Source organism: Uloborus diversus, unplaced genomic scaffold (genome assembly GCF_026930045.1).
Source record: "Uloborus diversus isolate 005 unplaced genomic scaffold, Udiv.v.3.1 scaffold_334, whole genome shotgun sequence".
Lineage (NCBI taxonomy): Eukaryota > Metazoa > Arthropoda > Arachnida > Araneae > Uloboridae > Uloborus > Uloborus diversus.
This window is the reverse complement of record NW_026558499.1, coordinates 32,851-177,029: the sequence shown is the minus strand read 5'-3', so window position 1 is coordinate 177,029 and position 144,179 is coordinate 32,851. Positions and strand designations below refer to the sequence as shown.

General features: G+C 33.3%; 2 protein-coding genes and 5 non-coding genes across 7 annotated transcripts in view; 1 reads left to right on the top strand and 6 right to left on the bottom strand.

The window, feature by feature from the left end:
* Positions 1-53, bottom strand: part of Trnaw-cca (transfer RNA tryptophan (anticodon CCA)) — a 72-nt gene extending 19 nt beyond the window's left edge. Inside the window, exon 1 of the tRNA in view lies at positions 1-53. This exon is cut by the window's left edge and continues 19 nt beyond it. This is a non-coding gene — a tRNA (tRNA-Trp).
* Positions 54-268: 215 nt separating this feature from the next.
* Trnaw-cca (transfer RNA tryptophan (anticodon CCA)) lies at positions 269-340 on the bottom strand. The gene has a single exon. It is a non-coding gene; the product is annotated as a tRNA-Trp (tRNA).
* A 214-nt stretch (positions 341-554) lies between these two features.
* Trnaw-cca (transfer RNA tryptophan (anticodon CCA)) lies at positions 555-626 on the bottom strand. Its single transcript has one exon. It is a non-coding gene; the product is annotated as a tRNA-Trp (tRNA).
* A 500-nt stretch (positions 627-1,126) lies between these two features.
* Positions 1,127-1,198, bottom strand: Trnaw-cca (transfer RNA tryptophan (anticodon CCA)). Its single transcript has one exon. It is a non-coding gene; the product is annotated as a tRNA-Trp (tRNA).
* Positions 1,199-1,691: 493 nt separating this feature from the next.
* Positions 1,692-1,763, bottom strand: Trnaw-cca (transfer RNA tryptophan (anticodon CCA)). Its single transcript has one exon. It is a non-coding gene; the product is annotated as a tRNA-Trp (tRNA).
* A 21,943-nt stretch (positions 1,764-23,706) lies between these two features.
* Positions 23,707-53,107, bottom strand: LOC129233324 (FHF complex subunit HOOK interacting protein 1B-like). Its single transcript, XM_054867373.1, has 13 exons — positions 52,968-53,107; positions 51,297-51,561; positions 50,413-50,642; positions 48,592-48,742; positions 43,974-44,132; positions 42,295-42,381; positions 41,479-41,529; positions 36,849-37,016; positions 36,681-36,760; positions 31,583-32,987; positions 31,086-31,275; positions 29,765-29,888; positions 23,707-23,893 (listed from the first exon to the last, which is right to left on the bottom strand). The coding sequence occupies exons 1-13, from the start codon at positions 53,105-53,107 to the stop codon at positions 23,707-23,709; spliced, it is 3,237 nt and encodes a 1,078-aa protein (XP_054723348.1).
* Positions 53,108-59,632: 6,525 nt separating this feature from the next.
* On the top strand, positions 59,633-98,905 carry LOC129233323 (E3 ubiquitin-protein ligase SH3RF3-like). Its single transcript, XM_054867372.1, is given in 14 exon segments — positions 59,633-60,109; positions 62,792-62,850; positions 65,892-66,105; positions 67,098-67,193; positions 67,941-67,981; positions 68,631-68,713; positions 69,888-70,246; positions 71,147-71,316; positions 72,665-72,832; positions 73,770-74,127; positions 77,066-77,467; positions 82,844-83,003; positions 84,992-85,148; positions 98,737-98,905. Coding segments are annotated over 14 exon segments (2,913 nt in total).
* The last annotated feature ends 45,274 nt before the right edge of the window (positions 98,906-144,179 follow it).

The following is a 144,179-nucleotide window of genomic DNA, read 5'->3' as shown; positions in this document are numbered from 1 at the left end:
ACACGCAACCTTCGGATCTGGAGTCCGACGCGCTACCGTTGCGCCACCTGGTCACGCGCTTAAGTCCAGGCAACCTTGCTGAGCAGTGTAATTGAACTAATTTTAAAACTTTGCAGTAGGTTACTTTTATCTGGCATTTTTTTAACGAGGGAGAGAAAAAGAGTTAAGTAACGTTCCATTTCTCCGATAAATTAGGAGAGACAATCTAATAAGGAAAAAAATGCTTCACATACCATATCAATTAATATTTAAAAAATTGACAGTCACGTGACCCGGACGTGATTAGAACACGCAACCTTCGGATCTGGAGTCCGACGCGCTACCGTTGCGCCACCGGGTCACGCACTTAAGCCCAGACAACCTTGCTAAGCAGTGTAATTGATCTAATTTTAAAACTTTGCAGTAGGTTACTTTTATCTGGCATTTTTTTAACGACGCAGAGAAAAAGGGTTAAGTAACGTTCCTTTTCTCCGATAAATTGGGAGAGACAATCTAATAAGGAAAAAATGCTTCTCTTACCATATCAATTAATATTTAAGAAATTAACAGTCACTTGACCCGGACGTGATTTGAACCCGCAACCTTCGGATCTGGAGCCCGACGCGCTACCGTTGCCCCACCGGGCCACGCGCTTAAGTCCAAGCAACCTTGCTGAGCAGTGTAATGGAACTAATGTTGAAAATTTGCAGTAGGTTACTTTTATCTCGCATTTTTTTAACGAGGCAGAGAAAAAGAGATAAGTAACGTTCCATTTCTCCGATAAATTAGGAGAGACAATCTAATAAGGAAAAAAATGCTTCTCTTACCATATCAATTAATATTAAAAAAATTAAGTCACTTGACCCGGACGTGATTTGAACACGCAACCTGCGGATCTGAAGTCCGACGCGCTACCGTTGCGCCACCGGGCCACGCGCATAGGTCCAGGCAACCTTGCAGAGCAGTGTAATTGAACTAATTTTAAAACTTTGCAGTAGGTTACTTTTATCTGGCATTTTTTTAACGAGGCAGAGAAAAAGAGTTAAGTAACGTTCCATTTCTCCGATATATTAGGAGAGACAATCTAATAAGGAAAAAAATGCTTCTCTTACCATATCAATTAATATTTAAAAAATTAACAGTCACTTGACCCGGACGTGATTTGAATACGCAACCTTCGGATCTGGAGTCCGATGCGCTACCGTTGCGCCACCGAGTCACGCGCTTCAGTCCAGGCAACCTTGCTGAGCAGTGTAATGGAACTAATGTTGAAACTTTGCAGTAGGTTACTTTTATCTGGCATTTTTTTAACGAGGCGGAGAAAAGGGGTTAAGTAACGTTTCTTTTCTCCGATAAATTGGGAGAGACAATCTAATAAGGAAAAAAATTCTTCTCCTACCATATCAATTAATATTTAAAAAGTTAACAGTCACTTGACCCTGACGTGATTTGAACACGCAACCTTCGGATCTGGAGTCCGACGCGCCACCGCTGCACGCGCTTAAGTTCAGGCAACCTTGCTCACCAGTCTAATTAAACTAATTTTAAAACTGTGCAGTAGGTTACTTTTATCTGCCATTTTTTTTAACGAGGCAGAGAAAAAAGGTTAAGTAACGTTCCTTTTCTCCGATAAATTTGGAGAGACAATCTAATAAGGAAAAAAAATGTTTTTCTTACCATATCGATTAATATTTAAAAAATTAACAGTCTCTTGACCCGGACGTGATTTGAACACGCAACCTTCGGAACTGGAGTCCGACGCGCTACCGTTGCGCCACCGGGTCACGCGCTGAAGTTCAGGCAACCTTGCTGAGCAGTGTAATTGAACTAATTTTAAAACTTTGCAGTAGGTTACTTTTATCTGGCATTTTTTTAACGAGGCAGAGAAATAGGGTTAAGTAACGTTCCTTTTCTCCGATAAATTGGGAGGGACATTCTAATAAGGAAAAAAATGCTTCTAAAATGCTTCTGTAATTTACTTTCATCTGTGTTGATCTGTACCGGTAATGCTATTTATTCGTTTAATTATATATTTTACATGTTTTTTTAGTTATTTATTTATTTTAATTATTTTTTTAAGCAGAGCCTTATTGTATTATGAGTAATGAAATTAGTATGTGACAAGAAGGATATGTTCGCCAGACTCGCTCAATATTCAATTGGAAGTCTTATTCTCAGATGCTAACTCATATTCAATAGACATTAGCTAGAAATCAACTGGCACAAGAGAAAACTATATTATAAATTATTATGTACTAAATTATTCACTAGAAGTATTTATTGTTAACTCAAATGGTAATCATTTTTTAAGAAGAGCTGTTTAAATTGCATTAAATATCATTACGAATATGAAAATTTGTAGATTAGCTTTTCCATCAACAAATGAGAATTATTTAAAAAATAACTTCAATTTAAATTAAAATGATGTCGTAAAACATGCATTTTTTGCTTAAAGATTGCGCCACCTATTTTTAATTCGAAGCATAGTTTCTCAAAGGCTACTTTCATTTGTTTTGCAAACGATGAAATTCATTGGAAATAATAATGCTGCTTTTGTCAGTAACATTCAATGAAAGTTCTCATTTGCAAATGCTTATTCGTATTTAGCAGATTACAAACAAGAAAGACACTGCGAAGGACGACCATCTACATTGCAGTGGCGTCGCAGCTTTGAAGCTTTGATTGACACTCGAATAAGCCAATGAGAGGGCCTGAAAATTTCCTATGCTTGAACAGGAGTAAAGGTAACTTATATGCGACTCGGTGGTGCAACGGTAGCGCGTCAGACGCCAGTTCTGAAGGGTACTTGTTGAAATCACGTCCGGGTCAAATGACTGTTAATTTTTAATATAGCAATTGATATGGTAAGAGAAACATTTTTTTTCCTTATTACATTGTGGCTCCCAATTTATCGGAGAAAAGGAACGTTATTTAACTCGTTTTCTTCTCCTCGTTAAAAGAAATGCCATATAAAAGTAAACTAGTGCAAAATTTTAAAATTAGTTTAATTAGTATGGTCAGCAATGTTGTTTGAACAAGATCACGTGATCCGGTGGCGTAACGGTAGCGCGTCGACTTCCAAATCCGAAGGTTGCGTGTTCAAATCACGTCCGGGTCAAGTGACAGTTCGTTTTTTATTTCGCAATTGATATGGTAAGAGATTTTTTTTTTTTTTTTTTTTTTTTGCCTTATTAGATTGTGGCTCCCAATTTATCGGAGAATAGGTACGTTATTTAACCCTTTTTCCTTGCCTCGTTAAAAAAAAGTGCCAGGTAAAATAACCTAGTGAAAAATTTTACATTTGCCGGCATTCGAAGGATCAGCGATATCGTGTGTGAACGATTTCGTGTCCTTAGTGCGGTACCGCGTCAGATTCCAGATCCGAGGGTTGCGGGTTCAAATCCCGTACGGGTCAACTAATTGTTCATATTTTATAGCTCAATTGAGCTATTTATAGATAGAAGGAAAAAATTTTTGTTTAATTACATTGTGACTCACATTTTGTCAGAGGAAAGAAACGCCCTTTACAACTTTTTCTTTGTCTACTTAAAAAAATATCAGGTAAAAGTATTAATTGCAAAATTTTAAAATTAGTTTAATTAGAATGGTCAGCAATGTCGTCTGAACTAAAACACCTGACCCGGTGGCGCAACGGGAGCGCGTCGGGCTCCAGATCCGAAGGTTGCGTTTTCAAATCACGTCTGGATCAACTGAGTGTTCATTTTTTGTATCTCAATTGATATATGATCAAAGATAAAAAAAAAATTGAATTTTTCTTTACTTACATTTTAGTTCCCATTTTTTTGGAGGAAAGGAATACTCTTTACAACTTTTTCTTTCCCTAGTACACAGTACAGTTCAGTTGGCTTTGAGTGTGGTGCAAATAAAAGTTCTGAATTGGTCCGAAACTTTTACAAAAAAAAACTTCAATTTTGTGAGATCTATTCAATTTTCTTTTTTGTTTTGATACTTGAATAAAGCAATAAGTATTAATCGTATTCATATTTAAATTTGATCCGGTACATCGCTTAAAGTCCTTAAAGGCCTACGCCTTTAAGGACCATCAAAAATGACCGAACTATCGATTTTTTATTGCTTATTTTAAAACTTCAGATTGTTTCAAACTTCATGAAGAGAGCTTCAAGCTCCAGTTTACTTATTTAAAAAGTTATTGGCTTTAGCTTCCTCACATTAGGTGCGCTTTTTCTAGATTTCGAATGGTTTTTGAGCAACCGCGAATGCTTATTATTTTGACTTGACCGTTGAATTTACGTCTGCCTTTGAACCTTTGATTTTATTTTACTATTCTTATAATGCAGGCATCCATGCGCCTAGGAATCGAATTATTTATTAACGACCTTCATGACATAACACAATCTTTTTTACGCGAAAATAGTATCAATTATCTAGTCCCTGGCATTCATTTGAATTTAGACGTCATGAATTCAAACTATGGTTGCGGTAAGCCATTAGTAGAAAAAAGAAACTCCCCTTATCGCAATCCGCGATAGTGAAAACTATAATTTGAATTAAAAATTTCATAAACTTTTAAAAAATTGAAATATTCCTCAGTGTTTTGATTTTTTTAAAGGGCATGAAAATTGATTATTAGTTAATAAGTAAGCGAATATAAAGATTCTAAAGAATTACACATTTTATTTAAATGTTTTAAAAAGTGCTATGAATGTGATATGTGGCCCTAGGTATTGTGATGTAGTTTCACACAATAAAAATTGACGGTAATTCGAATTTCGATATATGAAGAATATACTGGCGATTGAGGAAACTGTTTGTGTTTCTAGAAAAAAATAGTTACCAATTTCGTAATTTGATATAAGGAAGCATGCTAAAACGAAAGTTAATGCTGCTGCGTGATCATGTGATCGTGTTGGCATCAAGAGTGTAATATGCAGTAGTTTGAATAATGCTGAGTGTTGTTTATTACTAGTTGCATGGGGTCTTGAAATTTAGGTTGTTTACCTTGAAATTATAAAAAAAAAAAAGGTCAAGTGGATATTTTTCTAAAACAATTTCAACTTTTACGCTAGAAGAGAAGCTCGAAATAAAGGAACTGCAATAAGGACTATCTTATGTTGTTCAGCATTACTAACTACGGTTCTCTCCATTTTATCTGCATAAATATTACTGTGAAAACTTTATACAGCGAGCCCACCCGCTAAATTAAGGCACGAGCCGCCACTGCTGTTAACAATATCTAATAGCAAAATAAGGATATTTAATAGGTTGCAACTTCCCTATTCTATTTTCATTTGCTCCATTTCGGAAAGGGGCCTGACCCCCAGTAACAGACACCGATAAATCTGCTGATATCCGGCAAGACAGGATGAGGAATGAACGACCATTTTTCTCTTTAAAATGTGCAAAAGTTCCTTAGTTTTAGAACTAACTAGAAAGCCTTATTAAATTTAAATAAACATGAAACACCAACTGATCTCGTGGTGGTTGCTCAAACCTTCTACCACCGGCTTGTAAATTCAAACTGGCTCATAAAATTCACTCTGATAGCACAAGATAATATTGCACCGTATTAATGGACCTCAGCAACATTAGTTTTATCCGTCTTAAATTCTTATTATTAAAATCCAAACTTTTACGATTGTCTGATCCTGGACCCTTTGTCTGTTAACATGAGTTTCTGAATGGAGAGTACAAAAGAAAGAAAGAAAAGTCAAAACTGCAACTAGATTGAAAGTTTATTTCTAGGAAAGAAGAGGATTGAGTAAGCTTGCCATATTTCTGAAATGTTCAACCGGGACACCGAAATCAAGCGTCGCTGGTATATTCAAGAGTGTACACACCCTTAATCGATTAATAGAATACTAGTCGACCCGTGCGGGACTCCGCACTGTGCTTCGAATCGTTTCATGTGGCATTTCACTCTTTAAAAATGTCAAAGAAAGAACATGATGAAGAAGAACCGAAAATAGTAAACGGATTAAAGTAAATGCACAAAAGAAGGCATGTAATGTGAAGAAATCAGCAACAAAACTTCGTTAAATACAATGTTGTGATAATGTGATCATCACTCACTTTTTGGTTGAACGTATTTTCAATTTAAACATAAATATGATTAAAATTTCGACTGAGTGACTCGTGAAAAAGCAGATGTGAAGTAAACGGGTTATGGCAAATACAATCCTGCTTATGCGAGCTTCTGACGGAAAAAAAGAAACATTGAAGAGGTATTTATTGGCACGAATTCGAACCAGCGCCATTCTGATTATTAGCACGAGACTCCAACCAACCGAACATTTGCACTTGAATGCTATTCATTGAAGGAATGTGTAATAAAAACAGCAAAAAGGCTTTTTGCCAAAAAAAAAAAAAAAAGACCATGCGTCTATGTTTTGTCATTAGCCAGCGAGATTCGCTTTAAAATTATTCGTAAAACATGAAATTTGACGAAGGAATGAGAGAGATCTCGCTTAGCGATTGAAACAAACATTCTAGAGAAATAATAAATTAGGTAGAATATAAGTGCTTTTATTTTCGAAAATTGATACAATTTCCATAGCAGGCTGCTCTAACCTTACGGCTTGAATGCCAGCACATGTTTTTCTTTTAATCGAACACTTAAAATTCAAAACCAAAACCAGTTGAACCGAGTCCGTTGTTTAAGTGTAATGTTTCAAACGTAGACAAAATGCATTTTTTTTTTTTTTTTTGCCGAAAGCAGAGGAGTGGAAAATGATTTCTTATGAAGTTGATAATAATTTTAATGTTTTACATCGTATTCGCGAATAAAAAGATAAAGGTTTACAGGGTGAAACTCGTACTTTCAATTTGGCATAGTATTTTTTTATTTATACAAAAGGTCGAACACTGCTAATAGAAAAATCTACATTTCAGCATAAAATGAAAAAGATTGAATGTAATCAGTAGAAATAAAACAAAACTTCATCCCGTTTTCATATTGCACAATGTTTAGTCGTAGGATGAAATTAGAACAGCAGTTATAAACTTTTCTGGAGCAACCCCCCCCCCCCTAAAGTTAAAGGGAAGGGAATTTAAGAAAAATTATTTTCTGGTTACGGCCCTGTTAAAGGACTGTTTTTATTTCTCTACGCGAAAAATCTAGTCCTTCTATTATCTTGCCATATATTAACATTGCGTTTATTTCTTCATTTGCGTTTAGTGCAGAAAGAGCATAAGTCCGGAACTTATGCCCTTTCTACACTAAACAAAAAATGTGACAACTAAATAAAATGCATTGTTGTATAACAAAGATTGACTTCCCTGCTACACTAGTCGATTTCTCTGCACACAAATATGGGAAAAACACAGCGAACTCTATTTTGAAAACAATGACATAATGGATCCTTTCTGAGATAATCGATTCTCTTAAGCAAGCAAATTCAAATCACGGGACGCGGGAGCGTCCCGCCCCGCCAAGGAAACCAAACGTCAGCAGCCAACAGAAGCAAATCCACCGCCAAAGACGAAAGAAAATAAAAGCGACCAAGAACAAGATTACACGACAGAACAAGTTGGGGTTTTTTGGATTTTTCACCCCTCTGTATCTCAGCCCCATGAAGCCCCCCGGAATTGATTTTTGGAACACACAATCTCTAGTGGCCCTTGACTCCGTAAACCAAAATACAATCCCCTGGACCATCAGGGGGAGGAGTTATTAAAGTTATAAAATCGCTGTTCAAAAAAGTTTTCGCTTTCTTTGACAGGGCTATACAGTCCAGACGAAAAAAGGAATCAAGCTGAAATTTCGCACACACATTCCTTGAGCCCTACTCCCTACTAGCAAAATTTCTTGCATCAACCTTGACAGATCTTGATCTGACGGCGTCAATATTGACGTGTTTCATACTGCATAAAGCTTGCATAAAGATTAAAAAGCAATATTACAATAACAACACGTATGCAACATTGCATTCATCTTAAAAAATCAATATTGATATTACCTTACAATAACAACATTGCATACATGTTGTCGCCGTCAAGATGATATTGATTTCATGCTGTCGCCGTCAAGGTAATTAGTACACAATAGAACAGGTGGACCTTCGTTGATACTTGCGCATGCGCACAGTTCTTTCTACCCACCGTCCCTCGCATTGCTGGCACATTCTTCCTGCTTTGACCTCAATCGGTTCAGAGGTGCTGCACGTGGCGTTGCATTCTTTTAGGCTTCGTTAAGTTGGTTGCTTAGTTATTAGTGTGGAATCCTTAGACTTTGAAACAAAGGGCATGAAGCCAAGAATTTCGTATTATCACTTCAATCTCACGTAAGATTAATTTTATTCAATGGTATTTATGTTATTCTTTAAGATAAATTCATATGTTTTGTCCATGGGATATTTTCAATGCTGACATCCATTTGAAAATGTACTTTATTGTATTTATTTATTAATTTATTATTTTGCTACCTTTACTCTTAAATGTGCCATAAAAACTTCCGCAATTATTCCTAACTAGGCATTTTATGTTTTTATAATACAATTAGAAGCATGAATTTAAAAAATAAGTCAAGTATTACGCAAAACGAAGAAACTTTCATTTTTAAAATTAAATTGCGAGTACTATTAATATCTTTATATGAATTTCCGATCAGATGTCAGCTTTAAGAAAATATTCTCAGGCTAGAAAACTATCTTGAAGAATAACAGAAATAATTAAAGAATGAAATTTAATTTTCGAGTTTGAAGTGAAAATAATACAAATAAATAAATGGATAAAACACCTTGCAAACGTGCTGATTTCATACTGTCATGTCAATGTATCCTGACATTTTCCTGTCATATCAATACGTATGCAATATTACAAAAGCAAGATCATCTTGCCTAGACCTTGATTTCATGCTGTCATGACAACATCTTGATATTATCCTGTCATATCAATAAGTATGCAATATTACAAAAGCAAGATCATCTTGCCTAGACCTTGATTTCATGCTGTCATGACAACATCTTGATATTATCCTGTCATATCAATACGTATGCAATGTTACAAAAGCAGCCTACCTTGATATTTTCCTGATATTATGCTGCATACACCTTGTCAGTCAATATTGTGGCAGCCTGCTGACAGCATAAAGGGAGTAACATAACAACATTGAGGCAGTATTAATGCAAGATGATTTTTCTTGCATGTCAACCTTTATGCAATACTGAGGCAAGATATTTTGCTTACTGATGTGCCTTTTGTGCCATTTGACCCCCTCTCCTTCCCCCCTCGTTTTTACCCCCCAAATTGTACCTTCCCGGGGTTCTATCACAGCCCCCCGAGGGGCTACGGTAATGATTTTTTGTATACATATTCTTAGGGGGCCATTGAGTACATATACAAAAATTCAACCCCCAGGGACATCATGGGCCGGAGTAATTGAAGTTTGAAAATCACTAATTTTTCCTTCATTCTTATGTACTTACTCTCAGCTCATAGGGTTTGTTTATCTCGGACTGCAATTGCAAGGTTAGAACAGATTTAACAGTTATTCCAAAGTTATCTTAGGAAATGAAATTCAATCAAGACTAAAACATATCCAACAGTTGCAACTAGACGTTAAATCGCGGATATCACAAATTTGCCACAGCGAATGCGCATGCGCGCAGACTTAGCTCATTGGGCTTTCTGTTTTCAGATTCTATGTTGTTTAATGTAAGACAAACAACGTTAGAAGAAGCATAAATTTGCAAATTACAGCAGACACGTGTTTCGGCGTTACAGGGAACGCCTTTTTCAATGCAATCTTTCTGGGTTTCGTACCTAAGAGAAACCTCTTGGCCTTTGCCTGCATTCCTATTGGTTCCTGATTGTGTTTATAACTTTGTCATTGGTGTTTGGCTAATCCGCTGTTTTTATCTTTTAAGCTGCATACTTGTCTGCTCTTGGCTTTTGTCGGATGTCTTTTCATCCATAAGCTCATTATTTTTTTGCATTGAAAAAGGCGTTCCCTATAACGCCGAAACACGTGTCTGCTGTTATTTGCAAATTTGTGCTTCTTCTAACGTTGTTTGTCTTACTGACAAACATTAATGACTGACTGTCATTACTGTTCAGCACAAAGGTATTTTTTTATCTATGTTGTTTGTTTATCTTAAGCAGAGAAACAAATTAATGAATGAGATTAGAATGCTGTCCTCCCCCCCCTAAGTTTTGCCGATACGAAATTTCCTTCCCCCTGTTTTTCAGTTTTGATATATTTATGGAGAGAAGAAATTTTAAATGTCGGCGGGAAACTGGGGTTAAACCATTACAATATTTTACGTAACAAATTATATGAAACTGTACGCATATGAATACGGCACATGTAACTTTTTAATTGAAAGCGAAAAATAGCACTTTTTATTGGTTTGCTTATTTTCTAAATTAATGGATTTTTCACAAACAACACATAATGAATTGAAAATATATGAAATACGTGTATGGATATCCGTGCTTTGCAGTAATTTGTTAGCTGAAAAAATTTTTGTAATTAATTTAAGCAAGACTTTTAATGAGCTTAGTCCGCGCGCAACATGCGCACCGCGATTTGACATCGAGTAAAGTTGTATAGATCTTCTGACACATTCAAATTTAAAATATTTAATGGCTTAGTTTTTTTTGCTTGGTGATAACATGCGTTATTTCGTTTTTTAAATGAACTTTTAAACAAAACTAGGTATTAAACAACACAAAGACTTCTATCAAGAAAAAGATAAATCACCAAACAATTAAAATTATCCCATAAAACGTAAAATAATCCACGATTTAAGAAAAAATGTAATTAAACAAAAAGTGAAAAGCTAGATTAAAACAGCCCTCAAGCTGTAAAACATTAATGAAACCTTCATGAAAATGTTGAATAATCTGTCAAATAAAGAAACTGTAATAGAATTTATTGCGAAGTTGTAACATACTCGAAAACAACATAATTTAAAATATAGTATTTTATTATCCAAGAAGTTTTCTTTACAACAGAGAGGATACAAGGATTGCAATGAAATTTAAACCGCCCAATTCTCGCAAAATGAACATAGAATCTTAATAGTCAGAAAATAACTTTACGTAAAATTAAGCTAGCCATTATTGTTCCTTAAAAACACAAAACAGCGTTGTTTCAATTGAAAATTTTCTGACTTGAAGCTCTCAACTCTAAAAATACAGACAAAGTAATAATATCAATGCAAAAAGATGTGATATCTCATCAAAAACAACCCTGTTGTAAAAATTTCTCCGCCAAGAAAACCTTTACCTTTTCCGCACAAAAAAGAAAACCTGCATCCTAAAACCAAAAACCCTCAGCCATAAAAAGTTATGATGTCTAGTTTGCTCGCCAAGTATCTGCCAAACTATCATCCTCCCTCTTCTCCTTTTTCATCACAGCTACTTCCATTAGAACCTCCTCCCACCGTCAACTCCTCAGAAATATGGATAAATCTTTTAAATTGTTTATCTTGTTTGGCGGGAAGCTTTTCAAAGTGAAGTGGTTGCTTGGTGAGCAAAAAGCTTCCCGCCAAACAAGATAAACAATTTAAAAGATCTATCCATATTTCTGAGGAGTTGAAGGTGGGAGGAGGTTATAATGGAAGTAGCTGTGATGAAAAAGGAGAAGAGGGAGGATGATAGTTTGGCAGATACTTGGCGGGCAAACTAGATATCATAACTTTTTATGGCTGAGGGTTTTTGGTTTTAGGATGCAGGTTTTCTTTTTTGTGCGGAAAAGGTAAAGGTTTTCTTGGCGGGGAAATTTTTACAACAGGGTTGTTTTTGATGCGATTATAATTATTTCCTTGCGCATCCAAAAACTTGCTTTATTACGGCACTCAAATACTATCACGTCTGGAGATTAAAATGTCGAAAGGAAAAGCCAAGAATCAGGGAAGCTCCAAGCTAGAAAAATAGCGTTTCTAATTAACATCTCCGGAATTAGAGTCGCACAATTATCCCACTTAGCAAAACATGTAACCTGTAAAAATAGGAATCAATCGATACCTGGTTCGATGCTCAATTTTTTGTTGTTCACCCACGAGTAGCAATGACGATGACATTAATAGATAATGTTACGTAGATACAACTTTTAATAATATTAGGTTCTGGAGTAAAAAAATCACATTGATCAGACGGAAATCAATTGGTAACGAAAAAAATAATTAAAATTCAAAATTGTACATTGAAAGGGAAGAAAGGCGAGGCTGTTTTCGCCAGCACAATTTCAATACATTGCGTTGAATTTTCGATTGCCAGGGTGTAATACCAGGATTAGAATTTAGACACGTTCGGTATTCAGTTTTGCACAGCAAATTTTCGGATACTTCTTGAAAACAGGCAGTTGTCTTTCTTTTTGAAACACTTTGAAGCACATCTCGGAACAGCTTTCAAAACACTTAACTAAGAATACTTTTGAAAACACTTATTTGGTTCAGCACACTTTAACCCTTTTGGGAACGCATTTAGAACAGTTTTTGAACATTGACACATCTCCATTTTTAGAACACTTATTAACTCACTTTTTACAGCACTTATGGAACATTCCTTTGATTTCATCAGTAGCTTTTACAGCACATTCCTTTGATTTCATCAGTAGCTTTTACAGCAAGCTCTTGAGGCAGCTGTCAACTTAGGTTGGGCAGTAGACAGTTTTCTATCAGGGAAGACCAAACTTTTTTTTCATCATTCTTGACACTAGCCGACAGTAATTCTTTGCAAGAAAATTTCTAGAAGAGTCATTCTATTGATTCATTGATTGGAAGTTAAAAAAACCATTGAAATTAGAATTGTACGAAAGACAGCTATGATTTCGCAAGTGTGCCTCAAGGTACTACAATTCTGTCTACATCTGTTCCCAAAAAAAAAATTTTAAACTTGTCGCTCAAGATATTTTAAATTTGATAAATTTAAAATATCTTGAGCGGAACACGTTCAGAGCAAATTTCTGCACACTTTCTTTTTAAAGGAACACATTTAGTACACATTTAGACAACTAGAAAAATTTTCTGAATTGAACTGCCCCAAGGGTTTCCAATTTGTATGGGAATTTGCAGTGTGGTGGCTGAATGATCTTACAGCATTGTATTTCAAGATCAGGGATAATTTGGCCTGATATGCCATTTTGGTACAGCTTTTCCTGTCTCCTTTTACATAAAACTTTACAACTAAAGATTCAAGTACTTCTGATTGGCATTCTGGAGCTGAAAAATTTAAGAAATCAAACCTGCTCGATATGTTGGCAAATCGTGTTCAAAAGGCAACTCCATACTTAGGTGAAAATTCTATCTTTCAAATTCAAAAGTAATATTTAAATATCATTTAATGTTTGAAAAACATTTTTTTACCTAAATTGGCGGCAGACGCACTACTAAAGATCAACAGACCCCCAAGGGTTTCTCGGACCATAGTTTGTGAAGCACTTTCCTAGGGGGAATTTTTAACATTGAATAGATAAGGGGAGAAATTGGTCGTTAATGGAGGTGACCGCTCATAGTAGTTTCACTGTATTTTATTTTTGTTTTCTGACACGCCAAAGACGATAAGAAAGCCTTTTTTCAGGCAAATTGTGGCCCCATTGTAACATAACGACAAATTCATTTGGAGATTCTGCGTTACATGTTAACAATTTTGCATAGGGTCTCTTTGGAGATGGAAACAATACTCAGCAAAACATGAGATATAAATGGCTGGAACAAAATGTGTGCATGTTCATCCAAAAAAAAAAAAAAAAAAAAACCTCAGAATTATTATTAGATGCATGTCATTTTTATTTATATACATAAAAATAAAATTCTAAAGCTTTACATACAAGAACTAAAGCTTTCATTAATATTTATTTTTACAATTAAATACAATGTACATTCTATAAAATTAAGATCACAGCAGGTTTTTATAAATTAACTCAAAATCACATATCAAAACAATTTTCAAAAACACCCAGAAAATAACGAAAAAATATTCGGTAACAAATCTTGATGCAAATATCACATTGTGCACAAGTCAAATTAACAATTCATTTAAAAAAAAGTACTTTACAGTACTCTTAAATTTTTCACGCACATTCACAACCTAAATACCTGTAAAACACGACAAATAAAGTCAATGCAAATTAATAACGTCAATTTAAAATAAATTAGAATCTTTCTTTAGAATTTTAAGCAGTTCAAGATTGGTTGCTATGACAATGATCTAGTAATACACTTTTTAAGAGAACCCATATTGATTTGTGTCTCTAACAAACTTCAGAAAACAATTAGATCATACTTTTTTTAACAGTTCATTAAATTTTGAAGATGAATTTTTTCATTTTCATATAAAAATATAATATAACATTTATTTGACTGTAAACACTAGACTTATGACGTAGCTCATATAAATAACGAAATATGAAATCGGTACCATTATTTTCAAGTTATTGCAATTTTTAACAGTAATACCATATCCAAGACGGCTGAAATCTGGTAAAAATGAGTTTTCAAAAGTTCATGTCTTGACTAATAATGGACAATATTGTTTTCAATCGATTTTGACAGGTTCAATATTTGTAATTTTAGTTGCAATTTTTTGCAAATAATTGTTACTTTGGAGCAAGAAATTTATCTAACATCGGGTATCTTTGTATGGCATAACCCTAATTTTATAAACAGCAAGTCACTCTAATTTCGTCAATGAGGTTTCGTTGTGTCTAAAACTTGACAGATTATTAGAAGATCAGTGAGAAGAAGGGACTAAAAATGAGTACATTGTCATGTTTCAATGCAATTTGAACAACATCATGAAAATGGTAAAGTGTGTACACATACAAAAGAAAAACAATAAGTTTGATTGCTATTGCAGGGGATCTTAAACTTTTTCAATTCTCAGCATCCTTTGAAGGATAAGAAATTTCTAGCAACACCCTACTCAAGGGCGCCCATATAGGAAGGCAAAAGGGCCCCCCCCCCTTGAAAATTAGAACTTCCTTGCTTTTAGTACTTTTTCTATGCAAAAATGTATAAAAATTTCTTTTCCAGCCATTAATGAATAAATTACTAAAAATGTCAAATTTTAATGACTCTAACCTGTCCTGAAATCTGCTCCATAGGGAAAATATCCTGTTAAACCATGGTTAAAATTTCTGAGCCCCCCCCCCCCCCTTACAATTTGTCATATGGGTGCCCATGATCCTACTCTATCTGTTTGAATACATAAGTTGATATCATGGACACCCACTGGACAACCCTCACCTCCTCTTACGGCACACCAGAATGCCGCGGCACCCAGTTTGAGAGCCCCTGTGATATTGGGTAACACAAATATTCTCATTTTAAACACATAAAATAGATTTAAAAAAACAGATAAAAGAAGTCAATCCTCAAAATTTTATATTCTTATTTTGTTGTTAAAAAAGGGGTTTCTTTCTATAATAAATAAATAAAAGGAAAAAAAAGTAGAAGCAATATAAAGATTTTACAGAACATATAGCTTTATACCTACTCAAACATTCTTACATACGTTGAATGTTTATGATCAACCCCCCCCCCCCCCAAAAAAAAAAACATTCTGTCTGTGTGGAAACTAGCCAAACAAATCAGAACCATTGCAAATCTTTTGGAGACATGTGAGTACAACTGCTTTGTAAGGAGTACAATTAAAAGATTTTTTTTTTTCAGACAGATAGGATGATGTGTACATAAATTGATTGGAAAAATTTACTCTCCGAAAAAATCACTAGTTAGCTGACTAGTTATTAAATGAAGAATAACAATTTATCATATAGATTTACCTTACATTCTGTGCCAATATTTCCTTCCACATTAATTATTCTTTGGCTTGGGAAAACGACGCTTGCTTTCCTATTTACACTAATATAGATATTTGGTTACGATCAAAGTGCCCATCAAATGAGGAAATTTTATCTAAATTTAATAATTTTCACATTGGATTTCTGACCATAAATGACTGTGCTTGTACAGAACTCAACTGCTATTTCTCAGAAAAAAGTAGAATAAAAAAACTACTATTCAAAATTTACAGGCAAGTATAAAATAAAGGTAAATCTTAATTAGTTAGATAAATAAAAATTAAACAAATAGCAAAAGAAAACTGAATGATAAAATTATTAAAGAATGGAAACAGACTGTGGAAGCATAACCATATCTTTTACTAAAATCATATTTTAAATTCTTACTATAAATAAAGTATATTCAAGAAAATACTATAAAACAAATATTGCAAACTTGGACATATTTTGTACGCTGCAGTCCATAAAAAATAATCAGATTTAATTTTTAAAAATAAAAAACGCGATTGACTATTATAGCTATTGCATTAAAAAATATAAAAAAGTAACTTTCAGTAGGAAGCAAAAATAAATAAACAAACCAATGACCTAAAGAAAAATAATAGTAAAAAAAATCATAGAATTCTTAAAAAGTAGGGAAAAGAATCCTGAATTTCAACCACCATCCTCATGTTTTCCATTTTTTCAATATAAAGTATATTTAAGAAAACATTACGACACCCAACATTTTCGAAGGAAACACATATAGTAGGTTTTATTCTGAGAAGCAGAAAGAAAACCGGCAGATTTCTCAGTTGCGAGAAATTTTCAAAGCAAGCTTTTCTAATATTTTTTTACAATTAGCTTTTAATTTTTTATTAAAGGCCACTTACATTTAAAAAAAATAACTAAAATCAAACAACTTTATCAAAAAAAAAAAAAGAGTTAGGCATCATATGAGGCAATGAGAAGCAAAGGGATGTAAGTGGACATTTTCAAGTTTTGAGTGAAACGACATTCAAGATAACATCCTAGGTAGGCTTTCATGGATTTTTTTTCTCAATCATGCTGTATAGCAGCACCTACTGGGGCTACTAGTACTATCTCTTGCCCCAAGACAGAAGAGAGGTTCCCCTACTATTTGTACTGGTCATCTCCAAATTTTTAATGTTGCCACTTATATCTCTTTGCTTCTCACTGCCTCATAATGCAAAAGCAGGCACCGAAATACTTTAATATTTGTTTATGTGTTTTTTAAAACTTATAGTGCATTTTAAAGAAAACAAAAACTAGATGTGGGTACACTACACACTGATGGACAAAATTATAGCTCAAAACTAAACTAAACAAATTTGTTTTAATTTAAAGATGTAGAAATTGAATAATATATCATTTCGTGTGACATTGAAACAAAATTATAAACTCAAAGGTAAAAAATCTTAGATTAAAGTAAAATTTTGCTCGAATAACTTCATTTAAAGTCATGACATGAATCTATGTTGCCATTAGTGATTGTTAGCTGCTTTATTTAAAATAAAAAAAAAAAAAAATGATAAATTAAAATAGGAAACAAAAATTTAAATTATTTTGCATGAAACCCTAAATTTTGGGGTTCTTTCCCAATAAATGTGCTTTTAGGCTGGAAAATAAAAATAATAAACTTGTCATTAAACATTCTTATTATTATATAACTAAGACAAACTTTTAAAAATAGTCACTAATTTTGTCCAACAGTATATTTAAAAAAAATTAAAAATGCCAATTAAATATGCTAAACTTCAAAAAAAAAAAAAAAAAAAAAAAACAATACAACACAACACCAATGGTTAAACTCATTTGATGAAAAAATTAATATACACACAACTAGGCTATGAGTATATTGAAACGTTCAATAACAAAACGGTATAGTAAATTATTAATAATACATAGAAAAGTACGTGTCCATTAAAATTTTTTGATAAGTCATCAAAACTGCAAAATAAACAATAAACTTTACATGAACAACCAATTCATTGTGATGAAGAATAAATATTTTTCTCCCCTTTGGTAAAGCAGCAAGTTGTGGGTTTTCACTATTTTTTTTTCAGGATTTTTCTTTCAAATTTAACCATTTTTATCAGCTCAATTACTTATTGTACATATTTTTGAACGATCGGAAATATTATATTGCTTAATACAACTGAAACTAAAGTAAAATCAAACAAGCCATTTGGTACTAAACTTCCTGACCTTCACAGGCTCAGATTCTTACTGATCACGAAATTTCATTCTGATTATTTCAAACTACAGTTTCAATGAAAATTATCAGATATTTTATTCCCCAACGTTTTCAAAAAGCCTAAGGAAACATCAAAAATTTAATAAAATACAATCCCCAAAGACAAAAAGATTGCATTTTACAAAGTATAATTTCAAAGTATAGCATCAGAAGGATGAAAACTTTTTACATTTGAAAAAAAAATATATTGGAAAAAAAAAATCATTAAAAAAAATTCTACATGAAGAAAATTAATTATCGACATGGTTGTTAATTAGAACATTGGAGTAAATAAAGTTAGCATTAAAAAAAAAATAGATAAGTATTCATAATTTAGATAAATATCTTGAAAAAAAGAGGAAAAAGATCCTTCTTATGCAAGAAATAGAAACACAGCAGAAAAAAATGTGCCACTCTTCAAAAAAGGTGAACTTGTAGGTATGCCTAAGACAGGCCAGTGAAAAAATAATTTTATTTAACAAAAAAATTGAAAAAACTTTTCTTGGTATCCCTTACCAAAAATAAAGTTATAAATGTGCATTTTTTTCTCAAAACAAAAGCATGATATGTACACATTTCTCGCAAACTTAAAAATTGATGTTTCTTCAAAATTATGCACAAGTATTACATTTTCGTGCAATATTTGCTGCATTTGAAACTCCGTCAATAAGTTGTGGAAACAAAAGCTTGATGGAAGTAGTGAAAAAAGTCATTTAAAAAAGAAAATTAATTCAAAATGAGGATAACTATTCAGTTTTTTCTTCTGCCTGAATTTACGATTTTCCATTTTACTTTATCATTCATTTCTGGCAATCAGAACAGGCTATTATTGCTTCGTTCTAAAACTTTCGTATCATTTGTAAGATCCATAACATGTTTTTTCTAATGATGACATGACTCATAATCACTTGCAAAATGTGCTTAGTTATAAATATAACTGATTATTCAACAATAGTTAAATAACTTATTTTATGTTTTTTAGTATTTTATTTTTTAGTAAAATTGTCCTCTCACAGCTTTAAAGCAACATTGTGTTATTTCCTTTAACTAATTTACAGCACATAATGCATCTGACATACATTTATACAATATTTTATCACAGCCTGATTTTTTTTTTTTATTTACACAACTGAAATTTAAGAATAATACAACACATTTTGTCTGAATAAAGCAAATGCCAGTTATGGACAGGATACAAGAAAAAAATTTTTTGATATTCCCCTTAGACAGTTCCAAAAGGTTACAATATTACATTTCTTTAGAAACATTGTCAAAAAGAGAAAAAGAAATGAAGATTATAGATCTCATATTACTTTTTGAAATAGAAAAAAGATATTTTTCATGAGTGGTTCAGGATGAAAAGTTTCTTATAATCTAATTGTCACCACTTTTGTACCTCAAGACAACATATTTTTATACTATTAAAAATATGTATACAATTTTTTTATTCAAGAATTTTATTATTTAAAAAGTAGGCAATGGTAACTTGGAACATTAAAATTTAAACTGGTAAGTTTTTTTGAAATAAATTCATTTTAAAGAAAAGAAAAGAAAATGAAATATTTGCCAACTTTGGGGAATGAGCATCAGTAAAATTTTTAAGTGCATATCAATATCTTGTCCAATTAAAAATTTGCTAAAATTTAATTGAGAGCACACAATAATAAGAATGGTGTAAAAATATGAATGCAAGGGTTAAAAAAGCCAAAATACTTCACATTTAAATTAGCTGACACAGTCACCAAAATTTTAAGAAAGTTCAAAGATAATGAAAAAAAAAATTCTTGAATTTCGCCAACTGGTATCATTTTCTGATTTTTGCATAATTTTACCATCACTATCAAAGCTACTTAACTTTGATATTCTACTGCCATCCTAAACATTTTTAATCTATTTTCTCTCAATTTTAATTTTCTGAAACCTTTATAAATCTAAGGTGCTTACATTAGCTTAAGGAAGATTTTAGAAAAAATGTTTTGACTGGTTCAAATTAACTCGAATGCAAATGGATTGAAATTCACAAGTGGCAGTGGAAAAACGCAAACATATTCTGCTATAGAATATAAAATGCAAGAAAAGTTTAAAAAAAAGGGTAAACCCAAAATTAGCGATGTTCAAGCAGTAGAATCAAATGAAGGGCCACGGGGAAGAATGATCATAGTAAACCATGCTCAAATTTCCCTCATTACGTTTTTGAACTTGAAATCTCGAATCGTTTCCAAGTTAGCCTCATTCTTCCCTGTTAAAACTGTGATGATTCTGGCCTGAATAATATTTCTCTTGAATACATTTCAGGGTTTCCACTACGGTCGCATTTTTCGCATAATGTGAAAACACTATCTGAATTGCGAAAATAAAGCAATGCATTTTCACTTTTTTGCTCAAATAAAAAATAAATTAATTTAGAAAAAAAGGAGAAATGTATGATCCTAGAGAGGTAGCATGCATGGCGATAACCAACTTAATCCTTTTTAAATCTCAGCTAAGATGTTTAAACTACTATTAAGTTCAATAACTATTCGTCCAGCATTATGTCCCCCCTCCCCCCAATAACTGCATTGGGACTGCAACGTTTTAAACACCAATCATGTGTTTTCTTTTTTTATTTTATGTTTAAAAAAATAGCTGTTGTACTTATTTCTTTCAAGATGTCACAGATGAAATATGAATTTTATTTTCAACTGGAGATGAAACACACTAAGGCATATATAAATATATGAGAATGTGTAACATTCTAGCATTTTGCTAACATTTTTCCCTCAATTTTAGCTTTTATGCTAAAGAACTTTTGAACCCAGCTTAAATCCTGATACTGTCCGTAATAATCTACGTGTTCCGATAGGTTAACCAGAGTTTTTTTTAGAAAACTGGACTTTGAACGTTCTTTCCCGTAGCGCTTCAAATAGAAACTAAACAAGGAAAATTTTACAGAGGTAGATGTAATTGGATTTTGAAATGCATTACAAATCGGGCTAGTTACAAAAAAAACAACTACGCCTAATCCATAAAAGTTGGCAAGTATGATACGCATAAATAATTTTTCTTTGCTTCTCTAAGTTATTTGAAATAATATATTTATTGTTTAAAACTTCAAACATAGGCAAGCAATACTTGGATATGAATTTTAATTTTACTGTAAACAGTCTGAATAAATAACTAAAACACACAATATTACATATTGCATGAAAATGTTACTGATAGCCATTTTTTTAACAAAGAAAATGGAAAACAATTGCACTTGCTCTATCACATAACCAAAACTTTTTCCCACCATTTGCATGTATAAAATTGTAACATGCACTAATAAAACATTTACTTCTTATTGTGTGCATTATTTTCTTTTTGTGGGCATTAATAAAAAAACAAATTGCACAAATAAAATCTTAAGAAATTTCACTCTCACAAACACAAACTACTGGCTCAAGAATATATTAAAATTTAAACAGAAATTCTCTAATAAAATCATTCATTAATCACAAATAAAATAGATAAGTCTATCAAGACATGAAAGATCACAGACATAATAAATTACAACAATCCAAAATAATTATTTTTAAATGCATAATTGAAAATTATAAGTAAATTTATTACATTAGTCAACGATAAAAAAAAAAACTTCAAAAAATCTTTTTTTGTATCAAAACCATTACATGATGATAACACTACATTTCAAACTTGACAAAAATGTTAGAAATATGGAGGTGTTTCTAACACATAACAATTCCTTCAGGAAACCTTTGTCTAAAGTACCAATCGCTCTGCTTTATTTTTCCACTGTATTTTACAATGATGTAGCAACTAGTTATTCTTACTATATAAAAAATGAAACTTAGTAATAGATGCCACTTAAAATCTAAAGACTTTTAGAAGTACACTAGCTGTGTTGCCCGGCTCGGTCCGGTCTACCTTAAAAATAAAAATTGTGTCAAGTGACGCATATTTAACAATCAAGCTTAAATAAAAGAGAAAAAAAAAACATCATGCGAAATTTCCCTTCCAAACAATGACGACAGACATTAAAATACTTTTAAGAAATTGATATGAGAAAGATGGATTTAAAAAACATAACCATGGAAACACAAAATAAAATAAGTTTAAGAAATTGAAAAGAGAAAGATGAAAAGAAACAATGGATTCAAAAAGTGTAACCTTGGAAATGGGAAAATAAAATGGTTAATAACATGAAGGGAGATGAGATTTTTTTTGAACTTGATTTAAAAAGGCTTGTAACTTTTTTTCCTTTGGAGATAGAATCTTAGTTTTTTGACCATAGGTTTAGATAGATCTGGAGTAAAAAATGTCGCTTTTTCCAAAAGTGTCAAAAAGAAAACTGTGGGAAAATTCCTTCATTTTATTGATATATTTGATGAAGAAAATAGTGCCAAAATTTCAGCAAAGCTAAAAAAATTCAAGCTAAAAACACAAATAACTCCCGCCGTAATTAAGTTAGAGCATTGAATCGTTTAAAGGTAGTTAAAAACGAAATTTATGTTGAAGTTTCGGTGATAATTTTTCACGAATACAATACTGCTTTTCTTTGTACAAGGAAGTAAAAGGGGCTACTCTTTATGTATCGAAAAAGTGTAAAAAATTAATCTGAAAGAATTTTCCAGATAATCCGAGTTTTCAGTAATCCGAGGTGGCATGAGCCCCAATTACCTCGGATTTTCGAGACTCTACTGTATTAATATGTGCAAGAATTTTCACATAAATTAATGAATATTGTGGTAAGCCAATATTCATTAATTTATGTGAAAATTGGGCCGACTGCTTCCATGGAATGGCCTTAATACATTTTTTACAAGCCAGGGGTAAATATTTTCAGAACACCAAGAAATGTACTTTCATGAAGGACAAAACAAATTCATGGATTAAAAACAACTTATCTCTCTTCACAAAAAAAGCTTAGTTAAAAACGTTTCCAATTTAAATTCGATTTTATTGCAGCCCTATGCTGGTGCTAAATTATTTAGAAATAATTATAGTATTATTTAGTGGCATGGCATCAAATTTTTGTCTGAAATTTTAGTTTTATTAATTAGAAGAGAACCGACATTTTCAATATGCCACAGTAGTAGATTGGCCCTTACGTCAGTATGAATGTGGATTTTTAGGAAAAATTAAGACTCCTCATAAATGTTTGAAACAACATTGATAAAGCACAAAATTTGCAAAGTACGGCAATTACATATTTTGGAGTTAAAAGGAACTCTTTATTCAATGCGGACCATGTGAACTTATGAAAGACCGACCAACAAGAACAAAAGTTTTAAACAAAAAAAAAAGGATTAACCAGCAACTAATAAGAACATTGGAAGTATAAATAAAATTTTCTAAACCAACTGTTCTTGCCAAATGCTCTCTCATTCACTTTGGAAAAAGGGTTTTTGTAACTGAAAGTTGTATGTGCAATAACTCAATATTTCTATTTGGTTAACATTGTTTTCAACTATTTATTTTCAGAAATAAGGTGTTGTTTTAATTCCTATAAAACTTTTATTGTCTCTATAGAAATTAAAAATGCATTTGAAAGAAAAACTAAAAAAATGAATCGGAATAAGACAAAGGTTTCGAGAATGAATCGAAAACAGGTTGAGAAAGTGGATGAATTTACATGGATGATATTGATTATGGATCAAAATTCCATAATTTAACTAATTAGTTAGAATCTAGAATACAATTTACAAACAGGACAGTCAACAGCTTAGACTGCAAATTCAGTGACTACACGGTGGTTCGGATTTTAAAAATATTAACTATTCAACTATTCCCATGGACTACCGATTCTTTCCCAAAAATCAGGATTTAGCTGTATGATTGAATGTTCTTGAGCAATGGCTGCCAACTCCTTGAGAAATTCTTCTAATACCACAGCACATAAAATAGCATTCCTAGCTTTTACAGCTTCCATTTCACCTTCTAAAGAAAATGGATTGGGCTTGCTAATGTACCTGAAATATGGATAAAACAATTTATTTCTCACAATTTCCCCCATTAGATTTCAACTTATATTTCAAATAGCACAAAAAATATTTTATAATTGAATGCAACATGAATGAAAATAAAAAAACTAAGCACATCAGATATATATGTATATTAGGGTGTCCCAAGATATAATGGCGAAAAAAAATTTGTGAAATCGAATACGCATACCCTCCAAATTTTTTCCATTTCACCTCAGAAACATGAGAAAAAAGTTTTATTGCAATAAAATAGCGGGAACCTGTGCCGACTTGAGGTCAAAGTTGGACCTGAAATCCTCTACGGTGACTACAGTCGAAAGATTGCTACCTGTATAATTCCTTACTACACGCAACATCAGTTTATTTAAAGCAGATATTTAGAACAATATTAGACAACAAGAAACATTACTGTACAAATTTTTATTTCAATGTTTGCTTTTTGCAGTCAGGATAGAGCTTCCGGTGCTCTTGAATGCAACGTAACACAAATTGTTGTTGTTCCTCATCAGCAGTTAGCAAACCGTGAAAGTCCTGCATCATTTTTACCGTTCTTTCAGCTGCATCGCTTACTGCTCTAAGCATTGAGACAGTCTTTTTCACATCAAGGAATGAAATATTATTGACCATACCCTAAAAGCTGGACAAATATTTTTTAGAGCAGTTTAGAGATGATTGGGTCCACATTTTCGTACTTTTTTCAAAAAGCACATATCTTTTTTGGGTGCTTTGACTGTCAAAATGTATTGAAGCCATGGTTTTACATATATTGTCACTAAAAAAAAGCAGAAATCAAACAATGCTTCATCTTTCTTGGTATCAAGTTTTAGTTATGAACTAAACAGAAACAGTTTTAGGAAGTAATTCGTTCGAGCCATCCATCGAGCTTGGTGCATGGCTCCTGGTGGTCTTATTTTAAATTCATTTTCTGTATCTCCACCTAAAAATAGGATAGGCAGTTCTATCAACTCTTGATAGTCATTCCTGATTGTAATATTAGTAAGTTCAGCACGCTAAAAGTCAAATAAATTTTCTAAGACAGAGTACATTTCGGAACAACTCCGCAGCTCCTCCATAGCACGGTATTTTAGTGGGATGGATAGTTCATATATATGATGGTGGCAAGCAAAGGAAAGCATTTCTCAATCAATTTTTTGCTCAAGAATAGCGCAAGGACCACTTAAAGGACCTGTTTTGGAAGCTGTAGTATCACAACAGAGAGTTTTAACTCTGTCTTCGAGATTCCAATCTAAAACTGCCTTTCAAATAGCCAGTGTTTGTTCTTTTCCTGTAGAACTATCCAGTTTAGACTCAAAAATGAGTTGTTCATCATATCCATATGAAATAACTATAGATAAGCGATCTTCTTTTGATTTTTGAGCACCCAAAGTAGGCAACAGTTTCATATTCCAAGGTAAATTCACTACATATGGTACCTCGTACTAAAAACCAATTTTTATTCTTTTCTCGTGCTCCTTCCGCTTTTCGGTTCGAATTCTTTGAATTGAAGATTTACCTATGAGAAATTCATCAATGTTACACCCAAGTACGTCAATAGTAGCTTCAAGAATAAACACATAATCTTGTATACTTGGACACCTGTCCAATGAAGCAACTGACTTTGGAGTAATAAAATCGCTCCTCATGACATATTTACTTGTTCCAGGTTCTGATAATACTTGTTCCAGGTTCTGGAATACTTGTTCCAGGTTCTTATATACTTGCTCCAGGTTCTAATATACTTGTTCCAGGTACTGATTTATATGTTTTAGGGAAATCTTCTGAATTAATATTTTCTCTAGAGCTCGAAGAGGAATCTTCTTGTACAAGTTCATACAATTCCGGGGATGTTGTAGTGGAATCGCATTTAATGCGCCTGTTTTCTTCTTTGACAGCTCAGAAAATCCCATCTTCCTCTAGTTTGATTAACCGAAATGCATCAGCATGTGCAATATTGAATAAATTGTTTTAATTGCTCAACAATTCTTGTTGCCGCTGCCTGAATACTTCCTGCAGTTTCTTTGCCTTTTTTTTTGTAAGTCTCTCCAAATTTGATACAGGTTTTTAAGTTTATTCACACAATTTAGCAACGATTTGGTGGGAATGCGTGCCTTTTCCCAAAAGATGATGCATTCCCGAATAGCGAGATTTGCACTTTCACTGTTGGTTAAATTTACTTCTCGAATGTCATAAAACAAAACAGACAGAACTTGTCCGTTAGAGGGAAGTTTCAAGCCAGTAATTTGGTGTTTTACGCAACTCCTATTAAAAATCTCTTTCTTCGAACTTTACAATTCTACTGCCATGTTTCGTTCCCTATGGAAGGACTATACTGCGCTCGTTGACCGGAATGTATTCGTACTGACACGTTTGACGGTTTGCAAATTGCCACGGATACGCACCCCCCCTCCCCCAACATATGTTTTTCTGTTTTCATTTGTTTTCTGTGCACTATTTACAGCTGCTTTGAGCTTCACAAAGTATCGCGTCGCCAGCGTTCGCTTGCTTATGAATACACGTGCTATTTACACGTTTAGGCCTTTAGGCGCAAGTCGGCACGGCTTACCGTGCTTCAAATTGTATGAAATTTTTTGTACAAGGGTTTTGATACAAAAGGAAAAAAATGAGAGGGTATGCGTTTAATAAAAACGACTTTCATTTTTTTGGGACACCCTAATGTATATGTATATTGGCCTTCGGATTTCTGAAATGTTCAACCAGGACACTGGAATGCGCCCCTCCTCCCCAGAGTCGCAAGTATTCAAAAGGGTACACATCCTTTGCTTGTTTTTAGAGTGTTTTAGAAGGTAGTACCTTCGAAAGGTTATGAATAATTGGTTACTAATAAATATGAACTTAAACCACAGGTGTAATAATAGATGACACAAGCAGATAAATTTAGCCCTTTAAAAAAAAAAAAAAAAACATGTTAATATTTATACATTACTTTAGTAAAAGGATACACTTTGAATGAGGAATAAAAATTTTAACAATATTTACACGTCTTTTTCACTGGCTGGGACTTTTTTTCAGAAAGTCTTTTTGGTTTTAAATCTTGTAAAAATCTTTACAAGCTAATCTGATATTAGTTTTACATGTTAATGTTACAAATGATGAAGTAATTATCCTAAATAGTCCTTTGCAGTTAAATTACTTTTGGACATTTTTGGATATACATCAAATTTATCTTTTACCTGGATGGGAAGTAAACTGGCCAGAACAGCAGGATTTTGTCTGAAAACCGTGATGTCTGGCAAGCCTATTAATATACAGCAAACTTCCCGATTATTTGCAGAATTGGGAGCCACAAGTGCCTAGCGGACAAACCGCGAAAAGGCTAAAATAAGGGACAAAAAAGGAAAAAACTCTTCCTCAAAAACATGGCTGCATTGGCGCATAGTTCAGTGAAAATATATGCAGTAATAGGAAAAATGGGTTGTATTTTTGCACAACAGAACTTAAAATGGATAAATATCAAGTGCATGTACGATAAAGAAAGAGCAAAAACTAAATAAATATAACAAAACTTCCAAGTTTAACTTAAAATTTTTTTGGGAAAAAAAAACAGTCATCGGTTTTTGCTTTTTGCTGTGAAAATACATATTTCTGTTTGACTAGTGGATAATCTGCTCGTGGATAATCAGAAGTTGACTGCATAAATAAAATATTGTGCTTATATTAGCACTTGGGAATTTTTTAGAGCTGCAGTTCAACATAAAGCCTTCCTTTATGAAATGAAAGGTATATATATTGAATACATATAACAATACATTTCTATGTCTCCAAAAAAAGAAAAAAGGAAACACACACACAATTCGATTTCCAGCTTTTGCCCCAATAAAAGTTCACTAAAGCGAAATTCCGAGCTAGAGTCAGTTACCTTTGCTTCACCCAATCGAAAAATTTGTCAGGCCTCATGAATCACAGGTTGAATGGTTCATTTCACTAAAGTTACTTGAAATTTATAAAATACAGTATAAGCTAGTTAACGAGATGAGGAGGTCAAAATCTTTTGCATTAACCAAATTTCAAGTTAACCAATTTCTATGTTTACTGAATTTTGAGTAAGCAGACAAAAGTTTTTGCTTCAGAGACACAGAAAATATAGGAATCTAAGTACATTTTCTAGAAATATGCACACAAGCATTTGTATTTATATTCAAAGCACAAAAGTTACATTAAGTTTAATAACTAGTATCAAACAAAATTTATCATAATGGAGGAAAAAAAATTTTGCATAGAGCTGCGAATTTTTTTTTTTGCAGAACTGCAAATAAATTCACTATGAATGGCTACACAATGGTTTGTGTTGAAGTGCAAATCTTTCAATCGTCCAAAGTCAGTAAGGATATTTCATGCAAAAGGACATGTTTTTTTCTTACGTCTTTATGTATTTCAATTAGTGTTATTTTTTTGGGGGTAGGGGGGCTTAATTTTTTTTTCCATCTTAAATGAGAATTCGTCAGAATCATCTTCTTCTAGATCATCGATTAAGCATTAATTTCAAGCTTTATCTATTGGGGAAGGCATTCATTTCACCTCAAGAGAGTTTGTGTCAACAGAGTTTGACTGTATATATTGCAGCTGGCACAGTTGCTTCATTGTTTGCCTTTCATGGAAAGAACATTAGTCCTTTACACACACTAAGTTCTTCTTCATATTAACTACAGTCAAACCATGATATCTCAAAACCATTGAACTCTCAAAACAAATATTCTCCCTGCAATTTATACACACACACACACATATATATATATATATATATATATATATATATATATATATATATATATATATATATATATATATATATATATATATATATATATATTCTTTTTTGTTAAGTAAGCTTGAAGTTTTTTTAAAGACCCTTAATATGTGGAAATTTAAATACAGAAGCAAGTTCAGGATTCCCGCAGAAATTTTAACATGAATTTCGCTGAACAATAGCTGAAAATTTTCCTGACCTACTATGATATAATTTCACCATTTTCTTTTCAGACATGTAATAATGGTCTCCACTATCCCCAACCATTTTGGAAAGAAAAAATCTTTTACATTTGCAAATGAAAAGTACTCTCCTGATATTCCTGAGAAATATTGAACCTTTCTCCACTTGATTTATCAAAAAGTCACTTTTTCTAAAATAAGGATAAGAATGGAAAAATTGATCACTTGAACTAGGCACTCAATCAATTGCTGCCATCAATAAATTCTATTGAGAGATTTTTTTCACCATATGGATTGGTGCAATCTGAAGTTCGAAACTGACATGGAAATGAGCCATCAATTAGATAGTTAGCCATTAGTCAACTTCATCTTTCTAGCAATTTTGTGGTTGATAAAATGTCTCATTTAACATGAATCATCTATTATTTAAATTATGATAATTCAAACAAGCAGAAAACCCTCTATTAAAAGTAATATTTTCTACTGATTTATGAATTATTCTTATATATATATATATATATATATATATATATATATATATATATATATGTTTTAATTATATGTATTTTTAATTACAAATAAAAAAAAAGAATTAATTTATACACCTAACTTGAACAATTTAATTGGTTATCAAATATCACACTTAAATATATTTAAATTTCAAAAACTCTATTTGAATGTTAAAAAATCTGTTTAAATTTAAAAAATGAGTTTTTTTTTTTTTTAATTTGTAATTTTTATAAACCTTGACAAAAAGTACTTAAGTAAAGCATTTAACATCAGCATTTTACATTTTTGTAATTTAACAATAGTCAAGTAAAGATTTATCTTGCAGTAAAAATAAAGGTATATGGTACAAAATTAAACTAGGACTTTAATTTCAAATAAAATCGTCATAGAATATTACATTACCTATATCCATGGCCATCAGAAATGGATTCTAAAGAAGGTTCCTTGACAAAGCTGTGCTCCTTGTTTCTCAAAAAACTGCTTTTTCGAAACAGGAAATTGGTTAAACTTTTGCGGCGCGGCTCACCTAAAGAGTAATAATGGTTTTATTTTGTGGCAAACAGAAAAATATAAAAATCAAATTATACACTATTATTTCTTGTTTGAAAAATAAAATAATTCATAGAAAGAAAAGTTCACAAGAGGATTCCATATGAAAAAAAAGGATAGTATTTTGAAAGACATTCTAAATTTTGGGTGAGAGTTGTGCAAAAGACTACAATTTGCTGCACCAATTTTTTAAGTATGTTCTTCGTACTTAACTTAGTTCACAAAAATGTTAAACTATCCTCTAAGCTCTATAAATAACATAAAGAAATATTACAAATTAGAATATAACAAGAACTAAAATTAAATAAGAATTTTAAAAAAAAAATGGACCAAGAATCACCTCATATCAAAATGTATTTCAAACGCTAGATCACAAAGTTTATATATGCATTTCAGTTTATTTTTTATAGATAAAACATGAAAAGGAAGATAATTACAACTACTAAGTTTTTGTTAACTGCAGAAGCAGAATCAAGGGGGGAGGGGGGATCAACTACTAATGCAGTTAATCACTAGTAAAGCATTCCTCACTAAAACCAATCATAAGTATTTGATTATTTAACATATAGAAAACGGATACAAATAAATATTTTAAATAATTGAGCTTTCTCTACTCGTAGATCAAATGACAATATTGGTCATCTCATTAAATATATGAGTATGTTTTCACTATCCCAGTTGCAAAATATGCTATATTTTATGGCTTTTAATTAATATCGTCAGTAATTAAGGTCCTATAAGATGAGAGGTAACTAAGAATACTTCCAACCAGCCCATTATTTCATTTTTTTCCGGGTGGGGGGGGGGGTGAAGGGAACTTAAGGTAAATTTTATTAGAAAACAGCAAAAAATCATGCTCACTTAAAGAATTACATTTTCAAATAAATAGGATGGGCAATTGACCACCCTAAACCACAAAACACTAGGTCATGAAATCACAATAAAAGCAAAGTTTTACATTAAGAAAATTCAAAGTGTTAATTTTTTTCCCTTCCAGAATGGATATCGAGACACAATGAGGAAAAGGTTGATATTCACTTTAATTTCAGAATGCAAGTTCAGGTAAACTACATACAGCTGGTATGAGTAAATGATACTCTCGTAGATGAATCACACAAATTTCTTTTACAAAATAAAACACACAAAACTAACATGTTTAATTAATTTCCATTACCTCTTCGAAGTTCGGGAATGGTGCTGCTCCGTATCCGAGACAAAGAATCAGAATAAACCCGTGTTGCTGGAGGTAGTGGCAAATGTTCCTCTCTCGCTAAAAGAAACTGTTTACTTTGGCTAACAAGCTCTTCATAATTGTCCACAGTGTAAGAATAGCTGTCAACTTTGTGCTTCAGGGAGCCAAGGACCTATAGGATAGTTAAAATCATGAAAGACATCCACATTTATTATGGAATTACCCCCAGAAACTGACAGATGATTGGTATCATTTATTTAAATTTACAGTGTAACTCCTCAAGAGAGATCACCTACGGTTTCGCGAAAAATTAGTTAAGGAGGTGGTCACTATGGGAAGTGACAATATTGGATTGATTAAACTTACACAAAATTTTACTATTATTAGTTATCAACGGTTTTAAAAAATGGTAATGTTTTGTGAATTTTGTTAAAAAGAATGAATACCTTTTTTGAATGAAAACAATTTTAACTCCTTACCTGAAATAGACTTCGTACAGTTGGTTGAAATACTAAAGAAGGATTCAGAAGAAAAGATCGAAGAAGAGGTTGGGGGAAATAGGCCAGCCTTGAGATCAATCCAGTTAAATGTAAATTAGTATATACATCATTCTGCATCATCATTTCAAGCCTTGTTAGAATAATACTTAAAAAGGGTCCAATATCAGGACTGCCAAATGATTCCCAGGTACCTGGTGATGCTGGACTATTGCTGCTCTTTGTACTTGTTTCGGACACGGAGTTTGAATTAATTTTCAAGTCATTTTTTACAGAACATGAAGACGGAATAGATATAAAAAGTGAATCCTTAGGATCACTAGTTTTGGCACTATTGAGAATTGGAGAAACTTCAGAGTCCTTCTCTGAAACACAGCTGTCCCTGGATTCAAAAACACCGGAATCTGCATTCGAGCATTCATCTTTCAAATCAACCGTTTCTGCAAAACACACTTGTATCTTTCCCACTTGTCCGGCGTCAACCTCTTCAACATCATTTAAATAGCCATCAATAGTTTCCAAGCTATCATCTAAATTGTCGACTGATGATGGTGTGCGAGTAGAGCAAACTAAATTCCAAAACGTTCTCTCATCATCAGCATTCACAATTTCGTTCAACACTTCACTACTCATGGCTTCACTTTTTTGCTTGTTAATACTTTTAAGCAAAAAGCTGTCTTTAGCAGCAGCATTGTCCAACATAGATTTATCCAGAGGTATGTTTTTAAAACTGTCTTGATGCACAGCTAAATTTGCATAAGATAATTCTAACACTCCACTGGAATCTGTATCACAATTTTTTTGTAAGAATTGTGCATTGGATGATTTAATCTGCTCATTAATAATGTCAATATCAGTCAACTTTAACCTATCAATTTGAACTATATTATTTTGACTAAAATCTTCATTTTCTTTGCTTTGGTTTAGAGAATTTGGGAGAGGTTCTAATCCATCATAAGCAGCTGACCAAGTGCGACAAGCAATAGTACATGTTTTAACATTCTGGTGAGCCTCTCTCAAATAATCAATATAGCTGGATGGTTGAATTTCAGGTATATTTGTGTACCATTCAGTCTGAGAATGAACTTTTTCAAATTCCCCAAAAGCAAAACTTGATGTAGAAGGAGATCTGTGATGACGCTTTAACCTGAGGCTTCCACCTCGAGACTTCGGCGTGAAATTCTGCAAGTTGCTGAATCCAGAAGTTATGGGCATCGATGATAAAGGAGTACTTTGGCTTGTGGGAAGGCTACTTTCAGAATTGTTATGCAACACAGATGATGAAGGAATCAAAGACAAAAATTTTTCAGCAGCTTGGTTATAAAAATCTAAATCCCTCACTCGACTACGCTGGCTTACCATCACATGTGTGCAAGGGATTAAGTACCTGTAAAAGCGAAAATGTGTTTCAAAATATTACCAAATTTAAAATAGATAGAAATTTTAAGCACAAGATCCAAATTTTCTTTCAATAATTACTAAAGGTTTCAGAAGCACAAGTTTATTTATTACTTTTTTATTTACATACAGATTAAGGGGGGGGGGGCAATTACAATACAAGAATACAAAACCTATGAAATAGTTTCTTCATGTTCTCATTACATTAACGTAAAAAGAAAAAAAAATTCGTAGTACTTTCCTATCCAGGGTAATTGCTACATTTTGAGTTTTGAAATCTATATCTTTCCCTGACTTTCCATGACTTTTGCTCGTAACTTTTCATGACTCACAGCATGCAATTTTTCCAGAAAAAAAAAAATAAAGAAAAACATTATTTTTTTACAAGAATATCTGAATTCATGTTTTGTGAAAATTAAATTTCAACCATCTGATCTATGCTTTGGACATATGTTTCTAAAAATTCAAATTAAAGTGAAATGTCACTAGCTCAGCTGCTATTATGATTAAAAAACAATTTATGCATCAATGACTAGTGATAAACATAAAACAATTATATTGTTACCAAAGACAAACATTTATAAATCTAAAATTTTAGGAAAATAATTTTTGAATTCCCAATAAATGATACAAAATTTTAATATATGTAAGAATTTATATGCAAACAATTTTTTTTTTTCCAAAAAATCTGATATGAAATACAACTATTTTCAAATCACTCAAAATACCAAAAAAAAAGTTTTATTTGCAAAATAATTTTTCAAAATAAAGGAAGCTCCCTACAAACAGCAATAATGATGTAAGACTCCTGGTGAACAACGAAAAATTTAATCTTGATTTTTATTATTTTTTCTCCTTTATTTTTTTCTTTTGAATTTTTTAAAATAAATATTTTTAAATTTATAAACAAAAAAAGAATCTATAATAATTTATATTACCAGACATTACACTCGCAAAATTTTAGAATAAGTAAGAAATACTGAAAAAAATTCCCGAATTTGAGTAACTTGCATCCTTTTCATACTTTTTAAAAATTTTACCCTTGAAAATTCCTTGATTCCTGTATTTTATCATTGTCCTAAACGTTCTTAATTCTTAAGACCAATTTTATTTACTAAAATGTTCATTAACTAAAGACACTGCTGAAAAAGAATGATAATTTTTATGAGCCTCTTGAAGTAACTCAGATGCAAATGACTTAAAATTTTTGAGCCGAATGTGAGCGGCAAAATTAGAAATCTACAAGTCCCCAACTATACAATCTTTATCTTTTTCTTTACTAATAACTAATAATAAAGCTGAATGTCCTCTGTCCGGATCTCTGTCTGTCAGGATCTCTGTGACGCGCATAGCGCCTAGACCGTTCGGCCGATTTTCATGAAATTTGGCACAAAGTTAGTTTGTACCATGGGAGTGTGCACCTCAAAGCGATTTTTCGAAAATTCGATGAGGTTCTTTTTCCAATCCAATTTTAAGAACAAAAATATCATAAAATGGACAAGTAAATTACGAAAATATCATAACGTGGAACCGTAACATGGGTACAAGCCAATTGGCGAGAAAATTCACCATACGTTATTTGTAAATATATAGGCGAACCAAAAGAGCTTTTAATTTTCTATTACGGGCAAAGCCGTGCGGGTACCACTAGTTAGACATATAAGGAGGGTTAAAAATAATGCTAAACACAAAATTATAAACGTCCAAATGGTAGAATCACACAGTAAAGAAAATTGAGCGAGTTTTATAGACGCGGATGCAATCGGATCTCAAAACATGTGAAAAATCGGGACTGATGTGCATAAAAGCATAAGAAATGGCTAAGATGCATAAATTTTGCACCTAATATGTAGAATTCAATAAATATGCACGTTCTTGAACCCAAAATCCATGACCAGTTGCCATTTTCCATGCCTTTTGAGACTTTTATGCTAAAAATCATGATTTTCCATGACCATTTTCCATCAGAGTCGAAATCCATGCCTTTCCCCGACTTTCCATATGCTCGGATACCCTGCCTATCGAAATGTAAATTTTTCTCTTTAAATTCTATTGGAATGAAGAGTAAACCTGAAGGAAACGTAACTTTACATAAGTTATAGTATGAAAACAATAGTAAAAAGCTAATATGCAAAGAAAATAAATTAAATACTAATAAATAATTTTCGACACACTGTGTTAATCTAAGTGAAATGTGCAAAGGGGTTATGAGTGCGGTACATAATGAGTCTGTCTCGGTATTTTGTTGATTGCCAATATCATATCTATATGAATCAACCTGCTCATGAAGAATTTTTTAGTTAGCAACGCATCATGGTTCCTGCATACCAGGTTGATTACTTTATTTTCAATGCTTTAATAGCATCTATTAGCTATTTGAATCTTACAGAATGCTTTTAAGTAAGTAATATAGATTTTTAATTTTTCCTTTTTTCCCTCTATGTACATTCTGTCATTAATTTGTATCAAGATGTAGACAAAAGATAAATGTTTTGTGAACAATGACTATTGAGCAAGTCTCAAAAAAATGTCCTGTGCTTAACCCTAAGTTTTTAATTTTTAAAGTTAATCACAGTCTTCAAAAAATATTGCTGTTGGTTGACAATACATGCTTTAATATACTATCAAACCACAACAGTTATTCCTATATTTAATTAATAGTTACTTGAATGAAATAAAAAACTTAGTGTTACGCATGAGACATTTTTTCAAGAATAAAACATTCATGCTTTAGGTTTTTTTCTTTTTCTAAAATAAATACCTTATTTAAAAAATTTGTTGCACAATTGTTCAAATCTAATTTGCAATTAAATTATTTCAAACATCTCTAAAAAATGCTTCTTGACAAAATTTCAGTTTTCCATGCATGTTTACAAAGTTCAACAAAAACAAGTACTAATACAAAGTATAAAAACATCCAGCATTCAGCTCCTGGCATTCATTTGAATGTAGAGCATCTTGTATTCAAATTATGTTTTTCGCAATCACAAATTGGGATAGGACCCTACTTGTTGGGTTTCTTGTTTCTACAAATGAAATTGAATAGAAATGGAGAAGAAATTTGCACCCGTCAATTGGTGATGTTCTAGATTAGGTAGTATGAGGCATATCCATTTTAAAAAAAGGTAATTAGGACGCAGTTATAAAGATATAAATATATGGTCAATTTGCATTCGTACACTTGTCATAAAAATTATATTTACAGCGTATACTGTTATGGTATTTTTTTTATTCTTTATCAATCTAAATGATGGGAATTAGAATTCCGAAAATTTTGTAGTTAGTTAAAGTTTTGCTATTAAGTTTGTCAAAAAAGGTGTTCTTCTATAGGTCAACAAAAATTTTACATACAGGAAAAAAAATATTTTAATGTAAAATCTGCTTGAGTTACGCCTTGAATGAGCACAGACGATTTGCTACCATGACAAAAAATAGTCTCTCCAAATAAATATTAAAAACAATGGGCTAGACTTATTCTCATCCTCATGATAATCTGAAAAATCATAGGAACATCAAAAAGTCGGATAAGATAGTCATCAGAGGGCAGTTTGTCATTGCTCAAAAGAAAGAAAGGGAGAAATAAAGAAAATAAAACAATCTTTAAATTAAAGCATTTGTATTTATTTATAAATGGGTTTTAACACATTTAAGTTTTATACATACAAATAATAATAAAGCTCACCTGAACACTAACTCAAACAATACATCTTCACAATTCAAATCCAACAAAGTTTTGAACAATGCCATGGTAACAAGACACAACTAAAATATGAAAAGAAAAACAGTATGTAGTATTACTTTTCAATTCAAAACTTTAAAAGATTATTGAATATTCTAAAACAATATTTACCCGACTTTGAGCTCCCAGACGATCAACTAAAGAATTTAAAACCCTATGTCCATCATACGATGCTGTCAGAATGAATTTTAAAAACATCTGCAGTAATATTGGTTCTGTTATGGTGCGCATGAAAAGTTCAAGATAAGCAGTCGTTGCAATTATTTCTTCAACTGTATTCTAAAAACACAAAAGCTAATTTAATAAATAATACTCTCAAGAAATAGTTGACTAATATAAAAATTAAATCAGCTCTGGATTTGAAGTTCAGTTTGTTGCTTTCTTTTCAAACACAATAAAAGAAAAATGCATTACATATAACACAACAAGAAAAGTGTTTTTCAATAAAATAGTACTGTCTGAATCATCTTACTAAAGCACCCATGAAACGAGATTTCCATAATGGTATAATTTCATGAAAAATGAACACAATATGGAGGGAGATTGATTTGATTGAAATAGAAATCTCCACAAGAACCGAAGTCTGTGAAGAAAGTAAACAGTCAAACATGGATGCAATGCTTTATCTTGGTTTACTCAAAGGTTCAAAATGAGATAATATCATTCAGGTTCACTAACATGAAAATCCAACTGGTTATTTTTGATAAGGGGAAAAAACAAAAGTTTTAGAAATATTTTTAATTTCCATGGGAAAACATAATTTCCAAAAAAAAAAAAAACTATGATTCCAAAGTATTCAAAAGTTTTCAGTTGAAAAAAATTAAATTAAATTCCAGAAGTCTTCAAGAATTTTCAGGCGTACAAAGCTGATTCATATACACAACAAAAAGGTTTCAAATACAGTCAAACTTCGCTACAATGATCTTTCAACGGACTGGCTTAAGAGATCGTAATAATCCAGGGTTTGCTACATCTGATTTTTCAATTTAAGAAAAAAGAAGTCCAAATGTGCCAAGATACTTCAATAATGAATATATTTATTATATGACATTTCTATTAGTGATTAGGATGAAATTAGTAATATTAGTATAAACTAATGTACTCTGTATTAAACAAACTATAAAAAATGACCTTTTTCTTATTTATGGGAGAAAAATATTATATTTCGTTACAAGCTTTCGAATTTTATGTAAATTATGTTGATTTTCATGTAAAAGAAAAAAAAATCTACTTGTTTGACTAGTTTCTGTCATAAAATGTTTTTCTCAAAACTCTGACAGATGCCCTAGAGTTAAAATTCTGCCAAATAGCAGCTGCAGTAAATTCAGAGAGGGAAAATTCCATGAAAATTGAGAAGTGGCTTTTGTTGCTTTTCAATTTCAGAATAAATGTAACATAACCCCCTTCAGAAAAAAGCTTTCAGAGTTTGCTTCATTTTGTTAGAGTCAGTGTAAAGTTCACAATATTATCAGAGGTACAATAGGTGAGGTATGTGGTTTGGACTAGGCAATTCTGGTGAAAAATGGGGGTAACTATTGCAAAAGATGGTGCTTGTTTTTGTAAAAATTGGTAAGGGACATAGCTGGGGCAAATGCCATGAAAGGTTCAAAATTTTTGGATCACTATAACCAATTCTCTAGAGTTTTGTGATCATTACAAGCATTTAAAAATATATTAACATAGGGCTTCAGTCTATTTAAAAGGTTCACCACAACCAGGAGATTGTTACATCCTGGGTTTGTTAAAACGAGGTTTGACTCTACTAAGAAACACATCTGAATTATAGTTAATTGCATGCTTTTAATGGCAATGAGTGCATATTCAAGCTAATCACACAGTCAGCTAAGCATTGATAATTTTTAATGCTATGTTAAACACAGCCAGCATTTCATGAAAAAGAGAAAAACAAATACATAAAATCTCAGTTATGGAAGCAAAAGCAATACAACATAAAAGTTACAGTCACAGCAGTTGTCTTTCTCACTGTGGTGGCTTGCAAGAAGAAATGTGCAATGTGATTTGAAAACTGGTTGATTCACCAAAAATATTGAAGTATGTATTACACAACTAATAAAAGTTAATTTTATAATTAATATGCTTTAGTACTTTTTTTCAAGATTAAAGCAATTAAGATTTCATTTTCAATACACTTTCTCTCTCTAAAGCTCTTACTACCTCAAATAAATAAAAAGGCATAAAAAGAATAAAAGGGAGCCAAAAAACAAAAACAATAACTTCAATGTCAAGCTCTGAAATTTACTTTCTAAAATGAATTAGTTTATGAAGTTTTTTATGCATTTTTTAAATCTCAAAGCCTTATCAAAATTAATAAATCTATATGTAATCAAAAGGTTTTAAAATATTTTAAATAAAAACTATAAATATATTCATGAAAAACATTCCGTACAGAAACACCATCCATAAAAAAGAATGAAGTGATGTCCTTCCAAACATATTCAATATATTTTATATGGAAATTAGTAAAGTGTTAAAATCATTTTCTAGACCACATCAAACACAAAAATAATTTATAACCTAAAAATGAGAAAACATTTAGAATTCAAATATTTTTATTACAGAATACATTAAAAATTTTACTTTTTACAGTCTAAGAAATGCAACTAAGCACTACATTTACAAGCGAATAGAAATAACTGCAAATAATATTAGTCTCGAAAACTTAAGGTTAATTACATGCAAAATATCATGACATGCATCACAAGCATGCACTAAAAAGCTGCCAACCTTTTTATATTCAGTATTACCAACTATTTTGTTTATTTGAACGGTTTAAAGAAACCAGTAATATTCTGAAAAAACTTTTAAGGAGACTTCATTTTGTGAAGAATTTAGATTACATTTCTATTGATACAAAATCTATTTTTTAATTCGTATTTAAACTTAAAAGAAGATAAAGCAACATATAAAGGCACAAATTAGCAGGGAAACAGCATAATTGTGTTTCCAGAAACCCCTTTTAAAAGCTTGACATTGCTTTGCTCTAAGAAATCAGGGACGGATGCAAGGGAGGAGCAATGGGGGCGATCGCCCCTCCCTTGAGGGACACTCCACGGGTAATATTTCGAAAATGAAGCTCAAAAAATGCAAATTTAGAGGAGTTTCATTGATGTTGGGAGGAGGGAGGTTTGGGTATATGACCCTATCTCCTAACTGTTTCGGAATTAAAGTCAAAAACTTTTGTAATCAATATTTTGAAATCAGTATACATAGTAAAAAGTAGGTAATAAAAATCAATCGCCCCTTCCTTGAAAAATTTCTGGATCTGTCCTTGCAAGAAATGCAACAGATTGCTTTTGTCAAATGTCTTTTCATCCATAAACTCACTTCTTTTGCATTGAAAAGGGGTTCATTGTAACCAAAACATGTGTAAGTAGTGTTCCTGCTAATTTGTCCCTTTGAAAGTTGTTTTATTTTTTTACTTTTCAAGCACAAAGGTATTTATTCGTTTCACACTTCATCTTGCTTATACATATCTAATAGCAAAAATACTTGCAAAACTTTTGAATTCTAAAAACAGAATTTAATAAATAACTTTTAACTTCATTCCTCTTACTGCTTTTCATTACTACGTCTAGCTTACAAATTATTAATGAACATTTTTCCTTATTTAATTTTATTCCGGAAAACCGACAGCATTGTTAAGAAATTAACTTCACTTAAACTAAGGTGAATCGTATAGTGCTTTGAATTAAGGATCAAATAGTTTTTCAAATGTAATATCATGTAGAAGTTTTTTTGCATGAAACATAATAATATTGCTTTGATTCGACCCTGCATTATATTCTTTTGATCTCATCTTAAAGCATGTCATAAATCTGCATGAGGTACCGCGTTGGCTTCCTGACTGTTCTTTTGGTACATTCATTGCCTTGCTTAGCTTCCAAGCTAACTTACGTTCATCACCTTAATTTTTGCACACCAATGTAGCTTCAAATTGGATTTAAAGCTCTTAAAGGTTAAATTTCAAAAACTTTTTTTCTTTAATATTTTGCTTGATTTGAATTTTATTAAATTTGGTTTGAAACATAGATTTCAACAATTAGAGAGAGAATAATAAATGCACCTGCGGCAAATAGAATTTATTCAATTTTGCTAACGCTCAAAAAAATTAATTTCTGCTTCCAAAGATTAATTTTTAATCTATAACTTGAACATTCCATTTATTTAAGTAAAAAATTGTTCAAACCTTTCCCCACTGAATTTCTAACAAGTTCTATTTTTATCAGAAAAACTTCAAACTCCTTTTATTATTTGTTTTCCTTTTTTTTTAAACACTTTCGCATGTTTTTTTTTTCTCTCAGATTCATTTATATTGGCTAAATTTTTCCATGACGTGAACTTTTCGAGAGACATGAAATCAAAACAAAAAGCAATAAGCTCAAAAGGTACGATTAAGATTTCAATTCTTTATTTCTCTGCTGGTTACTTTTTCTCTTTTTTTTTTTGGAAAATTACCCTACGGAATATATTTTACTGAACAGATAAATAACACTCTCTTAAGTCATTTCATATTTATTAATGACAAGTTTAAGCCTTGACTAAAGGGTGCCATAAGGAACCCCCAAAACCATACTTATGATAAACAAAGGTTGGCAGCTGAGGCAAGGGGTGAAACAAGAGTGCTAAGAGTTGTTCCTTGTTATTTGACAGGATTAATGTCAGATCAGACAAACACCGCAAGTCCAAAGCCACAATGAGGAAAATCAACTGCAGTACTGACCAAATATTTTGAAGTGTTTTCAAGCCTGGCTACAGGCACTGCTACAGCTTCCTGATGTCACCATACAAATGCCACAGCAACAAGTGGAAAATAGAGGAGAAATAGGGTGCATATTACTTTACAATAACACAATTCATTAGAATATAATGAGGTAATTGTTGTCAAAAAAAGGAGTTTTGCCCAACTAATTGTGAAAACAGATGACGTTACAAATTTAATATTAATCTGGGATCCTTGAAAAATACTCTACTTTGAAAATCTAAATTACAATTTTATCTACAGAAAGAAATTAGTATTCTTTAAAAATTACTTTTAATTTGAAATTATAAAGTTATTTTTTCATTCATACATCATAAAAGCTCAATCTTAAAAACACCTTTCCTGAATATCAATTTTAGAAGCCTTAATAATAGCTTCATGATTATATCTAAAGTATTTTTTTCGCAAAAACAAATAAATCCTCCTGGCATTAATGCAACACACATTTACAAATTAATAGTTGAAAAGCCCAAAGGAATTAAATATAAAACCAATAACTTAACTAATCTTAAACCAATAACTTGGGTTGTTTTTGCTCTTCATAAATGTTAACAAAACATGGCTCACTCTGGGAAAACTAGAAGATTTCACTTGACACAAATTTTTGTACCCCCCCCCCCCCCTCCATCAAAATATTAGAAATACAACTCAAACAATTTTGCCTTCTAATATAAATATTTTAATTTTTTTTTCTTTTTATTGAGACAAAACCTTTATAACACAGCAATTTCAAAAAATCTTTATGCTTGGTGTCTTATAAAGTGGGAGAAAAAATACCTGATGTAAAGCAGGCCCCAAGACTGGAAACAGGAAACCTTGATAAAGGTATTCCATAAGTTGTTCTTGGACTAGAGGATGAGCAACCTAAAAGAAAATACCACATTATATTTTAACACAATAAACTAAATTTCAGGAAACCTGTTCAAATTACATATATACTCTTGTGTCTAAATATTCATTTTTACAGCCGACTAGGGTCAAGTCAGAAAAATCCAAGCTAGATTTTTCTTATTTAAAGTAATACCTTTGCTAAATATTTTATCAAAGTTTTTGGCTAAAGTAATTTAAAGACACCATTAGCACTCATTGTCAACACATCAATAACATTGGACATCCTCATATAAATAATATCGAGTATCCAGCGAGTTTCACGGCATGATAATTTGATGCAGGGAAAGGCTTTATTGTGACAAGGCTGAACTTAATTGGGTAACTTAACTGTTTTACTGGTAAGACTGTCATTTCAGGGGAATGAAGAAACGAAAAAAACGGTCAACAGTGAACGCTACCTATTCGAGTTTAAGTTACAATTTCAACAATCAAAATATCACCAAACAGGCAATGGCTTCATTCAAATGTAGAAGCAATTTTCACCCGTCATACCTTGACGGGCGATTTTCTAGTGTTTCAATGATTACGATTATCTTGACCATTCAAGCAACATTTATTACTTCACCATATTTGAAATGGTCGTTGCTGTTGAAATGTTATTCCGATGTTAAGTTTTTCCAAATATATACTAATAAAAAATGCATCTGTCTCACTAATTTTTATCAAGCAACCTAAGAAAATAAAGGAGTTTACTTAACAGAGACATTCAGAGCTAAAGTGGATCAATCTCATGAACCACTTGATCCCCTTTAGCTTTGAATGCCTCACAGGGTTTGTTCAAAGTTTCAAGACTGGTTTTTGCTGAGTAGGTTGAACATTCCTGTTCAACCTACAGGGTGAGCTAATGGGAGATGCGAGCTAACGAAGCGCAAGCATGTCACTGTAGCAAGCCCCCTACAGCCCCAACCTTGCTACTAGCGCCTTTTCTTATTCTTTCCTTTGCCTTAAGAAAGATCTGAAAAAGAAGCAATTTGACAGGATTTGATGCAGTGTACTGATGCCCAAGGGTTTTAGTAACTTTTAGTTTGCTGCACAAAAATGTTAGATGAATTTTGTATTCTCAGACCAAGTTTTGAAGCATCATGTTTTGAAACCCTGTATGTAGGTGCCAAGTTTAAAATTTAGTCTTGTTTTGGAAATGAAACAATCTCATCTGTAAAAAACTGATGAACTGAATTTTGCTTAAAATTGAAACTTTGCTCAAGATACCAAGAAAATTGTTACAAGAAAAAAATTTAAAAATTGTTACAAGAAAAAAATTTAAAAATTGTTTAGTTTCTTTTTCCAATACCTGAATAAGAAATTAGAAGCACAGTAAGGTTTGGGACTTGAACTTTTATAACAGAAATCATACAACTTTCTTTTTACAACAAAAAATTCATTTTATAAAATTTAAACTGGATACTTTGGGCGACATCAATGATGCCCACTTCAAAAGGCTTTAGTTTCTAGTTACATAATATCAATCCAAAAAAATATTTAACTAAGCAGTTGCACTCATGACTCATAGAACAATTTGCATCGCATACTTAAAACAAATATATTAAAATATATTTTCACATTACCTGAATTACTGCATTGCAGAATTCTAGAGAATTAAGAAACATTGCAAGATCAGAAATTTCAGCTATATCTTCAGCTGTAAATCGATACCAGTCTTCAGCAACACTGGGCAGTTTTCTAGGGAGCAGTGAGTATAAGCCACTGAGTCCTGTTGCTAACACCTAAGGTGAACATCATGAAATTGAACAACATAGTATTTTTTAAGTTGTTGTGTTTTTTGAGAGAACACATTTCATGAGAATACATTTTAAGCAAATATTTAGAAAAGTTCACAGCTTCTTAGCACAAATAAATTTAAAACAAAAAATTAAAAACCACCACTGATTAGTCTATACAATAAGATTCTCAACTGATAAATGAACTGATTTTCAAATAGCTTTATCTTTGTAGGATTTTAATTAATACAAACATTAAGCACCAAATTAACATTTTTTAGTAATTTTTTTACTGAAAACTTATTTGCACATTTAAAATACTGGTACCAATTGAAAGAACGAATTTTTATGCATATGATTGAATTTGTTTTAAACTTCCAAACTATACAGAACTGAAATGATAACTTTTTTTTAGTAAAGCCTTTCACACTTCATATGCAGCAAGTTCATTGTTGGTTGCCAATCAGAGAAAGCTAATAACTTAAAATTTGTCTCTGTTGCCATTTTCTACCTCTTAAAAAATGAAATACTTTTCATTGATTTTATTAAAAAAGCTAAGTTTTTGAAAGAATTTTCAATTTCCCTTCTGGATTCAGCTTTTACGATCAGCTAAAAACTTGGATAGGTGTGATTATCTGTTTTTCCCCTTCTTTATCTTTCAGTTATCTAGAATTTTTTTTTAAACATTCAAAATTTAAAATTTCTCTCCGAAAAGATTTTTGTTAATATAAGAGGTGGCCCTTGGGGATTGTGTTTTAAAAATAAATTAAAAATTACTTCTAGAACCAATTCATTAGAAAAGTCATGATACATAAAAAGTAGCAACTACACTTGAAGTATTAATAAGTTACATGGATACTCTAACTGAAGATTTTATTAATCAGGTCCATTGCAGGAAATCTGTTTTTCAGTTAGTACAAGTCTGACAGAAAAGCTTTTCTTTTTTAAACTCAATTTGCAACAATTAAATTTCTGTAAAAATGAAATAAAAGTCTGAAATTTTCTCTCAAGTTACAGCTTTAAAAAATTGAAAGCACACGATTTGATTAAAATCGATTAAACATTAAAGGGAAAGAAATTAATCCCTTTTTTTAAAGTGGGACTTTCAAGTAATCTCATGAGGGGGGGGGGATTGAAATAAATAAATAAATAAAGCCGGAGTTGGACGTTTCAAAATCCAGGAGTCAGAGTCAGCCAGTTTCCTTTGGACTCCGCAGCCCTGGTTGTAAAGGACAAAAGAGTTCAGATCTAAACGGGTACCAAGTTCCATAGTAGTTCCTCATAGATGTTGGATTTTCCAATAATCTTCAATTCATTTAGAAAACTTCCTTTTTTTTATATCTTTCTTTGATATTAAAATTTTAATTGTTTTCAAAACATTTATCTACTCCAATTATAAAGTAACTTGCCAAGTTTTAAATCCAATATCAAAGAAAGTAAAAAAAAATGGTTTTCTAAATGAATTGAAGAATATAGAAAAAATCCAGCATCTATGAAGAACTGCTATGGAACTTGGTACCCGTTTAGATAGATCTGAACTCTTTGTCGGTGACAACACCTACCCTGATCCTCATTTCAACCAAACTTGCCTCCTTTTCCACATTTGTCCTTTGCTGGGATATCATTAATTTTTGAAAAGCTAAATCAAAGGTTATGTTGGAATTTAGACAATTAAATGTAAAAGCATGTTCAAATATATGACTCCCTTTTTTTCCTGCTTTTACGGTGCACTGATTTCTTGTTATTAGTAGTTTCGAAGATATTTCTTTGACTGGGGACTTGGGGCAATCGCCAATTTAGGGCAATAATCGTCTGTTTCGGCCACTATCGGTATGGCCGAAGTACTTTAGCTCTTAGGTCTTTAGCATCCACAAATTTGATGACGAAAATTGGGAAAATTGCTAAGACTCACAGTTTGCAAAATTTTTCTGCAATTTCTATATTGCCCGGGGGATTCATCATAATGTAGATCGTAAAATATACATTTATTTTTTCTTTCTTTATTCCTTTGAAATTATATTTACATCACCAATGTCTAGTGATGTAAAATACCCGGGTATTTATTTTTAGGGGTAAATACCCAGGGTATATACCCGGGTAAATACCCAAAATGGGTATTTACCCAGGTACTTATTTCAAAAATTTATATTCAACTAAAATACTTTTCTGTATGTATTCCACTATGTATATATATAACCAACCATATACAAAACAATAAATTTTTGCCCAAAAATTGTATTTTGATCACATATTTAAAGAATTATTGTGTGTATTGTATGTCTCTGCATGACATGAGCACTTCAAATTCACAAAGCCACTTCTATTATATAATACTGGTTCCACGTAATCTTCTCCACCATAACAAAGGATTCATACTTTCTAATCCTTCCCACACTATTTTCCTTCCCCATATCCCAGTCTTTTCCCTATAATGAACAAGTTCAGTCTTCAGTTGAACACTATCTAATTTCATATGCTTCCCAACTTGATAGATAAACGTTAAACCATCGAGCAGATCAGGTGGTTTCAAATCCTCGCCTTGCATCATTGGATCCAAAATATCTGTAGCAAGATGAATTGGACCAATGCCAAATTCTTTCCTTTCTTTAAACTTATTCAAAATTTCTCTTTCTTCATTTTTTTGCAAAGGTGACATGGGTTCCAGTAACATAATCTCTAATTCGTTGAACTGCCATTGACTAAATGTATTTGCGGATCATTTGACTCCAGAGATAAAGTCAACTTCACCATTGATTCTAAAATATGAACCATTTTATCAATACGAAGCCAAAAAACTTAATCATCTAGGAGCCTTTTCTTAAATTCACTGGACAACTGGTATTCACTGACTGCTAGAGTTTGAAGTACAAATTTGTTAGCTTTTAAACTTTGGAAACAGTACAAATAACTGCCTCATCTGGTTTTTCACTGGAAGTTTTAAAGAAGAAGCAGATATCGCCACCTCTTGGTTTTGAATTTTGACGAACATTGCTTGTAATACACGGCTTCATTTTATCGTTTTCACAATTTCAATTGTATGCCACAGAAAATTTTGAAGTGATTTCATTGCGAATTTTTTTGTGCTTATAAATGTGAAAACGGTTTCTATATTTGCCACATTATCACTTAAACAGCAATAAAATAAATAACATCATAGTCTTAATAACTTCTCAGATTATCCTTCCAAACATCCCTCATGCTTCTTCTTTTTTTTTTTTTTTTTCATTTTGGATATGACTAATCTAGATTGTGACTTTGAAATCCTGAAGTTCATCATTGACTAGCTTATACTTCTCCAATTATGACATTGTAGAGAAAGATTCTTCGGTTCACAATATGTTTCTTTCATAATTTCATCAAGTCTTTCAACAAAAAATATTATAAACTGTGTAATACATATGTATGTATCAGTTTTACCAATTATTTCATATTTAGATTTAACAAAAAAAAATCCCATTCACTTTTTGCATCTTTTTGTAAAATACCCTGTTTTTGGGTGTTTACCCAGGCCTTGGGTAAATGCCCGGATAAATACCCAAAAAATATTTATCTACCCGCTGGGTATTTACCCGATCCACATCACTACCAATGTCTGAAGCCTACCTTTTACCTCAAAGAAGGAGTTGAATGTTTTAACTCTTTTGTTGAATTCTTAAACCACCACAAGATAGTGAATTCAAGCTGTAGAAGGTGCATTAAATTATTTGATGGATCATTTTTCATTTCAGTAAAACTTTCAGTATTGTTTAAAGCCCGATTCTGTATAAAAGTTAAACACTTTATTTTAACTTCAACAATCTTGTATTGGCAACGTTTGAAAAGTGGTGCTTTGTTGTTTTGATTTATTTGGCGAAACATTTTGAAAATGTGCCGTGAAGTGATTGCACTGTAATGCTCATAAAAAACAGCGTAGTTTTTTGCAATATTAATGTAGTTTTCTGACTTTTCAGATTTTTTCCTTTACATATGCATGAAAATCTATCTTTGTGCCAAATTTCAAGCATGTGAGGTACTTAGAAATGTGTAAACATTTTGATGAAAGCCAGTCAGTGTAAAAAAAAAAACAACTTTTAAACATTAATAATTCTATTACTATTAGGAGTTCATGAAATTTAGGATTATAGGTCTTCTATGCAGCTCTATTAGAGATAGAAAATTTCAAGAATGTAGATCTAATAGTTTTTGTGAAATGAGGGGATTGAAAGTAGTATGAAATGGTTCGTGTAAGTTACACATAGGCAGATGCGTCGCCAGTTTTTAGACATTCCTGATTTATGAACATCCGACACACTGTCAGGTGTCTAAATCAGCTGGTGTTATTTATCATACTTCTATGGAAAAAAATACTTGCATGCATTTCTAACAAGTATGAAAGTACTTTTTAGCTAAAAAATGTCTGCTGCTCTAACACCTTAAATGAAAGGTAAAAATTTTCACAAACAAAAAAAATATATATATATCTTACTGGACAAAAGTTGGAATGTTCCGCAATATAGACACCAATGCTCTCATTTCTCCGAGATAATGCCATGCATAACAATAAAGCATCTCTAGCTTGTTGACCAATTGCACCTTCTCGATGAACAAAAGGAATCAAAAGTGAAAATATGAGAAACCTAAAAGAGTTTCATTTTTCAAAAGTTAGATTAATAAACAGAATTTCAGTCATTCATGAACAGTTAATGAGATATGAAAATTACAACATAGTAAAATATACAGACAAGTAAAATATAAAAACCTTAAAAATATCTGTAACACTTTTTACAACAATATGATTCATAATTATTTCTGAACAAAATTATTGATACCTTGTGATACAAAAACCATTTAACTTAACCATTTAACTTAACCAACCAACTTTGCTGAAATTACCCTCTTAAAAATAAATATTAGATACAAAAATATTGACAACCTGGTTATGACATCCTACATCACGACTAAATATTTTCGCACATAGTTCTGCTTTAGCCCAGGTTTACAAAAGGTGATAACTTACTTCTAATTAACAAATAATATTGTTGAGGAAAAAATGAAAGTATGGTATGTACATACTGTAATAATGCACAGAATCTGTAAGTATGCTTAACATGTGTTACCTTTCGTTTAATTAATATATTGTTCTTTCACTTTAATCGATTTTCAAGATACAGGGGTCATAGTGGATTCAAGTAAAATTTTCTGAAGACAGTGAAATTTTCTGAAACTATGATGAAGCTTGACCCCCCCCCCCCCCCCCCTCCTCCAATCCACTTCCAGTAAAAACTCTTCAAATATGCATGCAAAAATCATTGGGGAAAAAAAAAAAACTTTCAAAAGTCTTTTTATTTTACTTTTTTAATGATTTAGAATGTGTTATCAGCCCAAAATTTTCAGGAACAGCAACCCAATATTTCCAGAACTTCCGGATCAAAACACCCGAGTAATTAAATTAGACATATATTTGGAAAAAATCCAGTTATTCAAATTTTTGACTATCGAAATGGGACTGGTCCCAATTGATTTGATAATTGGAGTTTTACTGTAGCTTATTTTTATATTTTTATCAATCCCTAATTTAAAAAATTTAACTTAAATTCAAAAATCATAACTGCATAGAAGAACAAATTTTAAGCAATGCAATATTGATTCTCTTAAAGAATCATTTCTATCAATAAAGTTAGGGAAGGGGGGGGGGAGAAATCAGGGTGAGATGCGTAAGAAACTGTATCAAGATAACAAGAATAACTTTATAAAAATCAAAGTTTCACTACACTGAACTGAGAGGCATCACAAATGAACATGCCACAAGAAAAAAAATGCATCCTACTGATTCTGATAATTTTAATAAATTAATTTTACAAAGGGCATTTTTAGTCTTCACAAATATTTAAAAACAATAATAATAATAAAAATAATGCAGAGTTTTACTTTGACACATGCTTTTCAATTCACTTTCAGAAGTACTTAAGTTGAAAGCAAGATATGCAAGGACTACTCAAGATTAATGCAAGGCTCTATCAGTTAAGAGCAGAGCAAAAAGGTAACAAAGTACAGCAAATACGAATGTAAGTCAATTGTCAATACCAAAATACTAGTTACCATTTCATTTAAAAAACATGCAAGTAAAATGCAACATGAACAGTAAGTAACTATACATGCTAAATATTAAACAGCAGTTTTTGAAAGAAAAACATTCAATGTTCCAGAAACTAATTTCATGGTCACTATAGGAAAACTTTTTCAAACCAAAATAATGAACTAATAAAGGGGAATAACGAAATAAAACAAACCCATGCAGCCAACATACATGTCTCGTTTTTCTGACCTTGTAGATCCATGGTCAGAGCTTGCTCCAAAAAATACTTGCAACAGGTCAGGAAACTGCGTAAGACAGACACACAAAGTGTTTAACAATATGATGAGCCTTTTCTCAACGTCAATATGAGCACATTCACCACATGAGGCCAGCAGTCGCAGAAGGGGACGAACAATTGGTTTGTGGAACAAGAGGTCTTGATGACAGTTGGTGACTAAGATCTGCAAAACCAAATCAAGAAATAATGATCTTAAATTAAAAGGATGTTCATATCATACTAAATACTAATACTCAGACTGCTAATTATTTCAAACACACCAATGAAGTATCTTATGTCACAAAAAATATTTAATTTTAAAAATAAATCTTCCAAGTATATTTGGCATAATTATACTTTATGAATAAGCAACATTATAAAAAAAAAACTGGCAAGGCTTTTAAAACGATTGTTAATCATTCTCTTAAGCATGGGCGCCCATACACAAAATTTTAAGAGGGGGGGGGTTCAGATATTTTCCGCATGGAAACCGATTTCAATACAGATTAGAGACATTAAAATTTGACATTTTTAATAAAGTATTCATCAATGGCTGGAAAAGAAATGGTTTTTACATTTTTGCAAAGAAAAAAATACTAAAAGCAAGGAAGTTCTCAATTCTAGGTGGGGTAGCTTGAGCCCCCCCCCCCCCCCATATAGGCACCCTTGCTCTTAAGGATTAGGGGATAAATTAACTCTTTTGCAACTAGCATGTCCATCTTAATATGGGGCCGGCAATCAAAGTATTTTTTTTTTAATTTTAAATTTAGTATTAGTTCCTATCATTATGGTTAAATTCTGATTATAAACAAAGTCATTCAGAAATTCTATGATTTACCTCATAAAATTTGAGTTGCTCTTGCTTTAAAATATCTACATATTCTCCACTTCGCATAGACCATGACAACAATTTATCCAAACATCCTTCTTTTAATAAATAGTTGAGTAAAGGACCAGTGGGTTCAGGTTCAGTTTGAGGATTTCCGTTCTTAATACAAACATTAGAGTGTTGTGCTTCTTCTAAAAGAAGGGTTATCATTTTTTCCAGATGGTGAATGACGCTGCTCACATCATCATTCGTTATGGAACACTGTTGCCAAGATCTTAAAAAGAAGAAAATTATAAAAAATAGATTTCAAGAAAAAATCGATTAAAAAAGGTAATTAAAAACATATACCATTTTTGATACATAAAAAAATCTGTTATAGTGCATAAAATGGACCTGAAAACTCAAATTTTCAGTTAATTGCCAGAGGCGGTTATAGTTTAGCAGCAACTTTTTTATTAGTAGTAATTAGAGATGGAACAAAGCTTCAGCCAGGCCGAATCATGAGCTCTGATTTTGACTGAAACAATTTATGTTGCGAATTTTACAATTGTTATTATATAAGATATTGTCCTTTAAATTCAAAATTCTACCTTATGATAAATCATAAGAGAAATGTATATTTAATTTTAAAATTTGCGTATTGAACCTTTGTAGCCGAAATTCAATCAACAATCAATAAATCGTTTACTAGCAATGTATTCTATTCAAATTAAATTTGCTGGACTTAAGCCTAAACCTTGCATACTAGCAGATCAGAGTGGAACTCGTAGCTTGCAATGCATCAGGCACAAAAATATGAAGATACCTGGTGATTGAGAATTTGATTAATTAATACAAGTAGCTTAACAACATAGAGTAATTCTACTTTCAAACTTCACCCTAATTTATCAAAACAATATGACAAATGAAAAAAACACTTAATTTCAGAAAACTATTATTAAATGAAATACCACCCTTCCCCCACAATCACACAGAGCTCCAAACAAGGAAACACTCTTGTAATCAATTACTTGACACTATCCAACTCAAATAGAATTAATTTCATGTCTTGAATAAATGTCTTTCTCTACTTAAAACATGCTGTATTATGTTATGATAGTGCTTTAGATATAACAATTTTCCAAAAACATTTTGAAGAATATTAAGGTGCCACATTTTGAGGATTTAAAATTATAATTTAAATTTAGTGAAAATATATTATTTTCAGACCTAATCATGTTGCATATCATTGAAAACTTCAGTAAAAAGGCTGGCAAATGGCACCTGCTTCAGCCTTCTATCTTAATTAGAAAATATTCTACGTCATTATGAAAATTGAGTCATGTGGTTTGACCCATGTTTGGTACTTTTCTTCAAAACGGCTTCGTATTTTTCAAAAATAATTTACATTTTTCTATACCCTTATAAACACTACTGCTGTACCAAATTTTATCAAAATCTGAGAGGGTGAGGTAAAATCAGTGCGTTGATTTGACACGGAGGAATATCAGGGACTTATTCCAAGATAAAAGTTTTTCAACCATTTATTTTCTTAGTATCAATGTTTTTGGACAATAAAACCTAATTTTGCCTTTTTGTATTAAGATATATCAGACATTGGAAACTGGTGCTGATTTTCCACCTTTGTTTAATTTAATAAATTGAATCACATGTTCTGTAACATAAAAATAAAATACAAACCCATTTTTTTCTATCACACTATACGCTTGCTGCCAATGAGTTTGAAATACTTCTAAGCCAGCCCCCTCAGGCAACTTAAAAGAATACTTCCTCCTCAGACTGGAGCGAAGAGGGCTGTCTCTTTTGAACATCCAACTCATCCTGTTTCAAGGTCCAATTTACATCAGCGTATCGCCTTGTTCTGTGTTTTCATTGTCAAAAGAAGCATAGATAACTGATGCATGACCACCTTAAATAAATTTAAAAAAGTTTATCTTTTTTTAAAGAAGATAGGCACATTAAATTTAAAATCTTTACCCAAAAAGCGCTGATATGAGAAAAATATTCTTTTACTGATCTTTAAACTACCTATGTTACAAATATTAGCACTTTTCCAATTGGATATTAGAGATGAGTTCGGGCTCATTTTTGAGAGCCCGAACCCACCCGAGCCCGAAAATTTGTAACCGAGCCCGAGTGATATTGTCTCGGACCAAAATCCGAGCCCGCCCGAGCCCGAAGGAAACTTTCTTGTATCAAAAACCAAGCCTTCTACAGTCTGACATGATCTCTCTGTTAATGAAAAATGTTACGTCAAATGTTCTTCATTAATAGAGAGAAGTTTCTAAATTTTCTTAAAATGCTCCACTTCAAATGCATTACTGTAGGACATATTGCAATAGTAATCGTAAAAAAAATACTAAATAAGCATTAATTAATTTATTTATTTGGTTTTTTTTTGGGGGGGGGAGGGGTAAATTTGACATCAATTGAACTGATTTAAATGTTACTTTCATTTTCTCAAAGTAGGAAAATGTTTATTTGCTTTGAATTTGTATGGAGATTGGCGATTGAATATCTGCACTTGAGCCCGCTTCGGGTCCGGGCTGAGCCCGTCTCATCTCTATTGGATATACCACTTGGTTTGGGGATAAGCTTACTTTCTTGGCAAAAATTGGAAAGTTACTGTTACATTGTTCCCATGTTTGCTTCTTTTTTTTAATTTTGCATTTAAGTGGAACTTTAAACATTTATCTTTGACTTGATGCATCTATTTAGCTGATTATTTTACGTGCTAATGGAGCATTTAAAAATGATTTTGCAAATTATTTTAATAAGATTTTGCAAGTTATTTCAAAGCTTGTTTTTTTTATTTGACAGATTATTTAATTTGGAATGGCTTCAATTATTTAGAGGAATATTTCTCATTTTAATGGAACTTTTATTCTTCCTTTGTTAAAAATCCCTTAAAGAGACAAAAAAAAAAAAAAAAATGTTCAAATTAAGTATTTTCTATAAAAGTTTAACCAACCCTAGCAACAACAAATAAGAAAATCTTCAAGATTAAAAATGCACCACGATCTAAGTGGAGATGGAGCATGTTGGTTCGCTTTGCTACTTCTTATAAATTTTATTTCATCAAAAAATATAATGAGCAGATCTATTTCTAACAGCTTTATATTGAGTATATGTTAAGGTTCAACCCCCTCCCCACCCCTGCTCTTCTCCAGAAAAAGGCAGCAGTACTATTGAAAAATTTTTAGGGTCTAGCAAGTTCATTTTATCCTAAAATATAGGCATATTACCATGAAAAGTTTTATTTTTAGGTTGAATTTTTTTTCTGAGCAAGTATGGAATAGAATGAACACTTTAGGAATTTTAGGAGAAAGCTTCAAATTTTAGGAATTTTAGGACAACTTTTAAATTTTAGGTATTTTATGACAATTCCTACCCCTAGATGTATAAATTATTTTTCCTTGCTATTCAACTTCAATTACAAGGTTTTAAAGTGGGAATTTTTTTTAAGAAAAGTTGCAAAACGCAGGGAGTTTTGGTGAGAAACAGAGAACATCTTTCAGTCTTTCACGGTCCCTCTGTAGAAGGAGGATGTGCCGTATGCAGAAGGTGAAGTCATGTAGTGCCTGCCATTTCTAGCTAAATCTTTAAATTTGGAGACTTTTCTTTAAAATTTGGCTGATTTTAAAACTTCATACTTTGATAACTGGAGAGGTGGGCAAACATTCCATGCAAGCTATTGCAGAGTATTTTGTCCAAATATCGAGTCTGCAACATGTTTTTTTTTTTTTGCCATAACTACTTAACTTTCCGTTTAATTAGCACATTTCAGTTTGTATGTCAGTATGACGAACTCAAAATCAAGTTTTGTGCTGATCAAACTGTTAATTAAATAGTTATGGCAAAAAAAAGTGTCATGTTGCAGCAAGGACAGATCTAGAAATATTTCAAGGAGGGGCGGTTGGTTTTTTAACTTATCTTTTACAAAGTATACAATTATGCATGCTTCGGATGGGGGGAGGGGGGGAGGCTGAGATAGCATTTTTATATAAAACTACTAAAATATAGAGATTTTACCAAAGAGGTCTTTAAACCTCTTCCTTTTCTTTTCTGTTGAAAGAGGCATTCTAAAATTACATTTTAGAACTTCAATTTCGTGATAATTCAGGGGGAATGTTTCGAAACTCCCTGCTCCTAACATTCTCAAAGGCCGTCTAAAATTGCGTTTTTTGAGACTTCAGTTTCGCGAAACTATCCGAGAAAAGTTACAGGGCCCATTCCTCCCCCTGAACTCTACCTAAAGATATCTGCAGTCACATTTTTAAGACTTAAATTTTAAGAAACGTCCGGGTGAGGACCTTTAAACGCCTCCTCCTAACACCAACGAAAATCATCTAAAATTCCCGTTTTAAACTTCAATTCTAAAAAGTTTCCAGCAAGGAGATTTGAATCCCATTCCTTTCCTTAATGTCATCAAAAAGGGCCTTGGTTTTAAAGCTTCTAATTTGGAAAAATTGCCTTTGCAGAGTCTCTCAAGGGGGGCAACCACCCTTCCTTGCATCCATTCTTGTGTTGCAGTATTTAAATTTGGACAAAATACTATAAAATTGGCCATGCAACAAAAAAGGTTTTACTCTGCTTTTTTGATTGTGACCTATTTTATTTATTTCAACTTGCAGATGCTGGCATTTGCTTAAAAATAAATCAATTTTTATTAAATCAGTTGACACAAGGACGGATTGTATGACATGATGTATATGAACAGAAACACATTTCATAAAAAGAACACTATAAAAGTACAAAACTTATTTTTAAAAAAACTTGCAAACGTTACAGCATTTTCAAAGTTCCAAAAATCATCAACATGAATATTGTAGTTTAACATGCAAAAAAAAAAGATGATTTTTTAAAAATTATGTTTATAATTGATGAACACGGCGGAATGCAAGTATTGAAGGGGGTAGGTTATATAATTCCTGCAAGGAGCATCAAAAGATTTACGAACTGCTAGAAAATTGGCACCAAAAACTAGTTATTTCAAAGTAAATTTCAGTAATTTTGGATCAAGAGTGAAAAACACTAATATGGTATTATGTTTCATTAAATAAATTTATGTTTTAAAGAAAATTTTAACTGCAATTGGATTGAAACATTAATAGGCCAAAATTTATCAATCTTCTGAATAAGAATATCGAATTTTGGGAAATATTAAAGAAAAATACCGTACACATCAAATAGTAAACAATTAACACCTGAACATTTTAGACCTTTAACAAATACAACTAAAGGTGGGAGGACGTATGAAATAAATGCAGCTATTAAAATATAATATTTAAATACATTTTATGTAAAAAAAACATCGGTTACAACTTCGTATTGCAGCTGTTAAAGCAATATTTCAAGAGTTAATTGAAACGTCCAAAAAGTAAATAAAAACACCTACTAACCTGAACCCTAAATTGGTCGCCATGAGTAATCTACTCTCGACGAAGAGGGAATTCAATATACTAGATTATTGTTTTATTTGTTGATACTATATTGTCGTTAGCACTAACTTGGCACTTTTTATTGCTTTCACTAATAATGCAGTATACATAAGTATAATTGATATTAAAAACTTGAGTTATTTTTTCAATAATGTGCAATATTTATTCCGCCACAGGTGGTCGAGAGTAAACATGGTGTCGGTTTGTATCCGATTGTGTTAGGAGAGGTTTGTGTATGCTTAAAATCAAGCAATTTTAATAGATGAAAATCTCATAGTGTCTTTCAATGTCAACTTCTGCAGTTTAATGTTGACACCTGATACCTGGATTATGTTTTATTAGCTTTTTCAGTAGTTCCTACTGTATTCGTAACATTGTCAAACAGTTGCAAAATTAAATCCAGCTTTAAATTGAATTTGATATTTATGAATTTTGAGCTATGTTTTTCAGCAATCAAGTTATGGATAGTATAAATTTAAACACTGCCTCAAGCACTGCTTACATTTGGGTATGATTTTAAGACTATTATATTCTTATTATCTTATTTTTCATGACCTCTTTTGCATACACGAAAACAAATATGCGGTGTATTTTTTGTTAAAATAATAACTTTTTATGATCAACTTTTTTCCTCTCTTGGTGTACAATAATTTTTCACTCATCTTGCATAATTGCCTGCTAATATTCCCATTTTAGACGTCAGTGTTATCCAACCAACAGTATTAGTAAACAACTTGGATTTCTATGTTCTAGCGGTAGCGGTGTCTGCTATTATTACTTTATTTTTTGTCATTAATGTTTTTCTTATGTATGCTTTCAGAAATGCGTATTATTCTTTAAATAATATATTTTTTAATCAAAGCATCAAATCCGTGAAAGCCTCGGTAATTCTCATTAAAAAACCTTGATGTTTATATTGTTGTGTTTATATTTTAAGTTGTGACTTTAGTTGTTTTTACTTATCTTCATGATAATAATGCATAAAAAGGCATCGTTATTATTCCAACCATACAATTGAGCATTTTGTCTAATTTCGTGGGATATTATCATTGCTGTATTCTTCGATTTCCTGACTACATTCAGTTGTAAAATTCCAAACTCCTGACTGTTTCCTTTGTTACCTACTCTGATAATGAGCAAACCATGTATTCTCCAACAATCAGTCACTGTATGTTTAAAAGTTGCATGTTTGATTATTATTGATTTGTTTACTAGTTCAATGAACCTGTCTTACAATCTTAGCTTTCCTCAAAATAACATTGACTCATCTACTTTTAAAGCTAGATTATCCACTTGTTTTGTTTTTTCCAGTTGTTGGTTATACAAATTTTAAAATAATCATAAGAATAATCTGTAAGAAAAGCTGGAGAAAGGGCATTGTCTTGTCTTTTTTCCACCTTGAAAAATAAATTAAATTTAAAAAAGAAAAATGACCCGAAAATATTGTCCTGGAAAAATTATGTTGTTCACTTACATTTAATAGGTAAATTGAAAGTTCAATATTATACTGGCAGAAATGATCAATACATTTTATTGATTTAAGGAACATCTTTATCCAAAATATCACTACACATGTGTTTAAACATAACAGTAATGAAATACTTTAAACAAAAAAAGAAGAATATGATAAGTTTATATTTTGAAGCTTAATTTAATGAAATTAGAAACACATTTTGTCCTTTACAAAGGAAAGCAAATTGGACAACCCATGGAAAACCATGTAAAAAAGAGAACTTGTTCTTTCTTGTAGTCAATGAGTTAATTTAGAAAAGGATGGAAAACACACTTAACCTGGGAGATTTTGAGTTGAAAACTTTTTGTTTCTAGTTATTCTAGTTTTCTTGTATATAAGCAAAAGTGTGTTTTAAAAAACAGTAATTTAAAACTGAAAGATATTATTTATTTTTTACTGTTACATAAATTATATGTTTCATTAATATTTTTTTCTCTATGTTATTAATGTTTTAGTATATTTCGGAAATAGAAATGTGTTCTTTTTTTAGCAAAAGGTCAGAAAACTGCAGGTTCTAATGGCGCTGATAACAACATCCAAAAAGCTGCTAAGAGTCTCCCCCCCCCCCCCAAGAGTGTGAGTCCTACTTCCAGAAAAAAAAGGGAGAGCAAGCCCCTCTCCAAAACAAAACACCCTAAAACTTTTTATGCCACCAGTTTGAACCTTAGCCTTTACTCCTGCATAGGCTTTCTGTGCCATTAGACCCTGATCTTTGACCGTTCCTTTTAGTTTGTTAGGCTTCAGCAATTGTTTGCAGAAAGATCTGACTGGCCCTTAGAGATTTTGCTTGTCCACGTTTAAAATATTTCCGTACTAAAAAGGAAAAAAAAAGTACCATCACAATAATACCTAATAATATCCTATATGACATCTTTTATAGAAGATTCTGTAATCATTTTTTCTAGTTTTCTATGGATTTTCAGCAATGTTTATTATTGGTCCAAGAGTCGAAAGTTTTTCCTTAATTTTTTGTAAAATATAAAAAAGAGGCTGAGGAATCTTCACTTAATTGTAAAAAAAATCTTGTTTTGAATGATCGAGAGATGCAAGGTTTTTTTTTTATTTTTTTAATATTGCAAGACAGAAAGAAAAAAAGACAAAAAAAAAAAAAAAACTTCACAAGTCTGGGAAATTTTTCAAAAGCTTTTGCTGGTCCGCAAATCAAGGTTGAGAAAACTGATAGATGGTTCAAATATTGACTAAAACGTGGCCCTAAAGTTTCCGGGATCCCAATTTTAAATGTAACAAATTTGTATAATATTTGATCTGCGATTACTGATTAGATGCTAACTCTAGAGTGATAAAAATGTGTTCTATTAAATTATATAAAACTGAACTTTTCACAGCATTTTCAGTTCAATAAACTTTTTTATTTTATTTTCATGTGTAGAATGAATAATTCTTCCTCTACCATGGTAGAGTTGGGTAAAGACACTGAAAAATGTGACAAAAGTGTAAAATGTTTCACTATGGATGAAGCATTTTTGAATGATCTTCTTGAATGCTCAGTATGTTTGGAACAGTTAGATAGCAGCAGCAAAGTTCTACCCTGTCAACATACGTTTTGCAAGCGATGCCTACAGGAAATTCTCAACTCTCACAAAGAACTGAGATGCCCAGAGTGTAGAATTCTGGTAGATGTGAAAATTGAAGAACTGCCTTGTAATATTTTACTTGTGCGACTTCTTGAAGGCATAAAAAATAATGTGCGGCCAAAAAGAGTTGGAAGCAGTACTGATGTTATTTCTCGTAATGCAGAGTCCTCATCTGGTCAGCAACAGATACCACCTCACCCACAGTTGCCTCAACCTTTGGGGAACTTGCCTCGCACTCCTAGTGCAACTGATTTAAGAATGGTGCCAAAACAGGTAAAATGTTTGTTCCTACATGATTATTAATACATTATTTAAAGGAAAAATAATATTTGTGCTATTCTGAACTAGTGATGTGGATCTGGTAAATACCCAGCGGGTAGGTAAATATTTTTTGGATATTTACCCAAGGCCTGGGTAAATACCTGGCCTAGTAATAATAGGCCTGGGTAAATACCCAAAAACTGGGTATTTTACAAAAAAAAATGCAAAAAGTGAATGGGAATTTTTTTTAAGAATCTGAATATGAAATAATTGGTAAAACTGATACATATGAATTACACAGTTCATAATATTTTTTATTGAAAGACTTGATGAAATTATGAAAGAAACATGTCGTGTGAACCAAAGAATCTTTCTTTTCAATGTCATAATTGGAGAAGATGTTTGCCCTTTTTTGTAACCAGTTAAGCTTTTTACTTTTTGTAGAATGGCTTTTTATATCTGAAATTTGGCTATCAACATAGATTAGGCATAGCCAACACATTTAATGTGAATATCATATTAGATTGCTAAGTTGTTTCACGCAATAATTCTTTAAATATGTGATCAAAATACAATTTTTTGGGCAAAAATTTATTGTTTTGTACATTATACAAGGTGTATTCTGAAAGTAATGCAATGGTTTTTTTTTTGGCTGCTTTTATTGTTCGAAGTATAATTGAACTACTTGGTTTAGATGAGGGGGGCCCTAAGTTTTTCCGGAAAACCAGTCTCAGGGTTCTTCGAGCTGTGGAAATGGCTGGATGTAAGACCTCTGCGCATCGACCGTGTCACGGGAACAATGGTACGCCATTAAGTTTTGTAGCTTAACCAACAAAATCTCTTAAGGAGACTAGCAAAATAATTCTTGAGGCTTATGGGTTCTCTTCTATGTCCTGTTCACAAGTTTTGACATGTTTAAAGACCCTTGAAGAGGGCCGAGAAGAGATTCAAGATGAACAACGCTCTGGGCAGCCATCAACCAGCAAAACCGACAACAATGTGACTCGTGTTCCTCACATGTTGGACTTTGACCCTTAATTGACTATCAAGATGGTTGCAAATGAACTGAACATGTCGTCTACTACTGTGTTTCGCTTTACTCAAGATTTAGCCATAAGAAAAGTGTGAAGCAAGTTCGTGCTGAAGCACCTTGCCATAACGCGCTATGAATCCGCGAGTTCCTGGCTAAACACCAGGTGAAAACTCTGTCCCAGCCCCCTATATTCCTGACGTCGCCTCGACAGACTTTTTGTTCTCTCGGATTAAGGCAGGCCTGAAATGAACCCATTTTTCATCCCTAGAAGAGATCCAATCATCCCTGACGAAGACCTTAAAGGAGGTCCCCAAAAACGCCTTTCAGGACACTTACCAGTCATGCCAGAGATGATGGAAGAAATGTGCAGAAGCCCAAGGACATTACTTTGAAGAGTTTTTAGTGTTTGTGCAAATCTGTTCAATAAATTACTTTTAAAAAAAATTGCATTACTTTTGGAATAGACCCTGTATATATACATAGTGGAATACATACAGAAAAGTATTTTAGTTGAATATAAATTTTTGAAATAAATACCAGTATAAATACCCATTTTGGGTATTTACCTTTAAAAATTAATACCTGGGGATTTTACATCACTATTCTGAACCAAAATTTCATTCTCAAGCGAAATTCCATTTTTCCAATGCTACAAATCACTATTACGTTTGTTCTTTTATTTATTTATTTTTTTTCAGCTTACAAAATTCTTTTTACTTTTATTTTCTAATGGGGCTGCGGTGGAGGCATTGCCTTTTACGTAGCCAGTGCGAACCCCAAGCTTAACATTTACTCTTTCACGTAGCACCATTATCGGCGGGATGCCATTGCCAAGAGAATTTCGACGCCCAGTTTCCCCACTAGATGGAGGCACCTGACTCTATTCAATGCAAAACTGCACTAGGAATTTAATTTTGCCAAGTGATACTCCATGCCCAATGAGTACTCGAGGAATCTTTTACATGCCCCATAATCATACGACATGGACACTGTCAATTTTCTGTATCTTGAAAATCCCCGACTAGAGCCAGGTTTGATCCTGCTCCTTTAAATGTGAGAGGCCAGCGTCTTAACCACTATTTATCGAGGCTTCCTTGTTTTGTACCCAAAAAAATTTACTTACCCAATTGATTAACCTGTTCAACAGCACTAATTGTAACTTAAAAAATTAATATTGATATTAAAAAACTAAATTCATTTTTGGTAAACTTTTTTTTTCTGCTAAAATGCCATAAATTTTTTCATTTTTCAAAAAATTTAATTTTTTGTACCCTGAAATGAGCATTGAAAGAGATCCAATGGCTTGTTAGGAATTTAATTTCATAAGTAGTAAGCATTTAGATATGGAAGCAAAAAGATATTCAGCTTTAAATTTTTATCAGGGGCACCCATCTGGGGGGGGGGGTCAAGGCACAGACTACGCCATTGAAATTTTTAGGGAGTAGGAGTGTTTTGATGGGTATTTTTCTCATTGTGGAGCTTTTGCTTCTGGAGGGGGGGGGGGTGCGAACTTGCCTTTAAGGGGAGTGAGCACCTCTGTTTTTATCGTGCTGTCCCAACTCATGGTAACGTGCTTTGTCCATGCATTATGATCGTTACAGTAAAATAGGAAACCGCATGCTTTAATTTTTTATAATAAATTTCATATTTCTTGATTACAGGTCCTTCAAGCATGTCCTTGTGCAAAAGCTCTCTACCCATATGAAGCCAAAGTACCTGGGTAATTTGTTTTATTTAAAGATTTTTTTTTTTTTTTTTTTTACCTTTTCAGCGGCCGCGCCACAGTGTGATATTGCGCTCTTAGATGTGTTATTTAGTGAAGTAATTTTGCATTGCAGCCACTTAAAGGGTTCAAACTGAAAATTTGTATGCAAACAGTTGTTTAGAAAATTCATATATTTTAAATCTCTGTGTGTATCTATGAGATGTATGATCTGATTTCAGTTTACTGTAGCTTGTTAGGGTGCAATAAAAGTCTTTTTATAGCACTTTTAGTTAGTTATAAACTTATAAATCAGTTGTCAGTCAAATTTAAAATACATTAATAAATCATTTGTTTTAAACAGCTAAAATTATTTTGATCTGAAGTATGATATCACAAATTAATTTTAATTGTGGCTTCATCGAGTTAGTACTGTTACTGTTTATAACTCAGCAAATATAACAGATTACGTTTGATTCTCAATTTTGAAACTAATTGTATCAGAACCAAGTTGTTAGAAGTAATATTAAATAGCTAGAATAGAAATATTGACACAGACAAGAAAACATATTGTAGAAGTAATTATTCATGTCTTCAGGGTTCGTACGCTCCTTCAAAACTCCTCCAATACTCCTTCATTTAGGAAATTTTTTTGAAGGGCCCTTCAGACTCCTTCATTTTGATTTGAACTCCTTCAAAACTCCTTCCTTATTGCAAGACTACATAGTCTTCTTCCATAACTAACTTAAAATACTTCAGTCGACATAACTTACATTCATCACAAGGGCGAAGGTATAAGGGCGATTTTAATGTAGTAATTTCGTATATTTATTTTTTCATAAAGATGTGATTTAAAATTGATCATAGAAGTTATAAAAGTTGAAAGTGAAAATATTATTAGACTAAGACATATAATAAATAAAGTAAACCATACTTAAATGGTGCTTGGCTGTGCTTTTCTCTCCACCACACTCTCATCTGCAAAAGTCAGTTTTTGTAATTATTATTTAAATATTTAGAAATACATAAGCAGATGTACTACGTTAAGAAGTGATTGTGTTAAAAAAAAAAAAAAAACAATTCTTTAGCAAATCGCAGTTATGATATTGTAACGTCCACAAGTGTTGTCATTCCTTGAGAGGGGTGGAGGGGTTCATGAAATTGTGACAAGAGGAAGAGAGAGGGTGACAAAAAGTAACATCACGCAGTTATTATAACAGTATGTTTATAAAAAAATATGACATTTGACAAGAGGAGAAGTAAGATAAAGTTGACACTTTGTGACAAAGAAGGAAGGGGTCAAACATTTGGAAAAAAAAAAAGTGACATCATTTATGGGCAGCCCATTAGTACTCCTTCAAAATCTCATTTTTCTCCTTCAAAACTCCTCCAAAACTCCTTCATTTTATTTCTGAAATTGAGTACGAACCCTGGTCTTGTATAAGATGCAAAATGTGGTAGGTTGTTCAAAAAATATATATATATAATTTTTTTGACTAAAATTATGTAAGCTTCAAATTTAGGAAAAGAGCAATGTATTTCCATGCTGTTGAAAGAAAAGATACATAGTAAGAATAGATAATTTGTAAAACTACATATATATCGCTGCCTCAGAGCAACAAAGAAGACATCTAAACCCAGAAATAACAGTAAAAGTTCCTACTGTTGTTCTGACGGGCCGATATGCCACTTTTTTGCTTAATTAAATTACAGAATCAAAAGTTTTTTCTCAAGAAGCTGTGCGAAAATGGTAAATTTTATGAAGTAAATGAAAGTGACGCTTAGAACTAATTTCAGTGTCTTAGTTGGAGATTATTTGACAAGAACCAGTTTAATTGTATCCAGAGCTTGTGTTGTTCATCAGTTTTGTTTAAAGGAGAAAGGGGGCATCTATAAACACGGTATGTTTTACTAAGATAATTTCAAGCAAAAAAATTTTGAAAAATTATCAAGTAATGACTACCAGTCCTTACCCTTGGCCGAACTTTTAGAGCAATGAACCAGTTTATGTTTCTGTGTTGACAACTTCTTTGTTTTAGTAGATCTTCTTCACATGAAAAAATAAAATAAAATAAAAACATTATCAACTAACTAATAAGCTTTACTTAATTATTGGCAGACCGTTAAATGAACATTCAAGGAAATTTATGAATTTTAAATTATTTTTATTAAATAAGAATTCTTTATTTTTGCAAGTTACTTCTATGCATGGGGGGACACTTGTGAACACAACAACTAGGAGCACATGTGAACAGTTCCCATATCTTCTTCTTAATATTAGTGTAGAATATTAAAAGTGTTAAAAAATGTGTAAATTATTATTTTTTCACAATCAGTTTGAAAATTTATTCATAATTATTATTAATTAATATTCATATATGTGCAGTATGTAACACATGTGCACTCCTATAAGGGCACATGTGAACAATTGAAGACATTTTTTAAAAAATACCATAAAATAAAGAAATATATGTTTTTTTAATCTCAAAATATTCCATGACACAAAGAAAAAACTATTCAAAAGTAGCCAAGATTTGACAATGTTGAAACATTAATTCAATATTCCCTTTATTACTTATGTATAATCATTGTTCTTAATGCAACGTGTTTTAACTGCAGTTATAAAAAAAATTTTGTACTCTGTGTGTTCTTGGACACAGTTATAAATAAATATAGATTTTTAGAAAAATACTTCATGTTAAAAATAAAATATGTTTGTGATTTAAATAAATCTATCTGAACAATGATAATGGGTCTCAAATATTGCAAATTATTGCATACATGTGTTTTGGTATTTCAAGGTTGTTTCTTTTTTCTTTTTTTTTTTTTTTTTTTTCACTTTTTTCTCAGTACTGAAAACATTTTAGGATAGTTTCTTATACATAAGCTAATGTATACATCATTAAAAAAGGAATTCTTTGTAACACTTGCATACCATAGTTTGCAAATGAAATTCTTCAATAATACTGGTTAAGATCTATATTTTATGCTACCCTTAAGTTTTTAGTTTTGGGTTATTATTTTGTTTTTTGACTTCTATTATTTATTTATTTTTTCAGTGATTTGACATTTAAGAAGGGAGATTTTATTATTCTTCGGAAAAGAGTGGATCAGAACTGGTTTTATGGAGAATTGGGTGGCAAATCTGGCTTTGTACCAGCCAGCTTTGTGCAAGTTGTTGTACCCATTCCTTCACATGTGCCACAGTGTAAAGCATTATATGACTTTCAGATTAGCAGTAGTGAGGAGAAAGACTGCTTAACATTTGGAAAAGTATGTGTATGATTTTCTTCATTGTATTAATATTCATAATGGTTTTCAGAATTCTTCTCTTTTGCATACAATATTTAATATTTAAAAAAATCTTATTTTTATTATCTATATGAACGTATGTTTGTATGTTTGTTACTCTTTCTCACAAAAACTACTGAATAGATTTTAATGAAACTTTTCAATAATATAGCTTATGCATCAGAATAACACATGACGTAATTTTCGTCCCATTATAGGGGCAAGACCCCCCATAAGGTGTGATTTTCATATAAATTCTGTAATTTGGGGTGAAAAAATACTTGCACATGTTAACATTTTACACCATATGACCAAAAGTATTGGGACACTTTCAAAAATTCACATTTTAAAGAATTTTTTGAGAAATAAGACACCAATTGCTCTGTAACTTTTGTCATATAAAAGACATGCTCTAGCTGTTATTTTTCAATAAAAGTTATATCACTCTTGCGTTTCGTTAATCAGTAACAAATTGAGAATAAGCTATAAATTTCAGAAATTAGTTTGCTTACTACTTACAATTATTTTACATACTTTCGAGAAAGTATCCCGGATATTCACGAAGATCTGAGCATTTCTTTCAAAACTACAAATTTTATTTGAAGGCTTTTGGCTCATACACATAAAGTTTTCCATCAAAAATCACTAAATTTCAGAAAACTTGACAGCATTCAAGAGAAGTATAATACTAAAATTTGAAATTAAAAATATTGAAAATTTGATAAAATATGGACATTTAAAACAATTCATTTTTCACTGCTCATGCATGAAAGATAGCATTTTATAACTTCCATAATATATAACCCAAACAGATTCTTCAACTCGTGATAAAATTCCAGTTGAATATCTTTAAAATTCAAAAAGTTATCACCGATCTAATGAGCTGAATTTGAATAACTCTTGAATAAGCCACGAGTTCATCTATTTCTATTTGTGTAATCAATATTGATAATAATGCAAAATAACTTTTTTAGGGTGATGTATTAACCGTGATAAGAAGAATAGATGACCATTGGGCTGAAGGAAAGTTGAGAGATCGGATTGGAATTTTTCCAATATCATTTGTTGAGGTACTATTTTTTTTAATATATATCTTCTGTTATTGTTTTAAGTTGTTTTTTGCATAAATTTTAATCCATGTTAATTATTGTTCATATCTTTTTTATTTAGCCTGTGTGTTAGATTTATTCTAGTGTAATTTAGGCGACAAGCAGGTTTGATAAAGGAGTTTCTTATTAATATTAATGAAAAATTTAACAAAATGTAAAATTATACCTAAGTAGTAAATGTATCTGAAGTTTATTAATTTTCCAACTAATTTTGGCAGACACTTTGCGTACACACATTAGACGATTCTACTTTAAAGTTGTCTACTAGAGTAGTTTCATAGGATAGGGAAAAGTTAAAAATTTCCTATATTACCTTTTACTTCAATATATTTTCGCTGAAATTCCGTCATACGACTTATCTAACTTTTTCATGAAAGTTCTTTGACAAGATTGCTAAATAAAAATCTTGATAAGTTCTAACCTGCTTTATCATTGGAATGAAAATATAACTTAAAGTTAACTCATTTCGGCATGTATCAACATCTGCAAAAGCTAAGCATTAATTTTAAATCTTGGGCAAAAACTTGAGCCGCTTGCAGTTTGCTGTGTCTCCCAAGGTGAGCCACTCTCTCCTATGTTCAACAAGATTTTATATTTGTTTCTTATCAAGCTATTTTTGTAACATGTAATGTTTTGAGCAACATCATCATTGTATTTTTATTTCGTTTGTTTATTATATTATTAATCTGAAGTATTGGTTTTTTGCAGATGAATGCTGCTGCAAGGTCTGTCATGAAATTATCTGCAAAGTAAGTTTTTAGTTTTTTTCCATCTTATTTTTATAAGTTGTGCAATTTTTTAAATTGCTCATCATCACAAATATATATATATTTTTTTTTACAATTACTAATGATTATAAACTTTTTTCTTGTATGATATTAGAGCTGTCTATGTATATGTATTGTATCAATGTGTTACCTTGTAAGATCTCCAGTAGAGGACTAGAGAATAATACTTGTATAATTTCTGTAATTTACTTCTTAAATAGTCAGGCTTTTTCTGTAAAATGAAAGGGAATTATGTATCAATCAATTTTTGTAAAATCCTGCTGGAATTTCAAATTTTCATTGAATAGTGATGTGTGTTAATGAGAACTGAGTTTGGTTTTGAATAAAGAATGACTATGAAAAGAGCAGAATTAAATTTATGTTTCTAGATAAAGAACTGATAAATTTTGTTGTCCTATTGTAATAAGTCTGACTTCAAAAACCAAGCCGTATGCCAAAATGCCAAAAGTGACATTTAGGGTTTTTAGAACTAGCAATTCAAATATAAGACTTATAATCTAATTATCAATGTACTTCCATGTGCTTATTTGTACCATTACTCATTACTACATTTTTATTTGAGTGTTTTTTAATGTCATCACTCGGATGTTAATTTAAAATTGTGTTTCAGTGCTCAGTCTTCATCAAGAATTGTACCACCTGTTGCCCCATCCACTGATTCTCATTTTGTCTCAGCTCAAACTCCTACAACAAGTAAGTATTTTTTATTTACATTTTTTTCTATATTTGTCCTGGAATTTATGGTTTATTGTAAAAGAAAAGATTATTTAAGACCTCTAAGGCAGCCAGAATTACCTTCTGGAAAGGTTTTTTTTTTTAACAAAACAGTCCTTACATGTGCATAAACTACTGTTCTAGGATTGGCAATAATGTTAAAAACATTGCCTCTGGGAGTTGTTTTTGACCCCTACTGCGCCACAATGTTTTCAAATTAGCTTTCTGTACATCTGCACAAATATTCTTGATTTTTACTTCTAGCAAAGTTCTGCTCTTGTAAAAAAATTTCAATTAATTTTCCCCTACAGCAGGAGTCTTTTCAAGTTTAGGAAATGTGATGTGAGGTTTGAAAAAGACTTAAAATTAAATAATTTTCGGATTTCTGTGTTGAATAATATTTATTGCTTTTGTTGCTTGTTTGCACTTTTGTATTTTTATGCCCTCCCCCCCCCCCCTCCTCAAATATTTTTCCTGAAGGATACGTGTCTTATAAAACAAAAATAGTCCAGTTTTCTTTTTTTTTAATCTCAACATTTAATGCTTTTATTTGTAGTAAACTTGTGAAAAGAAAAAATTCCTGTTTAGATTTAAAACTAGAGTAAAATCTCATTACAGCAAACACCAATGCAATGAAAGTCCATTTCAATGAAATAAATGTTCAGTCCCGGTTGAACTGCCCTTACAGTGAACAATATGTAATTCTTTGAAGTTCGTCGTAAGGGGATTTAAACTAAAACTAGTGCTGCAACAGTCCAATTAGGGTCTAGGCTGACAGTCGCCATTTCAGTTCTCTTAAGCAAGGGTTCTGGGATGCAAAGGCAAATGTTTTAGTTAGGTGGTCATTTGATTGTGAAATCCCATTGTTTAGTTCTCAAGCACAATTGGTACTCATTTTAGCTACCTATTGAAGAGAAGAGAGGATGAGTCCAGTAATGGGATTTTACTGTACTTTAAAAAAAAAAAAAGAATCTTTTAAAGATCAAGTATGAAAAGTAAATCTTCCATTTTTTTTTTAATTGTATTCCTTCTCGTGTCAATAAGTGATATGAATATTGTTGAAAAAATAATTTATCCTTTGTAAGTAAAAGTTTATTAGTTATTTGCAGAGTTAGTAATCTTTAACACTCACTTTTCTTCATTTTATTACCAGATGTTAATGCATCTCAGAGTCCACAGTATCAAGAGTTGAATTCCGGAGGTAATATTCCCCAGCCAGTGTCATCGGCCATCAATCCTCCTTTTTCATCATCAGCATTTACATCTCCTATCCACAATGCATCACTTACAATGCAACAGAGCGTCAGCATGGCTGCATATCCCGGCACTTCGTATGACTCCCAACATCATAGTAGTTCTCACCACAGACAGCAGCAACAAGCCAAAAATGGTGCTGAAGACCATCAGTCTGCTGCAGATAGCTCACACGAAACTTCATCTGCTGTTGCCAAATCTAGGTCTACGCCCAGTCCTGGTCCAGTTTTTTCTGTTGCTTCTGTCACTCCTCCTTTAGTCACACAGGTATGACTTGCAATAAGTTTGTTTTTTGCAAGATATTTCAGCACATTTTAGGGTTTCTTTTTCTTGTCAGTTTCTGTAAAAATGAATGTATTTCAAACTACTTAAATACAGTAGTCTTCACTTGATGAGATCAGTTTGGGGCAAAATAATTTTGATAACAATAACCAATTGATAAGGTTAAACAAATCATGAAATCAGATAAATTTTCCAGCTTTGATTTTTGAATGTATAATTTTTCATCTGATAAAAAATTTTAATATTTTTTTAAATTTTTGTCAGGTAATTTTCTTGCATTGCAGTTGAAATTCGATTGAGGCTTTTTATCATAATGCTAACATCCATGGTTTGAATTTAAACAAGTAACCAAACCTGATCTGTCCAAAACTGTTTTCTATTAAAATTTTGCATGGTTAGAATAATACCATCTGTGTAAGAATGCTCAAACACTTGTTGCCTTGCAACTTAATATCAACCATTTGGAATTGTGAAAAGTGAATATTATGTGCAAAATGCATAAAAAAAAGTTTCTACCAATCTCAAATCAGCTGATATAGCAAATAGCAACCTTCGCATTCATTTTCAAATATCATGAACTTACTAATAGTAGTTTATACAAATTTATTGCCAAAGATCAGCAATGCTCATGTTGGTGACAACTCAAAAAATAACCAACGCATGGTCCACATCACCAATAAGTACCTCCAGATATATTCCGTGCAAATTTACAGTTCTGATAGTTATAGTTCTCAAGGGTTAATATTGGGTCACTTTTCCACTGTTTTGTAGACTATTTATCTCTCTTTGCCCAAACTGTGTCATGAATTGTAAGTTATTTTAATGTATGACTTGACTAAATCAACCTTTCATCAATTATATTGTGTTACTTTAAAGCGTGCTGAATCCATTACTGGTGCTCATACTCCCACCCAAGGAAGCCAGGAAGAGAGTTCTGGTGTCACTTCTCCCCTTGTGTGTTCATCCGATGCTTCAAAAAGTAGTCACTCTTCTGCTAGAAGTAGCAGTTCCAGTCAGCCCTCAACACACGTTGCTGTTCCAACTTTGTATGTTGATTTCTGTTTTATCAATTTTCTTGTTCAACTCTGAAATAATAATTGAATTAATAAATTTGAATAGAAAAAATTTATTCAATTTTTTTTTTTTGGAAATTTTCTCGATGTATTTTAATGTTATTATTTGTACAAGGCATAATTTTAAAATTATGAACAGATTTATGGTTTGGTAGAAACATAGCTTGTGCTCTTGAATAGAAAATTCTGAATCTTCTGGCATTTTTTCTTTTTCAATTAAAAACCTCCTTAATAAATGCTTAGTTGCATGAAAGAAAAAGAAGAATTCCAGAAAATAAGCAAAATAAAAACTGAAATTTACAGATAATAACGTTGCAGCTTACAAAATAAAAAAAAGGGGGAAATAGTGGAGTTGGAGGATTTTCAAAGTGTTTTTTGCCATTCACCAGGATGTCCCCCCCCCCCCTCTCCCCAATTTACTGCTTTGCCTACTTTTGAAAATATTAAAATTTATATATGTTAGGGACAATCTCCAATGAGAAGGATGGAAGAATGTTTTCTCTCTAAAAATTCTGTCTCTAGTGGATGGGTTTCCATATCTTTTAACATTTCAACCCCCTTTATAAAAGACCTTAAAATGTTTTTTTTTTTATTTTACTATGTTTGATTTATTTAACTAATGGCACTACTTGTATTGCTTGCTTCACTTTATTTTACTGTCACATACTAGACACCAATCCAAAGACCAGACCATATTCTTTGTGCAGGATGTTTTACTGTTCAAAATGTTGGGGGGGGGGAGGGGGGATGTCTTATCGAGAATTTACTACTTAAATGTCAGATATTATATGATCCCCCCCCCCTCTCTTAAAAAATTGTCCTCATTCTATTTGCAAAACAAAGATTTCTGAAAACTAAATTTTGAATCAATCCAAATTATTCCTACAAGTCTGGTGCAAAGTAACCCTCTAATTTTAAAAAATAAAGATTATTAGATAGATCACAACTCACTGAAGAAGACTCACAACTCATCAATGAGTCACAGTCTAAAATTTATGAAAGGCTGCTCTAGTTAGTAGTTCTGCAACATTCAATAGTATACATTTCGAGCAGGTCAATTTCAGAAACTAAGAACGAGAGAATTAATTTGAGAAATTAAAAATGGAGATAAATGGTTTCTTGAATGACAGATGATTTTTTGAGTTGTCAATTGGTTTATATTTGTTGCCATTCCTGATTTTATTCAATTCTTCTCATTATTGTATATTTTTTCTCATTGATCCGGGGCAAAAAGCAATTTTAGCTTAAAGTTGCTTAAAATTTTCAAACAAAATAAAAGAAATCTTCTCTAAATGATGTTTATAATTTTTATTTTATACAGCTATTTAGCACTTTATACATACAGACCGCTGAAAGAAGATGAACTGGAACTTCGAAAAGGTGAATTATATACTGTTAGTGAAAAGTGCCAAGATGGCTGGTTTAAAGGGACATCTTTAAGAACTGGGCTTAGTGGAGTATTTCCCGGAAATTATGTTCAAATTGCAAAGTAATGTTATTCTTTATGTTTTTCTTAAATTCATTTTCGTATGATCTCGTACATTTCTATTTTTTTTCATATTTTCCATAAAATATGGTCAAGTGCATATTGGTTCTAGTCTTTACTTTTTCTTAAATAAAATTTCCTAAGATCACTAACACTTGCATTTGTAGTTTCTTATACCTGCATTGTGTAAATGTTATTTTCAGGATATTTTCTGTTTTACTTTAAAGTTAATTAATCATTAAAGTAAAATTTAATTTTTGCTAAAACAAAACAGTGGGAAACAATATAAGTAAAGAAGTAGGTAGACCTGAAAAAAGCTGGAAACAGTTGTAAACTTGAAAATATTAAGAAATTTATTTTGCCCTTCAGTGACCATTCTGTTATAAGTGTTTATGCAATTTTTTCCTTTGTTAAAAGAGAAAAAAATGCATTTGAGATGTAATAAGTGTTGTTTAGCGTTTAATAGCAGAACATCGAATTGCAAGTCGTAAAAATAATAACCATTCCTCCTCTCCCCTTCCCCTATGTGTGTGTTAAATTAGGGTACTAAAAATAAAATGTTCTGCAATGTCAGTATGTTTTATATGAGAACTTCAATGTCAATGGTAAACTACTTCTTGAAGACATGTGAACTGTTTGGACTTCTGTTCTAAATTTAACTTGTTTTATCGGTTTTGGCTTAATGATGTTTATTGTACTTTGTTTGTATAATATTACTAAATTATTCTGCCAATATTTAAGTGTTGATGCAGCATTTGAAACTATATTTTATAGCCTAATGTATTGGAAAACATTTCTCTCATTATATAACTTAACTACTGTGCTTTGATTTTAAAAATCTATCTTAAAACCTTTGTGTAAAATGTTATTCAGAAATGTTTTTCTTCTTCCTTCTATACCGCAATCCTAATTTTAAAAATCTTACTTTTGTGAATTTCAGGTCAGCAGTGCTGCAGCCACACATAAATGTTTCTGTGGCAGGTAGAACTTCACCTGCTTCTTCAACTACTTCCCCACCTCCTTCGAGTTCTGCAATCCAACAGCGAACAAGTCTTTCTGGTGCAACGACAGACAACCCACACCTCTTTTACCCTATCTCCACTCAGGGACCCATTTACACCAACAGCCCCATCACCATGTGCGGGAGAGTCCCAGCCACCTCGACAAGTCCAGTCTCTCCCGCTCATCCTGCTGTTTTGGAGTGGGCACATAGTATTGCAGTGGCTGCTCCTTTGCAGAGGTTACCAAGGCCCCTGAGCTCTGTTGGAGCATTTTCTCCTGCACTGTATAAATCTGAGGTAAGTTGGAACTATTAATTTGGAAGTAATGTTTCTTGTGCAGTGAACTCCCGATTATCCGCGAGTCAACCAACGATCAGAAATGTGTATTTTTGCAGCAAAAAGCAAATACCAATGACTGTTTTTTGTCAAAAAATTGTAAATTTAAACTCAGTTGTTTCGCTTTATTTATTTGTTTATTTTTGGGCCTGTTTATTGTACATACATCCGTTCTATATTGATGTTAAATTCTGTATGCAATAATACAAAACATTTTTACTGTACTGTATATAATTTCACTCTTGATAGAAAGTATTATGCATCAATACAACTAAGTTTTTGAGGCAGGACAATGTTTTTTTTTTATTGTCCCTCATTTTAACCTTTTTGCGATCTATCCCCGATTTTTACTGTCCGCAACACCTGTGCCACTCAATTCTGCAGGTAATCGGGAGTTTACTGTACTGTCATATTAACCCTCTCAGGCACAATAGACACCAATCAAAAAATTTCTTTAAAAAAAAAAAAATTTCTTATGTAAAACCACAAAAACTGCCGCAGAAGTAATATTTTTTTCTCTTTAACAACTATGGATGGCAGCAGTACAAAAGTGACTTTCTACTGTCTCAATTTCTTGTTAAAATCTCCCCAATTTTTTTTATCGCAAAAGTGGAAAAATGTTCATAAAATTTTAATTTGGTTCTAAGACAGTCAACTAATTTTCTTCATTTTCTGTGAGGTGTTCAATTATGTTTTTGTGAAAGATAAAAATTCCTTTTTGAAAGAATAAACATACCCTCCCTAGGTCAGTGCTATTGACAAATAGGGCACCACTCACTGCAAAAGAATAAAACCTTAAACTTTTTTTTTTGACTGCAAAACCTACGTCTATATGATCAATTACACCCGCTCATAGTGTTTTTTTGCAGTATTTCTAAAATTTTAAAGACTCATGCCAAAAAGGGATAGTCTTTCTTGTGTGAATAGCCAGTCATTATTGCAGAAATTGGATACACCCTTAGTTTTGGAGCTTTACTTTCAAAATTAATGAATGAAAAACAAAGTGTGTTTAGTATTTACTTCTATTTTTACTTATTTTTTAAGTGCTTAGTTTTGTGCCCCAAGTAAATCTAGTGTAAATTGGTAAATTGTCAATAACTCTGCTCAGTTACACATAAAAATTAATTGAGTTCTTGTTTTGAAAATATCAGTTGTTAATTTTAGGGAACATACAAGTACTATTCTGACAGTTCTGCTTGTTCTCAAAATTACAGTTGAACTTAAGTTATAATGACTGTGTTCATAGTGTCTACACTGTTATGGCATCAAATAATTCTGGTCCCTTTATTAGTTGTCAACTTTAATGTAAATCATCTGTAACATTATTTAGCTTACGACCTCAATGTTCCAAATAAGGAGGTGGTATACCGTTTAACTGTATTTATGTGTAATGAATTTATGAAGTATAATATGTAACTTGACATGTGTCTTTGTTATAATACTATATTATCTTTACAATGTTGTTTCCCGTTCATACATTTAAAAACCTTTTCAAGCCTTTAAATAGCACTTGTATGTTATAAACAATGCTAAATTTCAAAATACAGCTCTTCTTTTTATGCAGCGCTGTACTTAGAAAATATTTGGGATGAACCCTTCTATTTATTATAAAATAGATCTTATGGTTGACAGATTTTGTTAGGTCAAAAAAAGTGGTTTAGATTAATTATTCAGCTTAAATTGAAAAAGCAGACCCTTTTTTTTTCAAGTTGCTTTGAAACCAATATTCATTGGATTTTCATGGGATTTTTTTTTCAATAAAAAATTTAATATTTTGGTGAATGGCATCTCCTCCCTTACACTACAGAAAGTTGTTAGAACTATGATATGATTATTAAAGATTAACACAGTTGAGCAAGTAATCGACTATGATAGTAATTATTTTCTTGAATGCCACTATGAAAAAAGTTAATCCCAAATAAATTAGAGAAAGAAATAGCAATATGTTGTTTTAGAGAAGAGCATTGCTATCAATAAGATGTACCAAGTAAGGATTAAAAATAGTAATAATATAAACCATTTGTAACTTTAAAATTAGAAGTTTTTGAAACTAAGTTTGAGGCTTCTATTGAATTCAGCAAAAATATTTATTCAATGAAAAAACAGAAATAAATGAGGTGGAACTAATGAGAAGCATTTCATAGTATTCAGAGTTAGCATTAGTTTCACCTGATAAATGTGTTGAACATTTTTTTAAAATTGTTTTATTGATTAATGCAATAAAACAATTATTGTGTAAACTTGACATTTGTAAACCAAAAAGTGTAAGACTGTTTTGTCACAGTACAAATCTGAGAGATACTAATCAATATTTAGTGAATATAATCACTTGCAGTTATACTTGTCTAAGGCAATGCACAAAACTATTGAAAAGTTAGAAAATAATTCATTTCTTTTTTTTTTTTTTTTTTTTTTCAAAGCCTGTCTTCTATTTATTCTGAATTTTTTGTTGTAAAGTGTTAATTGTATTTTAATTTAACCCTTTACAAATGTCTCACCTGTGTCTGGAAGTGTATCGACAGATAGCTGCCAAAGTAAAAGCAAATAGAATCTGCTTTTCATTTCGAACAATGAACGTTTACTTAAGCTATTAAAAACATAGCTATGTGTTCTGCTATAATCAATGAACTTATTGATGTTGGTGATAAATTACTCCCAAAACTCCCCATCAGTTCATAAAAGCATGTCACTGTCCCATTCATAATGAGTTAATTCCTTAAAAGTCATTACATCTACATTTTTATTTGAAGTTACTCAAACCGTAGTATTTTCCTAAATGAATGCTAAACCATCATATGTGGCAATCTTACCTGCACTTCATTTCATATAAAAGCAACTAATTCATGTAATCAACGGAAATGCAAAACAATGGAAGAAATGTGCCCCAAATCTGTTTTAGATGTTGAAACAAAATGGATTCCCATGTACCCAGTCCCGCTCATTAGCAATGGCTCCTTGGACTTCCCTCTGTGCCATTGACTTCAGCTCACCGCCCTCATCCTCACAGGTCATCACGGACTTCCCAGTGAGGACCACCAGTGCTTCACCAACGAGGATGCTCTCCTACCAGGCCTCGCCCACCACTGGCATCGGCAACCCCAACCAGGGGATCATGGAAGGGGGGTCCCAGCCCCGGTACAGCACCTCACAGCCTTCTACGCCGCTGATGATGCCACATGTGGCGCCCCCCAACACGAACCCCTTCGTCACCCCCGACAGGGTGGGATGCTCTGCCGTCACGACAGCGACAGCTTGCCTCTTGGCGGCCCAAGCGACCACTTCTCAGACGAGAGTCGAAAAGGTAATTTTGTTTCGAACTGACTCTTTTAAATCTGCACGGCTTGGGACTGAGAGTTTAACAGATTGTAGGCTACTAGTGGTTCTTTCTTCCCCTCCTTTGAATGACATCAAACCTTCCTAGGTCACCAAAACTTGACTAGCCCTGTCTGATTTTCAAACCTACACTACTTACTGGTTTATGGGGTTTTTAGATCTGCACCACACTTGAAACCAGATTTTTAGATCTACACAACTCACCTCTTTTGATTTACTGTTATCAATGTTTTTTACATACACTGTTATTGTTTTTAGCTGTAGTTTCAATGCAAATTGTTACATTTTTATCATCTTCTAGTGGCACCCGCACGGCTTCACCCGTAATAGAAAAATTAAAGGTCTTTTGGTTCGCTTGTATATTTACAAATAATGTATGGTGAATTTTCTCGCCAATTGGCTTGTACCGACGTTACAGTTCCACGTTATGATAATTTTGTATCTCGCCAATTGGCTTGTGCCCATGTTACGGTTCCACGTTACGATAATTTCGTAATTTATGATACTTTTTTTTTCTTAAAATTGGAATAAAAAAAGAACCACATCGAATTTTCGAAAAATCGCTTCGAGGTGCACACCCCCATGCTACATACTAACTTTGTACCAAATTTCATGAAAATCGGCCGAACGGTTTAGGCGCTATGCGCGTCACAGACATCCTACACACATCCAGACATCCTCCGGACAGAGAGACTTTCAGCTTTATTATTAACTAGTGGCACCCGCACGGCTTCGCGCGTAATAGAAAAATTAAAGGTCTTTTGGTTCGCTTGTATATTTACAAATAATGTATGGTGAATTTTCTCGCCAATTGGCTTGTACCGACGTTACAGTTCCACGTTATGATAATTTCGTATCTCGCCAATTGGCTTGTGCCCATGTTACGGTTCCACGTTACGATAATTTCGTAATTTATGATACTTTTTTTCTTAAAATTGGAATAAAAAAAGAACCACATCGAATTTTCGAAAAATCGCTTCGAGGTGCACACCCCCATGCTACATACTAACTTTGTGCCAAATTTCATGAAAATCGGCCGAACGGTTTAAGCGCTATGCGCGTCACAGACATCCTACAGACATCCTCCAGACATCCTCCGGACAGAGAGACTTACTGCTTTATTATTAGTAAAGACTAGTGGTACCCGCACGGCTTCGCCCGTAATACAAAAATTAAAGGTCTTTTGGTTCGCTTGTATATTTACAAATAATGTATGGTGAATTTTCTCGCCAATTGGCTTGTACCGACGTTACAGTTCCACGTTATGATAATTTCGTATCTCGCCAATTGGCTTGTGCCCATGTTACGGTTCCACGTTACGATAATTTCGTAATTTATGATAGTTTTTTTTTCTTAAAATTGGAATAAAAAAAGAACCACATCGAATTTTCGAAAAATCGCTTCGAGGTGCACACCCCCATGCTACATACTAACTTTGTGCCAAATTTCATGAAAATCGGCCGAACGGTTTAGGCGCTATGTGTGTCACAGACATCCTACAGACATCCAGAGAGACATCCTACAGACATCCTCCGGACAGAGAGACTTTCTGCTTTATTATTAGTAAAGATAAAGATTATACTTTAGCTTTATTGCACAAACATGCTTATTTGTTTTCCATCGCAAATAAAGCACAAAAAATGTCAAATTCAAGCATTTCTCTATCTTTATGTATGGAATCCAAAACGTGTTACATCAAATCTCTCAGAAACACATTCCTGCAGATACTGCGCTTTACCTTCAAACAGCTGTATTCGAGTGCTATTGCTTTTTTAAACTCTTGCATACATTAATATCGTATTTAATCAAAGTTGCAGCTTATCCTTGGTTGCCATGCCACCCTGTTCTGTGGATAATTGGTAGTTTACGGCATGCTTTAAAACGTTATTTTTATGGTATCTGCCGACCGGAAAAGTCATGGATTTTATCTTAGACATTATTAATAAACAAAAGTTCATTATCATTTTCTAAAATGATGCTTTCAATATTCTTAACGATTATATTTTTCAAACAATCGGATGGGTGTCCCACTTACTCCATACGATGGAGTAAGTAGGTCAACCCCCTTTTGTTTGAATTTAAATCAAGCATATCTAAAACAGGGTTAGGAAGGTCTTACGTGATAAAGTATGTAAATTTTTAGTATGCAATAGTTTTTTGTAAATGCATCCATTTATGAGATATTTACTGTCATTCAAATCTGTATAACTAGTAATCATAGAAGAAAAATACAAAATAATTGCATCTGTGAAATTTATTGAAAGCCTATAGGCATATATTTTACTTTTACATATAAGGTGTGTTGAATAAACACAATACAGATGATTTAGCTCAATTTTGGTAAATTAGCCAGATATATTAATTTAAAAACGAAATCGGAAAGACTAGATCGTAAGGTCTATTTAGAGTTGGCTAAGGGAGAACAATTATCACTTCATCCTCAGTAATAATTTCAACATCCGTTTTATCAGGCCAATAAAAAGGGTCACCATTACTATTTGTTCTTGCAAATTCAATAGTATTTTTTCTTTTGCATCATCAACTTCCAACATTAGAGCTTCATAATACTTTATGTTTTTCTTTGGTGCAAGTTTCATAAATACATAGCAATCAGCTTTAGTAGTTTTGTAGCTCAACTATTAATTCCTACTAGGTCTTCATAGTTATCTCGTATTTGATTAATAAAAAATTTTCTTCATTAGAGTTGCTTTTGATTTTAAAATTGTCACTAATATGGAGGGACCACTACCCCTTATAGCAAAAATTTACAAGGTGAGTGGGATCCCTCCTCTTAAATACTTATTAATAATATTTTAAACAAAAATTCTTGTTGCATCATACACTTAAGGTTACACTAGACACGAAAGTTTGATGATCATAAATGAATAACAAAAACTGCCCTGGAAACACTGTGTTGAAAAGTGTTTCTTGAACTTGCAAAAAAATATTTTTTAGAAATTTTCTTTTTTTTTTGACTAAGTTTAATGATTTAGAAAAAAATTCCACAAATCCCAAATGTATGCAAAACCAATCAATCGGAATGAAATTTAACATGATCAGTGTAAAAAAGGACAAAAACAATATCCATATTTCAGTTTTAGGGGGGTGACCCACTTATCCCAACCCACCCTATGTGTTGAAACTATGGGTTCTGAAGGATTAACCCCTACCCCTGCCTACTGGGCCCCTGTATCTGACTACAAGGAAGTATATCATATAAAAATAACGAATTTTGACAGTTCTCTAGTAGTTCATTATTACTAATAATTACTAAAAGTTTTAAAATTACATATTCTCTAAATTCGAGATGAATGAGCTGTCTGTAAACATCTAAAATCTGTTTTGTCAGAAGTGCTTGATTTCTTCTCTGCAGTCAACTGTAAACTTCATCATTAATATTCTAACTCATTGTTATCGGTGCAGATTTTAGATCATCATATTTAAGCGAGTTAGTTAACTGTAGATTGAAACCTGTAAAGTTGACTAGTTTTGTCAGGTACAAAAAAAAAATCTACTATTATTTTGTCATCACCCTATACTTGTTGACTACCTGTTTAAATTCATCACTAAAGCATCAACTGTGTCAACTTATACAGGTTTCACTGTATCTGTTTTTAGTTTTCATTTGTATTTATCTACAAATTAAGCTTTAAAAAGATTTTCAAAAAAAAAAGTCTTAGACTTCTGCAGTTTTTATTTTCATGTCTGTCAGTATGAAAGTTTATCTTACAAAACTTGATTTGAGCTGATTTATGGAAGCTGAAAAACAATAATGAAAACTGCGAGTTTCTTTTTTGATTTTTATATCAAAATTAAGCATGTCTAAGCTCTTTTGGCATTTATTTTTCCTTTGTATGAAATCATCTATCTTCAATACAGAATATTTAACTGAGTATAGAATGTTAAAAATAAGTAATTCCTTTTCTGATGATTAATGTGAGCAAGTTCTACGGTAGGGTGGTTCAAAAATACATGTAAAAAAAGTTTCTCCTAGATAACGGGACACCCATCAATATTTTTTAGACTTGTGGATAGCAATATACTGGAAGAATTTTAGCTTCCTATTTCAACTGAAAGAGGATGCTCAATCCCCTCCCCCAAACTTTATAAGTATGGGGAGGTAGTAATATGCATTGCAATAAAATAATTATTTACAAAAAAACAGCTGGGGATATTAAATGTTTCTGAATTTGTGGCATTTTCTATGGTACGGCTAATGTTAAATTGAGGAGTCATTGAGCACCTCTTAAAATTTGAGTAAGAAGCTAATACTTTTACAGCATAATACTATTAGTTAGTCTAAAAAGATAGGGGGTGTCCTGGATCCTTGTTGAAAAAAAGTTTTTTTGAACCACCCTATTATACAGTCATGTATTTCGAAAACTTAAAGGTAAAAATCAGTTAAAATAGTTTCAGAAAGTCCTTAAATAAGACAATAAACTTCTTTTATTCATTCATTTTTGAATTTTTTAACATTGCAGTTTTTTTATGTACTTACATGTAAATAATGATAGTGACAAAATATACTTTTGGAATATTTCTTTGCTTTATTTAGTTCTATATCTTTGTTGTTTTAAAGTTTTTAGTTTAAGCATGAATTTTTTTATAAAAGCATAAATAACAAAAAGAAAAGTTATTTAGGATGCTTTTAAAGATATGCTAACAGCTTGAAAGTAAAAATCAATAGGAGTCTTATTTGACTATGTTTAGAACCTCTAAATTTTACTGAAAAAAAATCCTTTTAGCTGATTATTTTACTTCCTTCTGTGTTTTTAACGCAATTATATCAACTTTTCTTCATAATTTTAGCACAAAGAGAAGAAGGAAAAGGAAATAGTCTAATGAAAAGGCTGACGAAGAGCTAATGCTAATAAAAGCATAAATAACAAAAAGAAAAGTTATTTAGGATGCTTTTAAAGATATGCTAACAGCTTGAAAGTAAAAATCAATAGGAGTCTTATTTGACTATGTTCAGAACCTCTAAATTTTACTGAAAAAAAAATCCTTTTAGCTGATTATTTTACTTCCTTCTGTGTTTTTAACGCAATTATATCAACTTTTCTTCATAATTTTAGCACAAAGAGAAGAAGGAAAAGGAAATAGTTAGTCTAATGAAAAGGCTGACGAAGAGCTAATGCTAATAAAAGCATAAATAACAAAAAGAAAAGTTATTTAGGATGCTTTTAAAGATATGCTAACAGCTTGAAAGTAAAAATCAATAGGAGTCTTATTTGACTATGTTCAGAACCTCTAAATTTTACTGAAAAAAAATCCTTTTAGCTGATTATTTTACTTCCTTCTGTGTTTTTAACGCAATTATATCAACTTTTCTTCATAATTTTAGCACAAAGAGAAGAAGGAAAAGGAAATAGTTAGTCTAATGAAAAGGCTGACGAAGAGGAAATCAAAATCTCCACCCCCATCTGATTACTCATGTGATAATCCCTCATTCGTAGATGGAACATCATCATCTCAACAATCTCTCTCTGCTGTTCATGTAAGGTGTGTAAACTAAGCCATGGAAAGTGGTTATATTTTTGTACAGAAGCATAGCTGTACTTGCTTGCAACTTAAATTGGCAATGACATCACGAGGTGCGAGAGAAAAAAGAGTTAACAGATAAAACGTCAAAAACTGACTAGCTACCTCCCCTATCTTCTTCACCAATAAGAGAAGATCGCAACCTGTCTATGAGTTGCTATTAGTTGGCGTGTTTGATTCAAATGGACAAATGCTCTCTGGTAAAATTGAAAATGTTTAAAGATTGACAGAAATTATGACAAAAAATGGTTACATATGTGTGGGTTTAACTAACTGATCCGATTTCTAAATTGAAGAGCGTAATTTCACCCAATTATCAGACAAGGAGCTAGGAACTATTTCATTCTCTTCACCTCAGCATAGTTCTCCACTGTCAAGTAAGCTTGCAGTCGAGTATAGAATTTTAGGTACCTATTGCCTAATAAATCTATTTTGGTGTATCATTTCATAAGTAATTTTCAATCTACATGCATATAAAATGGGTTTGTTGTTCATTTTACAAATCCACAGTTTATGTCGAATCATCTTTTCATCCTCAAAAATTCACAAAACGGGTTCTTTGAATTCTAAAATAATTACTGCATGTGCTGCCATCTAATAGCCAGTTTCAAAAGATTGGGAAAAATCAATAATAGTAATAATAATAATATGAGTTTTGTATAAAAGAATGTATGTCTTTGAGTGTATGTTCTTTATACAAATCCAAAGTTTACATCGGATCTTGGCCAAATTTGGCTCAGAGATCCTTTGATGCTCAAAAATTCACATAACTGGTATTTGGAGTTTTTTTGAATAATTTGACGAGGTTTAAATTTAAAATTTGAGTCATAAAGAATTTTCTCTTCTGCACGTTGATGGGAAATTTTATACCTTTTTTCTTTTTTATTTATTTATGCCTGATTGTTCAACATGCGCACTTGACATAACTTTTGTTTTCAAGGTAGACGGGGCAACCCCGAGCAATGCAGCTGTTTTTTTTTTGTTTTGTTTTTTTTTATTAATAAATCTTAAAGTCTAAATGTGTATATCCCGAGTAAACTCTGAAACTACTGGACCAATTTTGTTGAAATTTTCAATTTGTGTTGACCCCCTTAGAAGATTTTCTGCACTCGGTCCAAAAGTACCGAGGTACCTAAATTAACCAGGAAAATCATAATAAGCGCGTTTTCCAGCAAGGAAAATCACTTTTAAATTCGACATTAAAATAGTCTGGGTCAGATATAGATTTATATATATATATATATATATATATATATATATATATATATATATATATATATATATATATATATATATATAGACTAAATTTATCTGAATGCCATGTTTTTTCCTAAGTATGGACAAATAAAATTCTTCAACTGTTTTTAAGCTTTTCTGATAGTGGAGGAATTTAAAATTTTATCCTCTTTTTTTTCTTTTTCTTTTTCTGTTTGTTATTTAACGTGTGTTTATTTTATTTCAGTGTAGAGACATTGCTAAAAATTTTATTTTGAATTTAAAACAGAGCATAAAACTGGTCAATATAAGTCAGTATTCTTCAGTTTGATCTGTATTTATCAGTGTTTTCAGAATTTAATGAAGTTGGTATTTTTTAATTTACTGAAAAATTGATTTGCAGAAAAAAATCATCATCACTAATTTTCCCGTTCTCTCATTGAAGCTGAGGTTACCTTCTCACTGGTAGCTAAATTTACTAATTTAGCACACCAGTGACAGTCTGCTAGCATGGTACTGCTCTCCTTGCAAAGTGAAGGAAGATTTGCTTTTACCTAATCTTCTTGTTAATGTTTTTTGGTGAAAAAAGTATTAATAAAACTGTGCTGAGAACATTGAAATGTTTGACCTAGTCAAAGTGTGTATGAAATTATGCAAAGAATTAATATGCAGTGTCAGCCCTTGTTTTGATAGAAACAGTGAAATTTTTTGACTCCATTAGTTTTAACCAGAACAGTAATTTTTTAACATTTCAGATCTACATCATGCCCCAGTGAAGCATTGGGTAGTCAGAATGTCAGTCATAAAAAAACGGGATCGTTAGATGGCTCGAATGGTGAAGTTCCAAAGTCTTCGTCACGGCCGAAACAGCCCGCTCCACTTGTGCGAGAGAGGTAAATGCTTCATTTTATCAAATTGTGTAAACATTAAATCGAAAATAAGGTGAATATTTCATCATAGGTTGTACCTGGGGAAATTAAAAGCATTCATAAATAATTTACTAAATATTCTGAAATTCTTTTCTGGAGAAATTTTCAGTCTCTTCATGTTGTAAAGTTTCTTGCCTTTAAATTGCCGTTTGAATTTTTTTGCAAGAATTTAGTTTAGATCTTAAGCACTGGTCCCCCCTCCCTCCCTCTCTCTCTCTATTGCACTAATAAGCTCTTATTGCACTAATGATAAAGACATTAATCATTTATTTTTGCAGCTAAAAAATTAATGGGAACAAAAAATGTTTCAGGCAAGGCAAAGAGATAGATCTCTTTCCTAATATTTTAAAGCAAATTAGTTTCTAGGAAAAAAAATGTAAGAATAAGTATATTTTGTTTTAAAAATTTGAAAAGAAAAATTTTAGTTCCTGTACTAAAATATATTCATATCATAATGGTCCTATTTAATATACTCTAAGCTGAATTAAAACGATTTCCATTGGTGCTAATGTCTTTTGGGCATTCAAAAACGACCTCTTTGAACGACTACCATCCATTAAGGACCTCTATTGTCAGGATCGGAGAGCGGTCACTCTGGAGAAGTTTCACTGTACCATATTTACTAAAGTTTTAGTTGAATGTTAGTTATTGAGATGACAAACTCTATACTCATGATTTTCCACTAATAGGCAAATTCCAGTCTTTAGATTTGTGGAAGTCGGTTTTCTCAGTTGTTCTGTTTTTAAGATTTTAAAAGAGAAATACAGGAATTCAACAAAACACCTACGTTAGTAGGGGGGATTCTCCCTTATGCTTTATATTGTCCTCTGTTTAGAAAATGATAACTATTATAGAGAATTACAGGCTGATGGTTCAAGATTGCCACTCAATTTCAGAAATTATGCATAATTTTCAATTTGTAAGTATAAGAATACATCTATTGTTTCAATGCACAACCTCTGTATCCTGCTCAAGAAAGTTGGAGTTGCTCCCACACTTTTCTTTTATTCTAGAAAGATCATCTGAACCCTAAAATTACAAAAAAAAATGGCCAAAAAATATGATATTATTAAGGTTTTAATTTCAAAACATTTGAAAGGAAACCCCCAAACTGCCTTCCTCCCAACTTCAAAGATGCCTAAATTAGTGTTACTAAGAAGCCTAAAGATAGCGTAAAATTACGTTTTTGTGACTTCAATTTAGAAAAAAATCCAGGGGTAGCCTTTGAATCTTCTTCTGTAGTCATAACAGAAACTCCAAAATTGAATTTTTAGGACTTCATTAGTTCAACAACAAAAAAATACAAAGACAACCCTCAAACCCCTTTTTTCCTTCTTTTGTCACCCAAAGACACACAGTGGGACAAAAACGCCTAAAAGCGCTTATAAATGTTTTTTTCCTCCTATGTTAAACCAGTTGAGGATTAATAAATTTGCACAGGTCTATTCTTTGACAATCGGAACTGAAATTTTAGAACCCTTCGTCCACTACAAAGCTGAAGGAAACCTTTAGAAAGTTAAAGAACCATGAGTGTGAGAATTTACAAAAATTGCTTTTAAGCAGGATTTTTTTTTTTTTTTTTTTTTCTTATTTAGAGGCAGGTATATTTAATTTCTCTCGTGTCCAACCATAGTAATAGGACGCAAAAAATAAGTAACTGAATTCTCAAACTGAAAATCCTTTTTAATCAGCACCGAAAACTTGGGAATTGAAGGGGTTTTTTTTTTTCAAAACACTCTACAAAAAAAAAGTCTTCTTATGCAGAGCCAAATTTAGCTCCACGCCGCCTCTAGGCAAGTCTGAAATCTGCCGCCCAGCCTACTCTAAAAAAAATTTTTAAGAAGATAAAAAAATTCCATGAATAAAAAAAAAAACGCTTGTGACCTCCCCAAAAATTACTTATTTGAAAAATTCAGAGACAAAATTGCAACATTGAGATCATTATTTTTTTTTTTTTTTAATTGTTTTTTAATGCTGAAAAATGTTCCATCCGATTAAGTGTTCTGAATGTATGATATTCGTGCATGCTCGTATTTTATCATTCTGCAAATTGAGAATTGTTTTCATCTGTGAATCAACGATTTAAGTAATTTCCTGTGTGATATTATGTTCACTCACTTAACGTTTCTAACCATTCCTCATTGCTCGATGGTATTTCACTTGTAAATTGCTACTGGATTACATTCCAAAAAGCTCAAAGATTCTGCTTTTGAAAACTGCCCACTTGAAAAATATGTATCACTTTTTGAAAACATTTTGAAAACTCTTTTTTGTTCATCGGTTTTTAACTAAGCATGCTCTCTTCATTTAAAATCATTCAACCTTTTTCGCTCATCACTCAATTTCATTTGCCGCCCAGACTTACTACTATTAAGTGAAAAGTTTTTAAATATTAATAATGTAGAAAAGAAAATATATGTCAATCACTGAAGAAACCATAATTAAATTAACTTTACTATGGCACTGAAAATCTTTGTCAAACTCCAATCTTGTTGGAGCTTCTGGTCAAACGCAATGACACTTGCTTTTCTTACGCCGCTATTTGTCTTCACACTTATTGTTTTACACGCATCTGTTTCCATGCTTGAAAAGTATTTCATTTTCATAAGATGAGTTAAAGTAAACTATTATTAAATTGCAAGAAAAGGATGTCACTATGGAAAATAAAAGAATAATAGCTTCAAGAGTAATAATTTAAAAAAATAAAAACGTGGTTAAAGCAAAATTTGCAGCCCTACGCAGCTGCCTACTCTGCCTATTGGGAAATTGGGCCCTGCTCTTATGTCCTCTTAGAAATTAATACTACTTAGTCATAAATGGTCTGTAGAAAGACCCTGAAAAGAAATTAGCTGCATAAACCTGCAAACTTTGGACCCTGAGCCCAAACAAATTGAAAAAGCTCCATAATAACATGCCTTTGTAAACAAACAAGTGAGAGAGGTTTAAAAACATTTTTAAGCTCTTTCTGGCATTTTCGCCCCACTGTGAGATGGCCTGAAATTACGTTTATAAAGCTTCAAAGTCACTAAATTTTTCAGGAGAAACCCCCCAAACTTCCTAAAATTGCTAAAGATGGCAAAAACTTACGCTTTTTCGACAACAGTTTCAGAAAAAAAAATTCGGGAACATCCCTCTTTACCTTCACATCATCAAGACAGTCCAAAAGTTTTTTTTAAGACTTCAATCTCGAATGATTACTGGTGGGAACCCTTGATTCTCCACTTCATTTTCCATATGTTGACAAAGTAGTATCAAAACTGTTTTTAGAACTAGAATGTCAAAGCATTTATGGGGGAGAGTCATTAAGTCACTCATAGATGGCCTAAAAAGTCTTCAGTATTCAAAAAAGAATTTGTCCCCAACTTATAAGTCCCGGTCCCCACCAATGAATATGAGGGTGTAGTTTCGTAGACTTCAGAAGTTGGTTTTTATATTTCCATCCACAACAATATGTGTCCACTGCAAGGCTCAACACAATATAGAGCTGTCAAAATATCCCTTTAGTCAATTGACATGGTCTAATTGAACCATCAAATTAGTATACCAATGCTTAGATTCTTTTACCTTGAAAGCGACATATCATATATTACTGATTTGTGTGACTTGTATGCACTAGAAAATTTACAAAATGTCATTTTCAAGGTACATAAACCTAAAAATTTTATGGGAAAAGACAGCCAGACTCCCCCTTACCTGAGGGTGAGTTCATTCACCCGAATATCCCAGTGATATCTGCCCCTCCCCCCCCCCCCCCCCCAATAGTTTTGCAAGTCGGCGCCCCTGCCGAGAGATTAAAACTTAATTTTTACTAAATTGTTACTTATGTATCTATGGGTACATTTATCTCTTATGTATATGCAAATTAAAATTTAATCCATAAACAAATCTACACAAATGAATTTCAAAATTATATTGAAATCCTCAAAGTTAAATTACATTTAAGATTTTTCAGTAATTTCAATGTTAAATAGTGTTTCAATTGTTAAGGCAAACTTAGCCTGGTAGGGCAGTAAAGCTGTGATTAGGATCTGTGCAACCTTCATAATGCTGCCAGGTTAGATATTCACAAATCATTTATTAAAATATAAACTTCTATATTACTCAACACTGCAGAATTAATATTTAGCATAACTACCAAGAAAATATAATCACATTAAAAGTGACAACACAAGACAAAATGTGAGCAAATAAGAATGCCATTCAGCCTATTTAAAGACAAATTTTACGTCATTTTGGAATCGACATGCTGTGTCGTGTTGCGCGATTAATTTTGAGAAATTATACGAAAACCAAAGAGAAAGCGATTTTAGGCCGTGGAAGTGGAAGCATCGCTGCCGCGCATAACCTCAGACCAACGACTGCCTTGAATGCCCGAGAACCAAAATTTAAAAGAGACTTACCCGGGGGTGGTGTGTTAGTTGACGATAGGAAGCACAAAAATAATTACCATACATTCTTTATTCAACGTTACTTCAAAGCAGACATGAAGATAGGCACTAGGCGTGGTGATCACCAGAACATTTCACTTAGTATAAAAAAAACAAATGTGAGGAATACAGACTTAAGAGTTCATGAATGGAGCTGGGTTTTGTTGCTAAGTTCGTTAACGATCAAAAAAAGGTAGAGTTCTCGCGGAGGGTGGTGGAATATTTAAATTGAAATGGGAGAAGGACGTACAGTTCTCTATGAATATGGTGGGATGTTATCGAGGGATGGCTTTTGATAAAAAAAATGTCCGTTGCAGGCCGATGTACGTTGAGACGAAAATGGTGCAGGCTGTAATCACCATGGTGACAACGTTGAGCTCGTCACACGCTTAAAAAGGAATCAGGATACTTTCAAGGTAATTGCGGATCCATGCCGTCACCTCATGGTATGTAGATCATCGAAGAAGTAGTTACATTAAGGGGACGATTCAGGTGCACTCTGCGTGCCGCCATCGGACGCCATCATTCAAACAGGTGATGGATCATCAATGCACTCATCTTCAGCTGCGACGAAGTACGGTCTTGATTAATATATTTTAAACATATATGAAAAAATGAAACGTTCACCTCATGTTGAGGTTATTAACGATTTTGCGGCGAGCAACGGCCGTCCCCAGACGCCGTGCACCGATGCTTCATTATCGCCATCATAGAACAAAAACCGGAGCCGCAGAAAATGCGACCGAGCGGACAGAGAGCAGCAAGTAGAGTGAAGTCGGGTGGAAAAATGAATCGGCAAATGAGCGATCAGATCCGGGTACGCGGTGATGCGCGGGAACCAATGAGTGCGTTTGGCGCCCAAACAACGAAGGGAAGGGGACGCTACGCCATTTTAATGGCCGACAAGAAGATGCAAAAAAATCAGATCGACGCTTGAAAAATTGACAAAAAGCTAAACGATGGGAAAAGTGAATAAGTCATATTTTTATATCGTAAAGTGTGCGAAATTTAACGGGGGAACGCGGGGAAAACGTGGAATGCACAAGAAAATAAAAAAACAACAAAATGGGGGAAGAAAACGATTACAATGACCGAAAACATGGGAAAAATGTAAATGGGTAAAAAATGTGATATGCATTATCACATACACTGGCAAAGCAAAAGAAAAAAAAAGAGAAAAAAAAGAAAATTTTAAGTCCAGCTCCAATTTACCGAAACTTTACACAACAAATTCATACATCATATATATTCAAATGCATAAAGAGTTGTAACATCCAAAAAAAAGACATGGGATACAGTTTTATACTATCGTCAAGGTAGAAAATGGGTAAGTCAAAGAAAATGAACTGTTTGCATTTTCTTTTTGCATGTCATGATTGCACCCTGCTCACACAACAATTTGCCACACACGACCAACCAAAAGGACAAAAAAGTACACACAGTTGTGATTACGTGAACAACACATAGCATACCAAGAGTTAAAAATATAAACATTCAAAAAAAATTCACAACAACCCAACACATGTAGAAGGTATGAATACAAAAAAATGCAATAACCCTCAAATATGACCATTCTCGATATGCATTAAATTATACAGAAACATATTAATGCACAAAAAACATTAGAATCATTATCTTGACTATCTATGTCAAGTGTTACACATTAGGGTAACATGAGTAAAAAATTTCAAGTAGAAATTTTTTTTTTTTTTTTAAACAGTTCATATTGTTAAAGAGTTCAACAGCGTAGTGCACCAAATTACCAGGAGCACACTGAGTACAAAATTTGTATTTGAAAAAAAATTGAATGTTGAAGACACACTAAGATTGAGACGGACAAATTCATAAGCATGAAGAGTAAGACATAATAAGGAAAACCGGTTGTAGATATTAGGACATAATCGAGAGATTGACATTATTATGTGGAGGAAAAATTGTTACGCACATGTTGACATACATATGTTGGTACCAACAGCAAAAAATATGACAGCGTCCTGTCATACGTAAAAATAAAAAAAACATAAAAATACATTTCCAAAAATAGAAAAAATGAGATCGACTTGCCGTGTATTAACAATACATTCTCATCACTGTGCCCCTCAATGAAAACAAACATAGGGGAGAAAAAAAATACGTTCATAAAAGACATAGAGAGAATCACAAGCAAAATGATACGGATTCCGGAATTACAATCACGACCAGCACGACTGCCCGTACATAACAGCAAGTGGCACACCCTATGATTAAATTACTTACAACTACGGAGAAAGTAACGGGTTTGTTGACTGGGATGCTGAGGTTGGTGGGACACATTGTTATCTGTGTTAACAGACATTAAATTGCTTTTGCGAGGTGGGGCTAAACGTAAACGATTGACATGAATTACAAAAGGTTGCGCGGAGTCATCACCTAAGAGTTTAATTTTACAATTTACATCCCCTACATTGCTTACAACAGTATAAAGACCATCAAATCTAGGTTTAAAAGTGTCAGCCGACTTCATGTATACAATATCATTTTGTTTAAAATTTCGACTGTGAGAAGCAGGCAATTGCCTATTGTTTTGATTGATCTGTTTGAGTTGTAAAGAAGAGTACGCCTCCTCATAGATTAGGCGAAGATCCTGCAGAACATTTTGTATATAATGTGAGGTGTTAAGAAATCGAGGTTGCACGTCATTATCAAAAGTGTCAAAAAACAAGGATAGTTCCCTTCCCAAGTGCAACATGTTAGGAGTGAAACCAGTAGATGAATGAGTTGTCCCATTATATATAGACATGTGAACCATAACAGCAACTTCTAAAGACACATTCTGCTCGAGTAAAGACAGTAAACTAGACTTGATTTGACTATTAATTCTCTCAGAAATCGAATTGGACTGGGGATGAGCACGAGAAGAATGCTGAATTGTAACACCTAAGGCCTTGTTCAGAGAGTGAAATACATCACTGTCAAACTGACGGCCTAAATCTGACAGAAGATACGACATTCTACCATATAGAGAAATGTAATTCAACATGTGCTTAACTATTGTGTTGGCAGTAATATTTTTACAAGGATAAAGGACAACGTGACGAGAAAAATGATCAGTAACCGTCAAAATATATCCATATTGGCGAATTGGACCTACCAGGTCGATTGAACAGAACTCACCAGGTCTCCTCGGAATCCAAATATTTTGCAATGGGGCGGGTTTAATGGAATAGGGCTTCAGTCGAATACAAAAATCACATGATAAAACAAAATTCGACACATCCCGATACATTCCTAACCAAAAATATTTACTAACAACTACCTCATACGTTTTCTTTATTCCGGTGTGAGAAATGTGACAAATTTGCAAAACTTTAGCTTTCAATGTGTCGGGAACAACAATAGTAGGTAAACAAGTTTTGTTGCGAACATGCATTAATAGGTTTGTAGTTGGACAAATGAAAAAATCCTTAAGCTTGTGAGCATGATGCAGATTAGGCTTTTGCAAAAAGGAAACAGCTTCTTTAATGTACGGATCATTAAGTTGCTCACGTAAAAAGGTTTTAATAGATATTTCATTATGTGCATCAGTTTGGGCACACACAAATGAATGAGAGCTTAAATTATGACCTGACTGAGGTTCACATAGGGAAGTAGGGTGCGGTCTTAAATAATTAACCACATTAGTGGATTCAACACAAGGAGTATTAGAGGGTATATCACACAGCATATTGTCAGGGGTGGAAATATCAGTGAAGGGAAGGATCAACTCCTTATCCGCATTGGGTTGAAGAGCTGATTCATGTAAATTGGGGTCAGGGCTCCGAGAACAGAAATCTGCTAAAATATTCTGAGGGCCAGGGATATATGAAAAAGTATAGGAATATTGACCAATTTCTAACAACCGACGAGTAACAACATCGGCTGGCGAGGTTACATTGCTGTAACGCTCTAAGGGCTTACTGTCAGACATGAGAATAAATCTTCTATTAAAGAGGTATGTCTTGAATGCTGTCATTCCTTTATATATAGCATACAACTCGAGTTTAATTGGAGGATAATTACGTTCAGACTTTGACAAAGCTTTACTAAAATAAGACACGGGTTTTAGAATACCATCTCTCTTTTGCATCAATACAGCAGCAATTCCCTGAAGTGAAGCATCTGTATTTAAATAGAAATCATCATTCCAATTTGGAAGAACCACAAAAGGCTGCTTAAAAAAGGTAGACTGGAGATCATCAAAAGCTTTTTGGTGAACATCATTCCATTCAAAAGGTTTATTTTTTGCGGTTAATTGTGTCAACACATGGGTGCGTTCAGCATACTTGTGAATTAAATGCCTATAAAATCCACATAACCCCAAGAATTTCTTGACCTGTCGCACGGTGCGAGGTGGGGCAAATTTGGTAATTTTGGCAATATTAGAAGTAATAGGTTGAATACAGTTGTGTGATATATGAAATCCCAAATAATCAATTTCGGTCTGGAAAAAAACACATTTAGATGGCGATAAAGTTAGATTATGTTTGGAGAGAACAGAAAAGACAGCCTCGAGCTTAGATACCATCTGGTCAAAGTTTTCGGCACAAACCAAAAAGTCGTCTTGAAATGCATGAATTCCGTGAATTCCTAGCAATTTTAACTCATCAATTAACTGATCCACGGCAGATTGGAAAATGTTGCTACTTACCTTAAGGCCAAAGGGCAAACGGTTATGAGCAAAAGAGCCAAATTCGGTCGAGAAAGTCACAATATCTTGGAGATGATTGGGAAGGAGAATTTGCCAATAGGCCGAATGCAGATCTAAAACGGTATAGTACTTATAGGATGAGACGGCATTGATTAACGTAGAAATTTTGGGAAGTGGGTATGTGGAACTTTCGATGACGGAATTTAATAATCTTAAATCTAATGCCATACGGTACTTAGGTGGTTCATTAGGCCCAGATTTCTTACGTACCATTATCATCGGACTCGCATAGTGGCTCACATTTCTAGAAATAATTCCAGCCTCAATTAATTCATCCAATTCTTCCTGAACCTGTCCTTTTAACGCCTGAGGAATTTCAAAAGGTAAGGCCTTAATTGGATTATTGTTACGCAAAATGACTGAAGGAGTGACAATGTCAGAACACCCTAAAGCTTTGACAGATTTACTAAACACAGAAAAATTTTTCATCAAAATGTTTAATAAAATATCTTGTTGTGAAGTATTTAAGTGATCTAATTTAAAATCTGAAGGACTCAGTTCCTCTTTCCTGATTTTTAATACTTCGTCTGATGCAATAATTTGGTGACAAAATTGGGATTGATTGCTTGAGCATGTAGTTTCATTCAAAGAATCATTTAAAATTTCAAACTGTTCAGTGACATGACCCATTACCATACCTTTATTTAAATGAAGAGGATTGTTACCAATATTTCTGATAATAGAGGAGAAATTATGTTTCTCGACTAAGTGCACAGCGGGATGAATTTCACAAGTTATGTCATTAACGGTAGGAATAAAATAAATTTCAGATGATTTGACCGGTATGTCAGATAACGAAAAATTAGCAATGGCAGTTTCCCCCGGTTGGATAATTAATTTGTTTTTAAGAGCAACAGAAAAAGCCTTGTCACTATGCAGAGAATTAATTTTGGCCAAATGTTGTGAGATGTCAGTTTGAGGCATTAAAGGAGCTTTAAAATTATCAAAAGTGGCACTGCCGGTCTTAGTGTCAATTAACACATTGAAACGGGTTAAAAAATCATAACCTAATATCCCATAAAAAGAGGAAGGTGCAAAATCAGCAACAAAAAATGGGTGCTTAAAGAAATTTTTACCAATTTTAAATGAAACCTCAGCGCACGCAGAAAATGATAAGTTAGAATTTACAGTCCTGATTGTGACAGTGCGTGAGAGAAATCTGCATTTTGTCAAAGATTTTATCTGTTCGAAAACAGCCTTTGAAAATAAGCTGACCGAAGATCCTGAATCCAAAAGCATTGGGAATATCTCATGACCAATTGAAATATTAAGTATAGGTAAGTCGCTAACCTTGTTATCAGAATGAACATTAAAAATGGATTCGGATTGTTTGCATTGAGATTCATCGGGCTTTGAAAATTTCGACAAAAATTCCCCAATAGTATCTTTACCAATGGAGCTATTTAAAAAGGTATGTAAATCTGGATATGTATTATGTTTCTTACATTGAACAGATTCAGTCTCCTGTACACTAATATTTTGAGGGACCAGAGATGAGAAATCAGTTACCGAGGCCAAGCCGTCCCTCATGGATGACCCCCTCGCCAGTTTAAATTGTCTCCATTTTGTGTTGGAGTATTAAGTCTTACTTCCGGCGATGAAAATCTGTTTTGCGACGGAAATTGTTGGGGTGGAACAAAATGGTTGGGGAAATTAAAGTTACCACGTGGCCTAAATGGAATACGAGGTGCAAAGAAATTTTGACTTTGAGGCCTATTTTGACCTTGATTTGAGAAATTGTTAAGGGGTTGACCCCCATTGTAAATCCGACAATTAATCATTAAGTGGTTTGTTCTACCACAAAATACACAAAAAGTGTTATTAGAATTTTGAGAGACTTTTTGCTGGGGTTTGGGCAAAACAGTTTTCTCATTAACGGAAGAGACGCGAATGTACAAAGGACATTCAACAAGTGGGTGTGGACTTTCCCCACAAAGACGACAATTTGACATTAATTTAGTGACACATGTTGTTAAAGATCGTAAATTTTCGGCCAAGGCATCTATTTGCACTTGAGCACTAGTCATAGCATTTGTCAATTTTGGTTGGCCTGTTACATGTAAACAGTGTAACTTATTAGCCTTGTCGACTAAATCGGTAAACTTTGACGTGTCGACATCAAGTAGTTTGTCCTTGATATTCAATGGTAAAGCCGCCAAAAATTGGTAAGATTTTATTTGGGTGAGGGCAGCACTATCCGTAATAAAAGGATATGCTGAGTGAGCAGCACGTTCAACACGATGTGCTAAACTCTGAATACTCTCATGAGTTTCAAATTTGATATTTTGAAATTCTGAAAGGGACACAGAAGAAGGGGTATGCATTTTGAAAAATGCACGCAATTTGTCACAAGCCTGGTTAAAAGTCATAGACTCCAAGCAACTGGGATTGGTCGCAAAAAAATACAAGGCAGAGCCAGAAAGTTTTGACTTTAAAAACATAAGAGTCGTGGGATCATCCCAACCGTTTAAATTCTGCAAGTCCTTAATTTGTGATATAAAAAATTCAACAGTTTCTGGCTCGCCTGAATATGAGGGAATGGGGAAGTTAAAATTCCTACTCGCCACAGCACCTTGAGGTGACTCATTGGCCATATTCACACCTTGGGGTGGGTCGGTTTGAGTACTATCAGTTGACATGGCAACAAATGTGCCGTCTTTTACTTTAGCACAAAAATCAATGAGCATCTAATATAATTTTCACTTAATTCACACGGTGCAATCATGAGAAACAAAAATTTTTAAATGCAAATATTGTTGAAAGCATATGCACACATGAGAATAAATGCAACTAATAAAATAAAAAATGACATCAAATTTTTGAACTAAATTAAAAATATAAAATTAATATATCCCCCCATTAACATCACAGAAATACAAAGAGCCATATGAAAAAAACAACAAAAGTGCATATGCATTCAACTTCAGAAAAAAAAGGCATTCAAGACCTGGTCAAAAACGGCGCCATTTTGTCGTGTTGCGCGATTAATTTTGAGAAATTATACGAAAACCAAAGAGAAAGCGATTTTAGGCCGTGGAAGTGGAAGCATCGCTGCCGCGCATAACCTCAGACCAACGACTGCCTTGAATGCCCGAGAACCAAAATTTAAAAGAGACTTACCCGGGGGTGGTGTGTTAGTTGACGATAGGAAGCACAAAAATAATTACCATACATTCTTTATTCAACGTTACTTCAAAGCAGACATGAAGATAGGCACTAGGCGTGGTGATCACCAGAACATTTCACTTAGTATAAAAAAAACAAATGTGAGGAATACAGACTTAAGAGTTCATGAATGGAGCTGGGTTTTGTTGCTAAGTTCGTTAACGATCAAAAAAAGGTAGAGTTCTCGCGGAGGGTGGTGGAATATTTAAATTGAAATGGGAGAAGGACGTACAGTTCTCTATGAATATGGTGGGATGTTATCGAGGGATGGCTTTTGATAAAAAAAATGTCCGTTGCAGGCCGATGTACGTTGAGACGAAAATGGTGCAGGCTGTAATCACCATGGTGACAACGTTGAGCTCGTCACACGCTTAAAAAGGAATCAGGATACTTTCAAGGTAATTGCGGATCCATGCCGTCACCTCATGGTATGTAGATCATCGAAGAAGTAGTTACATTAAGGGGACGATTCAGGTGCACTCTGCGTGCCGCCATCGGACGCCATCATTCAAACAGGTGATGGATCATCAATGCACTCATCTTCAGCTGCGACGAAGTACGGTCTTGATTAATATATTTTAAACATATATGAAAAAATGAAACGTTCACCTCATGTTGAGGTTATTAACGATTTTGCGGCGAGCAACGGCCGTCCCCAGACGCCGTGCACCGATGCTTCATTATCGCCATCATAGAACAAAAACCGGAGCCGCAGAAAATGCGACCGAGCGGACAGAGAGCAGCAAGTAGAGTGAAGTCGGGTGGAAAAATGAATCGGCAAATGAGCGATCAGATCCGGGTACGCGGTGATGCGCGGGAACCAATGAGTGCGTTTGGCGCCCAAACAACGAAGGGAAGGGGACGCTACGCCATTTTAATGGCCGACAAGAAGATGCAAAAAAATCAGATCGACGCTTGAAAAATTGACAAAAAGCTAAACGATGGGAAAAGTGAATAAGTCATATTTTTATATCGTAAAGTGTGCGAAATTTAACGGGGGAACGCGGGGAAAACGTGGAATGCACAAGAAAATAAAAAAACAACAAAATGGGGGAAGAAAACGATTACAATGACCGAAAACATGGGAAAAATGTAAATGGGTAAAAAATGTGATATGCATTATCACATGCTGTTAATAAAATTGACTTGAATTTCAAGTTTAACTGAAATGAGAAAAAATGCAAGCAAATTACTAACGTTAATGAAAATAATTAACAATCCACTTTTATTTCAGGTTTCGTTGCATTGTGCCTTATCCACCTAACAGTGACTATGAGTTAGAATTGAAAGTTGGTGATATTGTTTATGTTCACAAAAAACGCGAAGACGGATGGTATAAAGGTACACTGCAAAGAACTGGTAAAACTGGACTCTTCCCTTCAAGTTTTGTAGAGGGCTTTTGATTAGCACAAAATTTTAAATAAGTACTTGAAAAGTCTCCACAAATTCGGCTCTAGTGCTGATTGTACCGAATGCTGTGCATTGCCTTACGTACATGGGCCCTCTGAAAATGCCGAATCTCAGATATCACTGTGGTGTGGTTTTTCGAGGATAGAATTCATCATTGCTGCTGCATTCTTGGGATCAAAATTTCAAAAAATATCAAAACCATTTGGGCATTTGTGTTTTTGAGTTAAACCTTTTCCTTACAGCAATAGTGCATATGTTGTACCAAGAGAAAAGTCTCTCTTTTTTTTTTTTTTTTTTGCTAGTACACTGAGTGTATCCATAGCATATCCAAGTGAGATTTTATTTATTTATTCTTTTTTTTTTTTTTTTTCCTGGTACAACAGTTGTTTTAACCAGAATTTTATTGCCTGAAGATTGAAGTTCAAGTTTTGCCCAGTCCAATTTTTTTAAAAAAGCTGCCTTATTTGTTGTAATTATTTGATAAACTTGAGTGTACACTACATGTGTGTATATGTTTTTTGAAGTATCAATGACTACTTGATATTTTTTCCTTTCTGTTAACAACTTAAAGGGAAAGTTGTCATTGAATTTAATAAAAAGTATTAAACTCTTAATTGTATATTTTCCCATAATTCTTTGCTTTTAGATCATAAGTTCTTACTTCTTTAGTTGTTAGATATCTTCTCACTTAGTAAAGTAACCATTGTTTAAAAAAAAAATAAAATGCAAGAAATCAGTAAATTGTCTCCCCATTTAAATATTTGTTTTAAAAGTTGCTTAGAAATATGAACAATAGTCTGTTAAGTTATATAAAGCATTTAGCTCTTTTAGTGCATTTAGTTGAATGAGTTATGTCACTGGTAGGCCTTATCATAATTTTTTTGGGATGTAACTTTTCTTTCTTATTCTTTTTAATTAATATATCTTGATATATTTTGTGATTACTTTTTGTCATGATGTCAGTACAAGTTAAAATTTTTTATAACATTTGGTTTATATATTCAAAGGAAAAACAAATGGACCTTTGAGGAAAAAAAAAGTAATTATTTTTGCTATTCTTAAAATCTTGGCAATGTTTCATAAGAATGTAAATGAATGTACTTATTCAAAACTCTGGTTTTGAAACTTAATTTACATTGAACAAATGTCTATGGTTTTTATATTTTGCTGAATAATGTGATTTTTGACTAATAATTGTTAACAGCAGATTGTGGATCTTTTCATTTGTTTATTGAATGCTGCATACATATAGGAAGTGTGATGCCAAATATTTACTTATGCTTTAATATTTATGAATTTTTTTAAAACTATTTATAGCAATTTATGCTGTTATGAACATATTTTTATTAGTGAATAGGTTAGGATTTTCTAATTTATTTATTTTGCTTTACTGATGAGTTTTTGTGTATTTTTTTTAAATGATACTAATAAAAGACATGTGCCACTAAATTCTTTTTTTTTTTTTTTTTTTTCAAAATCATGTATTATTTAAAATAATTTTGATTAGGATTTCTTTTGAAACAAATCATTCTATTCATTTTGAGCAGATCGCAAACATTTTGTTTACATCAATGTACTTAAGACACAAATTTATAATTATAAAAAAAAAGTATTATAAGACTTTTAAGTCACAGTGGGGGTCCTATTTTTCAATGCATGGAAAATGAAACTATGAAAAATTTTGTGAATGTAGATGTGTGTGTATATATTTATATATATACTTATCCTTTTGTTTTAAATATGAGGAAATGACCCCTGCTATTATGTAATTATGTGCAATTGCAGTACATTCAAATACAGAAATCTCTCCCTTACTATCAACACGAGGAGCTTGCCATAAAAGAAGCATTAGACATACCTTTAATTGAAATTCACCTTTATTTTAGATGAAATTGATGTACAGAAACAGATAAAAAATACATGAAGAATAGCAGTTTAGTTTTAAGAAATTAACTTGTGAACTAAAAACATTTTGACAGAAATAAATTAAAATCAAGCTATTTGTAGTATCGATCAGAAATTCCTTTACATTTAATATGTTCAATTTATATTTTAAATAAACTTTAAAATGTGTTCAAATGATAAAACAATAACAACAATAAGAAACACTAAAAATATGAAATGTTAGTTTGAGTATAAAAATTTGGCCACCCTCTGCATACTGTGCAACTAAGAGTGAAGCATCAAGTAGGTATGGTATATGAGAATGTTTACTGTGTTGCTTATTTGTCTTAAGTACAATTGCTGTTCTTTTTAAGTAAGAAAAATCTAGAACATTGTATTAATGAAATCAATGATTTTTATAATTATATTTTTCTTTAGTGTTTTAGATTTTTTTTTCGTGTACAGCTGTACAAAATACAAAGAATACATTAAAAAATATTTTGTTTTAATCAATGCATTTAATGTTTTGATGCAAAAGTAAAATCTATGTTGTCTTCTTTTGATAGAACTATAGTTATTTAATGATGTATTTATGTATATTATTTTTGTATTTATGTAAATATTTTGAGAGTAACATAATTCGAAAAATCTTATATTGGGCCATTCCATAGAATAATGCACATTTTGTCCTGCACTTGATACCTTATCTATTTATTAAAACAATTTTTAAAAGGACAATGAAAATTTTTTGCTTAAAAAATTACTAATGTATGTGTTTTCTGGAGCAAAAAATTTGTTCATTACCTTTTAAAATTATTACTGTTAGTGAAATACATAGGCTGTTATGTACAGAAAAAAAAACTTTTTTTTCCTGGAATGGCCCTATTGTATCATAAGAATTGATGATTGAAAAATAAGTTTACAATTAGATTGATGATCTTGAAATTTCTATTGTAAAAATTAATATGATTTTTCTTAATTACATCATTTATTATTTTTTGCAAAATTATTCTTATTTTTCAATATTACTCCCTCCCTCTTTTTTATTCAGTCCAAAAAAAAATGCTTTTCTACTTAATTATTTTTATCACAATTGTGCTTGAAAAACAACTGCATGTATATATTTTTTATTAAATGACCCTTTTACTTATTAAGGAAAATTTGAAGATACAAAACATATCAATTTTTAACAAAATATGTTTACTTCTTTTTCATAAAAAAAAACCAACAAATAAACATATTTTACCAATTGCTTGCATCATGAAAGAAATAGCATGTGAAAAACTTCTATCAAAATTTTGCAAGAAAAATAAAAGTCTTAAGAGTGGAATGTTGAACAGGAAGTTTTTGCCCGTGTTTGGCATTTTTTTACGATATAGAGATATAATTTTGAAAAAGTACTCACAACCATGAAGTTTTGCTTTTATAGATCTTTTTTAAGTAAGAACTTTTTGTTATTTAGTAACTACAGTCGATGCCCACTTGTATCAAAATCAAAGGGACTGAATGAAATTTTCTTTATAGCTGTAATTTCATTATAAAAAGCTGAATTACACGCAGTAAAACCATGAAGGGGATTTGAACCTATTATGTTATAGCCATAAATTCGCTGCTTTGCTATAAATGGGCGTGACTATATTTGAACTCTTTGAACTTTAAGTTCTGATGAAAGTTTTCATTCTGCTGATAACAACATTTTATTTAGATTTTGCTTACATTTTTTTTTCATTTAGAAAATCACAGGTATGTGTATGTACTAATCAATAACTTTTAAAATGTTTACTTCCTGTAATTAGTGACATTTTAACAACACTTTGATCTACACTAAATAACAGTTCAAAAACACCATAAATTTTGACTGAGCAGAAATGTGTATGCTCAAAATCTATTTTATGAAAGTGAAACACTTGCATGTGATTTTTTCAGTGCAACATGCCCGTGTTTCACTGGATCCGCAGTCCTAGACATAAAAATTTTTGTTTGTGCTCAGCACTTTGTATAGAGTTGATTGGTGCTTATTAACGAACACTTGTACATTCCAAGGTTACCCAGTGAGCAGTTATGTGGCATTGACTCGAAGTTAATTTTGAAAGTGACCCCTGTGGGGTATGTGTACATAGTTCAAGTTAATTTATATTTAATGACGTTTCTAGTAGGACTTAGTCATTGACTGTTTTTTACTGTCTGTTTATATTTATGATTGTTGTATTGAACCAAATTCAGGTCATTTCCTAACCCTTTCCAATCTTTAGAGTTTGCAATACCAATGTTTCTAGTACCGGTGTATTGGTTTGATATTTGTAAACATTTAGTATAGGTAAAAGCTAAATGTATGGAGAATTTTCATTTAATATGTGTTCAGATATATATCTATATATATAAATTTGCAAAGAGTGTAATGTAAAAGTATTTTATTGTTTTCCATATTTCTAATGAAGCTTTGCCCTTCTAACATTTGTGCTGGAAGATATTTGATTGTTTCTTTGGATTGAATTTTACTTGAATTGTTTTCAAATTTGTTAGAGCAATGTTTTGTTTTTGTTATTTATTTGAATAACTATCAAAAGTAAAAATTGCTTCAAAACTTATATTTTACCCTACAATACTGAAGGTGCAAATGTTATGAAACAATATGTTGTAACATAATCATAATATTTAGTGCATTTATGAATTTATGGATAGGATAACAGTACCGTATGTCAATTGTGCACAATGCATTCTTATGCACAGTATTATTGATTTGCAGATTGTTGCATATTTTGATATATTTTAGGCTGGCTATAAGAAGTACAGTATTTTCAACATAAAATTTTGAAAGTTAATGTTAAATGGGTGACACATAATATTAATTGCCTCTGTTGATGAATTGTCCAGAATATAATAAGAATCATTTTAGCTAAAATCCATGAACACACACCAAAAAAAAAAAAAAACTAAGAAATGAAATGTAGCAAATAAAAAAATTTTATATCAGAATAATGTGCTTTAGTAAATAAAATTTAAAAACGTTATTTCAATCATATATGTTTTAATACAAACTAAATCATCTGGGAAAATTTCTTTTGGCAAATGATGTCATTGATTGGTGATTTGCTCATTTTGCAACGGTCTGGTTCATGATGTACTGTCTTGTTAACTATTTGACGAAATAATTTCTTTACTAATTTTGCGTTGTAGTTGAAGCAATGTACAAATAATCTGCTCTTAAAAGATATCCGTCTTACACAAAAAAATTCAAATATAACATTGTATTATAATACGTGAAATACACCGCCAGCTCAGTCATTTCCAGCCGAGGACTGCAGTTTCGTGCTTATTAGCACTCATCAGCCCGGCATAGGAAAGTGACTGAGCTGGAGATGGAAAACCTCTTAGGGAAGCCAAGAGTGCGAAACAGACTGGTAGCTAATATGGAATTAGCAGACCAGACGAGTGACCGAAGCAATGGTTTAGTTCAACTCGAAGATTGAACGCAAGGCAAGGTACATTCAGTAAATTACCGCCCATTAGCCAGGGCTAAAGCAGAAATACGTGAAATACACCGCCAGCTCGGTCATTTCCAGCCGTGGACTGCAGTTTCGTGCTTATTTTGCCTTGCGTTCAATCTTCGAGTTGAACCGAACCATTGCTTCGGTCACTCGTCTGGTCTGCTAATTCCATAGTAGCTACCAGTTTGTTTTGCACTCTTGGCTTCCTTAAGAGGTTTTCCATCTCCAGTTCAGTCACTTTCCTATGCCGGGCTGATGAGTGCTAATAAGCACGAAACTGCAGTCCTCGGCTGGAAATGACTGAGCTGGCGGTGTATTTCTGCTTTAGCCCTGGCTAATGGGCGGTAATTTACTGAATATATTGTATTATAATATTTGCATCCTTTGCTTTTGAGTACAACATTGTTTTGTGATCATGTTTGATTTATTGTTTATAGAGACTTTATTGAAGACATTAATATATTACCAAAATACCCGTATTAAAATTAATCTTTGGTATTGTGATCACTATAGTGTCCCTGTTAACATGTGCTTTTAATTATATGTAGCATTTTAAAAAGTACTTACCTAGCGATGCACCGTTTCTAATGGAATTTGCTGATTCAATGTGATATTTTGAGTAAGTGAAGGTAGCTGTTGCTAGTGAAGGTAGTTTTCTGTGTTGTATAAGTATTTGCAGATTGGCTTGATAGGTTGAGTGAATATTACTGTGCATTTCAAAGCAACTAAAATGGTAGTTTTACAATAGTAAATAGCGTATGCAAATTGTTCCTTATACAGAGTGTTCCAAAAGTGGGTGTACCCCCATTTTATTCTTTATATTATGTAAGTTATGGGTGAATGTTTGATGTACACAATTACTTTGAAGTCTTAAGAGTCCTAAACATCGGTATGAACACCATCCATGCCATAACCCAGCTGTACTCTGGGCTATGATCTTGCAGATGTTTTGCAGCAAAACATCCCCAAATCCCTGATGTTCCTCAAAACATCTCCAAATCTCCGATGTTCCACAAAACATCTGTGAGAACATAGTGCAGATATCACCTGTGTCATGACATGGATGGTGTTCCGACTATATTTATGACTCTTAAGACTAAAGCTATTTCATTGAAAGGGGCTACTTAAAAAGCAAGTCAAGTCATTCGTTTCTTCATTTTTTCAAAATCATATCCCATATCGTGCTACGACAACACGCTTCCAAGCCTGAGATGTTCAGTGCATCAGTTGATTCCACCTTGGCAACGTGCCGTATTAAAGGCAGTTCACTTATCGGCCATCCCGTTTTTTGACGTGACGGACTGCCGAACAAAAACAGGGTAGCATTCACATACGATCACCGTACATCAATCACTGGCTGAATTCACCCACCAAAGAGAGGAGTGTGCTGCTTGGCGGAAACCAATGAAATGCCGTTCTAGTTTTAACGGCCGTCAGATATCAAGGTTCTTCTAATCGAAACCGGTCCTGTCCAAGACGGCTTGCTGTCATGGCAACTAGCAAAGAAAACCTGTTTCGGGAGGAAAAAAACGTGATGGACAGAACGGACGGCCGACATGTGAACAGGGCCTTATCCGGCATGCCGAAAAAAGGCGAAGTTGACCAGCATGCCAAGAAATTCGAATTTTTCGGCTTGACGGATAATTTGAGGTTTATTTTGCAACAAAACAAAAGTATATATCCCCATTCAGTTCCCATCAGAAAGCAAACCACTGTAAGGAAAAAAATTAATAAATCCCGGAAGTAATTTTTTAAGTACTTCTTTTAAAAAAATATTGCATATAATATATGCTTTTTATTTATGGTAGGTCATTATAAATGGATTTAATTATATGCCAATAAAGCAATCAATTCGGAAGCAATCTTCGTTACTGCGATTTGTTCATATTTTTTTAAAAAATTATTTTATGTTTCTTTTAGAGATGTAAGTTTAACTTTTAATTATTGAATAGCTACGGAAAAATTTTTAGCACTGGTTTAAGGGTGGTAACTTACTGCTTAAATGTTTGCTTACTTAGTTTTAATTTAATTTTTTATAAAATTATTCGTTATTAAACTTTTTTTTTGTTAAAATAACAAATGACACTGTTTGATGCTAATGAGATATGTATAAAACTTATATTCGTTTTTAAGCTGAACATATATTTTTTATAGTATTATTTTTTTCCTAACCTCGATTTTTCTGGCATGCTGGAAAGGACCAGGTAAGTGTTATTGGAATCCTGGTGACTCTCAAATTTTGTGGCATGCCGGATAATGGGGGGTAATACGATAATACCCCTAATGGTTGTTTGTTTTTAACGCTGAATATATATATATATTTAAATTACTACCATCTTTGTGATGCTGGTAGACAATGGCTACTATTCAGAATTCCTTGTCTAGAGCTTTACTTAAGACTTAGAAGTAACTTTGTACATCAAACATTCAACTTTAAATAACTTAATGTTGAAAATAAAAGGAGAGTATGCTTCACTTTCAGAACACTTTGTATTGTGTGTTTCTTATCAGTATTAATTATTTATAAATTTTATACATTGAGAGACTTTTCATGAAGGGAAACTTAGAAAGGTTGACTACTCTTTGTCAGATTTAAGATTTAAGATCTAACATTAACAGAAAAAAATGTATTTTTTTTTTCTGTTAGGTTCTGGGAAAGGGAAAGAAAATGAGTATTAATATTAAGGTTTTACAATATAATTTATCCAAAGTCTTGGAACTCTGATCACAATCACCCTAGCTTAAATATTATGATTCTAAAAAATATATTAGAAACAAACTAAATCTGAGGCAAATTTTCTTGTTGCAAATAAATAATAAATATGTGTTATGCAATAGGGTTGCTCTAAAATATATTGAATTTGTAATTTTAATATGTAAGCAGAGAAAACATGCTCTGTCTTTTCTTTCTTTTTTTTTCCCCCGTTATAAATACAATATAGCACATTCAAAAAAATCATTGAACTTCAAAAGTTTTTTAAAACCTAATTACTGACGATTCAGCATTGCAAAATCAAGTAATTTAAAATAATTTTTGATATTTCTCAAGTGGATACTGCGTTTCAGCAATACTTTGATTTTCCAATCTTAATTTCACCTACATTTTTTAACTGACTTAATGTGTAAATTCAAAATACTTCTATTTGTTGTACTTTATGTGCAATATGTGCCATTGTTTATGAAGAAGGAGGGGGGATGTTTATGTTGAGTATGGAAAAATTGAATAGAATTTTTGGAACACCATATTTGAACTATCATTTAAATCGGTGCATCGCAGGCAATTAAATTGAGTCTGTGTATTTTTCACCTTCTCTTGAAGATGAAATTTTTTATCTTCTGACAGAACCATCTAAGAACACATCTGTTAGAAAATCATTTTAGTGTACCATTACTGTAAAATAAAGCAGCTTGGAGAGAAGATTATTGCCTTTCGTGTTCTTTTATTTTTACTGGGTACTTCGCCCCCTGCTCTTCCTCCTGTAGAAAGTAAAACTTAAGCAATGACAAAAGTAGACACTCATGAGCAGTGACAGATTTACTGGTTTAAAAGCCAGTTGCAATGAATATTTTGGTGCTCCTTGGAGATGTACAAAACTATATTAAAAAAAAACATTTTTTGTGTGCCGCTTCTACATCCCTTCTGGCAGTGAGTGTCCCTTGCAGTTGCAACATGGTGAATCTGCCCCTAGTTTCGAGTCGCAAAAAATAGAAGCAAAAGAAAAAAAAAGACTATGCAGGCAAGATACTTTTATTTAAAAAATTTACTAATAAACATGCTACAAAACTGCGATCAACTATCTTAACTAAAAAGAAAAAAACTGCATTCACCAAACAATAGGACCAAGGGGAGAATGCAATTATTTTCTCCACAAAAAGTTAAAATGCATTTGGTAAAAGTTTGAGAAATCCTTAGATGTTTATACATTGCTTGCTTGATATTTTAGACGTAATATATGATCATTTTAAAGCTAAAATCACTTGCAAGTTTTGCTTTGTAAATAAAAACCCTATTCTTTTTTTAACTTTCATGATCTTCATTTTTCTTTCCATTAGCATTCTTTCTTTCTAGCCATAAGGATAACAAGGACTGTCTTGTAGTGGCTTTGCTTTCAGAAGGTTTCATTTTATTAGGTAAGTTCTTCTGGTTGACATCCAAAGTTAACGAATTGCCTTCCCTATAAAAAGAGGGAAACAAAATAGTAATGTAAAAGCAATACAAGTACATTTCCATCAACGTTTAGAAATTCTAAGTTTTCAAATTCATGAATTGTAGGAAATGCTTTAAAAGATGTTCCAATAATATCAAGAAAAAAAGGGTTTGGTGTACGAATTAACTTTGGCATAGAAAGGTGTGCTATGGTGGGAGGTCAGGGAGATCTCCCAAAGATTTTCCTCATTTGGCAAGTTTTGTCTGGAGTTCGACAATTTAGACACAGTGCTGCATTTTCTTTATTTTAGAAACAATCACTGCTGTTTCTTATCAATAGATTTAGGTGAGTTGTATTTGATCATATCGTCACACTTAGAATTTTCACCAGGCAAATGAGAGGCCATATCAGCATAGTCAGAAATTAAGGTCCAGCTTTTGAGGGCTTGGTGTCCATGTAGTATAAATTGTACAAGTTTTATCGGAAAAGGGGCCTGCCTTGGCTTGGCGGCCCTGATTGCCCTCCTTCCAAAAATTTAAGTTTGAGGAGCCCCTAAGCTTTTTTTTTTTTTTTTTTTTTTGAGTCAAACTATTTTAACATGTGTAAAAATATTTATTTTTTGCATGGCTAATTGTCAATTAGGCGACAGTGTTAGTATAAATATTTTGCCAGATGTGTAATTGAGCTTCATGCAGGAGCGTTCTCTATACAATATGAAAAGTCGCATGCACTTCCCAGGTATGCTATTGTGAAACATCCAAGTATTAGTATAATTTGTGAACAGCTAATTTTATAAAATGTAACAACATTTGAAATTTGTAACCTAAGTTGTAATTAGTGGAATAACTGAAAACTTTATTTAAGCAATTTTTTTTCTGAAAAAGATAAAAGTCCAAAAAGACTCTGGTACTCAATTCTTTAAAAAATATATGCAGTTGCTGGAAGGTCAATATAATTTTTTAAAAATAATATTAATAAATAGAGCTTTGAAGAGCTTTGATCGTAACAACAGTTTTCTGCTAAATAAATGAAATCAGTTAAAAGTATTTGACTGTTGTGTAATAAATGCACAAAAACTTTTGCGATGTTGAAAGGTACAGGGCATTTTTAGACACACAGCAGTGTGTCAGCCAAGTTCGGAAATCAGGCGACACATCTGCCAGTGTGTATCTTACACAAACCATTTCAAGCTACTTTTGACCTCCTCATTTCTCAAAAACTATTAAATCTACGTGCTTGAAATTTTGTATGTCTACTATAATCCCAAATTTCATGAGTGTACCTCTTATAGTTATGGAATTATTAAGATCTGAAAAGTGTCATTTTTAATACTGACTCACTCACTCATCAAAATGTTTACGAACTTCCAAATGTCTCACATACTTGAAATTTCGCATAAAGATAGATTTTCATGCATATGTAAAGGGAAAAATCTAAAAAATCAAAAAAACTACATTAAAGTAGCAAAAAATTACGCTATTTTTTATGAGCATCACAGCATAATCACTTTACTGCGCGATTGCAAAATATTTCGCCAAATAAATCAAAACAAAAGGGCTCGTCAAACGTTGCCAAAACAAGGTTGTTGATGTTTTAAATTAACAATTAAATTTCTAACCAAAATTGGGCTTTAAACTATACTTTAAATTCCACTAAAATGAAAAATGATCCATCAAATAATTAAAATTGCAAATCTAGAGCTAAGCCTTTAAAATAAAAAATAACCAGCTTTAAAATTTATAAAATCTTTAGATCTCAATTAAATGCAAAATTTTACAAGAGGAGCAAAAATGGCAGCAATTATTTCAACAATTGAGAAATATTTTCGCCAATTCTGCATATTTTACGATCTACGTTATGATTATCCCCCTGAACAATAAATTCCAGACAGATTTTGAGATGAGTCAGCAATTTTCCTAATTGTTGACAAATCTGAGGACGTCAAAGACCAAGAACTAATGTACTTTGGCCTTGCTGATAAATGGGAAAAACAGACGATTACTGCCTAAAATTGGCGATCGCACCAAGTCCCCAGCTATCGAAATATCTTCAAAATTTCTAATAAAGAGAAACCGCAAACCAGTGAACCGTAAAAGCAGGGGAAAAAAGGAAATCGTATAGTTCTATACGTTTTTGCATTTATAATCATCTGAATTAGAACATAACCTTTGATTTAGCTTTTCGAAAAGTAATGATATCCCAACAAAAGATAAATGTGAAAAAGAAGCCAAGTTCGGTCGAAAAGAGGTTCGAGATAGAAGTCTCCCCGACAAAAAATAGTTCAGATCTAAACTGTTACCAAGTTCCATAGCAGTTCCACATAGATGTTGGATTTTCCCATGTCCTTCAATTCATTTAGAAAACAATTTTTCTCTTTCTTTGGTAATGGATTTAAAACTTGGCAAGTTTGAAAAAAAAAATAGCGATGACTATATCTTGCCACAAGTTTAAAATCCATTATCAAAGAAAGTAAAAAATTGTTTTCTAAATGAATTGAAGAACATGGGAAAATCCAACATCTATGTGGAACTGCTATGGAACTTGGTAGCAGTTTAGATCTGAACTATTTTTTGTCGGGGACACCGTCTACCTCAAACCTCTTTTCGATCGAACTTGGCTTCTTTTTCACATTTATGTTTTGTTGGGATATATTTTACTGCAAATATTTTATCACTAGATGAAAGATTTTATCACCATTTTATAGGTGACGAAGAACGAAACTTTCCAGTATATCTCAATGTTCAGGACTGGGTCTTTTTCAGAAAATTTAATAAGGCAACCCTATGTTTAAAATTAAAACAACGGATAATATAAACTAAAGTAAATTCACAGAGCGAAGGAATTGAACTTGCATTGAGTTTGAATCTAAAATTAGACCCAAACTCAATCTCTCTCGAAAGCTCTCAGCTGAAAAATTTTTCTAACATGAATATGACAGTGCAAGGGACATGAAGTGGCTTTGAACGAAAAATTCTTATTGGAGTGAGGCGAGTGAAACACCACTACCCCCATACCACTATCTTAGTGCACAGAAAATAAATACTGTCATGCCCCTATATAGCAATGTTTAAGGGACCAAATAAAAATTTCGCAGTAGTCATTCTTTTCAACCATGGATCCTAAACGGCACCAGTGTGTCACCTCTAGTTTAAACAGTGTACCTGAACTTTTGGTGTTTCATTATTATGAACTGTATTAGTAAAGTTGATTTTCTTTCAATTAACAAAACATGTGTGAAAGAGGTTAAATATACCTGGATGACATAGTTCTTTCTTGAACGTGACACGTCAAAGTTGTCTGATGTTGCCCAATGTGTGGAATAATCTGCTTTTTGCAATGTTGCAGATACTCAAGAACAGAGAGATGCTCAGCTGTTGTACAGGCACTGCGAACAAAGGTTTCTAATTCCTTCCACAAAAAAGAACTTTTCTCCTTTCTATAAAACAAAAGATGGGTATTTGGTTTAAACAATTGTTATGCTTGAAACCTGAAAATCAAACCAAGTATGGATCCAGCTTTGGAATTAGGATGGAGTTCATTACTAAAATATGAGTGCACAAATCGAAGGGGTGTCATAAGTGTAATATATCCAACACAAATAGCAAGGGTACTCTCATTAGGGCTGCACGCAAGCAAAATTTATAACACTCGATGTATTGCTATATCTGATATCGATATTTTTTTATACATTTAGGTCCCTCAATTTAATATTTTACGGAGGCTTTATTTTGCTTTTAAGGCTGAGTTGTGATCCAAAAATTTTGGGATAACACATTCTAAAACTAAAAAACTATTACAAAAAAAACTTTCAAAAAAAAAAATTTTTTTTTTTGAAATGATTTCAATGATTTTTGTATATTTGAAGAGTTTGCGGGGGGAGGGGGGGCGAACTTTCTCATGTCTTCAAAAAATTTTACTTCAGTCCACTATCACCCCTGTTTTAAGGATACTAAAAATATATAAAGGAGAATTGTTTCCCCTTCTAAATATTTGCCGCTCTGGCAGCTGCCTTCTCAGTCTATTTAGAATTTTGAATCTAAAATTAGACCTGAAATTAAGTGTACCAGTCGATCAACTTCATCGTTTTTCCAAAATTTAAAGCACCAACGAGGTACGGGGAGATATACCGTATCTCACGGTGAGCAAGACCCACACATTAAGGGGTAAACTCCCAGCTGGGCTGGTGCCCAGCACGGGGACCTTCCCCGGCGCAATAAGTACCAAGCGCGTCCGTAGTATGATACGACTATCGACCGCCGCACTCAGCCGTGCGGGGGGCCCGCTACGCGGACCCCCCCGGGCGGTGGAACCTAAGGCCTACGGCTAAGAGGTGGGGTGCGTGCGGAGAAAAGTACAAGTTTTAGAAGTTCTAAAGGGACAAAGCTTATTTTTGCTCATAGTTAGTATTGTACAATATATATATATATATATATATATATATACACACACATACTAAACATATAGTGTGCTATGCAATTTTTAGAAATTAAATTTAAATAAGTATAACGTATGCTAGTAGAGATTTAATTCAGAAAGAGCTTTGGGGTGGTAACATTGAACTACACATATTGAAATATTCATAATAAAATTATTCTTATATGCATTTTTGTTAACTCTACAAATTTGATCCGAATTAATGAGATTCTTCTGTGAAATTCTTGACTTTCTGTTTAACGACTTTCAAGGACCACAAAAAATCGGCTTCAAATAGAATGCGTCCTTAAAAAGAATACTTCTAAAACTACTGTGGAGCATCCGGGGCAGTAAAAAGTCGTCTTTAAATAGCGAAAGTAGTTTTAAAGAGATCGTCATTAAACAGATACCTACTGTATTAGATTTTTGGGGCGTTTTTTCGGTGACTGAAATACTAAGTTGAAAATATCTCTTGTCACTGTAACATTTGCTACACACATGTACCCCAGTAGAATTTCAGAACATTGAGATGATTTCATTTACCAAACTGAATTTACTTTTTGAACCTTTTGCTTTGATTCAGCCTGTTTTCATTTTCAGAAGTCAGTAACGTCAAAAGTACACCTTTGCACCGCTTTACTTCGTTCTCATTTAATGATTCTTGACTGATTAAGCTAAGGAGAGGAGACAAAGCCTGGAAGAGAAAAGAATTTCATGTAACACCATTTTAATTTGAAAGGATCAAAGTTCGCATTGTGGCGGTTAAAAGATTCGCGAAAAGAAGATAGACAAAATTTTGCTATTCAAACTGCCAGCAATTGTTTTGAAGATTTTTTACCTTAATTTTTAGAAACAAATTAGGTAACAATACGATATTTACTTTTGACATGTAGAATCCAAGTGAAATATAGCCCATAAAACAGGGACGGACGGTTTTGGAGGGGGTCATTATTTCCCTAAGAATCAGTTCGGGGACCTAAGGCCAGTATAAAAAGTTAAATTTTGTATTTTTTTGACTCATTTTTATTTTTGCTTCAAACATTCAATATCTTAATTCCGCATCGGATTTTGAACATTTTTGCAATTGAAAGTATGCATCTAGTACTAAAGGTTTGCGAAAATGTATGTATGTATAAAAGGAAACAGAAATACAAATGTTCCTATACCTACCTTTATATTGAAAATAACCGTACTGCTGTTAACTATAGGCCAATATTTTGTGTGCTGGTAAAGTTTCAGCTTTGCTGTGAAAAAAAATAATGATTAAAAACCATAATGAAATAATCATGCCAACTCTTACTTACTTTCAAACTGATTTGCAAAATTGGTTATCTTTCATGCATTTTACATATAAAGGATGTAATTGTGTGGTAAAACAAAGAATGTCATGCAGTGAACCATAAAAGTGCAATATCAACCTTTCAAATTACCCTTTTCAATTGGTGATGCTCCATCTTCCTTTTCGATCTGCGTTGGCACTAACTGGTGCTGCTTTATAAATTGCTTAAACTCCTAGGCAAAAAACAACCAGAGGTAACACAATTGTTGAGAACGTTATCTACTTTTGAAAATGCTAATAAATGGAGGGGGGGAAGCAACATATACGTAATATTGCTTAATGAGTGCGAGCAGCGCCTGACACACCTAGAGGCCCATAAAGCCCGGCTTACGGGCTCCATAGCTCCAGGGCTCCCCAAAAATGACAGACTTTATGGAAATGTGCATTTTAAAAGAACAGTTCCCTATTCCCCCCTCCCCCCTCAGCCATTGCATAACACCTTCAAAGATATCCCAACGTTTCAAAGCTTAAATTTGGGAATTTTTTGGGAGATAGGTTAATCTTCTATTCCTTCCCTTCAACAAAATCTCCACAGAGCTTGAAATTTCTTAGATTTCATTTCGATGATTCAGCAATATCATCGAAAGAGCCTTTAAACCCTTTCTTTTCAAATATGTAGCCTAAAATTGAATACAGTTTTGGACTTGCGTTTTTTAGCTTAAAAAAACAGTAAATTTCCGGGATTAGCCCCTCTCAAGTCACCAAAGATAGCTTAAAATAAAATTAAGATTTGAAAAGGAAAAATGGAATTTGAGATCTTTTCTTCCCGTAACATTGCCTAAAATTGCTTCTACGTCGATTTTGCCCGATTTCATGCCCAAAAACCCTCTCTTCCTAGCCTTTTAACTCCACCTAAAATTGACTAAAACAGCGTTTTAGAGACTTCCAACTTCGAAAATTTTCTGGGGAACATCCATTGATTCCCCTTTTTCTCCGTCCTCCCTCTGACGTCCTTAAAGAAAGTATAAAACTGCGCTTTAATTGTATCTTTTGGTATTTTTCCTTCCTTCAAAGTAATAAATTGCGCAGAATATTTCCGTATTCGCAATTCCAATAAACTGTAGAAGGCGCTGCAGTCTCTGGCAAATGGCTTTTGAAAGAGGTAAAGCAAAGATCCGCACACGTACATCTGTCTTGTCCGTGCCTAATTGCAATGTATTACCCCTTTGACTGATTTCCTAAATCACCTCAAGGTGTCCTTTCCAAGCTCTAGAATGCGAATTAAAATTATATTATGTTTTATAAATTTACCCTATTTCTTTTATGAAATTTTGATACAAAATTTGAAGGAATATGAGCAAAGGCGTCAGTTTCATTTTTTAAACTCTTTGCCCCACCTCGAAAAAGTTAAAGATTAGAAAAAAAAATTTTAAAGACTGTATGTTAGCAACACGAAACGATTTTAATCTTCCTACCGCACTTATCACATACGGTACATACTCAGTACATATTAAGGGAAAATGCAACAATATACCTACACAAATGTATATTAACAATATGGTTCTGTAATCTTTGAGGGGAGGGATAACTCCCATTGATCACCCAAGTGACGACTCTGGGGCTTAGCCCCTCTAGTCTAACTCCGCCCCATTGTGACTAAAGAGCGATGGGGGTCCAAAAGGGGGAAAAGTGTGACATCATTTTTATGGGCAGCCCCTTAACAACACCGGAACACTTTGGACGGAATTAATTGCTTTACGAGCTACTGTAAAAGCACTTACATTACTAGACGTTAAATCCATTGAGAAGGAATCGAATATTAGTATTCCTTCTCAATGGTTAAATCCCGGTTATCACAAATTTGCCATTTCAACTGCGCTTGTGCACGGACTTCAGGTTTTGGGCTTTCTATTTTAAGATTTCGTGTTGCTTGTTTATATTTAGGCTGAGCTAGATTCCCAACAAAGTAATGAATACGATTAGAATATTTTTGCAGCGATTTCGTGATATTTTATATGAAACTACGGATATGAATAACTGATAATCTTTATGATGTTAAGAGAAAAATGTCACCTTTTGTTATTGGTTCGGAAAATTTTATTTAACATAAACGTAAAACAATGATTGGAATATGAGTACAGACATCGTCTTTTGCGGATATTTTACGTTAGGCGTAAACAGCTTAGTATTATACATTTTTACTTAGGTTGGTGGTTCGGCTTTGTATTAGAAGTGATGCTGCAATACTAGTACGCTCTTCAGAGGTTAAAAATTTGATAGAAAAATCAGACACCGAATCCATTAGTAATTAAGACTTAAAATTCAATCTTTACCGAAGCCTAAAAACTGAATCAGAGAAAGCTTTGTGATTTCTAATTTTATCTGTTGCCATCTCATATTCATTAACAAATTTAAAATGTTTGTAATTAATTTTAGCAAGATTTTTGAAATCAGCTAAGTCCACGCAAGCGCAGTTGAAATGGCAAATTTGTGATAACCAGGATTTAACGTCGTGTCTTATTTTTGGGAGGTTTAGATTTTCGCGAGCCCGTTGTAATCGTGAAAATTAAAGCCTCGCGAAAAATTTTAACTTAATAATATATACAGGGTTTGTCCGGAAAGTAATAGGACTGAGTCGATTAAAAAAAAAATATTGAGCCAATTGTTACAATTCTTTAAAAACTTTCAAAATAGGCTCCTTCTGCGCGGATGCAGCCCTGCCAGCGTGATTTCCAAGCATTAAAGGCGTCACGGTAGGCATTCTCCAGAATAGCCTTGAGAGTCGCGGTGCATGCTGCTTGGATCCCCTCTGTCGTCTCAAAATGCTTGCCTTTCATCGGCCTTTTCAAACGAGGAAACAAAAAAAAGGCCGGGGGGCACATCTGGGCTGTAGGGCGGCTACGGAAGCGTTGGGATGCCGGCCTTGGTCAGGTAGCTGTTCGTCGTCAGTGAGCACTTTTGGGACCAACTTCGCGCACACCTTGAGCATGTTCAAATGCACCGTCACAAAACCATGAACCTCTTTAACATTTGGGCAATTAAACGAATACTTAGTCTACGGTCTCAGTTCAAAACTTTGCGCACACGAGTCACATTGTCGGTGTTTGTCGAAGTCGAAGGTCTTCCAGCACGGTCTTCATCGGCGACCTCTTCCCGGCCTGCTAAAAAGACCTGGTGCCACCGAAACACACCACTTCTTGCTAAAGCAACATCTGGGTAAGCCTGCTTGATCATATCAAACGTCTCTGTCGCAGATTTACCGAACTTGACACAGAATTTAATCGCGCACCTCTGCTCTAAAGAACGCTGCATTTTCGGCTTGCAACACTCACAGAAACATGTCAAGCGAAAATGCCTATCCTGACTCTCCAGGTACTCGGAGACAATCGACTAGCCGCTCGTTCGTTAGCTATTAAGAGCCATTATTTTGAAATTCAGACAAAAAACGGAAATTTTGGCAGTGACCATTTTTGATTTTCCTAATTTTTTTATATCTCAAAGTAGGCCATAAGAAGTAAACATTCTGAAATTTTTAGCTTTCCAAAAAATTTTTTCCGCTCGTTAAAAATTCCCAAAGTTTGACGTTTTGCAGCGCTTTTTAGAAAAATTTAAAAGTCGCATTTCAGTGCGCTTTAGCTCTTTACAGAAACATCACCCCACGGTTATGTTTATATTTATTGGTTGTACTGTATCTAGTGATGACGACTTCATAGTTATTTTGGTTGGGGGTTGTTGCTTTCTTCAGATAAGGGGTCGCAAAGTATGGATTTTATCCGTTTTCGCGCAAGTTGAACCTGCGTTATTTCCCCCAAAAAGCCACCCCCGAAAAAAATGTAACATATACTGAAAGTTTATACCATGAAGAGAGTAAATGACACAAAATTTGTTTGAGGTTTAATTTTTTTAGGAGAAAAATGCCCTGATATTTTTCAAATTATCAAAAATTGTGCTTTTTTGATCACAATTAACTCAAAACAGCATCACTAGGAAAAAAAACCTTTTATATATTATGGTACCTGGCTATGTGTAAAACATCATGAAAAAGAAAGCAGCATGGGATCTCTTCTTGTTTTCCAGAAAATAATTTTTTTGTAGCTCATTTTATGCGTTTTCTCGTACGTAAAACGTGTGTCCAGTATGCAGATTAGATCTTCTAAAACTTTAAGGATGTAGTAAGAATGTATATATGTGTGTATAGAGAAAGAAAAAGACTAGTAATACTTTATTTTTCGGATTTTTACAAATTGATGTTATTTTAATTGCAGGTAATTCAGAAAACGATAAATCGATATCATTATATATATATATATATATATATATATATATATATATATATATATATATATATATATATATATATATATATATACATATACATATATAGATTTATCGTATCAATCCCAAAATAATTCTTTCTTATTTATGTCCGTAGCAATGGAAGAAATATCATGAACAATATCTGTTTCACTTTCCTCTAAATGCCTTTTTTCTATGTCATCTTCAAATACCTCTAAAAGGCTGTCGGTTCTTGATAAATCAGTATTATCCGCTTTTTTTTTTCCTTTGTACATCAGTTAAAAGCAGCTTGAATTTGACTTTTTGTCAGATATTCGTTCGGTTGGAATATTTTTATGTCTTCAATCATCTCTATTCTCATTGCATGTTCTGCAACAAAAGAGAAAACAAAGAAGAAAACATTTTGGAAATCTCATGTGAGGGGTGGGCTCTCCCAACTCGTAAAAGTACACAATTTTCATTGAAACAAATAGAATTTCTTTATGAAAAGTTCCTTTATGGTAAAAAACCGGCAGAAAACAGACGTCCGACCAAGTAGAACATGCAATGAGAACAGAGATGATTGAAGACATAAAAATATAACAACCGAACGAATATCTGACAAAAAGTCAAATTCAAACTGTTTTTAGCTGATATCCCAAGCAAGAAAAAGCGAATAATAGTGATTTATCGAGAACTGACAGCCTTTTAGAGGTATTTGAAGATGACATAGAAAATAGACATTTAGAGGAAAGTGAAACAGATATTGTTCATGATATATATATATATATATATATATATATATATATATATATATATATATATATATATATATATATATATATATATATATATATATATATATGATATGGATTTATCGTTTTCTGAATTACCTGCAATTAAAATACCATCAATTTGTAAAAATCAGAAAAATAAAGTATTACTAGTCTTTTTCTTTCTCTATACACACATATATACATTCTTACTTCATCCTTAAAGTTTTAGAAGATCTAATCTGCATACTGGACACATGTTTTATGTACGAGAAAACGCATAAAATGAGCTACAAAAAAAATTATTTTCTGGAAAACAAGAAGAGATCCCATGCTGCTTTCTTTTTCATGATGTTTTACACATAGCCAGGTACCATAATATATGAAAGGTTTTTTTTCTAGTGATGCTGTTTTGAGTTAACTGCGATCAAAAAAGCACAATTTTTGATAATTTGAAAAATATCAGGGTATATTTCTCCTAAAAAAAATTAAACCTCAAACAAATTTTGTGCCATTTACTCTCTTAATAGTATAAACTTTCAGTATATGTTACATTTTTTTCGGGGGGGTGGCTTTTTGGGGGAAATAACGCAGGTTCAACTTGCGCGAAAACGGATAAAATCCATACTTTGCGACCCCTTATCTGAAGAAAGCAACAACCCCCAACCAAAATAACTATGAAATCATCATCACTAGATACAGTACAACCAATAAATATAAACATACCCGTGGGGTGGTGTTTCTGTAAAGAGCTAAAGCGCACTGAAACGCGACTTTTAGAATTTTTCTAAAAAGCGCTGCAAAACGTCAAACTTTGGGAATTTTTAACGAGCGAAAAAATTCTTTTGGAAGGCTAAAAATTTCAGAATGTTCACTTCTCATGACCTACTTTGACATATAAAAAAAATTATAAAAATCAAAAATGGTCACTGCCACACCATGTCTGAACTTCAAAATAATGGCTCTTAATGCCCTCTGCCGAATCCATTCGGCGCGTGCACGCTCCGAAGTACAGTCGCGGAGGGAAAAAATCAGTCCTATTACTTTCCAGACAAAACCTGTACAGTGGATACTTTCGATCTGAAAACTCCCTAATGCGAACACCCCAATATTCTGAACACATTTTGATGGTCCCGGCGAATACATACGCATTTTCCAGTCTTCCTCTATAATGAACCCCCCCCCCCCCCCCTATTTCTGAACACCTTTGTTCGGTCCCATGAGTGTTCAGAATAGAGAGAATCTACTGTGTATAACCAACTTTCGATTATGTTCGAATAAAATTTGCTAAATTTTTAACTCGTGAAATCACCGATATTTTTATTTCAGCGAAAATACGTTTTTAGTTTTTACAGTAGTTGCCGTTTCTATGCGAATATTTATTTTTCACACACACACACACACAGGGGCGGATCTAGAGGGGGGCCATGGCCCCTCCCAAAGTCTTGTGATTGTAGGAATGTTTTTAAGAAAAAAAAATATTAGGAGAAGATAACAAAATTTAACACATGTGTTTTACTGAAAAAGAAGTATAGGACTTAATTTGGAGATTAATTATATCCCTATCCTCAAAACAAAACTTTTATTTCCAAAATTTTTCTCCATCTTTTACATCATTTCTTGATTCCAATTACAGACACTTGGACGATCTCTAAATGCTACTGTTCTCAGAGTATACCAATTGTTCACAAGACCAAAGAGAGCCTAAATTTTCGTTTTTATGGCTTAATTTCGAAATTAGGGGGAGAACCGCCTTTTCTCATGCGTTTTCACAAATGCCTTGATATGTAGCAAAAAATTGCATTTTAAGTCTTTTATTTGGAAAAAATGTCAACGGAAACTAGCTTATCCAGCCCTTATCACTTAACTTGCTAAAATGCAACATTACAAACGATTTTTGAAAGGACCTCCTCCCTTCTTAGTTTATATCGTGATGACAGCTTTAAAAGGAGGATTTTGGAGGAGCTCACGAATCTTCCATCCCTTTTCTAAAATATGTATAAATATACTTAAAAATCGAATCTTTAGAGTCTCAAACGCAAAATATTTTTAGGAAGGAAGGATTCCAAGCACCTTCACACTTCCTTTAATGTAAGCAAACATTACCTAAAGGTGCATTTTTAGGCTGGTCAGTCTGAAGAGTTAGAGAGGAGCACCCCTCCTCTTCTAACTTCTCAACGTATAACGACAGAATATTTTGGTTTCTAAGCTTTATTTTCAAAAAGTATTTTGGAGGCACCGCCCGAAACCTGACCTTTCTCCGCACATCATCAAAAATAGACGAAATGCGTTTTTAGTTTCCTAGTTTTCAAAAATTAATCGGAAATTTAAATTTTTAAACATTTTCGAAGGAGATTCCTAAATCCACCCCCTCACCTAATGTCTCGATACCCCGAAAATTTAGTTTTCAAAACTTCATTTTAATAAAATTTCTGGGGAGTTCGAAGTTTGTTAAAAAATTTCGAATGGCCCCTCCCAAAACAATCCGCCACTGCACACACACAAAAACACTCTGCAACATGCACGTAGCGTGTAAATTCCAATGTAATCGAAAATTGGAGTAGGGTAGAGGCAGAAACTGGCTGCCAACATGAAGTACAAGTAGTGAAAGGTTGAGCTCCATATTTGACATCTTTCTTCTCACAACATAGCGAAGTTATAATTAATTAGGTCTGCATGCTTTAGACCGTTGCGCTGTGGTTAAGACAAACATTTATTTTTCTTTCCTCGAAACGGGACAATGACGAGTTTGTATCTGTACGTGTGTACTAAAAAAAAAAGTGCTCCCCCTCCCTTTTTTTTGTTGTTTTACTTTTATATATAGTTTATGAGAGACAAAAACGGAAAGGAACACTTCAAAGATAATAGTTTATGTAATTTTCTTGTGTGGAAATTTGCTTCTGCACATTTGTTGCTGATTTTTAATAAGAATTACAGGGGTTCCCACCCTCTAAGATCAAGGGCGCCCCCCCCCCCCCTCCCCAATACACCTACTTCTGTTAGGGGCAACATATGGATTAAAATTTTGTTTGATTCCGCCTGTTACTTATTGGGTAATAGCAGGCACGCATAACTCAAGAAACGTCCCACTGCTCCACCCCCCCCCCCCCCTTCTAAGAATTCGCGCCAAAAACCAATGGGCACAAGTTCACATAGGTACACATATGTACTGAATTTCGTTCGATTTCATGCGGAAGTTCTTGATGTAGAGCGGCCACAAAAAACTGGTCACACACATACGTGACACACACACACATACAGAAATTTTCCAAAAATGGTCGAAATGGACTCAGCACACCTTAAAACGTTCGAATCCGTCAAAATTCGAAATTCGAAAACTTGCACGAATCCAATACTTTCTTCTAGATCTTAGATATAGAAGAAAGTAAAAATGGTTAACGAAATTCTCATTGTATATCGACACTGTTCTAGCAAAAATCAAAATTTCAGTGAAATTTCAAATTTTTTCACTTCTTTTAGTTCTAAAATGCGTAATTTACATTTCATTGAAATTGTTAATGACTAATTAGTACTTTTCAGCACTTATTTTTTCACTCTCACATTTTTAGTAACGTATGGAATTTAATCCATACTAATTGGAAGGAATAATTAAAACCGTATCGGTCTGAACTTACACGTTGTTGAACGAGCGTAAAAAAATTATTCGCATCATTTTAATTGATTTTGTATTGGAAAAAATTGGTTAACAGCAACTTTTCATCTTTGTATGCTCACAACACATATGTGGCTCACAATAATCATAGGAGCATTTAAATGTTTTCTGTATAGCATGTTCGGTAAGCTGAACAGGTCCTGTTCGCTTAATCGGACCAGCCGGTTATTAAGACCAAAATGGTCCCGTCCCAATGTGGTCCTATTAACCGGAATCGACTGTATATTAAATGATCATGCATAATTTAACTTATTTGCATGAAAATACTTAAACAGCTTCACCCAGTGACTTTTAATCGAAGTATTCAGTCAGAGTTCAAACGGGACAAGATACCTGAACACGGGACTGTCCCAGGCATGAACGGATTCAAGGGAGGGGCGATGGGCCGATCGCCCCTCCCTTCAAGAGCTCTACCGGCGATTTTTCGACATTGAAGCTGCAAAAGTATTTTTTAGACAATCTGCGGAGAATTTAAGGAAGCTTTCGACTGAAAATGTTTCGGAACATTTCAAAACTGAGGTCTTAAAACACGATTTTAAACCATCTTTGGTAACGTTAGGGGAAAGAATGAGGTTCAAACTTTTTCCTCTGCTAATTTTTCGAAACTTCAATTCCGGAAATGCAATTGTAAACGATATTCGACTATGTTAGGGGAGAGAGATTGAAAACTCTGTAATTTTTCCAAAATCGAACTTTTAAAATCGCAGTTTCGCCCCTCCCTTGAAGAATTCCTGGATCCGCAGTTGTGTCCCAGTCAAAATTGGACATATGATGAACTAAGCTATGGTACAACTTTCATAGTTCGTTCTTAATGGAATGAAATTGCTGAAATTACGTAAAAAGGTTTAATTAATTCTGCCTTACGTGGATTCTATAGTTCAAAACAAGCCCCCCACATCCCTCGGCAAGTGATGGTGGATCATCTAGTACAGATCTTCCGGATGCAAGGGTATGGATATAGATTTCGTCTCCGTGGCTCATCAGCATGATGGGAAAAAGCGTGGAATCATGCGATCTTCTTCTCTCAAAAATTAAATCACCTTCAAAAAAAAATGAATAAATAAAATAATAATCAATCCTGTACACTTTCAAAAATTACTAACATCCAGCATCCAGCACACAATATTTAGCATCCAGCCCAAAACATTTAGCATCCAGCCCCTGGCTTTCATTTTGATTTTGACGTTCAAATTATGTTTTTTGCAGTTTCGAATTGTTAAAAGACCCTAGTCGTTGGGTTTCTTCTTACTACAAATGGCTCCTGTAGCAATCATAATGGGGTCGTTTCCAAAATGTTTAAAGTATTTTTTTCTGAAAGAGCATGCTTAAAAACACAGGATCTGACCATTTTTTAAATAATTTGTTTAAGTTATATTTAAAAAACAATATATTAAAAAAAATAATATTTAAAAAAAAGTACTTTAATCGGTGCGCTTTCATGGTTTACGCTTCTGCCGATGACATCACAAATGATGAAATGCCATTCAGTATTGCCATTCACAGAGTAAAATATTTAATTCGCATCTTTACTCCCGTGTATTGGCAACAATATGGTTGACAGCATGCGTAGAGCGCAATTTGAATTCGCTTATTGATTATCATAACGTGCAAACGCAATAGAAAGATGCGCCAAAGAGCATCATATGTGATCTACTTTTGACTGAAGGAAACAACCCCATTGCGAAAGACATAATTTGAATTCAAGACGTTAAAATTCAAATGCGTGAATGCTAGGGGCAGGATTTTATCAGTGTCGCTGAGAGCCAAGGCAGGTCCCTTGTTAGTTTTGTAGCCGCCCCCCCCCCCCTCTTTAAAAAAAGAAAAAAGAGGCAGAAAAAGAAAAAAAAGAGGAAAAAACGGAGGGACAAAAAGAAAAAAAAAATCAAACCTGCTTACTAGAAAATAATTAACTCTATTATTCTATTAAATAATTAAATCTAATATTGTTATGCCACAAATACCAAAAGAGTAAATTTTACTTTATCTTTACATTTCCACTTATTCGGAGTTTTCCCCCTTTTCTTTCTTCCTTTTTTCTTTCTTTCTTTTCTTTTTTCTTCCTTTCTTTGTTTCCCTTTCTTCCTTTTTTTTAAATATTTTTTTTTGCGTCAGTGTGCCCCCCCCCCCCTCCCAAGACCCGGGCCCCTAGTTTCCGACTAGGCTGACATAGAGTCCCTGTATCAGGGTTGGCAAAAACCCGGGTTTTTTTTAAAAAAGCCCATGGACCCAGGGTTTTTTTGGGTTTTTTTTAAATAAAACCCAAAAAAACCCAACTAAAGCTGGGTTTTTTAAAAGAAATGTGGGTTTTTTTGTCTTTTTTTTAGGGAAAATGTAGGGTACTTATAGCATATTGTAGCGTAAGTATATGCACAAGAATTGTCTTGGGGTAAAAAAAAGCTGGAAAACTAGTTAAAATTCAGCGTTTTCTGAAGAAGAGTATGAAAGACGACGAAACCCAAGAATGGTGAAGTTTCAGATTTTTTAGTTTCCATGATTACCAACAGTTAAGGCAAAATTACTTCTTGAGTGATAAAATCTATTGTTCGTTTTTAATTACTACATTTTTTTTTTTTTTTTTTGCATTTTACTTTATTGTATTTCATTTTGTTATGCAAAACTACTGTAGAACCTCAAGTAGTTTAAATCCCCATTTACTGAATAATCAAGACATTTCTTTGAATTTTATGTTGCCTGTTTTTCTATTTCTGTGTACAGATTAAGAAATATTAAACTTTTTTGCAAGATAATGAAAATACTGTACATCCTATTCTGTTTTCTGTCCGACCATTTGTAAAACCTGTTAATTTCTTAAAAAAATATAACTTGTTAATTCGAAATTTGTGACGTGTCGGGTTGCAGAAAATAATTCACATGAAAGCCTTTTAGCTAGAGTAGTTTCCTCTGTACAATCTACAAATATTGAGAAAACCAGACGTGACAGGACTTAGTCAAGATAATTTGAGTTATTTATTGACCAGTTAAAGATAAAAGTTAAATATAGATTTTTTAAATCTTTGAAATATTTTTCATGCCGTTAAGAGTTAAGAAATACTATTAAAGTTCAAAATTCATTTTTTATGTCCATTGTCTGTGGTAAAGAACAAACAAAATAGAAGTTTAAATTGTAAAAGTATTTAAATTAATTAATTTTTTAAAAAACTTCTCAAAAAATTTTAAAAAAACCCAAAAGTGGGCTAAATAATGGGTTTTTTTTAAATGGGTTTTTTCAAAAAAACCCATTGGGTCCAACCCAATTGGGTCCAATCCGGCCAACCCTGCCCTGTATAGAAGCTACAGAGCGTACAATTCTATATAGGGACTCTAGGCTGACATATCCTCTCGTCGGGCCTGAATGTTATGCACTGGATGCTGTTTTTTGTCTAAAGAGGATTGTGTGGTTCGGTATATAAAAGAATTCGATTCTGGAGGACATTGTAAGGCACCGCTCAGGAGGAGGGACATGGTCGTATGCGGCCGATCGTATGCTGGCATTATAAGCATAGAAAAATAAAATCAGTGGAACATTAACTACAGTTAAGTGAAAATAATAGCCAGTCGTGATTGCTCAATAATAATGATAATGATATACAGTTGAACCGTGGCCGCCATTTTTGCTCGTTATAACCGAGTGCTCGTACAAAACGAGTTGGTGAAAGAAAATCATAAAAATTCATGCATGCTTGCTTAGTTATTTTTATGTTTCTGTACAGTAAGTATATATTAGACGAAATAATGTATTCATACAAATTTTGAAGTTTGATCGTAATATTTTCATTGGCATTAAAGTTATGATGTATTATGTGTGTCTAAGTTATTTCTTGTCACTCTGTACATTCCGTGAATTTTTATCGCATATTTTGAAAATTTTACTGTGCATACACTCCAGGCTTTACTTATTAGGAACTGCTTTAAAGGACGCTCTGAACTTCAGTGTTTGGTAGGGGGGAAGTTTCTCAGTTTGCCAAATGGAACACCCAAATTTTGCCGGATGATAAAAATACAAGTATGCACACTTACGGACATCTTATGAAAAGGGACATTCGCGCATTTAAAAATCGCAAGAATGCAATTATGTTTCCAAATCTGCCGAACGAGGACATTTTTGGGAGGTCACAGCGATCTCCCGTGACCTGAAATGGGAGCAACCCTGACTACTTCCTCGTAGTTTATTTCGAAATTGAAATCTCAAAAAAGGCACCTTTAGACAATCTTTATTGATATTATGAGGAGGAGAAGTTCGGAGGTCTCTGCCAGGACATATTTCGAAATTGAAGTCGTAAACACGCGATTGTACACAATCTCAGGTCTTGTTAGGGAGAGGGATGGAGTATGAAGTTAAGAGATTTTCGTCCGGTAATTTTTTAAAACTGAAATTCCAAAATCGCAGTTTTTGAATACCTTTGATGATGTTAATGTGAGAGAGTTCTAAAAACGCCCCCCCCCCCCCCCCCGAAATCTTTCCGACACTGAGGCTCTAAAAACGCAATTTTGGAATACTTTGGTGATGCAAAAGCAGGTTAGTCATGCAAAAGAATAGGTTCGCAGACCTCCTCCCTGGCTTCCTTCGCTCCCATTTTACTATTTTATTTGTTTCAAATAATAATGCTTTGGAAGCCCTCCCCTCATCTACATGTGAAAATGTGATATGGGGAGGGGGCGGGTAATGTAATGGGGCATGCAACAAAAACCAATCGTCTTCTCCTTGAGAAATTTCTAATCCACCTTTGCATAAAATTGCATCTTAAATATTGAACAACCACTTCGAATTCGCTTTATTTAAAAGGTAAGACTTAATATACAGACACTTACCATTCTTAAGATAGTTAAGCAGGCAAGAGGATGGCTTGCTATACCCTCCGACAGGAGTTATGCGAAATGCAGAAACACAATTTTGCAGGTCTGAAAAATATAAAAATTACACGTTCTTTAACGTGAACGACGGAACACAGTCTGGCTCTGATAGGTTGATTTCCGATCTGCTGCAGATTAAACGGGGCCAATTGCAAAATATGGATGAATAAAGTTTTTATTGGCGTTGCGCCAATCTAAGAATTTCTTCGTTTCCAAGCAAAACATAAATGAGCTCGTCCAAGATCCAGCATCAAGTTGTAGTGCTCTTCAGCAATAATGGCATCCGGTGGAAGAGTCAAAAAGAAATCTAATTCGCCAGAAATGAGGATCGTAGGAAACGAGATTGGCAAATCAAGCCTTCCAAATTGGGTTTTTAATGGGGAGTTTGACACGTGAGTTTTCAGTTTAAATTCGTTTCTTATTGCTTAAAAAAAAAAAAAAAAAAAAACGACATTTCACGAAAAAACAATTTTTTTTCGACAATGCTTGATTGTAGCAAGCTTCGCTTCTCTTGTTTTTAACTGCTTTTGAGGTGGACTCGTCCAAGAACGAATGCCAACACTCCTGCAGTGGAATATTCTAGAGCTACCAGATTCTATTTGTTTTCTTTAACCGTTTTGGTATTTTTAGTTTGAAAAATTTTCCAATGCATTAAAAATAAAGTAGGGGGCTCTACTTCCTTCTCGCTTCGCTCGCTAACCCCCGTTCGCTGTTTTCAGAGATTTTTGCTCGTCCACGTTAAAAAACTTTCCTTTCTCAAAAAAAATGGAAACACCATGGTAATAGAAAACAAATTCCTACACGACATCTTTTACTTGAATTTTGTGATTAATTTTTGTACTTTTTATTATTTTTAGCATGTTTATTTATATTAATTTAACATATTTATTTATATTAATTCTGTGTAATTATTACAATAATTGCTTATCTTATTCTTAACATTTAAATATGTTTTGTAACATTTCTTTAACACCAAAAATAAGTAAATAAATAAATAAAATATATGTACAGTAGGATCTCTATTACTCGAAACTTCTAACTCGAATATTCCTTTATCTCGAAGTCGGGTCCCAAACTCTTGAGACTGTTGTGGAAACTTCTTATAACTCGAACTACCAATAACTTAAACGTTTTAGCCGGTCCCTTGCGACTTCGAGTCATCGAGAGTTGACTGTAATTACTACTGTATTTTGTGAAAAAGGAAGAAAAAACCTTAGTCATTTGCAAACTTTTTTTTTTTTCAAGTACTTAACATTCCTTTAGGCGGAAGTTTTTTTTTTTTTTTGGAAAAAAAAAAAAGAAAGAAAGAAAGAAAATTGAGGGGAAAACTTCACTGGTCCGTAAAAAATTCATTGTTTTGCAAACCGCAATGCTGGTTTTTTTTTTTCTTTTTTTGGGGGGGGGGGGGGGGCAAATAAAAAAATGAAAGGTAAGAAAAGGTATATGAAAAAAAAAATCACTGGTCCGTGAGTTTTTGCAAACGCTCTTGCCGGTCCTCGGGTCAAAAAAGGTTGAGAAACGTTGCTCTAGATCCTGGTCTGCCAGACATTTTGAAACTTTTGATTTTTTTTTCTTTTTTTTGATCAAAACTTGTAGCACATGTTGTGAAGGCACTACCTCCTGAAGCTTATTTTAGCCCTCTGGTTATTTTCTTCTTTTCAATTAAGTTTGCAATATTTTTTTTCACGGATTTTTATAGCATGTTTTGCTCTCGAACAACCTCACTTCCCCTCTTTCTTGACCCTTTCTCCCTGTTGCCAACCCCTGCTTTAAAATATATAACCGCATAAAAATATATGCTAGAGTTGGATGGGGAAAAGTATATGTTACCAAAACTTAAATAATTATAAAATAAAAATGAGTAAATGAGTAATCTGAGAAAAATAAATAAATAAAATAAATTTTTGAAAAACTTTTTTTTTTTATAGATACTCAAACTATTGTAGGTTTTAAAAGTTTAGCATCTAGCAAGAATTAATTTTTTTAATCGATTTTAGGGGACGTTTAACTGCAACTGCAATTTCATCGTTTAAATTAGCCAAGCATAAAGCAAATAATATGATTCCTTTATCCCACACCAACGGAAGAGTACCTGTAGGAATGGCAAATTTATGGGATGACCATTTAAATTCCACAATCTTCTCGCTGAATTCTTTTTTTCCAACTCTCGAATTAGGAGTCTCCTTATGCAAGATGGCTATATAAAAAAAAAAACTTTTATTAATTTAATTGAAATGAATCAACATACTTAAACTATTCTAAAAAGACTAGAAAAAATCGCCCGTCAAGGCATGACGGGTGAAAATTACTGCTTCCACATATGAAGGAAGTAATTGTAATTGCCGTATCGTGATATTTTGAATGTTGAATTGTACTATAATTGTACTAACTCCAGTGGATTAACCCTAAACTCCAGTAGATAGCGTTAGTTTTTTGACCACTTTTTTGTTTCTCCTCTTACCAGTAAAACTGTTAAGTTAAAGGATTCAGTTTAGCCTTGTCAAAATAAAGCATATCCCTGCATGTCAAACATAACCAAAAAATATTACAAAATTACCATGCTATTTCGCGAGTTTCATTAATGATGACGTCAGAGCGTTACTCGATCAGTGACTTTGCTATTATACGTATATATATGAGGATAGTATGCCTCAATGAGTTCTTTGATGCACACGCTGGGTTTGGATTTTGCTCAGAACTAGAGTTGCAATCTGTCTTATCCATAATTGTCTTTGTTTTTATTAATTATTTATTCTTCTTCAGGAAATACGTATATTTTTAAAAATTTGACTGTCTATCTTAGAAATAATCATAAAAGTAACATACAATCTGAAATGATGTAGTTTAGGAATTATTTTTATGATGACAAATGATAATAATTATGCGAAATGTCTTCTCTAAGATCGCGATTTTTTTTTTTTTTTTTTTTTTTTTTTTTTTTTTTTTTTTTTTTTTGACAACGGTTTTCTTTTTGAGGTGGCGATTTTTGTGATCAGCAAATTTTTTATTTCATTTTATTTGTTTAATTTTATTTTTTATTTTTGTTATGTTTGTGAAGGATCACCAAGTATTCTCTCTCAAAGATATTAAAGGAAAAACAGAAACTTCTAAAGCGGTAGAATCCATGAATCCGGATTTGAAAAGAATGAAGATGTGCACCTTTTCTGAACTAGAATCAGCTCTATTCAAGTGGTTCCAGCAGAATCAAAATCAAAACCATGCTTTTGATTTTTTTTTCTCTCAATATTTTTGATTAAACTGTGCATATTGTGCTTAAAATCTTTTAAGTTCTGAGATTTTTTCTGTTATGTGTACATATTAATTAAAATATTCTATGGTTTTTAATATTAAAATGTCAAAGACAGAAACTAGCGGTAAGTCGACATTTTTCGTCAGTCCCTTTAGATTCGAGTTATCGCGAATTAACTGTATATATACGCATATATATATGTTTTGGTAATGTCACTGTAATGTATTTAAAACTTACATAAATAAACAATTATAAAGGATTCAAAAACTTGAAATATTGTAAATCAACAGAAACAAAATAAATGCTTTATTTAAGCAGTAATAGTGAGTTCCGTACTAACATGGAGTGACATCTGAGTGGTCTCATTCTACGCTAGATGTCACCCTAAATAGTTCCGCTGAACTCATAAACCTTGTTAAAACAGAGCCAGCAATTTCAATTTAATTTTTAATCTTACAATAAAATAAAAAATATTTAGAAAAATTTTACAGTGCAAAACAAATAAAAATATTCATTAAAAAAAAATTGAAACTTTGTGCCCCTCCCCCCCCCCCCCCAAGCTAGGGGACCCCAAAGTCAATGCTTTTCTGGCTTACACTTAAATCAGGCCTGTATACATCTTCAAAATACTTTGCAAAAGTGATATCAGAAGATACAAAAGTGAAGAAAAGAAAACATTTTTTTTTCTTACCGGGTTCGTCAAGAAGCTTATAAGCAGCCGAAGGGTGCAATAGTTCCACATCATACAAAGCACTGCTCAAAAGATGCTCATCCTAAGGGATTCAAAATAAATATCAACAAGTTAAATGTCAATTTGAACTTTTTACAACTTGTTTTAAAATCACGATTTGAACAAAAGTTTAAAAGAAATGCTGAAAGGTCGGGAAATCAAATAAACAATGATCAAAAGATTTTTTTCATTTGGCGACAGTTGTTACAAAGATCTCATATGATCAGGACCGCAGAGAATCAACGCGGGCCTCTTGTCAGTTATGTCTCCGGGCACCTCCCGTCCCCCCCCAAAAAAATATAAAAAAAGAAGAAAAAGGAAAAGAAAAGGGGGGAAGGAGAAAAAGTGGGGGGGGGGAAAGAAAAGAAAATGGGAGAAAAAAGAAAAAAAAAGGGTGGGAGAAGAAAAAGGAGGGGGGGAAGAAAAAAGTAAAAACTGCTTACTAGAAAACAATTAACTCTATTTTAAGTGCCACAACAGTGAACACCAAAAGAGTAAATTTTGCTTAATCTTTACGTTTTCTCATATTCGGAGTTCCCTACCCCCCCCCCCCTTTTTCGTTCTACCTTTCTCTTTTCTTTATTCCTTTTTTCATTCCTTCTTTTCTTTCTTTCTTTTTTTGTGTCAGCGTCGCCACCCCCACCCCCGAGACCCGGGCCTCTAGTTTCCGACAAAGCTGACATGGCCTCTCGTTGGGCCTGCATATGATGTTTGTGTGAAAATGTTCATCAGGGAACCACTCAAATTGTGTAACAATGAAAAAAAAACGAGCTGATTTGTACATCACATGATTTCCTTTTACACCAATTTAATGTTATTGCAATTTTAATGTGATTCAATAGTTAACTCTCTAAATATCACCAACAGTGGCCAAATTGAAACCAAATTAAAAAAAAAAAAAATCGCCAAATTTATCGCCAAGTTGGCGACAAAACTTGGTGACGAAAAGACTGGCGATATATCGCCAAGTGTCCGACAAATTATAACACCACTTGAGTTTGCATCGAAATTAACAAAAATCCCCCCCCCCCCCAAAAAGGTGCAAACGACCCCTTTAGAAACACTCGAATGCAACCAAAAGGGGAGGTGCACAACTAGACCCCACTAGGAGTCTACGTACTAAATTTCAACTTTCTAGGACATACCGTTCTTGAGTTATGCGGCACACATGCGCACATACGTACATACATAGTCACGAGAAAACTCGTTGTAACTAACTCGGGAAACTTCGAAATGGATATTTCGGGCGTCTATACGTCCCCTAGGTATATATGCACGTGTGGTCGGATCGAAAAAAAACTCAACATTCATTTGGGGGTGAGCAAAATGGAAATTAAGGTCAATTTTTGAGTGAAATTTTTTCGCGAATACAATACTTCCTTTTTTGTGAAGAAAGTTAAAAACTGAATGAAATTTAAAAAAAAGGGAGCATGTGGGGGCGGCTACAGACTGCCATTCGAGGAGGGGGGAGTCATGATGAGGAATGACCACCCCCTCCCACCCCCCCTACAAACAAGCCTACGGTTTTGTTTGCGAAAAATTTCTGAAACTGCTTGGCGAGGAATAATGCACCTAATAGGGAAAATAACGTTACTAAATAATTTCAAAAGCAATAAAAAGAAGTATTTCAATTGATTACTTTAAAAAAACAATTAATAAATTAAAAATATTACTGCCATCATTTAAACTTTTTGAACACAATGTAGATGTATAACAGTGCTGACAGTTGGGGGGGGGAGGGGATCATGACCCTTAACCGTCCTTGCATCTGGCAGGGCATGTATGCGCCCCTGTGTGTGGCAGGGCACTTTTTATTGTATATTAAGCAGTAAGTTACAGCCCTTAAGCTAGGGATAAGGCAGAACTATATGCAATATACCGACAGCCTTTAATCGCATCCAAAGACAGTGGTCTCGCCCTTATTGTGGACTCATCAGTCTGGAATAGTGAATAACCGAGCTGGAGGCAGATGTCATCTCATTGAAGCTGAGAGTGCCGGCAAACTGGTAAAGAAAGTAGATTTATTTTACCAGCGAGAGTCCGCAGCCATGGTGCGGCTCAACTAGTGACGGTTATTCACCATTTCAGACTCATGAGTCCCCAATAAGGACGAAACCACTGTCTCTGGATGAGATAACCAGGCCGTCGGTATATTACATATACCTTTTTTTTTTAATGTTCCAACTTCAACTATACTCAACTTCCCGAGAAATTGCTTTTACTTCTTTGAACAAATAGAAGCTTTGAAATAATTTTCTAGAGAAAACAAATGCATTTTTCAAAGTCTAACACTTTTCACGACTGAAACTGATGCTCTTGAATCAAAAAGGACCCAAAGTTGTTTTAGCTTTACTCTCATTAGGATTCCATTTGCATAATGTTATTTATGAAATGTCAGAAGGAATGAAAGATACTTACTTTCATTGGTATTTCACTAATCATTGTAGAAAATAAATCGTAATGCTCTTTAACAAGCACTTTCAACTTGAGGACCAAACATTCGGCGCATTCAATGTTGTGAAGTTCAGTTTTTAATGATAAAGATACCTGAAAGATTAACAAATTTACAAAATTCATTGAAAACTTCACATTAGTTAAGTAATTTTCATGTATTGCTTTTTCTATTCGCAGGAAAATTCTATTCGCAGCATTGCTTATGGCAAACTTATGAAACATAGTGACTACATAGGAACACTTTTCATATTTTAATTTTTAACGTCAATTATTTGAATCAAATTTAAAATCTAAAAGTCACATTAAACTACACCATCATATTTCTATGCAATATCTTTTTTAAAATTCAGACAGTTTGAAAATAAAATATTGCCAGTCATTTAAAGTAAGAGTTCCAAGCTGTCCCAAGATACATCTTACTGTACCTTGGGCACAGTTGTACTATGGGAAAGTCTTCATGATTCAGGAAACAGCCATATACTTGAACCAATTTTGCACCAAAAAACAAAAAATATATATTTTTTCATGGTAATGAATTAAATCATGAATAATAATAATGAATTTTGAATAATGAATTATGAATTTTTATCTAACACTAGAGGACCCGACAGACGTTGTTCTGTTCAAACTTTGCAAATTGAAAAGTTAAAAAATTTCAATAAACTAATGTTTTAAGCTGCTATGGTGTCAGAATTCTTATATTTATTACAACTTGATTTATATAATGTCCAATGAGCAGTTTTATTAACTCTTTTTCTCTCGTACTTTATGGTTTGTTCTTTCAGAAAAAGATAAAAAACGTCTTTAGATATTAAGTGTAAAAATCTAACTACAAATCTGGAACAAACGGGGAATCCTGCTGCAACATCCGTCATATGAAAAATAATAAAACCATCGAAAGGATATCGTTTAGAAAAATGATAAAGGTAAAAACAGTTCTGTGAATGAGACGAAAATCACTCATCCCTCCCACCCCTCCCGATGTAAAATAAACACATTCTTCAACTAAAATGACTAAAAACTCTTAAAAAACGAAAAACAATTCTTTGCAATTTGAAATATTTCGCCAAATAAACAAAAAATACAATATATTACATTAACAGTATTTTTAAAATGTAAACAAATGATCGCGCAACTCTATTGTTTATAGCCAAAGTCGCCAAGCCACCACGTTACTGTAATCCAGCCGGATCAGTCAGAGAAGTCAACTGCGACCGATTAGCGGTCCGATCTTTTGAACTAAAACTTTTTAAGCTTTATATATTGCCTAATTTGTTCTTTCCAACAAAGACAAAGATCTTCCACTGCACTGATCTTGTGTGTACAGAACTACCCTGTTATAATTTATCTGGACGAAAATAAAATTTTGTTCCGTCTTTAAATTCCATCATCTTTTCCTTTAATAATGTACTGATTAGTTAGATAATCCTTAAAGTATTCTTGACTGCTGCCAAAACTCAGATGGATTTCAGCCGAGAAACAAATGTTGCTAGGTAAGGTACTTCCTGATCATTTAGTTAGGAAAACCTAAAGCACCGATCCCCAGTCACATGGTTCAACTACGACGACAGAATACACGTTTTGCGTGAACCTTACATTACTTAACTTTTAAATAGTATATCACGGGACTTAAAATCGTTGCTTTCAAGAAATTAAAGGCTTCACTCTCTCTCTCTCTCTATACGTTTTATCCATTCTTAATTGACGTATCACAGCAGGAAATTTCATCACAAAAATCAGAGCTGGCTTCCTTATTATCCTTTGGCAACGGGTTAAATATTTATCTCAATTCTCGCTCAACAATATGTTAAAATAAACATTTGGGAGATTTTACTATCCAATGATTAAATTAATTAATTAATTAACAAATACGTTTCCAGTTCGATCAATCGCGCTTCGAAACCATGCTTGCCACAACTTAATTACATACAAAAACCTTGATCAAAATCGGTCTAGCCGTTTAAAAGCCTTATGGTGACAAACGTACGCACAGAAGATTTTTATATATTAAGATTAAATGTTTAAAAGACTACATAAGATTAAAACATTTTTCCATGTTGTTCCTAAATATATCTAAATTATTTAGAACCATGTATAGTTGTATCTTCGAATGTGAACTAAGTACAATTAAATTGGCTGTCCCAAGGTACAACACCACGTGGTTTAAGAAAAGCCAAAATGGTGATCAATCTAGATGCACTGTCATTATTTTCTCATAACCAAAATGAGAAAATAAAATTCAGTTGATTAGTTTTACAAATACAAAGACAGAAAAAATGAAGAAAATATTTACTTTGGAGTCATGACATTTTCTTTCTCTCACAAAATCGTCAATTTTACTCATTTGAGGCTAATTTTTACTAAGGCACCATTTAGTGGTGAAGGTTACTATTAGAGATTACAAAAACATGGCTGCTAAAAATAGATTGTTAGAAATTAGCAGAGTCTCAAGGTACAACACTCTCACCAAATGAGGAGTAAAATGAATAATATTGTAACGGATTCGGTGCGACTTCCACTTTCTTGAAATGAAGACACAGTTCTTGATAAAAACACAGGAGATTTATTTACACTATATACAGGAAAGAGCGTCAACAACTGCTAAATTATTCATCAGCAACTAAGCAATTATCACACAACACCGTAAACTCAACGTTTACACACGTATTTACTTCCAAATACGAAAACAACACAGCGAAATGCCTCGCTATAAACAGAGCAAAAATCTTCTCAGTTCGAAATATCAATCGAAACTAACTGTTTATCCATCGCTAACGGCTTAAATACACCGAAAAGAAATTTCTCAAATATTCCACACGCTTCTGTAAAGTAGTAGACCGTTATCAAACTTTATCGAGGAAATAGGGGTCGTATACTTTAGCCATATGAAAAAGGGGATGTATATTCATTACGGGAAACTATTGTAACGGATTCGGTGCGACTTCCACTTTCTTGAAATGAAGACACAGTTCTTGATAAAAACACAGGAAATTTATTTACACTATGTACAGGAAAGATCTTCAACAACTGCTAAATTATTCATCAGCAATTAAGCAATTATCACACAACACCGTAAACTCAACGTTTACACACGTATTTACTTCCAAATACGAAAACAACACAGCGAAATGCCTCGCTATAAACAGAGCAAAATGCTCTCCGTTCGAAATCTGAATCGAAACTAAACTGTTTATCCATCGCTAACGGCTTAAATACACCGAAAGAAATTTCTCAAATATTCCACACGCTTCTGTAAAGTAGTAGACCGTTATCAATGAAAAGAAAGAAAATAGGGGTCGTATATTTTAGCCGAATGAAAAAGGGGTTGTATATTCATTACGGGAAACTATTTACAGGTTACGTTCCTACAATAATTACTATTTACAGAATTTGTAACATTGCCCCCTTCCCAAGGACTGCACGTCCCGGGCAGTACAATCCCCAGAAAGGGTGCCAAACTTCTATCACAAGTTTACAAATATACACATTAATTAATAACTAACAGATACAGAAAACACAATAACAAGAAATATTACTAAACATTAAAAGCAAAAATTATTTACAATTTTTATGTTATCAACCATGGTTGTTTACGTAATGCTCATGAACTATGGCCATAGTATGGGGCTAACCGATCATAATTTACTACCCTAGGTTTTGCATTAGGTGATTTTTGGATCCTCACTACGACGTCATTTAGTCGGTTAAGGACTTTGTAGGGTCCATCCCAATGCGACTGCAATTTGGGTGACAGACCTTTCCGTCGGATGGGATTCCATAACCAAACCTTGTCGCCTTCGTTGAATTCATGTCCAGTAGACCTTGTGTCGTATCGGGTCTTCATCTTCTCCGCCGCGATGTTGATTCGCTCTCGTGCGAAGTTATGAACGTCTTCCAACCGGGCCTGGAGATCCTGGATGTACTCCTCAGGCGATGAAGGCGCATCCGGAGGACGACCGAAGACGAGATCACAAGGTAGACGAAGCTCTCGTCCGAAGAGCATCTGAGATGGGGCATATCCGGTAGTCTCGTGGACAGCACTGCGGTAGGCCAGCAGGAACAAAGGTAGCTTCTTGTCCCAATCCTGTTGATTTCTGGATACCATAAGCGAGAGATTATTTAGGATTGTGAGGTTAAATCTCTCCACCATGCCGTCCGATTGTGGGTGTAGTGGAGTTGTCCTAGTTTTCTCAATTCCGAAAATTTGACATAGGCCCTTAAACACAGCAGAGATGAAATTCCTCCCTTGATCGGAATGAATCTGCAAAGGTGTTCCGTATCTCGAGATCCAATGTTGGACTAGAGTCTCTGCTACGGTGGTAGCCTCTTGATCTGGAATGGGATATGCTTCCGGCCATTTGGTGAAGTAGTCGATGGAAACAAGAATGTATTTGTTCCCATCAGCAGTTCTTGGTAGAGGACCCAGGATGTCGATCCCAATTCGTTCGAAAGGAGCTCCAACGTTGTACAGATGTAGCTTCCCTCTGCTTCTTTTCTTCGGTCCTTTACGAGCAGAACAGGCGTCACAAGAATGGCACCACTTCTCCACGTCATCCTTCGCCTTGCTCCAGAAGAAGCGCTCCCGAACTTTATTGAGGGTTTTCATTACACCAAAATGTCCTCCAGTCGCACTACTATGTATTTCTTTCAGAACATCTGAAATCCTTGATCGGGGAAGTAGTAACTGCCACCTAGACGTTTTGCCGTCATCAGATTCCCATTTTCGGTGTAGCACGCCGTTCCGTAAATGGAGCGAGTTCCATAAAGCCCAGTATCTTTTTGTTGCAGGACTGAAGATGGAAACGTCCTGCCAGCTAGGTCGCCGACTGTCACTTTCCATGAACTCCAAAATTGGTTTTATGTCGGGGTCTTCAAGTTGATCTTTTCGAACTTGGTCGTCACTCCATGGATCAGGTTCTGATGATATTGGAGTCACTGTCACCTGATAGGCGGTAGGGCTAGTCGTTCCATACTGTTTCTCGATTCGGGAACAATAGTGGCAGTTCTCAGGACAGGGTCTCCTTGATAAAGCGTCAGCATTACCGTGAGATAACCCTTTTCGATGCTTGATCTCCATGTCATACTCCTGGAGCCGCTGTATCCATCTGGCTATCTGACCTTCCGGATTTTTGTAGTTCAAAAGCCAAGTTAATGAGGCATGATCTGTCCGAAGCAGAAATTTTCGGCCGTAGAGGTAATGATGGAAGTGTTCTACAGCTTTCACTATGGCCAGTAACTCCTTTCTGGTGACGCAGTAATTTCGCTCCGACTTTGATAAGCATTTGCTCCAGTAAGCGATGACATGTTCATTTCCGTCAATTTCTTGGGATAAAACAGCTCCAATTCCCTCGTTGCTCGCATCAGTGTCCAGGATGAAGGATTTTTCAGGCTGAGGATAGGCGAGGATAGGCGTTGATGTTAAAGCCTCCTTCAGTCGTAGAAATGCATCTTCGCATTCTTTGGACCATTCAAACTTTTGCTTGCTCTCCGTCAGCTTATGCAAAGGTCGTGCAATGTTGGAAAAACCCTTCACAAACTTCCTGTAGTACGTGCAGAGCCCCAGGAAACTTCGCAACTGATGGATGTTTTCGGGACGACTCCAACTCCTGACCGCAGATACCTTCTCTGGATCGGTTTGCACACCCTCAGAAGAGATGATGTGACCAAGATAGTTCACTTCCCGGCGGAACAAATTACATTTGGACGGACTTAACTTCAGATTGGCTTCCTTAAGCTTTTGCAGCACCTTCCTAAGATTTGCCAGATGTTCTTCGAAGCTGCGTCCCACGATGATGATATCGTCTAAGTAGACCAGACAGGATTCGTAAGAGAGTCCTTTTAACACTGTCTCCATAAGACGCTCGAACGTAGCTGGTGCATTGCAGAGGCCGAAGGGCATCACTTTAAACTGCCATAAGCCTTGTCCAGTTGTAAACGCTGTCTTCTCTCGGTCCTCAGGGTGTATCTCAACCTGCCAGTAGCCGCTCTTCAAGTCCAGGGTCGAAAACCACTTGTGTCCGGACAGAGTGTCCAAGGTGTCGTCTATCCGTGGAAGAGGGTAACTGTCTTTCTTGGTGATTTCATTCAGCCGCCGGTAATCGACACAAAATCTGGTGGAGCCATCTTTCTTTCGGACCAAGACGATGGGAGAAGCCCAAGGACTGGATGACGGTTCGATGACATCATTCTCCTTCATCTCTTTCAGGAGGGTCTCAACTTCTTCCTTCTTGGCGAATGGTAGTCGTCTTGGATGCTGCTTAATAGGGAGGTGTTCTCCAGTGTAGATCCTATGCTGCGTTAAATTCGTCCTGCCCACATCCTCCGATGTAGATGAAAACAGATGCTTGAAGTCCTCCACCAATTGTTCCGCAGCAGTTCTTTGATCTTTCGACAATGGCGCACTCCCAAGTAACTTCGATGTCAAGGACTCGGAAGACACAGTCTCGGGGGAATTGATTCTTCTAATGATGCAATTTACTGGAGTACAAGTTGCCAACACTTCACCTTTTCGGATATTCCTTGGCCTTTCACTCACGTTGGCGACTCTCACAGGAATTACATCCTTAGAAAGGTCCACAAGCGTAGATGCTACCAGCACTCCTTTTAGGCTATTGCTTAGGTTAGGGTATTCAATGAGTCCAAAACGAAAACTATTGCTTTCTTCAAGGGAGCCAGGTATTAATGATTCTGACCTTGAGGGAATCGATAAATCTGTTTGGGCTATTATTTGATGAGCGGATTTTACATCACTTTCTGCGGGGAAAACGGCTATGTCTTCTCTCATCGAGTGCAGCTCATTAGTCTTGAAGTCGAGGTTGAAGTCATACTTCTTTAAAAAGTCCAATCCGAGAATGAAGGGGTCAGTGATAGCAGCAACGAATGCCGTATGATGGTAAGTGGCATTTCCAAACACAATTTCCAAGTTCACTTTACCGTCAATCTCGATCTTGTCACCTGTCACAGTCTGGAGACTTACGCGTGGCGATGTCCACAGCAGTTTCAATCCAAATTCGCCAGCCACATCTGTCCTAATGATTGTCACATTGGCTCCAGTGTCAACAATCAGTCTGCAGGGGTTCCCATTTACATGTGCGTAAATGAAAAGTCCATCACTGCCACTACTAGAAGAGGAAATCTGCAGAGCTTTAGTGGTGGTGATTTCCTTCCCTCGCGTAGCTTGGCGAGCCGGACAACTCCTTCGCAGGTGTCCTTCACTACCGCATTTCCAGCACTTCTGCTCTTGTTTCTTTTGGGCTGTTATGCTGCTCAAATGTCTTGTCAAGTCACCGAGTTGTCTCTCAAGTTCAGCGAGGTGGGACGACCTGGAATCAGACTCATCAGCTTCCGGAGTCCGGATTAGATGGCGATCCACACGGGTTGCTTCTTGGGCGGCCTCGTATCTCATCGCATACACAACGGCAGAATTCAAGTCTTTGACATCCGCCATCCGTAGAGCTTTCTGGATTTCCGGATCTCGAACCCCGTCGATGTAGTAGTTGAGTGCCAGGTTGTCTCGAACATCCGCAGGGCAGTCGTAAAAAGCAAGATGAGACAGTCTCTCGATGTCCGCCGCTAGCTCTTGCAGGGTTTCCCCGGTTTTCTGGAAACGGGACTTCAACTGGAGTCGGCTGAAATCTTTCTGGCACTTCTCACCGAAGCGAAGCTCCAACGCAGATGTGAGGGCGGCGAAATCCAGGCGCTGGCCGTCCGGAAGGGTCTGAAGAATGTCCGCTGCATCAACTCTCAGGGATGCTGCAAGATGGCAGGCCTTGGTAGCAGAGTCCCATCCGTTCGCTTCCACCACTATCATGAACTGAGTTTTGTAAACCTGCCACGAAGTTTTCCCATCAAAGGTGGCAAGTTTAATGGACGGTCGAGCAACCGATGTTGGAGCGCCAAACTGTACAGAGCTGCTTTCCGCGATCGCCAATCTCCTTTCCAAGTTTTTAATTTTCTCATCCACATGATTTTCAACTGTTGCGATACGGTTTTCTACTGTTTCAAATTTTTCATCAAAAGCATCAACTCGATGCTCTATCTCATTAAATTTATTTTCCATCACAGTCTTTACCGAAGTAAGGTCGTTTTTAATCTCCTCTTGGTTAGAAGCTAAATCATTTTTCAGTACCATTAAATCACTTTTCAATTGTTCTTGATTAACCGCAATGTCATTTTTTAATTGTTCTTGATTTGCAGTAAAACTTGCAGTCAAATCACTTTTTAATTGTTCTTGATTAGCCGCCATATCATTTTTTAATTGTTCTTGATTAGCCGCCATATCATTTTTTAATTGTTCTTGATTAGTCGCCATATCATTTTTCAATTGTTCTTGATTAGCAGCCAAACTTTCAGCCAAGTCGCTTTTCGCAGCATTAATTGCTTCCAGAAGTTGTTTTAATTGGTCATCCATTGCGCGAGTAATCACCATAAAAACAAAGTCTATAAATTCAAACAGTCTTTATGAAAAAAATGTCCAAAGTCACATTTACTCCAAGAAAGTCCAGAAGAAGCCCCACGTTGGGCGCCAAATTGTAACGGATTCGGTGCGACTTCCACTTTCTTGAAATGAAGACACAGTTCTTGATAAAAACACAGGAGATTTATTTACACTATATACAGGAAAGAGCGTCAACAACTGCTAAATTATTCATCAGCAACTAAGCAATTATCACACAACACCGTAAACTCAACGTTTACACACGTATTTACTTCCAAATACGAAAACAACATAGCGAAATGCCTCGCTATAAACAGAGCAAAAATCTTCTCAGTTCGAAATATCAATCGAAGCTAACTGTTTATCCATCGCTAACGGCTTAAATACACCGAAAAGAAATTTCTCAAATATTCCACACGCTTCTGTAAAGTAGTAGATCGTTATCAAACTTTATCAAGGAAATAGGGGTCGCATACTTTAGCCATATGAAAAAGGGGATGTATATTCATTACGGGAAACTATTTACAGGTTACGTTCCTACAATAATTACTATTTACAGAATTTGTAACAATATTTAATACTAGCATTCCTGTACCCGGCATTGCTCGGGTAATGGAATTAGCAAGGGCTAACAGTGTTTGGGGCACCTAGTTTCGAAAATCCCCTGTAATAATTTTTTATTACCTATATTTTTTTCTAATTTTGGAAGGATCCCAGGGCCCCTGGACTCTTTATGTATATGCCCTTGTACTTAACCGATCTTTAACTGTTATTAACGATCTTTTTAAAGTATTGATTATCTTTGCAAACACAGACCATCCATATTTTATTGTTATACCTATGTTTAAGCAAGAACTTCTTTGCATAACACATTTTTAGGTTGCTTTTTTTTTTCTGGTGCTAAAATTATTAAGCTACTTGATGGCTTTGGAGCAAGCTACATAACATTGGCCGTGTGAAAAAAAGTCTTCTTTTAAATTGATCCATGCTACTTTTAATGTCTGTCCTTGTGATTTATTAACGGTTATTGCAAAGCAAATATTTACAGGAAACTGCACTCTTATAAACTCAAAAGGATAGTCCGCCTATGATGATGTTCTTAAAAACTTCGTTTCTAGTTTTGAAAAAATGAAAACAAGACAGAAACATTATTATTTGACTTGAGAAAAGCCTCGAAGAATCACGTGAGAAACAAAAACAATATCAAAATTAAAATTCGCTTGCGACCAAAAGTTGAGATAAAGTACTGAATAATGATTTGAATGGAGGAAAGCCTCCAAAAATAAGGGATTTAAATTTGAATGACAGGTTTTAATTTCACAGAAATTAACAATCCTTTCTTAGTTGATACTTTCGTAATCATGTGGATATGCCTGCCAAATTTCAAGTCTGAGGCTTCCGCGGTATTGGCTGTGCGTTGATATATACATACATATATATATATATATATATATATATATATATATATATATATATATATATATATATATATATATATATATATATATATATATATATATATATATATTATTTCAGGACATTGATTTTTATATTTAATACAATGACTAAAATAAATATGGAAATCATTCCCAACGGCAAAAATGAATAACGT

Excerpts from the sequence above, each read along its gene's own strand:
- LOC129233324 (XM_054867373.1), bottom strand. The coding sequence starts at position 53,107 with ATGAGTTGGATGTTCAAAAGAGACAGCCCTCTTCGCTCCAGTCTGAGG. Across the intron at positions 41,530-42,294 it reads TGGGGCCTGCTTTACATCAG|GAAGCTGTAGCAGTGCCTGT; the intron begins GTATTTTTTCTC and ends TGGTGACATCAG. Across the intron at positions 29,889-31,085 it reads CATTCCCGAACTTCGAAGAG|GTGAGCCGCGCCGCAAAAGT; the intron begins GTAATGGAAATT and ends ATTACTCTTTAG.